Genomic DNA, 128,470 nt, shown 5'->3' with positions numbered 1-128,470 from the left:
TCCCCCATGTTCTTACTTTTGGGAAACAGTAGGCCAAACAGCAAATAGCTGAAATATGGGTAATGTAACTGATTTGCGTTAACAGCAACATTTGGTAAAATCTGAAAACTGCTTTTTTAGCAGTTTTCGCAGCCCAAAGCTCAAAACAGGCTGGGATTGGAGATCAGGGTTGGTTTTCCACCACTGGACTGCTAATATTAGAAATTGAAGATAGGTACATGTATTCAGCAGAGTTCTGCATGTAAGGAAGAGCTTCAGAGAACTGTCCCCACAGGGGGGGACTGGGTCTTCAGGTCTGGCAATCAGAACTTGGGCAAGAGCACACCTCTTGCTGCCAAGAACTGAAGTACTCTGTGGTGTACAGAGTCCCTTCTTGCCTGGGCACTGTTTTGAGCTGAGTATGTAGTGAGTCATCTCAGTTCTGGAATTGGTGGAATTGCACTTGCTTCCCTGGCAACACGGTAAGAGGAGTCAGTGTGTGAAGAGAAAACAAAAACCCTGTATACAGGACACAAAAACTACGTGTATGGGCCACAGAAAAAGAGACTTCTTTTGACCTCATTAATTTTCAAAGCCTTTCAAACCCAATACTGAGGAAGGGTTAGTTTATTTTAAGGAATTGGAAGTTTTTGCTTTTGTTATGACTCTAGCAGTACACTGCTGTAGAGCACTGGCCTCAGAATAATTATTTCATATCCACAAGTGAAGGAGCACTTCAGAAGGGGTGCTGTGAGGGAAAGGTAATGGGAAGGAGAGTGAAGAATATGACCCGAAACATTGTCTTGCAATTAACTGTAAGTAGTCTGTCATAGGCTGTCTGCCCACACAGGGTCTGCTTTTCTAGGTGAGAGCTTGGAATAAGCGTATGATGTATTTAAGAACATGTAAGATGGGTGAGAAGCAAAGGGATGTTTGCAAACAAGCGGCAAAAAGAGCAAGCTCTGATACATTGTTACTTTATTGAAAAAATAATTGTGTACTTATTATATTGTACATCACTGCAGTCAAGATCACTATAGGAGTGTTTTCCTCAGTTGTATAAACATCTTACTGTAAGTTCTGGGGTTTAGTCAAAATCTTGAGGTTGCTGAGTCAAAGCTTTTTTATGTTGTTTTAAGTTCTTTACATTGGAAAATTTTCTCATTTTTTACTTCTTCTGGTGAATGAGTATCTCTACTCTTCTTTGACATGGTCATCTTTTCCCAATGTTTTCCCAAATGCCATGTGGTCTCATTTTCTGGTTCTTCTGTTTGTTTTCCAAAGCAGAATAAAAGCTCCCAGACTTGGTGTTACAGAATCACAGAATGGGTAAGGTTGGAAGAGACCACTGGACATCATCTAATCCAACCTCCCTGCTCCTGTACAAGCTCTGGGCATAAAGGATCGCTGTGGTTTCCCCAAAGACAACCACCCATGCTGTCTGCATTCTTGTTATTTCTAGTTTCTGTCAGGCAGGAGGACAAAGGCAAGATGGAATCTTAACCTTTTGTTCACAGGAAATTTCCCTGCACACAAGAGCTGCAGCTTCTGAAGCAGTGCATTCACCTCTGCACATAAATGTTATCAGCAGTAGGCAGCTCCATTATGTGGTAAAAACCCCTGAAAAAGCAAGCCAGCAAGCAGCAGCACGTCCCCTTCAAGTAGCCAACCCTGAGCAAAGCTGCTCTGTACAGACTTCATGCATTTGCTCTCTCCCCCTACACTTGGGTTGTTTGTCCTGCTGTGTGCCAGCAGTTTCACATGTGAGTTTTGCTGCATGCTTGGAATTGTTACTCCCTATTTCTGGCAAAAGGGTAAACTGTTCGGTGGAAAATCTTACTAATTTATCTGAAGAGATTTTACCTTTTCTAATAATCTGCCATGTACTTAAAACAGAAAAGGTTGTGTAAATATTGAACTACCCTGTTAGTCACTGTTTGCTTACCATGCAGCTTGATTTTGGCTTACCAAGCCCTTGATTTTGTTATGGCAGGAAATTTGCTAGGCCACCTTGTACACTTCATCTCCAGAAAACCTTGTCAGCACAAAAGAAAAACCTTCCCTTATGTCTTCCCAGAACATGTTAAGCAGAGAAATATTGATCTTCTTTAAAGAAGCTCTTCTTTATACTTCTCCAAGGTTATAGACTGCATTTGCTTATTTCAGCTTTCTCTGTTTAATGAGAGTCAAAGCTGACTTTCTCTGAGGCAGCAAGCATGAGGCTTGCCTGGGCTGAGTAATTAAGTGCTTGCAGAGGTGCAGGAGGATATCAGATCTATCAACCAAAGTTCATCTGAGGTTTTCCCAGCTCTCCAGTGAACATTTTACCAAAACTGGTGAGTCTTCTCCAGGGCGTATTGCTCAATGGAGATGACACTTTGCCGTTTATAAGCAGCTCTCACAGACTTAAATGTGAGCAGAAAGATACAGCTGCCTTGAGAAGGCAAGAACACAGGTTTTGACCAGTTGTTTGCAGAAAATTCTGAAATCCAGCCTGTCTCAGCTGGAGTAATAAATGGGAAGTATGACTTATTTCAGAACCCTTTCTTCTTCAAAATTCACAGTGGATTTTTTCCTGCTCAATTTTGTAATAGAATAAGTGATTTTAACCTGACCCTAATCTCTGCTTATAACCTATGTCACTTGGTAGCTGGGAAATCACTATTCCTCAAACGTTTAAAGAAGGTAAATGTGGTTAGGTCCACTTGCCTGCATTGTCACATCCTCGTGAACACGTGGAGGTCTCTTGCTTTCTGTGGCTATCACAAGCTGAAGTGCCCTGATATTACTGAAGTCTTGGGCTGCTTTCATTTGCAGTTAATTTATTTTGCTGTTTGTGGAAGAGAGCAAGACAAGATTTTTGTTATTACCTCATTGAGTTAAAATGTTCTGTGTTAGTTTTCATCTTTTTGCAGGCACTGCTACTGGCAGAGGTACCCTTTACACCTGATGCTTTTGCTCATTTTCATCCACATGGATTCTCTGTGGGTCTTTGTCAGACCTGGGAAGCTCAGTGCTGTGCTGCAGGGTGTTCAGAGTACCAGAGAAATGCAGATGTCTGCAACAGCTGAATTACTATGTGCACATGCACGTGGTTCTTCAGGAATTCTTTAATAAGCTAATCCTAGCACATACATAATTTATAAAACAAATCAGCACACTCCTGCAGTTGTGTCAGGATGCACTAATTAGCCCAGCTAATGCTCTACTGTTATGAAAAAGAACTCTTTCAAACATTTGAGAAAATGGCAGTTCTCTGGGGGAAAAAAAGAGAAAAAACCAAAACCAACACCACCACCACCCCACTCTCAATAAAAAAACTCAAATCAACACCCTGTTGGTTATGGGAGGCTCCAAGTTTGCCACAGTTTTCTTCAGTGGTTGTGCAGGTCAAAAGCAGAGAAATCCCAGACATCAGTGGATTCTGTGATCAGAGGAAATAAGCATCTGACTTTGTTGTTTCTACTTTTATTGAAGTCAAGGACTTGAACTTGGGCCTCCTGCCCTTCGCTTGAGCATCCTAAGCATCAACCTATTGCATTATTCAGGATAGGGTTTTTTGTCTTTTGTCTGAAATGGAAAGGGAAAAGGAAATGGAAACAGTTCCTTCCACAAATACCTGGGGCAGAGCCTTGAGCCCAGCCTTGTGGGTTTATGGTTTGGTGAGAAAATGCTGGAGGATTCTTTCGCCCTTCTCCACCTTGTGTGATCTCTGTTCCAGAGAATGAGAGGGAGATGCTAACGCAGCTTCATATGCTTGCCATTTGTCTTGAATGTGGGAGAATGGTCCATTCCAAATTGGGCAATGTGGGTATGCTTTTCTTTCATGTTATTATCATGTTGTATGCACATATAATACCTACCTCCTGAGCTGACTGGCCAAGCCAGTGAGCTGTTTGTTCTGGGATATGGCTGGCAGGCTCAGCTTCTGCGTCTCATGGATCTCTTCCTGTTCAGTTCTAGTCTTGCACAGTCTCACCAGCAGCTCTGGTGTTGCTGTGCAAATGTAGGTTGGCACTGTTGCTGCTTTCAGAGCTGATCAGCATTGCACCTTTGCTGAAGCTGCCATTTGCACTCTGGCTGCTTGGAACTATGTAGTGCAAATGAGTAGAAACACTTCGTATGGTCAGGAAAAAAAATGCCTGAATTTGAACTTTTGAAGGGGGAGCAGGTCCCTCACACCCTGACAATGCCTCTGGCTATGTCTAGCACTTCCCTAATCAGATGCTACAGGAGTTGCAGTTTTCTAGGCATAATGTAGTCTCAGGACTGTATTTTACTTCACAAACCACAGCTTCTTACTAGCAGCATTAACAGCTGAAAGCACCAGCTCCTAGGTACTTCCAGGGCTCGCCTTGTGGCCATTTCTAAATACTCAAACCCTGTGATCTTTTGGAAAGTTTTATGTGTCAGTGTCCAGCTTCTGTAACAAAGACTGGAACAAAAGTTGCTTCAAGGAAAGCCTAATGCATATTTTCAAAGAGCTTTGGCTTTAGTTCAGCATTTAAGGTTAAGTACGCATGAGATACATTTTGAACTCCTTAAAATGTGGATGTATGTCAGAAAAAGAAACAGCATGAGCTTCAGAACTGAATTCTGTCAGGAAATAGGAAAGTAGTTGAAATGTATTTAAAAACAAACCCCTCATACCCAGTTAGGTTCTGAATAGGTCATTGCCTGCTTCAAATACTGACTTCTGAAAGCCTCAGCAGTAAGTTAACAGAATTGACTTCTCACTCTTGAGCTTGGACAGCTCAGTATCACTGACCTGCAAAGCCACAGCCAGGCCTCGTGCTCTCTTAGCGGGTTTGCCACAGGCTGTTACCCAGTCAGGCTCCATATGCAGCCAGTGTGGTTGTCAGCAGCAAAGCTGCCCCTGGCTCTGACCAGCTGATTCTGTCTTGTTTTCTTCTACAGCTGTCTGGTTTAGCTTCCTATTACCTGGGACGTGCTGAAGAAAACCCAAAGTGCTTTCCTGTAAGGAGCTTAGTTCATATCTGCCTTTGGATCTTGGAAAGAAGGTCTGGGGCTATGTTTCAGGGTGATCTTTATGCAGCTTATTAAAATGAGGAGAATAAATGCATCCTTGCAGAAGGAACAGAGGAGTCAAAGACATGAGGCTCCTCTCACTTACTCTTTCCCTTCCTGAGGTTTCTATGTCTCCTCGAGGAGTCTTGTACATTTTTCTTCTCTCTAGGACCTAGAGAGACTTCCAGTGTTGGGTGGCTAGAAAGCAAAAATGAAACTTCATAGCTCTGCTTCACTGACATTTCCAGTATATTGTGGCCAGACCTGGCATTTCCTGGCTTGGAATTATACCCTCGAATGCTATTTTCTCCAAAGCGTGAGCAAAGTCTGCTTCCCACCTATCTAAGCTTTGGAGGCAGAGAAAGGAAAGATGGTCTAAGCTTCAACAATCTTGGAATGAAAGGATGTACATGTTTCAAGCTGGTTATAAGCCCCCTATTCCCAAAGTTTGTCTTTCACACATGTCGACTCTGCAGGGCAGTGCACTTATCTGCATGCAGGGGTGACAACAGCAGAAGTCCTGCATTTCCTTTAATTCAGGGACTGAGAGTGATTCAGTATGTCCAACAGGGCAGATCTTTAGTCTTTCCATAAAGAGGCTTTTTTTAGCTCGTGCATGTTTCTGATGATGTGGAAGATTTATTTTTAATCTGGGAAAGTCTGTAGCAATGTTTTGAATTCCTAAATGGCTGACTGACTGATAATCTATCTGAGGAACACTGGACACAATTTACAGCCTTAGATGGTGATTTTTATTTACTTACACATTCTTCTAAAGTCAAAGCTTTTACAGTTCATCATCCAACATGAGGGCTCTTCACCTTTCATCTCCCCTTTGCCAAGGAAGGGTGAACTTTCTCCTTGCCTCCACTAATGATCTCCACTAATGATATAGACACAAAAGGTAAAGACCATTTGTGGCCCATCTTCCCAGCAGTTAATGAACATGCTGGGACATGAGATCATCTTGCCAGAGACACACAAATTTCAGCAGACAGCAGGAGCAATGGCTCATTAATATATGCTCCGAAGTTGCAAATCTGCAAAAACATTGGAAGGTTTCAGTTGGAGTGACACATCTTGAGGTCTCCTACTGCTGGGCCAGAAATACCTTTGATGTTTCTCCAATTTTATGCTATAGTCTCCAAAGCCAGTGTTTGTTTCCAGCCCAAGGGTAAGCCTACTATAATCTTACTCCTGCCAGATGAATATTATTTCAGAACTTAAAGTCAGTGTATTGCTTAGCTGATTACATTTCTGAAGTTTAAACCAAATTAAATACTCAGCTGATCATACTATGCAATTATACTGCCTAAAGGGAAGGACTTAATTTGTCTACAGCTGGGAAAGGAAAAAACCCAACCAACCAACCAACCAAAAAATCCCCAAGCACTTTAAACTACAACCTCTGAGTAAAAAGGAAGCTGATGGTTGCATGAGCAGCTGAGGTCTGCTATCATGAAACTGCTGGGAGAGGAAACCTATTCTCCAGGACAGAGGCAGGCAGTCCTGCACTGCTGGCCTTCCTATGGGAACCAGTTCAACTTCCAAAGCCCATGGAAAGCTGACAGGTTTCTCCTGAATTAGTGTGCTTGTTGACTCACCAGGAAAACCCCAAAAGGAGCAGCAGGAGTGTTTGGTGGTAGCCAGGCTCAAAGAGGGGTGCTCTGACTCTTGTAACCAGTGGTGAGGAAACCCTCAGAATTACAGTATGGTTTGGGTTGGAAGGGACTTTAAAGATCATCTCATTCCAACCCCTTGCCATTGGCAGGGACACCTTCCACAGGACCAGGCTGCTCAAAGCCCCACCCAACCTGGCCTTTAACACCTTCTGGGATGGGGCATCCACAATTTTTCTGGGTAACCTATTCCAGTGCCTCACCACCCTCACAGTAAAGAATTTCCCCCTAATATCTAATCCAAACCTATTCTCTGTCAGTTTAAAGCCATTACCATTTTCCCTGTCACTCCATGCTCTTGTAAAAAGTCCCTCTCCACATTTCCTGTGGCCCCCTTTAGTTTCTGGAAAGCTGCAATAAGGTGTCCCCAGAGACTTCTCCAGTCAGAACAACCCCAGCTCTGAGAGTCCTTTTGCTCAGAACCCCAGAGCTGGATGCAGGACTCCAGGTGGGGTCTCACCAGGGCAGAGCAGAGTAGAGAGAGAAAATTCCCTCCCTCACCTTGCTGGCCACACTACCTGTTTACTGCTCCACAAAAGTGTTGCCCTGTGGAGGAGCGATTCACTGGGGAAGGAGGGACAGGGAGTCACCGGACTTCAGTTCCCTCCCTCACCAATTCCACTTGTTATGGCATCTTTGCTTTTGATATCGGCATGTGAAGACCCCATTTCACTACTGCTGGTAGCAGCATATAATGGAGCTGCCTGGATAGTTGTGGCTTCTTTCCCTCCAGCCCTGACTTAAAATGACTTTGGGATGGTACTAAGTCCAAATACCACACTGAGACAGATGGGTACCGGTGATTTGCAAATGAACTTGGGTTCAGAGGCAGTAAATGCACTAATAAAATACATCTTTATAGTTAGCAAACAGTGAAAACAGGAAGTTCACTGCAATAAATATGAATTAGAAGTGAGGAAATGTGGGCTAGAAATGAGGGAAACAGAAGTCCTAAGGAGAAAAAAAAAAAAAGGAATACAGGGCAAGTAAGAGTGTTTGGTCAAACCTAGATCAGAAGGAACCTGCTATTTTCCCAGGAGCTGAAAGTGCCGTTTGTCTGCAGTAGCACAGGGTGGGCAGGGCCCTGAGGTGAGCTGCCCCTGCCCCAGGAAAGCCAGCAAACAGCTGCAGCTCTTGTTCCTTCAAACCACCAGGAATGGATAATTTGCACTTGGGAGTTTTCAGCTAACCACACAGAGAGAGCTCTGAACTGCCAATATAGTGTGTGGGGTATTAATAAGCCTTGCTGCTCAGGAAAGCTCTGGGGGTCTGGGAAGCAGCCGTGGAAACAGGATGACCTAATTCCAGTCCCACTGGCTTGCTTTCAGTGCCAGCAGAATGAAGGAAGATTTGATATGAGGCAAGAGCTAAAAAAGAAGCAAGAAAATACCATCATGGCTAATTAAATAGTGCAAACTGATAGGGAATTGCATAGAAAATGGGTTGTGTTGAGCTAAGCATATTTTCAAGCTCAGCTGATAAATGTAGAAGTTGCAATAATACTTGGGCTACTGGAGAGCTGTTTTCAGTGTCCTAGGGTCCAGCATTGTCTATTAAACCAGAGCAATCCACATTCAGTGCATTCATCATTAATTAACATTAACACCAAGCAGCAAATCATTTGTGACACTTTTAGTGGACAGCAGGGCCTGAAATGGGTACTGATATATCTATTAATATCTTTATTAGTGCCTGGGCAACATGCATAAGGGTAACTACATCCTTTGCAGCCTGTATTACAAGCAGGAAAGATAGTGAGAAGAACGTGGTTCTGCAGCCTGTTGTGCCAAGCAGCCTGCCTCAGCTCAGGTCCTGATAAACCTGGGACACTTGGGTATGGGAAGAAAACAGCCAGGGATTTGTATGGTTGAGGGATATAAAACAGACAAGTCAATGTTACCTTTTCCTAACTTCATTTAGGATAATGAGATGAAACCAGACTCCAAGCAGTTTCCACCCTTCATGTGCTCCACTGCTGTCTGTTGATCGCCTTGCCTGCTGCAGTGCAAGTCAGAGCTGAGGACTTCTCACAGAGAGAGAAGTTTTCTCACAGCACTGGGTCCAGGTGGCTGCGTGATGCCAACACTTCTGCAGGTGTTCCACTGACACGTGAGCAGCACAGACATTTGTCCCTGTAATCTTGTACAGGACAGCCCCATTTTCTGCTGGAAGTTAATGGTGCAATGCATAACATTCTGCAGAGGTAAACCTGTATTTGCCTGATGTACTGGAGCAGCAAGTTGAGAGAAGAACTCCTGAAAAAGCATTTCAAATGTCATTTCAGATAACTACTCTGCATCCTTCAGAAGCTACATTAAGCCCACATGTGCCATGCCTAAAGTACTGCAGCTGGCTGGTCCAGTTGCCTGCTTTTTAATTAATGTGAAAGCTATATTTGCCTCACATACAAACACAAAAGCCCCTTTTAGCCCATTTTGTTGCTAAAGCAGGTTGAGAGTCTTCTCTTTGCAGTTTTTCTCCCCTGTTCCCCCACCCCTTGTGCTGCTCAGCCCATGCTCTGCTGAGCAGGCAGCTGGAGCCATCCATGCCAACAGCACCCTGCCAGGCAGCAGCAAAAACCTTGCTGGTGCTAAATGATGACCAGGCAAGGAGATGGGAAAGAGCCCCATATTAGTGCAAATGGGATCGTAACAGCATTGCATCCTGTCTCTGAGGAGCTGCCTGGAGCCCTGTGCTGAGACCATTTCTTGTTAGTCTAATCTTTAATGTTTTCCAGTTTATGAGCACAAACAGCTCTTTGGAAAACAGTCATGGGGGCATCTGGCTCTGCAAGGCAAGAGTGAGGAAGGATGGGATATAGATATTTTGACTTCAGGATCTGTTCTCACAGACTTCTGTGGTGGCATTCGAACTCTTTGAGAATTAGTAAACTAATTCACTTAAACAGTTGTGCCGTTGTTCACTTTGTTATCAGCTCATCTATGAAAAGTAGCAGCTTGAGGATTTTGTTCCAAACACTTGGATTTTGCTTAAGGTGGTACTTGATTACCTTCAACATACTGAACTGATTTAAGTTCCCTTCTCATGAAAGGTATGATGGGGAAGCTGATTTATTCAGTCAGAGAATTCATCATTGCATAAACAGAGGAAGAGGCTGAATTAGCATTAGTGAAAGATGTATGAATGTTCCTGGAGAAGTTTTATTAATTTAACTCAGAGAGTTGACTCTGGGGCTTGGCTTTTTCTCCTTTGCTCTGTGAGAGTTTCCAGTGTACTGCTCTGTGATGAATAATATCTCAGTTGTTCTTTTTTTCTTAAATAAATCTAATTATGCTTTTTCTATGCAGGAAATGGAATCAAATTATAGGTATCACTCATTCATCCTTTTATAACTCCTGCAATATTAGCACGACAATGTTCTGCTGGTGAAGAAAGCAGAATGCTTGGCCCTGGGCAATTGGTAGAAGATGGAAACATCTGATCAAATTACTCAGCTTCTCAAAGAAATCATTTTTAGAGGTTGTTGATATTTATCCTTTCCTTACCTTGTTCTGTCCAGGGTGTTCCCAGCCATGGAAAATCACCATGGCAGAGGGGTGATGCTGGACAGAGGGATACGGGCAGTGCTCAGCATGAGGATACCACTGAGGCAGCCAGCTGGGATAACCCACCAAAGCAAGTGCTTGGTAGTCTCATACATATCTTGGATTCTTCTACAGGGCTTAAAGCATGTCATCACATACATCTTGAATTATATATGAACAGCTGATTGGATGTAGCATATCTGTGTAACCACAGCATTATCCACCCGCCTACAGGCTGCCGGCTCCACCAGATGGGAAATGTCTGCTCCTGCAGAGCCCAGCTGCACTCTGTCTTCCTCCTGTGTCGGAGATCCCAGCTGCTGCCACACTGGTGTGGCCTCCATCCCAGCAGAGGTGCTGTAGAAGGGGGACAAGCTCAGGTATGAGCATCCCACAGGGATAAAAGTGTTTCCATCTCTTTGTCCTGCCCTGGCCAGCTTCCCCTGGTGTTTAGTACCACACTGGCCCCGGGGGACAGGTGGCACCCCCAGAGCATCAGGGAGCTGCAGCATGGTGGGTCTTGGACCACAGTGGTCACAGATAGCTGGTAAGGATGGTTCCTGACTTCCCCACTGAGGAGGCCTGCTGAGAAGCTGCTGCTTATGATTTTATGCAGCTGTGGTAGTAGAAGGGGGAGAGGGCTGGATCACCAGCATGGGTGAATTGGTAGCAGGGTGGGTGCAACCACACCTGTGCACAGTGCTGGATGCGCAGTGATGGTCCTCTCCGTCCCTTGAGTGGGCAGGATTGGGGCTCCTGTCCCCAACACCTGCATTGGCATTTGGGCAGGTGTGACCCTTTCACCCCAGGCACTCTGCAGCCTGTGTGACACAGAGCTATCTGCCACAGCCAACTGGGAAGCGAGGGCTCTGCACTCAGGCTGGAGCACACAGACTCCCAGGAAATAAATCATCGCTGACTGAGGGTTGAGCCTGGTGTCTTTTAGAAGTGGGTTTGTGCAGAAGCAAGGCAGGGGTGGGTTCATGGAATTGGACTCAGGGCAACAAATGTGGTCACAGTCTAAGCCCCTCTCCTCACCTGTCTGCAGTGGGCACAGTGAAAAAACACCAAATCTTCTAAATCTCCTAGAGACCTCCTCTGCCTTTATTCCTTGTGAAGAGCTGCTTGCAAATCCGTAAAGTATGTGAAGGGCTGGGGCTGCCCAACCTACCTGCAGGGCTGGTGCCCTCAGCTGTGCAGACTGACTCCAGCTCCATGTGTGCTCAGACAGAGCACGTTGCCAGCAGACAGGCTCAGCACCCGCTTCCCAAGCAGGAGCTCTTCCTTACTAGCCCCCAGTCCTGGGGAACTGACCCAGTCTGACCCCAGTTCTCTGTTTATTTCAAGTTTTATAGCTTTAGAAAAATTCCTGTCTGATGATCTAGAACTACTTACACCCCACTGCTGTGTAGTAACATTCCATCACTGCTAAGCAATATTTCATTCAGGGACTAAATTTGCTGTCTGAGTTCAGAAGCTCTTCACCATTGTGGGAGCAGCTCTCTTAAAATCTCTCTCAAATATTTATCTATTGCATCATGTCCAGAAAATTACAATCTGGGCCTTTTTTTGGACTAGAGACCTGTGAAAACTACTGCCTCTTTCCCTGGGCCTCTTCTCCACATGGGGCTAAACTCTCTGTCCATATCCCTGGGAGCTGTGGAAAGTCTGGATAATGGTGATGATGACAAAGAGTTAAGGCTTTGTAAATAAGGACATGAAAGGAAACCAGTTAAAGGTAGCTCTATAGATCTGCTAAGAAAAGGGAGGGATGGGGGTCCTGGAGCATTCCCGAGCCAGGTGCTGCGGTTGTTCCCATCTCTGACTGGTTATGCAGGTACTTTGGTATCTGACCTCAGTCTCCACTGGACAAATGTCCAGTGCTAAGTGCTGTGCTAAGAAGGATCTTGCCTTCTTAGACAAGGCAATAAGAGGGGAAAGAATGAAAAGTCTGGGACTGGTAACTTTGGCAAGAAGATTAAATACAACAGGTCATAGTAGCTGGAGCTTCAGAGTTCATGAGATTCAGGAAGTGTCACAAAAGACCAAGACTGACTTACGGTATGTGACAGTCTCACCCCTGCCTGACTACATGGTTCTCCACTTCCCTCTGAACTGCCTTGCTCAGGCTGCTGCCAGACAAGGTAGACCTCAAGCTTCAATCAACATGCCAATTCCCTTGTCCTAACTGTTCCCTTGTGCTAACTGTTTTCCACAGCCCTTCCACCTTGCTGGCTATCAGTCTTGTCAAGGAAGACAGGTTAGATAATCTGCAAGGACTGAGCACCCATTCCCTGGCTGCTGGTCCTCCCCCATCTCTGCCATCCTGGCTCCTCAGTGAGCTGGTATCAATGAAGTCTGAACTTGGGCAGTTTCCTGCCTAAAGGGAAAATATCTTTCTCCACAACCAGCTCTGACACGTCTTGTCAGCAGCCACTTCAAATTCACCAGGTAACACCAATAACAAAAGCCCACACCTAAACTGCAGCTGTTTCACATGGTCTGGTGCAAGGACAAGTCCCTGAGGATGGAGCTGTGGCTGGAGGAGTGCAATGTGTGTCCCTGCGGGGTGCCTGCATGGCTGCTGCTCCCACAGCCTCTCTGCAGGAATGCAGGCAGGCACATTCCCCTGTGCTGCCTGGACTCTGGCCGGGGCTAGCTGCCAGCTGGTTCTGCAGTCTCCCTCAGCTGAAAGGGCATGAGGAAACCACAGAGGATCTCTGTGGCCTGTGCCTGAAAACTTTTTCTCTATTTGATGTTGCCTCCTAATAGAATTTGACTGGTCAATACTGGCTAGCGTACATGGGGTGAGAGCATTTTTAAATGGGTGTTGAAAACTTTTTTGTGGAGAATTTCCAGCCTACTTATTGCTCCAGGTGGGAGAAGCCTGGAGGAAAGCCACATGCATGCAACAGTCTAGACATATTTGATTTCTTTTTGGAATTAAAGAACAGAAGTCCCATAATACCCTCTCTTTTTTTTTAGCATTCATACAAGTAGCCAATATAAACAATTCTCTCACTGCTCTGAAATCTGGAGTTGCTCACAGGATGAAGCAGTGACCTACTGAACCTCTGGGAAGAGTAATATTAGCCTCTGTCTGGTCTGCTGCCTTCTTGGCCTCAGCACAGCCCCACTGCCCGAGGCAAGTACAGGCACTCCAGTGCTGTGTGTCTCCAGGCTGCCTCTGGGGTGCTGATCCCATCCAAGGAGAGGAGATGCACAATGGGGACACTGAACTCAAGAATCCCCCTGTGCTTAGGCACTTAACAAACCCTCTGCTTCAGATACAGCAGATTCCCCAGCTTCGCTTCAATCCACTTGGAGAGCTAAGCTACCAACGACTTATCCTGGGATCTGGCATTAGATTCCATATGTTGAATGCAGAGAATATTTTTCCATCACACCTGAGAGCTGCTGCTTGCAATGGATTTTGAAGTACCTACAGACACGTGTTCATGGCAGCAAGCCTCCAGGCTGACTTGCAGGTGGATGTCTGCCACTTAAATCAGGGTCACTTCTGAGGTTGCCAGCGCTTGCTGCAGATTGGCTTTCGTGCACAAATGATGGAGTTTCTTGTCACAACATGAAATATTGGGATAAGTGTCAAGGAAGCCAGATAATTATTGCACTTGCAATCAAGTGATGATGAGGTCTGCTTGTTCTTGAGCTGGTGGTGGTGCTGCTCCTTTGAGCTTCCCTAAGCCTTCTGGCTTCAATAATGTTGCATGGAGTTCTGATGCTGTCACTTCTCCAGCTTGTTTTATACAAATGAATTTTTCTTTTTCTGGGTTTTCTGTGCCTTTAGGTTTGGTTCTGCCTACACACTCACGGTTGGAATTACATTGAAGAGGCACACAACAAAGAACAATGTGAAGCAGCTGTCCATATATCCTGCTCAGTTTCAAATGCAGTAGAGGAGATGACAGCTGCCCAGGTTGGAGTCCTGAGTATAGAAATCATTCAAAAATTGACAAAATCATATTGAATGAAAAGACCTACTCAGGAGTCAGCCTCTCTGACAGCACAAACAGCCAAGATGTGGTGTCCATATTGTCTCTGTAGTGGTAGGATGTCTGAGGGACATGAGAAATTCTTAAATGTGATGAAGGGATTGTTGCCTTTCAGCTAAGCTCTTGTCCTTGCCTTTTATGACCTGAAGATAAAGAACTGGCATTTTGATCTAATCAGGACTTAGAGAAGTACAAGCTGATAACATGTTTCAAGGTTTCAAGCTCTCTGGATGCATTTTGGTTTAACCCCTGTATATTTAATATTTCTTCCCAAAGTTGTTTTGCGGGCTCTTGTTGCAGGCTTTGTTCTTCTTCACATCCCACTTCAGGCATACGTGCTGCTGCTGCTGCTGTTGCTGCTGGGTAGCTTTGCAGAGCTGCATCCCACCACAAGCTTCTGGGTTGATTGACTCCTCTGTGTGCCATGAGCCTAGGAAGGCAACTTGGGGTCCCCTAGACCAAAGGTGGAACCCCCAAAAGAGCAGTTGCTGCAGTTATCATGGCTGAAAATTCCTCGGGTATCTCTCTCTGTGCTTCGTTTCCTGCCTTGCTCTGGCAAAGCTCCCTGTTTCCATGGTGATGATTTATTCCTCTAAATAGTTCCTATTCAAGAACAATATCATGGGTCCTTCTCTGTTGTTGGTTTAATTAAAAATAACCAACTCTTCTGACATCAGTCTTGGCTGAAGCAGTTGGAGTTGGACACTGACCTCCAACTTCTCTGATCCGCCCTTGCTCCCACCCAGAGATGACCTTTCTGCCTCGCCACCACTCAGTGTAACCCTCAAGGACTGTCCTACTGCTCCTGACCTGTCCTACTGAGAAATCTCACATGAGTGGAGCTAGAAGGAAGATGCAGAGAGGACGAAAGGAGAGAGCAACTGAGCTCTTGCCGGACAGCACCACACAGTCCCATGTCAGTCCAGGAGTGTAGAGGAGCACAACACCCTGTGCAGCTCTGCTCTTGAGCTTTCCTATCCATGAGCAAGGAGGCTTGTGATAAGTAGGAAGCCTCGTGAGAACAGAATGGCCTGTGATGAAATGACCTGTAGCGTATCACTCATCGTCACAGCCTGGATTTTAAATGAGCTGCCAAAGAGGGAGCCTTTCCCCTCCTCCCCAGTCCTTGGCTTCCAAAACAGATACTTTTTTGCTATGAGTGGAAAAAGGACTTGTAGACTGAAAACTATAAACAAAATGAAAGCAAATTAAAAGGCTGAACTGCATATTTGGTAAATCATAAAGTATCCGTTTTATTGCATAAAAGTCTGAATAGGCAGCCTAGTCTCCATTCAACAGGTGCCATTTGGTGTTTCTTGGGACACTTCCTTCTTGCTTTGCATAATGAAAGACACAGAGCATCTGGTTTCTCTGCTTCATTTTAAATGCCAGTGCTTATTTTGTTAATACATTTACATTCAGATTTTCTCCACATGTAGTAAAAAAGAAATGCTTTGAGGTTCTTCTACACAGAAGCACATTAATGTGCTTTATTTTTAGGCACAGGTAGCAGACATACTCAGAGCCTGGGGTTCAACCATGGAGTGAGGAGAATGAACTTTGGGGAATTGAATTCCCATCTATGAAAGCAGTTCTTGAATCAATGAAGAACTTTTCTGTTTTGTTCCATTAAATGCAGCCAGTACTGGCTTATGCTCAGAGATGCACAAAAAGCTGTCTACAAAAAATAAAAGTATGTCATATAACCTTCCAAATGGTTTTTGCTCTGGTGCACAAAACAGCATCCCAGGAATGCCAGGTTGCTGGCTAATCCAGAAAGGCAGGTATCAGGTACATTTCCTTCTGCAATAGTCAGGCTGAGAAATCTTTCCAAGCAGTTGCAGCACCTTTCGAACATGCAGTGGAACTCATCCTTATAAGGTGAGAAAGCTCTGTGTTCTGCTGTTAGAAGATAGGAATGTGAGCTCAGCTAGGATTGCTTCACGTGAGCCCTTTATCTGAGAAATTGGCGATAAAACTGAAGAAGTTCATGTGACACAAAAAGAATTTCTCCCTTATCTAAAGGAAGCCACAGATGTCGAGTCAGAGGTACAATACACAGGATGAGTTATGAGGAGGAAATGATGTAAAGGAGTCAGACTGTTGGAAATCTGCCTGCTTGCTTGTGTCCTGTTTTGTGCTTTGGAGGATTATATTGACATCAATACAATATCAATTTTAAAAATCACTGACTGGAAGCTTGAATCTGTTAGCTGTATGACAAAATGACAAAATCTAAAGTCCTTAAGACTGTCAGGTGTGCCATCTCTATTTTTGACCTCTCTTTGACATTGAACTGGGAGAAAGCAAGGGAGGGTTTTGAGATTAGCCTTTCAATCTATCAGTTATTTGTCATTTCCCTCATGCAATTTTTTCTGAAAGTAGCAGCCTCTATGCTCCTTAAAGTATAGTGGGGCAAGATGCAGTGCTATCAAAACAGTTCATTTGCCTTTTACCAGACACCCACAAAGTTTGCCTGGAAGAGATTTTTCAATCATTTAAACCTTTCTTTTAAGATGGCTTGTTTCCTTTGAAAGCCAAGAGGAAAATGCTACTTCTTGGCATAGAATATAGGCATGCCAAGTGTTAAAATCTAGCTATTTCCTCCATATCCTTTCCAAAGCCTGGCTAGAAACATCTTGTTCCATTGTAAGAAGCCTATGTGGGCCTCAGCTTCTCTTGACACATCACTTGGGTGGTGTTTCTCTGCATGCTCCCTGGTTTATCTTGCCATCAAAACCCTCTTGCTTCCATCCCTCATGCCACTGCTTCTGCCTATCTCATGTTTTACCTCTTCACAGCCTCTCCTTCCCTACTTCCCTTTCCTTTTGCCTGGTGTCAGTGTTTGGCTGAAACGCTGCTTACCCTACACAGCACAGTGTGATGGAAAGCCAGACATCAATCATCCCTTGTCTAGTCCATGGACTCCAGAAAAAGCAGTTACATGGCACAGGACTCCTGGTGAAACCAGAGGACTGTGAGGGGAGTGCCACATGCTCACCTGGTCCCCAAGAAGCATGGACCCAACACACTCTGTTTGGCCAGGATATCTCCAAAGCAAAACCCAGGTACCACAGGAAGAGGTCACCAACAGTACAGTAGCTGTGGTGCTGTGAGGCCATGCTACATCATTCAGACATGGTTTTTTACTGAGAAACCTCATCCTTCGTGAGGAGCTCAGACCAGGCCTTTTTTAAGAATAGCCCTGGGTTATTTTTATCAAAGACAATGTGGCCACTAGAAGTAGCATAATGGGGCTCAGCATGATTTACTTTTTTCCAGGACAATGGCCATTGTTCTGGTGGAGCTCTTACGAAAAGGACAGTTTGGGCTCTTACCAATTGCCATTTTCATATAAATCAGGGCAAAAACCAAAACTGAATCTCACTCTTCAGCTGGGCAGAGCTGCAGTGGTTTCTCTATTGCTACTGTGACTTAAAACACAATCCAGTCTCTCAAGCCAGCAGGGAGGATGAAAAAGAGAGTGTTAGTGGAATCCTTCTTTTTTTGGCCTGAGTCGCCTGATGAAAACTGGCCCTGCTCTGAGCCAGTGGTTAAGGCCAGCTGTCCTCCTGGGGCCCTTTCCAACGTGGACTTCCTGATGGTACTCAAGAATGACAGATTTCTACTGGTCTGCACAAAAATTTGACTTGAACTTCCACAGACAGTGGGAGTTCACTCCAGAGTGAGATCCAAGATCCCAATTCCATTTTGAATTACAAGTCCAGGACTCGATGTGGTTTTCTGGTTTTGTTTTTCAGCAAGCCTGGGGTATCCCCTGGTGTGGAGCTCCCCAGCAGCCAACCCCCTGGCCTAGCGGTTCAGCCAGTGCCTCCCACCTGGTAGTCCACGCATGTGCATGTCCTCCCTGAGGGCTACACCCTGCAGTGGTAGCTCTTTCCAAGACTCCATTGGATCTGGAAGGAGTGAGAGATGTGTCTGTAGGTATACATTAAGATGCAAGACCTGAATTTTTCTCAGTGGAACTATACATAGAGTGAATGCTGCTTCTGCTCTTCTGGGGAAGGTGGAAGGCAGATACTGGCCCTGTTCCTTCTTCAGAGCATCCATCCCAGGCTTATCTGAAAATATAGACCTACACTGGGACCAGGCTGGTCTGAATGTGCCTAATAAAAGGGATGGTACCAATGTGAAGTGGTGCTCACTCATGCAGCTCAGGGCTGTGCCCAGGGAACACCACAGCCCCTGCTCTGAAACACCCGCATCAAGAGTGACTATGGAGGGCCAGAGGTCTCTGGCTGGTGCAGGCAGAGACCAGGGGGAAACAGACCTGCTGTCAGGAGAGAAGAGATTGCTCCAAGAAGATTGATACTTCTGCTGAGCCAGACTGGAGAACAGTGGTAGGAATTTTTCGCTCATTTGCACCCATCTCTAATTTCTCCCACCAACGCTCTGGCAGAACTGGAATCTATTGATGTTTAAAAAGCTCTTGGAGCTGGTTTTTTCTCTCAGGGTGTTTTAGATGTATGCAATACATTGTGACTATGCTCTCAGAAACCTGTTGGATGGGCTGGATTTTATAAATATGAATGTTAAGTCACAGATAAATTAATGAAGCAGATAAGCAGGTACAGGAGAAAATACTGCTGTTAACCCAAGGTGTGCCTCTTCTGTAGCTTTATTTGGGAATCAAGAAGAAACCAGCACTCAGTCCTGTTCAAGGTAATGGTAGTTTTGGTATTGGGCATACACAATTTGGATTGTGCCCAGACCTTGTTTCTCCCTCCTTTTTTTAATTGCTCTTGCCATAATTGCTCTTACCACTATTGTTGTGTGTAGTTGTTTTTTTTCCCTTTGTGAAAGTTTTCATTACTTGTGCGCAAAAGCTATGATGCAAATGGGAGTCACTCCCAGAGAGTGCCCAAGGGCTGGGATGCAACTGCCCTGAGATGGGTCATGCTGCAAATAAGGGTCAGGGGACTCACTCCAAACCAGATGGCACTGGTGAACATGTTGTGCCATTCCTATGCTACGAAAGAAGTGCCAGAGCCGCGAGCCTTGGTCGTGCCCCAGGAAACTCTGTGCAGCTGGGCTAGGACTCATCTCTCCTCTGTGGTGGTCATACAAGAGGGGTTGGACTTTTTCGCCCCAAAGCTATTTGAAAGTCCTGGGCAAAGAAGGAAACTGGCCCTGGACAGGAAACTCAGCAATTGCACAGTGCTACCAAATGTCCAGAGACTATAAACCACAAAAGCATGGAGAAAATGGGGAGCCTTGTGCTCTCCACTTTGTTTTTCATGTGTAGGGATCTTGGGGGCCAGCCACAAAGAGACCAGACATCTGCAGACAACCCCGTGATATTTACATTTATTTTTAACTAAGGCAATGTAATTTGTGGCTAATGTGATAGTGTAAAAAAACAGCAGCAGAAAGGAGTGAAGTTATTTATGTCTTTCAGCAAGACCCACACAGCCTGTTCCAGCAGCTCTACAGCCCCAGCCTAAGCCCCTGGGCAGAGGGGATGTGCACGGAGATGATACAATGCTGTGAGCTCTGCTCAGCTTTACCATTAGCAGATGCTATTTGAACATGTTATTAAGTGGTATTCCAGTAACCTTAGACTCATCTAATCTCTGCTTTCCTCTCACTTAAGTCAAGCTATGGTGCAAAACTGAACTCAACACAAGGGAGGCCTGGGTACTTTCAAATTCCAAAATGGAACCTCACTTGAGTCATGTGATGAAGAAGTACTTATGGTTATTTTCTACAGTGTCAAGTGTGTACTTTTTGCATTGTCTCTCCTCCAAAGAATGACAGCTTAGGGATTTAGAAGGATGAAGGGGATGTTTAGTTACTTTTTTTGCCTGAGAAGAAAATCATCCTTGAATAAAGAGCCTGGAAATATTATTAACCCCAAAACAGTATGGTACGGAAATTTAATATGTAGAACAGATTCTATGCACACTTATGATGAAAATTATTTCCCAATTTTGTCTTCTGTCCTGTCACAGGACACTTCAACAAGGTGCTGTCAGGACAGAACTTAACCATAACTTCCCAACAAACCCCCTTAATCAACCAAGTTCATATCTGTGTAGTGCTAGGGCTGAATTTGGCACTGCCTTTGCAAAGGTTTGCAAAAGTGTAATTTGCATACAAGTTCCCTTGTATTCTTAGTCAAATATTCACACCTTTTGGATTTTAATTTCCATTATTCTTCAGGTTACCATATACTTGAAGTATCTGAGGCTCACTTAGGTACGCCTGGATCTGAAAGAAAAAGGGATTAAAACTTGCTTCATTAGCTGTGGGTGGAGGTCTATCAGCAGGGAACTGGAAATGTTTCTCTGAGAGTGTATTTTTGGCTCTATACCTGAGATGGCTGTGACCATTAGTACTGTGCATACCAGTAGTTGTAATGATTTGTAGTAGAAAATAATATATTTCACTGTATTTCCCATACAAATATTGTCAGCTCATTTCACACAATTGGCAGGCCTCTTAATATTTTTACATTTTCTCTTTCGGGAAATACTTACCATTCAAAAAGGAACAAACCACCTTTATACACAGACAGGTAGACTATGCCACAAGGGTTTTTCTTTTATGTGGGTGTTGTTATAAAGAAAGATTATAATCTAGGGCTCTTGCCTGTGGGGTATCATGGGAATTGTTTAAATTCATCTATAAAAGTGGAGGATATGGAATGGGACTTCATAAGAAATAACCAGGACATTTCATAAAATCTCAGTATCTTGGCATTTCCAATTCCTATTCTGCTAGACTGCAGTGCTGTGAACAGTGTGGCCCAAAGATGTCAAGTGTCAGGGGGATATGCAGAAGAACGGGATAGTGACGAAAACTCAATCCCAGAGCAGCCAAGTCTTATAGTAAGACCAAGTCACTTTTGTTTTCTTCCCAGGCCTTTGTTTTAATCACTACTTTTCAAAGTCCTGGCTGATGGAATACCTAAAAGATGTTCTTTTCAGCTCAATCTTACAAGAGAGAGTAAAGAGCACCTGTGGCTTGTTACCACAGCAGTAACAGGAAGCTTTCTGAGGCTTATGCTTTATTAGCTCAGCTTCTTCAGCCATAACCATTTTGGTACAATGTGCACAAACTGCACAATGATTACGGCAAGAGAAAAATCCTTGATGATTTTTTCTGCCCCACGGTCTGTGCACTGTCACCAACCATGGGAGATCTGCTGTCCCTGACTCTAACTCTGTTTCCCAATACCTGCAACCTTGGATATGCCAGGAGCTACTGCAGTACAAAATACCCTGTAAAATGAAGTAATTGCTAAAAAAAAAAAAAATTTAAAGATTAAGTAATCAAGAGAAAGAGTCCAGTGCACTGACCCTGTGGCTCATTCTCGTCATCTCTCTTTTCCCCAGATGGGGATATCCTTACTTCTTGTCCAATGACTTTGAGGCAATGCTCACTGCTTGGGATCAGCTTCTCAGAGCTGTGGGTATAAGCAAGATATACCAGGCTGCATATCACCAAAATGCTAAGATGGAGAAGGAGACCATGGTAACAAGCATTTTAGCTGGAGAAATGGCCTTCACTGAGTGGAAAAAGTGCTGGATGCACAACAGCCACAGGGCTGTTTCTGCAGGTGAGACTGGCTGTTTTTTCAAATGTCAGCCAGCTACCACCTGTCTTTGTAAGGTTCATTCCTCTGAAAGATATGACTGCCATAAAGTAACATATTGCTGATTGGGGATGGGAAGATAACACTTCAGACTTTAGCCCTTCTCTGGCAATTTTCATGAAAATGAATTCCAACACTTCTCTGCAGACTGAAGAAAAGCATGTATTTGCCAATCCAGTGTGTTTTGAGCCAAGGCTTGTGTAGTACAGATGAGACAGGGCCCGAGATTTGGTGTCAGAGGAGACATACTAGTCCCATGCCAGGGCTGCAACAACCTCTTCCCAAGTGGATCCAAGTGGGAGTAGGTCCCACTGTGTCAGCCCCAAGGCCAGAACCCTTCTGCCTATGATGGGGCTCCTATTTCACCTCCAAAGCTGCCAAGATCTCCTACAGCACTGCTTTCACTAAATATATAGGGTCACTGGCCAGGCTCCTGTTGCCACGCAGGCTGCCTCCCAGCCAGTTGAAAGTGAGAGAGCTGAAACCCCTGTGAAGGGGATGGGGTGGGAATGTTCAGGGTATGTTTGGCCAGGAACAGTGATGGTGAGTTTGCTGTTGGCCAGAACACAAGAAGAAACCACATCTTCCTTTATGTTAACAAGTGGCTCTCCTTTTTCAGTAGGGGAAGGCCCAGGGGAGCTGTAAAGGCAGCTTTCACTTTCCAGAGATGAGAGCAGCACTGCTTTGTGCCTGTGTCCTGCAGGGCAATATACAGCAGCATATCTTTATCAAAACAGTTATTTAAACAGCACACACATCTGGAGCAATGAGCCCAGCCCCTAATTCCCCACTCGGTGTTTCTTCCTCTTGCACCCGGTTGAGATTTGGCCCCCCATTTCACAGCTTAAGTCCTCAGAGCCTCCGCTCTGGCTCGGGAGAGAGAGCCGGGCGCTGCATTGGGAGCGAGAGGAGCTGCCTGGGGGAGGTGGGACGCCACGGCCGGCGGGCAGACATCGCCCCCGCTGCCGCTCCGTACAAGGCTGGAAGGTATCCACCTTTCCTGCGGGGGGGCGAGCCGGCCCGAGGGAAGCAGCCTGACCGTAGATGGCTGTGGAAACCTTCAAGCTCCCGGCCAGGCGCCGTGCGGCCAGGCACAGCCCAGCGTGGGGAAACGCTGGCGGGGGAGGGTGGCATGGCCTACCAGGGACTCTCGGTTTTGTCCCTTCACCAAGCACCAGCCAGTGCTGCGGCGATCCGGCTTGTGAGCATCACTTACCCAGGGCACTCAGTCAGGGTCACTGAGTGCTGGGCTGGACAGCAGCAGCACTAAACTATGCTTAAAGCTGTCACGTAAAAAACCAACTGTTTGATTCTCGGACATCCCACATGGAAGTGCAGCTCTCCTTCCTGGGACAGGAGCACAACTACAGGGAGGGCCTCTGCTTGATGCCTGCCCCGCAAAAAATATTAATTAAATAATAATTTTTTAAAAGTCAGGGAAGAAATGTACCAATCCACTGGAGTTAATTAGTTGTTCCAACAAAAGACACAAGAAATTGATGTCTTGACATGTGGACTTCAGGCTTAATGTGAGGTCTACTCCACCACTTTATGTTATTTATTACTCCTCAGCCACTTCATCTGCCTCTCTGCCATTGAAGACATAGCTTAGGCTTTCTCACGGGAAGAAAAAGTAATTAAAAAGCAGAATATATAAATGGAGAGCAGATGCCCTGGGAAGAGCTCCTAGGGATGGGGGAAGACCTGTTTATGGGACAAATTCTAAATGGTAAAGATGACTTCTGTCCCTGACTGCTGGGCTACAGCCACAGAGAACACAAGTGGAACATGCACAGAGTCAGTAGCCCAGCCTGAATCAAGTGGTGGCTGGGCTGCCCCAAGAGCCTCCTTCCCTTGGTCTGAAAATGCTACTGTCTGCATTTTCCACATCCCTCTTTACTTGCTGTATATCAAAGCTAATTTTATGAGAGGCTTGGAGGGAAGGCACAAGCAGGTAGTTAGGGCTCAGAGAGTCAAAGCACTACAGGGGAGCCCAGGGCTTGCACAGCTGGTTTGGAGCCTCCTCCTAGAGGAGAGATTAAAGGAAGCTGGAGAGAGCAGCTTACCTAGTTTGCCTGCTGAGTGGCTGCCCCTGCTGTGGGCTGTTGGTGCTGCCCAGGAGCATCATCCTTGCTTGTCTTACAGGACTGGACATATTGCTCCACAAGTGTCACCTTCCTCAAAGTGGAGCTACTGCAAACGTAAAGGCATGAGGTTCTCTGCTGCTTTCCACGTAAGACGCTTTCTAATACAGTAGGTATTCTTGCACTGTGCGAGTTTGATTTCTGGTAGCTGTGCAGAGTTGCTCCCCCTGTACAGAGAAGAAACAGCCAAGAAAATGAGCTAGTTAGGAGACAAGAATAATGAACACAAGATGATTTTCTGTACAAAGGTATGCATAACCCATAGCTGCTTCTATGCAGCAGTTTTTGCTTGCTGAGCACAGAAGCTTAACCTATTTTGCAGAGACAGGCAGGCTGCCAACAACCCAGGCGCTCCCTGAATCCTGCAGAGAAAGTGGGGTGAAGGGACTTCTTCAAGTAAAGCCCATAGCCATATTACCTTCTTGAACAATGAATAGCTTTAGGCTCCAGGAAGTGTATTTTGGGAAGGCAAGCTAATGGAGCAGTGCCTTTAGGCTCAGCGTGTGGGTCCTGCTCCAATTCTGAGAGAAGTCTGAATTTGGATCCCAGCCTCACTGACTCAGTATCATGTTCCCCACTCACTGCTGGACCACTGTGTGCTGAGAACAACCTAACATGCCTGGAAGGCTGTTGGTATATTTTTCAGCTGTACCAACTACTTTTTTAAAAGAAGTGAGCTCTTCCTCCACACCATGCTGTGCTAAGCTGTGCCACCTCTGCTGCTGGTGGAAGCAGGTGGCTTGCCACTGTACAGAAGAAACCGAAAATCTCAGGTGTTTCAGATCTCCCAGGACAGCCCTAGGAGCACTAGATGATACTGCAGGAGCCTTGACTAGCATCCTGAAGACCACAGATAACAAGAATCAACCAACTGCCTTCACACTAATTTTTAGTTTAGAGCATTTTAGAGCATTCATTGCTTTAAATGTTAGTGCACTGTGATGAGGGTGGGCCTCTCTAGAGTCACATGGATCTGCATTTTCTTAGCCCTTTATGAACTATTTGTCATTGTGGCTCCATACCCAAGCATGGATTATGAATATAGTTTGCAGTTTGATGACACTGTGACCCAGCTCACTATTGAAATAAACAATTAATGCTAAAAGCATGAGGTGAAGGAGACGCCATGAGGGGTGCATTTAAAAGCTAAAACCAGAAGTGAAGCATCTCCTGTCAGCATTTGGAGTACTGATGGTGAGTTTTGCTGGTAGCTGTAACACAAAAGAGAACTGTCACTTCCTTTATGAGGCAGCTGGAAGGGGATTTAAAGAAATTTTTTTCATGTAAGTGTATATAAATGTATTTTTTCCCACAGCCCCTTTCACCTTACTCACCTCTCTAAGCTGAGTCAAGTTCCTGCACCAGTTGTGCTGCAATGTGCTTTACACATGGGTGTCTGATGAGACTGTCTAGGTCAGGTTCCATATGTCTGATTTTACATTTTTTATCCCTACAGTTGTAAATACTTTTCTTCCATCATTAGTCTCTTTACAATCATGTTACATTGCTTCATACTGTCTTGCCCCCTGAAGATGTCTGTATTGCACAGTACAAAATTCAGTTAGAGGGGATCACAAAAGGTGACACTGGGTTTATCTTCCAAGCTCATGGTGGGGTTGATTGTCCCTAAAGTTTGGCCTTTCTTATAACCTCCAACTTATTCTTTCAAATCTCCAGCAGTGGCAAGTCAGCAGCTTCCTTTGGTGGCTTCCTCAAGTGCTTTGCTATCTTGACCGTTTGCAGATTCCCCAGTGGCCACAGCAAATGGTGTAATGTGTTACTCTTTGCAGTAAACTTTTATGTATTTGAGGACTGGTACTGTGTCTCACTTAAATTTTTTCTTCCCTAGACTAAACAAAGCCTGCTTCTTCCAGTCTCCCCTCAAAGGTCAGGTTTTCTAGACCTCTGAGCCTTCTTGTTACTTCTCCTTTGGACTCTCTCCAACCGATGCGTATCTGTCTTAAAATCTTGTACCCAGAGCCAGACACAGCACTCCATCCACACCCTTACAAATGCTGAGGCGAACAGAAGATGTGCTTCTAATGTTCTACAAACAGCACTGCTTTGTGCATGCACTTCTGGACATGGATTTCCTGGGGAAAGGCCTGAGAGAGCTGCAGCTCTAGCATTACCATCTGCCTGCATAGCATTCATACCTTGCCATGCTGCTGCAATTGCCCAGCATTCCCTGGCTGCTGACAGTACAGTCTGCTCCAGATCTGTTGATATGTGCTCTTCTGTGTTTGCTCTGCATATACAACTCACACAGCCTCAACTCTCACACCATGCACTTCTCCACAAAGAATTAAAAACTGTAGTACATGCCTGGCCTACTTGTATCGCATTTTGCATTGAATCAAATTTCTACCATCCGTTACCTTCCATGGTTTCCCCTAGAGGATTACCCCAGGCCTGCATCATTCATGGAGTAAAAATTATGAGCAACTGAACTTCATGCATGATCAGGTCTTATACCAGCTCTCTGCAACCTGTCAGGGATGGAAGGGCTGTGTGACTACAGCATTGAGCTCTCTGGCAATGCATTTCTGTGGCAGTATCCTGCAGATCTTCCCCCAGGGATGCTTCTTTTGTGCAAAACTGTCCCATGGATGGATGGAGCCTGAGGTCTGCAGACAGCTACAGACCAATGCAACAGCATGGAAAATCTTGAACAAGCACCCTCAAAGCTTTGCTTTAGACATAGCTGAGTGCAGTCATGAGTTTGTTCAGGTAGGGATTGCTGACCCACTATTGCAACAACTGTGACCTACAGCTGCATGCTCTACCCATACTGTCTGTAACTGTAAGGGACCCAGCACATCTCAGAGCACTGATGGATGGCATACCAATGACTGTTGCTGCTCTGGTCAGTGTTAGACTCACAGGTTAGTGGCAGAGCTACGTGGGTAAGAAGCCAGTGCAGTGTGTTGTTGCTGAAGTATGATGAGGCAGCTGCCTTGCTCAGAAGAAATGAAATGTTTGTTGGCTTTCTCTCTAGAAAGTGATTCCAAGCCATGGTCAGAAAGGGGTTCTGCTTGAAAACAGCCTGAGGATACCACTGTACCAGTGATATATTTGAAGATGGGGGAGGGATGGTTTCTTGGTTTTTTTTCAAGCGTTGTACTACAAAATAGCAGACTTGCAATTATGGAGTACATCAAAGTGAATGGCTTTTAAGTGAAGTTTTTAAGCTGGAGCTACATAATGATAGGTCTGAGAGCTCAGTGACTCTTGCACAAAGGAAGATTTTCTGTGAAGAGTGGAGCCAGAAAGAGACTAATCCTCATGCTTGCCTTTCTCCTACCATGTTGCATCTGTTCCCTTTCCAGAAAAACTCACAACGTTTACCTCCAAAGCTTGTCACACCTGTTCCATGGTCAGTTTTAGTGCCTGGGAAGTGAGAGAAGCAACAAATTCTGCCTCTTGCATCTTTAAGCCACAGGCACATCATCAGGCAAACTCTGCACAATCAGAGAGTGAGAACAAGAGACTCAAACCTGAGTTTCCTTTTTGGTGGCACCAGGAATGAGCCATCCTGTATTTCATTTGCAGTCTCCAGAAGTAAGCATGTTCTCCTGCCTTCTTGCTAGCATATAGAAGGCACTGATTACCTGGTAGTTTGGTTGAAGCAGTGATCCTGTGGAAGGCCTGGTCTCTACTTGAAGGTCCAGTAGTAGCTCTTGTCCTCTGAGAACCCAGTAGACAGGGGCTAACAGGCAGTTCTAAAGCCAGGTTATATCCAGGTGAGAATGCTTGGCTCCTCCCTCCTGGGTGGAGCATCTCACAATAGGATGAAATAAAAGTCAAGAGTCATGTGGTGGGTCCTTGATGGCCCATTGTCTGTTATCAGGGGTGAGTCATAGCAGGAGATAATAGCTAATGCCCCACAGCTGGTAGTAATAGAATACTTAAATACATCTATATTGTAACCTCAGACAAGGGAAACTGCAGGTAAAACATGAAAATAAGAAGTATTTAACATGAGTGACTGAAGGTCTCTATGCCCATATCATAGAAAAAGGATGGTAACCCCAATGAGGTGGTCATTTCACTGTACAGTGTGTTTCATGGGCATCTAACATGACTGTCAGTGCCACTGGATGGTTTTACTCCCTATGTCCCTCTCCAGAACTAGCTCAGCAGCTGCCCAGGTTGTTTCTGTTGCATGATGCTCCTGTGCACTTCTGAGCAGCAAACACTTCCCTTCAGGGATAAAGGGAGGGAGCAAAGGGGGCGTTATATGGGCAAAGTTGGTCAAGTACTCCTTGAAGGATCAAAGTAGATACAGGTACGTGACAACAGAAATCTAGGACTGAACAGAAATCTAGAATCCTGATTCTATTGTTGTTCAAGTGACTCTCTCAAAGCAAAGGAAACAACATAGGGTATAGTCTTCTAGAAAAGTAAAATCAAGGTTTTTACAGGGAAAAAAATAATTTTCACAAAATGACACATCAAACAATATTAGCAAATATGTATGAAGACTGTTCTGTAAGTCACTTTGGCCTTAAAGCTCATGCTCTGAACAAGCATGCCTGACCTCCAGTCAGCAGAAAGAGGAGATAACATCCTCTTCAGGTACTTTTGCAACCCCACATCTTAGGGTGAAGGACTGGGGAGCCAATTTTGGAAGATCAGGTAATTGGGAAGGGAAGTAAAGGGAAAGAGGACTTACAATGGTGGGGTCCTAGTAGAAGAGGAAACTCAGCTTGGGTGAAAAGGACCCGAAGGAAAGAAAACGTTTTGTTCTTGGGAGCTTCATTTCGGCCTCTTTTTCCTTTTGTCCAAACACAGCACTTCTGCCTTGGTTGTTCCTTTTTTTTTTGCCTCACTTCCAGCTATCCCTGGATGACTATGCCAATTATTCCATGGCACTCCTTAAAAGCACAAGTTCTACCCAATCTCTGGGCACAAGCTCCTTCCTCCCCAGACCCCATGAAGCGCAGTATACTCCACTAAGCTCCCCCAGATTAATGTCTGCATTTCACAGGGCCTGAGTTCTTACTGGTAGTATGTCCTGGATTGGTGACATGGAAATTATGAAAAAGAATTTAACTTGTTGAATTTTTTATTGTGATGGCCCAACATGCAGTTCAAATTTAAGTGCCAAATTCCCGAGCAACAAAGTTTTTGTGCATCTGCAGAATATAAGTGCTGAAACTTGGCTGTGAGACTTCCCAAAACAAAAGTGAAAGGCCATTCCAACACAGCCTTATTCATTGTTGTACAGTGACTGAGCTCACCTGCCAGGCCTCATTACAGAAGCTTATGGATGTTCTTGGCAAGAAAACAGATATGTCCCCAGGGAAGCTTGTGACCTGTAGCTAATATGGAAAGCACAAAGAGAATGAGCAGCAAACTGTAACCAGAAATACCCCAATGCTTTTGGGCTTCTTCCTCTTTTCATCCATCGCAGGCTAAAGAATTAAGATGTACGTCCAACTGTTCCCACGGTGACTCTGCCCCCTGCCCTGCCAAAAGCCCACTCTCCCTTCATTGCATCAGAAAGACTTTACTGGAGACCCACTTGGTCCAGCACGGTTGGAATAATGCCCATGGAAATCAGCAGCAATCTTGTGCAGAGAAGAGAACTCTAGAAGTAACGAAACGAGGTAAGGAAAACCAGAATACTGCTGCAGTTACAGGAACCTCTCCCATTAGCAGCACCAGTCTCTGTAGCTCCTGTTGCTGCTGTGCTTCCCTCTCCCATTGCAAACTCGTCTCTTCCCCTTCATGGTGCAGGTACAACTCTTCACAAGGTCAAAGATCAAGTGGATCTGGGAACTACCCCAAGTTTAGAAATGGTCTTTTTTTTCCTCCCCCACTATTGCTCGTAAGTTCACAAAACTCTGGCCAAGAACACTCATTTCCTTTTGTTAAGGAGTTTGTAAAAAGCTAATAGTTGGAATGGGCTTTGGAGTGAAAAATTAAGTTATTTCCCAGAAATCCAAAAAGGAATTGTGAGAAGAAAGGATAATGAAGTTAGAAATATAAATGTCAGGGACAAATAGGAGAGAGGCTCTAATTCACTAGAAATGTCTCAATAGTTCTTTTATAACATTTATTGCACTTATGTTGATATTGTCTAGTCCATCCTCTGCACTGTGCAAGAAGAAATAGGTACATGAACTGGATACTGGCATCTAAAAGCATTTTCCTATTTATAGTATCACCAGACTCTGTAAGAGATCACTGGGTGCATTTTATGCAGGTAAGAACAATAACATTATGACTATGGGGATAGTTGCTTTGTGACTCAACTCCAAGTAACCAAAGAGGCAGTATCTGGAAGATTCAGCCTCACAGAAACCCACCGCATGTCTTAGGGCTTGTATCTCCATGCTGCTGAGCATTTCCTGGGAAATACTGAAAATCCCCACTCACTAAATGGCATCTGAGACCTCTAACAACATTTGCGAAGCTCTGAAGAGTGGCTTTCAATAATAGGCTCTTAAAATATCAGGGTGGGGAAGCAAGTAGAACCCCTGCCTTAAAATACAAAGCCTAGAACTTCTTTCAAGGAATATGTTTGTTTCCCTCCTACTTTTTTTCCCCAAGATCTCTACCAATTCCCATATTCTTCCAGATTCCTTGTGGAAAGTGTCTTCATAAATAATGAAAACTAGAAGGTACAAAACTTTTAGACATCTTTGTTGTCTCTGTCATGTGATCAAGCTGTGGCTGTCGGTTCACAGCTTCTGTTACTGGGTGTTCATTGAGTGGTTGTAAGAAATAAAAATTGGCCATTCCTCCACAAAATCATGAATGTTACTGTACTTAATATTTAAATAATCTTTCTCCATCTCAAGTGATGCATGATAGAGTGAATACAAGTCTCTGAATGGTGCAGAACTGTTATAATTCTGGTAACTATATTTGTGTTTTGGATGTCTGCAAGGGTACATAAGGAGCATCACATGATATATGAAGGCAGAGTACCATACAGAGTACCATTATACCATTATACCATTATACCATTATACCATGCACCTGTTCAATAAAGTGCACAGTTATTTATGCCAAGAACATATCCAATCTCACCTCCAGTGTTTGTTAAGAAGCAGGAAAAAAATTCCTTTTTTTTGTAGGTGGAGCTCATTGGTATAATTCAGTGCTAAATCCAGCTTGATGTGCAACATTTCAGTTCTATTCAACCTAGTGCTTTGCAGCATCCTTCCAGTCCATTCTCAGCACCCTCTCTGCCACACTCCTGGGCCCCATACTCTCTCCTTCCTCTGTATGGGATGAACTGGGACACAGACTCACTCTGCCCTGCACGGTGTTGTGGAACGGTGTTTCCTTGTGCTTCCTCTCACTTTTGTGAGAGATGCCTCAGTGCTTCTCAGCGAAACTACTGGGGGAACAAACAATGCTGCTGTCCTTTTGCCCCCTCTACTCGTTTAACTGACAGAAGCCCATGTATAGTGTTTGCATGTTGGTGCACTCCTTAACGTGTTGTGTTTCCCTTCCAGGAAGCTGCTAGGTGAGCCAAGCGCACTTTAATTTAGTGTTTTCCTGTCAAACAGGATATTTGTGGGCAGACAGCAGCAGGTGTGTCTGAGGCCCTGGTGCAGCACTGGATGCCCCAGGCTGCACGTGCTGACTCTGGGCGTAAGGAGCGCTGGCAATCCCAATCTTGACCAGCGGTTACCAGTCAGCAACAGGGTAACACAGCCCTTTTTTTTGCATCCTAGGTGTGGGCACACCTGCGTGACCCCACAAGGAAGCTGTTTTGAGTCGGGCAACAGGACTGTGAGGCTGTGACTGAGCACCCTCACTTCGGGGCAGGATGGGCCACCAGCTGTGCCACATGAAAACATCCTCACAGTGACAGGATTTGAGGCACCTAGAACTGTGCCAGGGAAAGTTTATGTTGGGTATTACGAAAAGGCTCTTCACCCAGCGGGTGGCTGGGCACTGGAACCCAGGGAAGTGGTCACAGCACCAAGCCTGACAGAGTTCAAGAAGCGTTTGGTCAATGCTCTCAGGCACAGGGTGTGACTCTTGGGGTGTCCTGTGCGGGGCCAGGACTTGGACTCGATGATTCCTGTGGGTCTCTTCCAATTCAGAAGATTCTGTGAGAAAAAGCCGCCCGAACCCTGCCTAACCCGCCCGTGAGGACGCGTCCAGTACAGCCTCCCAGGCTCCCGCGCCCCATCCAGCCGCGGAGCCCTTGAAAGACGAATGTCCCGAAAGCGGCGCTGGGATTCCCCACATCGCACGGCACCACACGGCACGGCACCGGCCCGGCCCAGCCCAGCGCTGCCAGCCGCGGCCTCCATCCCGCGCCGGGGAGGTGACGGGCGGGGCCGCGAGTAGGGCGGGGCTGCCGCAAACCGCCTATCGTGGCAAAAGGATCCCGTGACGGGCGCGCGTGAGGACCAATGAGTGAGGCCGTCGCTCGGAGGCCCGGGCTCTGCCGCGTGGATCGCGGCCAATGAGAAGCGGGGAGGCGGGCGGTGGGCGGGGCGTACCGCCCCCGCGGCGCTGCGCGCGGCCGAGGCGGAGAGGTGGGAGCGGGCGCCGCCGCCGCGCGCTCGGGCTGAGCGGCCGCGGGGCCGGGACGGGCACAGCGGGCAGCGGCACCGGCGGGACGCGACGCGACGGGACGGGCAGCAGCGGCCGCAGCCATGGATCACTACGACCCGCAGCAGACCAACGACTACATGCAGCCCGAGGAGGACTGGGACCGGGACCTGCTCCTCGACCCAGCCTGGGAGAAGCAGCAGAGGAAGGTGGGCGCTCCCCTGCCCTCTCTCCTGGCGCACATCCCGCGGGGCTGCCGGGACCCGGCCCGCCGCCCCCTCTCCCGCCGCGGCGGGGCCGCTGCGCGCCCGGCCGGGGGCTGGCGCTGCGCTGCGCGGCGTGGCGGGGCGAGGCGAGGCGAGGCGGCGGGGCCGCGGGGGCGGGCGGGGCGGGCAGGTGATGGCGGGGCGGGGAGGGAGGGAGGGAGGGAGGGAGGGAGGTGCGGCGGCGGGTCCCCCGCAGCAACAGATGTCGGCCGGGTCACCGGCTCCCGGCCCGCAGGTGCGCCCGGGCGGAGCGAGGACGCCGGCGGGCGGTGGCGGGGCCTCTCCGCATCCCCCCCGCACCCCTCCGCCGCCGCCCGCGCCCCGGCCCCGCCGGCCGGCGGCGGGACAGTAACTGGCTTCTGGTTTGAATGGTGTGGTTTAGGGCAGGGCTTGCGCGGAGCTCATGTCCAAAAATGGTAACATTCAGCCCTTTTTTAAACCGAAAGGGTGGCGGTGGGGAGGGGAGCTCAGGAGGAGCTCCAGCCTCGCCGCTCGCTAGTTATATTTTTTTCTCCTCCTCCTTTAAACCAAAAGCATCCTGTATTAGATCACTCAGGAATCCTAATCCCTGAAACATTTCCGTTTTAGTCACTCTATCAGACAACAGTAAAGCAGAATTTGGAACAACTCTCGTGCTGGCATGGCAGGGGCACTTCGGGGTGCAGCAGGCTCCTGCCAGCTCCCCAGCCCGTCACTCCTCGGTGGGCTTGCGTTTTGGATCGTGCCTTGCCCTCCCCATGCTGTGAGCAGACAGAAGAACCCCACACCTTCCCTGAGAGGGGGGATGATACTGCTTTTTTATGCACAAAGTATATATTTACATATATAATGTAGCCTGAGGTGCAGGGCTTTCTGGAGGAAGCTGGGAACAATTGGGAAGGAGAGCACAATAGTGAGATGATTATTCCTCTTTAACCCTTCTCCTCTTCCCCTCCTCTACTTCCAGATCAAAGTTTTTCAGGTTTTCCTGTTCAGAGATGTCTGAAATGGTGCCACTGAGAAGTCTTTCCTCTGGACCTGATGAGTTAATTGTAGGTGATAGCTGTAGAGCTGCTGTCAGTAGTTTCCTTGCTCAGGGACTTCAGTGGTGAGAGTAGACAGCATGAGGACTAAAGTGTACGTACAAGGGTATTTATTGGAGAAGGAGTTGATAGTGTGTGAGGTTATATTTCAGCAAAGGAAAAGCAAGGAATGCAGGCTTGGTCTGGGCTGTGAGTGCTGGACGGCTTATCGGAAGTCAGAGCGCTATTCCTTTGAGGAGGGAAGTTTCTTCCTTTTCAAAAGATCTGCCTGGCTGCAATCTCTGTTTCCAGTCCTACGCCTGTTATCTGGCCAATACATCTAGAAGCAGCTATTTGGGCCCAGAGCAAGATCGGCAGCCTTGCTCACAGGCTGAGAAGGGAAATGATCGTCGTGCTGTGGGGTTTTTTGCCTTTTATGCTGCAGAGTGAGATAAAATATTTTATATGTAGTAGGACGCTGATTCGGTTGTCAGAAGCAGGAGGGGATCCTTTGAACTCAAAAGAAGTCTCAAACTCGAGACTGTAGTACATGCTGTAAATGTAATGCTCCTTTGGTATTACCTCCGTCCAGGAGATTTTAAGTCCTCTTGGTCCTATCACAAGAGGGTGACAGAGAGCTGCTCTGTTAACTTGGGTTACTTGTGCAGAGGGAAGAAGCCAAGAGGGAGTTTTAAGTAATGAATACATCTGTTTCAAAATAATCAAAGCCAACTTCTTGTGCGGGTCGACAGCTACCAGTTGAATTTGATGTGCTTTGAGTCACTCTCTAGCTTGCTGGACTGGAGGACTCTGTATAGTTATATGTCACTGGTGGTGGGGTCACTTGGTGTTTCTCTTCCTGCTGATGGACACCTGAAGCTGTTTGCTTCTGCAGTGGGTGCAAGCTCCATGTGTTATTGTGACCCACTCCTCTGGTGTCTGTAGTTAGGAAGGTCAGGTCTGGGAGTGATGGCTCTTCCCAGTTGCAACCCACCAGGCTAATGCCCCCTCAGGGGTTGGTGACTGGAACCCAGCCTGGGCAGGCTGTGCAGATACTGAGGGACAGTTTTGTTCTTCTGGGGGTCTGAATGTGACCAAAAGCCCTTCTGGGGTCTTGGGGCTTGCTTCCTTCAGAGGTGAGAAGGAAACAGTACCTACCAAGCATAAACCTGCAATGTGTGGTGTAGTAGAACTGTCAGTCCTTCTTACCTGTGAAATGAAATCAATGCATTAATGAAAGTTAAATGTTCAGTACCGTACATGCTAGTTAATAGCTTATTGAGATGACCAGGAGAGATATTCCTGTAGATTCCACCAAATATTCCTGTAGATTCTTTTCAGGCTCAGTCTTTTCTTGTTGACTCACATGTTTTAGGTTTTTATTCACCTAAGTCTGATTGAAGTACTACTGAATTATTGTCATTATTATTATTATTATTTATAACACTGAGGCCAGCTGGTGAGGCAGACTTGAAGCTTTGCTTCTTGGGCCCTCTCTGGGAGCAAGCACAGCATGTCTGATATGGTGGCATGGCCAATAATGCAGCGAGCAAATATCTGTGCAAGAAGTGTTTGGCTGTTTCCAGCCCAGCCCCCTGTGTCCTGGCTCAGTAAGGCCCTGTAGGCTGCGGATAGCTGTGCTACATTGCTGTCCTGCCAAGCTTTGTCCAGCTGGGGCTAATTGAGACTTGGGAAGCAAGCAGTCTAGTGATGTTACTCAAATATGAATTAAGTCCAGCTCCCCGTCTGGCTGCATGGGCTCAGCAGAACTCATGGCAGATGTCAGAAGTGGGACGATGTACTGAATTTTAGTAAAGGCCTCTACCAGGAGCATTATAAGGACAAGTTTGCAGAGCTTTTGGGAGCTGGTTTGCAGGTTTCCTATCTGCAATGAGACACATACAACAAGCTTCGCTGTCTGGGATGGTACTTTGAAATGGGTAAACAGGCCAACTGCAGAAAGAATTTCATATTTGGAGGGTGAAAGTTGGCCTCTTGAATATGATACAGAGAAGGACTGGTTTCACACCTTTTCCTACCTGCCCCTTCCTAGGAAGCTACTGTTTTTCAGTGTAGAGATAAGGTGACAGTTCCTGGGAGGAAGGCAGCTTTCCATGTGAAGCCAATTTTTCATGTCTATCAGAAGTGACTTTCTAAGAGGCTTTAAAGAGCTCGTCACAGCATTGCTATTCATAAGCAGCAAAGAAAGTACAATGTGCAGAACAAATACAGCTACTTTTCACCTGATATAAGCCTCTGCACGTTCAGCTGGCAATCTTTTGTGCAGGAGCAGGGGGTCTCTTCTGGGGATTAAAATACTTTCTCCTTTAAACTACATCTCAGTAGTTTCAACTGTTGAACTCATCTCAGCAATTTCTTCTAACAGCCTTTTCTTTCCTCTGCCTTCTCTTCTTTCCTGCCTGGAGTCAAGCCTCAAAGTAGCACTAGCCAAGGCATAACAAGATTTATCCTGCTGTTTCCCAGATTTACAAAGCAAAACTTGCTGAAAGCCTTTGCCATGGACTCACCTAGCTGTTGAGATTGACAAGCTTGCCATGTAAAAAGTACATATGTGGGTGTTCAGTAGCCAAGAGATTGTCACTTGTGCCCACAAGGACATTTCTCCCTCCTGATGACAAGTTACCAGCTGCAGCATTCAGACTTTTCCTGATGGGCTGGTGAAGGAGCTGGATTTGGTGTGAGGGACTAGGTGAGCCACTTGGTGCTCAGCATGCCTGGCTCATCTTCACAGATGAGGTGAAGGGTAATGGTCTGAAGGACAGCCTCTGGCCACTGTCTCCTGAGTGTCAGGAATAACACTGGGGTGAAGCTGGCTTTGTTTGGGGGTGCTGGTAGGGGTTAGCCTTCAGACCCTGCGTACAGCAGGCTCTCATGTGGGCCATTCTCCTTTAATGAGCTCGTTGTTCAAGGTACGGCCTCATTCAGGTTTATTTTAAAATCTGGCCTGAAGCAACTTGTCTCAACTGTAGAGCTGGCAGGGAAACTTTAAATGCCAAGTTGCATTTTGACCTGACAGCTGCAGTCTTGACAATAGGAGTAGGAAGCGGTGTTCATTTGCAGCATGTAGAAGACAGCTGTATGCAACTTAAATGCTGTTAGGAATTACAGTAGTGCTTGTTTTCATTAAAAAAAAATCAGAAATCAAATTGATGAAATTAATGTGCCTTGTCTTTATCCACTGCTGTCTGCCTCACCATGTTGGCACCTCTGTGACAATGTGGCAGTAAATGATATATCTGGTTTAGAGAACTGCACTGGTCAGATTTATGGTCCTGCAGAAGCAGTGATAGCACAGACTTTGGGAGCACCTTTTCTGCACCAAAGAAGAGCTTACTAAGTACAGTTGTTCGTGAATGAATTTACAGAAATTCCCTGTTAGAAACTGAAGTCTCCCGAAACCCCTCTCACTACTCTGTGCCATGCACTGCATGTAAAGATACACACAAATAAAAGGGTGATTGCATCACCTAAAAAGCCATGGGTCTCGTGGCCATGCTGTGTCTGCATCCAGCAGGTATTACTGCCCTTATGACTTGAATTTTGCTGTGCTGATCACCCCTCTCTTTGAGGTTGGGTTGTTAATGATGGAAAATACCCATTGAAGAGGGCGGTCATGGAAACACCCCACCTCCAAGCCTGCTGGTAAGCATGCTCAGATCAGATGGTATGAGTGTGCTATTATGTCTGACAAAATGTAAAAGCCACAGCTGTAGCGTCCTTTTCACTTGGATTGAGTGTCCTCTTGTCCAGATAGGGTCTATGTTGAGAAAGGTGTCTAGACTTCCAGAAAGCTGCTGTTGTGATAGGTGCCGTGGACCCAAAAAAAGGTGTGATACCACTCATAAACTGGTTTGCTAAAATTTCTTTGCTCTTCTGCTTTCAAACAGGCAGGCGGTATAGGTCACCAGATATCTCCTATCTTTAAGATCAAGCTTTTGTTGTTTTGTTGTTTAACATAGGTAGCTTGTTGCCAGATACTTGCTTTTCAAAATATTAAACTCAAAAGTTGCTGTAGGGAACTCTGGAAATACCTGGCTTTGTAGATCAGTTATTTGTTCTTGAGTATGGGAGCTGCCTCATACTTTCTGTGATCAGATTTAGTCAGGACTAAATTCTCTTGTTTAACAAGAGAATTGTATTTATTGCAACCTCATGGTGGATGATGAATGAGGCATGTGTGTTTTGCAGTGACTTACCCTCCTATTCAGAATCCTGTGTAAGGGGGAAGACTAAGGAGAAAACAGGCATGGGTTAAAAAGGAGCCTGCAGATTCCTTCAGGGGGAGTCTATAAGAGATCCCAAGGATCAGCTTGTGAGAGCTGATCACCAATCTGTTCTGAACTTTTCCTTCCAATCCTCTAGGAAAGGGTGAAACACTTCAAAGGCATCCAGCTACCAGCCCAGTGATGTAAAGTATGTCTGTCTGGGGAATTTCTTGCTGACTGCTTCAGGCAACCAGTTTAAATTCTTGTGCATGTGATTTAGTGATGACATTTTTTTCAGTGCATTAAGTGCAAAGGCTAGAGAGGATAACATTGTTTTCTGCCCTGACCGCTTGCAGTGCTCATAGCTTGGGGCGTGTGGCATGCTACTTAAACATCCTTAAGTAGAAGCTGCTTGGAAACCAGTTTTATTGTGTAGAAGGTGAGAACTTGTTACCTCAGAAGGAAGCACATGTATGAGATGGTGTTGTCTGTGCATAATTCAAGTATAACTGGGTGGTAACTGAGCACGGGGGGCAGTAAACCTGTTCAGTAAAGGTGTTCATGAACACTGGAATCATATTTTTAGAAGCTGTGTATGTTACAGTGGTGACCCAGTGAATGGTAAGTGTTCTTTCTAGCCCTGAGGTCCCAGCTGCTCCTGCTGTAGGCACTTTGCTCTTCTCGTGTGCTGTGTGAGAGGTGCAGCTCTCATGAATTGTTAAGTGGAGGAGGAGCAGGGTTCGGTTGGCCTCCCCAGCCACGTTGTGAGCCTGTGTGTTTTTCTGTGGCACCTCACTGGAATCCACTAAAACATTGATCTGGAGTTCTTAAGGTTGGCACAAGCAACAGTGACAGAGATGGTGAAAACTTGCACGGCTGTGCTGGTGAAGGACTGAGAGTATTTTCCATCTGGCTGTGGATTATCACTGTTGTGCCTGACACTTAGGCTGTTCTCTGGGGTGCGCTTATGCTGTCAGAGAATGGCTGTGCTCTTTCTGACAATGAGGTGCAGAAAACAGTCAGTGTAGAAAAGAGGCTGGAGAACTGTCTGGGGAAACATTGAGAAGCTGCAAAAATACAACATACAGTGGACTGGTCTTACTTTCAAGTGTTTTGTCTGCCCCAGGGGCTTGCTGGATGTACTGCTCTGATTTTTAGAGGTATTTTGCACAATCGAAGAAGTGGTGTTTGTTGAGGATGGGAGACAGTGCAACAGAGTTTGCTCTTCTTCTGTATGAGTATATAAAAATTATTTGTTGCTGTGTGTTACTGTTGGAAACATGATGGTTACCATAAGGAACGCACTTAGCATGACTTCTACAAATCTTCTGTAGCAATGTAAAACCCTGTCATCCCCTCAAAGCCATATGTGAACTGTTCCTGAAAGGGGGAAAAAGCATGTGTAATATGCTTGACAGCTGCCAGGGTGGGAAAACTTAACTTCAGTGAGAAAGGTAGTCACCTTTCCTTCACAGAGGCATAAGATTTGGGGTTTTGGGGCTGAAGCATTTTACTCAGAGATTGAATCTGTTGGGATGAGTTGGTGGAGAGTGGTGAGATAGACTTGTCAGCAGCAGTGCTGTCTGACTGGTGTTAGTCATGCCAGAAAAGTCCTCTATTGAAGTCTGTGGAGCCACCCACCACTTTTTTTGGACTGCAGCATGGGAGACTGACATTCAGGTTCCCAGTAGTCACCCAGATCCCTGAGACAGAACTGGGGACTTCTTGGGCCAATCCAGAAAATGCTTAGGTGAGCAAAAGTACTAGCATTAATATGATTAATTTTAAAAAACTCACTTCCTGTTCCCCTCCTGCCATTGCCTTCCCTGCTCTTATTCCTGTACTGTATGAGAGCAGAACTTGGTCATAGGATGTTTGTGGTGTGGCCTGGTGCCAGTTTAACCTCTCGGCTCCCTATTAGGCAATAAAACAGAACCCTTTTTTCCCTGTGCTGGTTTCCTGTCGTTGTGTCTTTGCCGTTCAGCTGGCAATTAGTGTATCCTATTGGTAAGGGCTGGATCAGGCCTTTGAAAGCCAGCTCTCATAATGTACTACAGCTTGCTGTCCTCACGCTTTTACCTGCAGTTGTCTTCTCTTGTCTGTTTCCAAATTCAGGGCTGCTTTGAAGCACTACAGCATGAATGAGACTCTGCAGATACATTCTCACCCCCAGTGTTCTGAAACAGCTTCCATTGGCAGGGCTGGGTATGTGTGCATATGTGGGGATTTTGGTCGCTCATGCAGATGAGTCTTTGATTTGTCATTCTATCTATGTAGACTGGAAATGTGTTCAACCCTGTGGTGTGAGAAATGACAGCAAACCTGTCATTTTTTTCTATTGTATTAGAGCCAAGATGGGAAGTGTTGGCAAGCAAAAAGAGCATACCTTGGCTACACTCACTGCGGTGGACACCACTGATGTATGTCTCCGTTTCACCTGTCTGTCAGGTTGGAGTGGTTTCAACCGCTCCAGTGGTTCAGGTCTCTGAACACCAGCCATCCTGGGCTGCTGGGAAATCTTACGGAAACACACCAGCGTGGATAGTTGATAGGCAGGTGAGGCTGCAGGGCAGACTTCTTAAGCAGCAACTTTTTCCACATCCTCCTAGATAGCTTATGTGGACAATGGGAAGGCAGAGATGACTTGATGGATCAGCTGATTGCTTCTTTAGCAGTCTACTTGACTTTGCAGTGACTGCAGTGCTGCAGTGTAGAGCCTGCCCTTCAGGATAGCAGAGGTGGGCTCTGTTCATGTGTCCTGTGCATCACCCTCATTTTTCAGAGTGACCCTTGTGAAATCTTGTATCTGTCATGCAGCACAGCATGGATGGGCAACCGGTTTATTCTGCTTCTTCCAGGTACAGTACTGGATGGCTGGAGAAATTTCACACAGAATACTTACGTTTCCTTTTATAAAGCTCAGGATGACTCTCATGTCCTACAGAGGTGCTGAGCCAAGGCCAACTGGCAGTGGAGGAACGACTTCTTTCCATGTCTGCTTTCCATGTCCTTTAAATCAGGTGGCCAGGGAGCTTGCTACTCCTCACTGCAGCATATGATGCTAAGCACTTGAACTTCTCTGCTGCTGTAAATGGAAGTTGTGCTGTTACATCTTCACTGCTGGAGCTGGCCCATAAAGGCCTCTGAGAGATGAGAGAGTGAGAGAACCATGTATGGTCTCTGCGTCCCAGCTGAGTGCTCTTTCCTTCATGGAAAATGATGTGTACATCCCAGAGCCCTTTTTCCTGGCCAGATTCCTTGGCTCTACAGAAGCCAAGCTTCTTTTGCTACCCAAGTACTTACTTACCTGTTACCCCCTCGATTTATTTAAATCTGCTCTTCAGTACATGGTAAGTTAGTTCTGCTAGTTAAATGTATTATCCCCAAGAAAACTGTAAAATTTGACTCATGGGTGAAAAAAAAGCAAGCTAATTTCTTAACTGCTAAACAATGCCAAAAAAAGGAGCCTGTTTAAAGCTGCTTAGACCACATCTATGCCAGGCTTTATCGCAACGGAAAATACTTAATTTCCTAAGGAAAACTTTGCAGCCAGAATCAGTTCCTAACTTTTGAGCATATTTGTGCTTCTGGGTGAGTTTCCTACATGTCTTATCTGGTTTGGGAGATGTGGACATCTCCCACCTATGAAGTAGGGGAGAGCAGTAGCTCAGTTGCAAGCGTGTGGTGTCAAAAGGAGTGTGAGGGGTTATTTGTTCAAGCTCTGCCTTCCCTGTAGCCCTGCTTGTGGTGTTGCTGTACAAGCGGAGCATCTCCAGAGGAAGCATTGGTCTTGGCCACACCTGGTTCTGCACACAAAGCGAGAGACCCTGTGCTTCGTCAGTGCTTGCTCATCAGGCACCCTTTGGCAGTGGCACTTGCAGGCGGCTGCGCTGTGCAGAGAAGGCTGGGTGGGGGCAGCGGGGGAGTACAGTCATGAACATCAGTGTTTCAGTCTCTTTCAAAATGGCCAGCATGTGGAAACTTGCTGTTTCCCAAGGGTTTTTTCGGGCCGTTGGGGAACTCTGGCCAGAGATGAGACTATTTCCAGCTGTGGTGAGCCAAGTGTGAACTCACTCTGGGCAAGATGCCCAGATCCACTGGTTTTCTCTTGCCAGAAATCCTCACCCTCCAGCCAGTGATACCAAGCTCAGTTTCTGCCAGTCCTCAGCTGAAGACCTCTGAAGGGAAAAGAGAACAAGGAGACCAAGTAGAGCAAGATACTGCTGAGGAGGGGCAAGGGGAATAACTGAAGAGCTTGTGCAGGGGTTGCAGTGGTGGTGTGTCACCACTGAGGGCTGGCTGTAGTGGGTGAGGGCTACCAAGAGATGTAGGGACCTGCTTTTCCCAGGGCAAATAGAGGTGTAAAATTGGCTGGTGGTGGTGCAAAGGATTGGCTTTTCTTTATTAGGCAGAGCTACCAGACCCACAGGGCCATGGTGTACTGCTGGCAATACCATCAAGGTAGTCACCTGTGAATGAGTATTGTTGCCTTCATTGTGGTTTCAACACACTGGGGATTTCTTCTGTAAAGTAGGATATTGCTTTCCTCTTTTGTGGAAGGTGGCCTTTAAGGTGGGGAGGCTGTGTATCTGAGAATTTTGCCTTCCTCATATATGGGAGTCTTCTTGCCTTTCTCAGAAAAGGCATGGCCACAAAAAATGTCATCTTCCAGAGCTGGCAGTCCTTGTTGCAGTCTCTCCATTGGGATAGGACTTCTTGCAGGAATCCATTGGTACAGTTGCTCTTCTGCAGACTGCTCCATAGTCAGACTGTGAAAGAGTGAGGAGATGTATGTGTCAGGTGTGCAGGGAGCCTCCCTTTCTGTTAATTGTGTGGATTTCTGGTCCTTCCGATGCTGGCAACAATTACTAGTGAAAGGAAATTTCTGCTCTTTTTGGTGAGTGCCTTTGGCTTTTGGTTTTGTGGGTAGTTGCATTCAGCTGTTTGGTTCAAGTCAGCAGGTCTCTCTTAAGACTTTCTAAAAGACCTGTATTCATGACTTGCATGGTGAAATAGAGCATTTCAGGCTTGATACCATATCAGTAACTTAGCGTGCACACACCTTCCTGCGTCATGTCTTTTGGGTCCAGTCATGGAGAGGGTGTTGGAACTCACAGGATCAACGCATTAACAGAAGACCTTCTGTTCCTGCAAACACACCTCCTCCAACACTGATAATTTTCATGTGGCAGCATGTAATTTAGTGACACATTACACAGCTCCTTGCTGTTGCAGAGTGTTGCAAATAGTCTGACCAAACCATCTACTAAACAGCTTCCTACAGAGTGGACTGCTGAAATCTGTTTCTATCCTAAACCCAAAGGAGTATTTCCCTCCCCCTTTTATAATGGCTTGTTTCTTTAAAGCTATTAACTGGCCATAATCCAACTGTTACTACTGTAATTAGTGAACCGCTTACAGTAACTGAAGCACTTGAAGTGGAATATCCTCTGATTGCAGAGCTTGGAACAACTTCTGCCTGCAGTCCTGTGAGAGGTAGTTACTGCTGATGGCCCAGGGGTGGGTGGAGGGGACCCAGGGCAAGGCTGGCACAACTGCCACAATGCCTCTTGTGCCAAGCCCGAGCTGGCACCTTATGGTCTTTCCACAGCAAGGCAGCACCTCAGAGCCCCATGGATGTGAGCTGGTGTGCCTTGCTTAGGGTGGTGATTGCTGTCATAAAGGAGCCTTCTCTTTGCAAGTTGTGGCAGAAGACGGTGGTGTTGGGTGCAACTTCCAGGGCAGCTGGTGGCATTGAAGGTGTGATGTATTAGTACTTAACATTTGGTTCATACATGGTAGAAAATCAGTATGTCACAGCAGGCTCAATGTCTTCTTGCTATCGCGGTACCCTCTTGTCCTAGTGTACAGTGCCTGTGCTCTCCCTCCACCTGCCAGATCACCAACTTCATAGGCAAGGTCAAGGGGCTTTAGCTTCTGGCCCTGCAGATGCATTGCTGCAGCACTTGGGGTTTCCAGGCAGAGACATCCCTTGCTGCATTCTTCAGCCACTTCTCTTAGGAGCAATGAGACAGCTTTCCTGAGAGCTTCACTGGCTCTCCCCTTTATACCCTGACAGGAGGGCAGTGCCAGCACACTTGTCTCTAGCCTTTGTTCTGTTTCCTCATGTTTACCTCCTAAGATGAAGCCTGTTGTAACTTGAGCTCTTCCTTCTTGGGGAGGAGGAGGGCCATGGTGAGGATCAAGTGTGGGCAGCTTTTGAAATGGAGGGCCCTGCTGGATGAGGAGTGAGAGTGGGTGAGTACATGCAAGCACAGCAAGCAAAGGCTGTGCAGTGGTAAAATACTTCATTGCCCAGCTGCCCGCCATGAATTGGCAGGCATGCTGTACTCAGCAGCTGAGGAGGGTGTGTGTTCACAATATTTGGCCTGTGATGGGGTCAGAAAAACTAAAAGTCTTTCTGGCCTCAGGAGGACCTTTTTAAAAAACCACAGAACAAACAAACATGACTACTACCACCACCTTCAAACTCCTTCCCTCCTGCCCCCCCCAGTCAAAATAACACAAAACCTATCCAACCCAAAAACTACTCCCCTTGCAAGGTTTTCATTTTGGTCCCGAGCAATTACTATACAGTGTCTCCAGGCTCTATTCCTGTGTGGTTCTGGGCAATAGAGGCAGGTCTGCACCATGGCTCCTGGCACATGAAATGGAGAAAAACAGCCTCTGATGAGAATGAGTTTCTTCAGTATACTCTGGATTCAGCCTAGGAGGGAAGAGCTATTCTCACCCCTTTGGACCTTATGCATCTTGTTGCATCTCCACCACTGCTGTCTATATACTTTACTTGTCCTAGGGCTGTGTGAAAAGTTGAAAATGTGCTTATTGCCATATTGGTTAGAGTGGTCAGTAAGGTGAGGAGGAAGTCCTAGAGTGCCAGTGGCCAGAGATCTATCTGGTGGGCACAGTGATGTGCCAAGATTTCTTCCGGCTCACCTGAGCAGAGTCTGCCTGTTGCCTTGCACTCTGCATGTGCAACTGCCTGCATCTTCCTGCAGTCTCTTGCTAGGCTTGTATCCTGCAGGGTAGCTGGGGAAAGGGACTGTGTTTCTGCTGTGTTTGTACACCTCCCTGCACAACAGAACTGTGATCTGTGAGGGTGGTTCCCAGATAATGCAAGGTCACTGAAAAGATGGTAACTGATTTTAAATGGATTTTTTTTTATTTTTACTTTTACATGTTACCTAAGACCATTTGTGCCAATTTCAGCACATCCTTTGTGATACTTAGATGTAATGCATTTAGTTCAAAGAAATTATTTTTGATTCCATCTTCTTGTGCACTATCACTATGTGTTCAACTTGTTTTAAGGTGCTGACACAGCCGCTGTTAGCACACCGTGATGGAGAGCTCCCAACTGTCTCTTCAGGACCAAGTCTAGTGATGGACCACTTCAAAGTGGTGCTTCTGTATTTCTGTATTTTTAGCTTCAGATGTTTGCTTTCAGTATGTCACTACAAACTTGCAATTATAGATGTCCCTTTCGCTACACTGTTTCAACTCTGCTAGCACAGTACTGCAGTGTTTGATAGTGTGTTTCTCATGTGGGTGAAAATAGAGAATAAAATCACATACTGTTTTTTGTTAAATTTTGCTTGGAGTTTAAAAGCAGTCTTATAGTACTCCTTGATATCTTTTTCTACCTACATATCCCTATCCCAAATTCTACCTCTTCCTCTTCTGCCTTTATTTTCTTGCCTCACCTTCATTAACAGGAGCTGGGAGGGGGAATATGTGTTCCTATCTCATTCTGCCATTGTGTTCAGTGATCTCATATGCTTTGGATTGAAGATTGCTGTTCTGCTTAGGTGAGTTGCTGGCTTTCATGGTCTGATATGTTAACAAAATGATGTGCTGCTGGAGAGAGCTTTTGAAACTTTTTTTAGTAAGATTTTAATAATTATCTTAATCTTTTTCATATAGAGACTGTTTCGGTGGTGTCACTGTCCTTCAGAGATTATTTGGAAGCCCCCCACTGGGAGAGGGCTCCAGCAGCTCCTGAGCAAGCATTGCTCTGCTTCTGAGTGAGGCAGCAGCAGGGAGGCTTGAGGTGGAGGAGTGTTTGTACTGGGTGCAGTCAGGCTGTGGCAATTGAAGATGTGTATTCAGGATGCACGGCCCATCCAAAGGAGCAGCTCTCCAGGGAAAGAACAAAGTGCTTCATCAGTGCTGGAGCACTGTAGTACACAGTAAGAGGTGTCCTTTGGGTAAGTGTGCCTCTGGGAATGAGTATTGTCCTCATGCTATCCCAAAGAGTGAGGCATCTGCAAAGTTCACTCAAGTTTCTGTTCCATTCTGACCTTCCTGTGTGGTGGATTGGTAGGTCGTGTTCTCCTATGACCTTTTCTCATGAGAAGCCTCAACGGTTTTGTAAGGGTGCTTATTTGTCATGAAGCTGCAGTGCCCAGAACAACCACCACCCTTCCAATCTTAATAGAAGAGAATAGCATAGAAATATTAGCTAGACATGCCTGTTTCTATCAAGCTAACTGGGATTTAATTTAACCCCCATTTCCTGCTTGCTTTGCTTTCCCAAGAAGATATTAGTGGGCAAAATATTTCACATATGTGTATTGGGGATAATGCACTCCAGAGCTCTTAATGTAGTTTATATGGTGCTTATCTGCTTTTTGGCTTGTAAACTTTGCTACTTCTGCAGCCTTACAGAAGGGGTCAATAAATGTATTGTGTAATCGCTGTCTGTAAAGTGTATTCTAGAGAGTTTGCCAGAGGCTGATGTAAAGTATATTCAAATTTACAGTCCCTGATGATTCCAAACACCTGCCAAAACCTTATTTCGCACCTACTTTATTTAACTTTGGCATATGCTTGTGCTGAATGTTCTCCCCTCATCCATTTACTTGGGACAAGACTCACTCCAGACGCAGTTTCATGGTCTTTGGTCCAGTCTGACTTTATCTGTCACTTTTTCTCAGTTGGACGCACTCATGATCAGTACCTATATGTGCTATGGAAAAGTGAGTTTTCAGCCAGATAAGAGTTCATCCCTGCTGAGTGTAAGGTTAAGAGAAGAAGGAGGTAGCAGAGTGGGGGAAGTGACTGTTAAGTTCAGAGTGGGACAGCCCACTTTAATGGCAGCTTGTCAACAAAGTGGTCGATGTCAGCCATGAAACCAATCCCTTCGGAGCTTCAGCAAATGGAAAGGGGACCTGGCTCCTGGCTGCCAAAGGAGCTTGAGGTTTGTGCTTTGTTCCAGGCTTCTGAATACCTTTTGCTATGTTGGAAAGCAAAACAATGCTTTCCCACTTTATTTAAGCCCTGCCCAAATTCCTTGAATTTTTGCAGCTTGGACCAGGTGATAGTTCTAGTCTGCATGTGAAAAGAATAAAGTGTCCGCCATTCCATAGGTAGGAATGCAGCTAAAACCTGCCTCTAGCCATGCAAGATATCTGAGATTGTGGAAGGGTTTTGAAGTGGGGAATGGAAATTTGCCTGACACAAGTAAGTAATGTTGGAAGCAGTGAGACTGTGCTTGACAGAGTAAGTGGGCTGAACTAGCAATAGCTGCCTGAGAAATAGCTTTTCCTTTCCTCCTTTGCAAGGCACAGCCTCTGCATTGCTCCAGCATTTACTACTTGTGGACACGAATTATGAGCCAGATGAAAGAACTTAATTGGTGTTAAAATTAATTTACCAAAACAATAAGAGGGAGAAGAGTTAAACTTAGATAGGTCTCCACAGTGAAGGAGCAACAAGAGAATGGGAAAGAGCTGGAGAGAGTTTAAGAAGAAATACTCTTGACTGTTTTTGCTGTGAAAACAAATACCAGCACATCTGTGTTCTGAACATCACATTGCCTGGTTCCCCAAGCACTGGCCCTGGACTGGGATTTGGCATCTGTCTCATTTTCAAGTCCAGTGCAGTCTCCTGCTGTCTGGAAGCGAGTGCTTAATGGCTGGTCAAAGCACTGCTGCAAAGCAGCTGCTGAGCTGGGAAAGAAGCTGCTGCTGTTGCCTATGCAGGAGCATTAACTGCCTCCTCTTAGGCCCTGCAGAGATTGCCAGAGCTTGGTGCAGCTCCCACAAACCCAGTTGCTGAAGTTTTGAGGAAACAAAGGTGCTCAGCAAGTGCAGTCTTCAGCCCTCCAAGTCTGAAAGCTCAAAACCTGAAGACTTTGCCATGCTGCTTTCCAGAATACCAGACTTCTTCCGCGAGCAGGTACCAGTAGTCCGAACTCCCATCTTTAAAGAGGGGCCAGGCTAATGTAGGGAGCTTTGGGAGCACAGGGTTGTGCTGTGGGTTGACCCCTCATGCCTGGGAGCTGGTGCTTCCCTTTTGGGTTAATACAACAGGGCTGGTTGCTGCTACAGCAGGAATTCCCTGTCAGCAGGGAGATGCTCTGCTGTAGTGGCTCCACTGATGGGTGCCTGGCTCTTTATTCCCTATCCAGTGCATAGTGCTCAGCTCTGATCTGCTTTTGCTACCCTGTCACTGTTCATATGAACATCTGTTGCTCTGCTAATTCCTGCTTCAAATGTTGTTCAGAGTCAGCAGCCTGAACATGTCAGGGCTCTGTGCTGAGTTTTCCTGGGTAGACCTCAGCCTACAGCAATCCTAAATACAGAGAAACCACACAGAGAGCTGGAGACAGGCACTAAATTACCAGGGTTGGGTTCTTAAGCATGAGGAAATCAGGAGAAAAAAGGATCCTAGAGTAGCCTGCTAAGCAATGCAAGAGGCTTAGCCGTTTTGGCAGCTGAGAAGGGAAGAAATAAATTCTAATTCACTTAACAATACCTTACCTGTGTGCAGAAATGAGCTGGCTGGCTCATGACATGGGAGGCTGTCTAATGTGGAAATGACTAACTTCCTCTGGCAGTACCAGTATGCTGCATAGGATGTAGGAGGTAGGATATGGGGAGGTCCTGGGCCTCTAGTAAGTGTAGCTAGGCTTGTTAAGTATTAAGCTGAATTTGATCTGTGAAAACTGTACTTTCTGAGTTGGATTGTCTGATTTCTGCAGGAAGAAAATGTTTCCCTTAAAAGCACAATGCTGTGTGGCCATTGGACTGCATAAAAGGAAGTAAGAGTCTTGCAAAGGCTAGGTCCTGCGTGCCTTGATAATAGGATATGTGATCCCATGGAAGGGAAGAGAATCCTGTGTGAGAGGAGAACTGAAACTTGTTACTTACTGTCTTCTAGCCTGCTGGTTCAGGTCACTTTCTCTTCCCAGCCTGTGGTGGGTGCTGGTGTAGGGTTGTGTGGTCATAACTGCACTACGTGTGTGGCAGCAGTTGGAGTGGGAGCACAGCGAGCGATGCCCTGTGCTGGATGCTTGTGTAGCAGCCCTGGTGTCCCTGGGTGATGGCCAGTACTACTGTAGTGTGTAACAATTGTGTGATTGCTTGCTGAGGAAAGGGTTGGGACAACTATGCCCTTGCCCTTCAAGCCCACCCACTGTTTATTCAGCATATTGGGAGTGGGATTATTTCTTCCTGGCCCACAGACAAGATCAGCTTGGGCCTCTCTGCAGCATCTTAATTACCCATACTCTTTTCCCTGTGAAGCTGCATGTAGTATTGCCCAGCTGTATGCTTGGGTCAGAGCAGGGGACATCACCAACTGCCAGACTTCCGGTGGACTGTTATAGTTGAAACTGGATACATCTTTCTGCAGTCTTTCTGCAGCCTGTGTGGATGTGGCTCTTCAGAGGAGACAGCACCAAGCACCAAGCTGAGGACAAAAGGCCAGTTGGTTTGTGGATGCAGTGTTTTGCTGTTCCCACTGCAGCTTTGTGCTGACTTGCAGTTGCCAGCAGGAAGAGGGTTAAGCCCGCATATCACATGGCACAATTCTGTTTACTGCATATTTCTCATAATCAGGACTGGCATCCAAATCCAGATGATTAGCACTTAACCAGAGACCCTGAAACAATGTGCGTCACACTTGTATTCCTCTGAAGCTATGCAGTGTGCCATCGTTTCTCTTGCAGAGACACGGTTCTCCCTGCAGCCTTCAAAGGGAGAAAATTAAGAGTTTTACAGTGAGGACTAGATTGGACTATACTGTGTTTATCTTGGTCTAAGCTTGAAGCCAAGGGAATTTTGCCAGGAATCAACTTACGCCATAATAACTTTATCTGTACCAAAGGAGGCTGTTGCCTGACTCTAGTCTGAGATTAGAGCACCAGCTCAACAGTGACAGCCAGGGAAATGGGACTGTGCCCCTTGGCTTGAGGGCTTGGATGGGTATTGTTCAGTGCTGAATACAGGTGGTGGTGGTGGAGAACTAAGTACAAAATTCATGTTAGTTTTCGAGGTGTGGTTTTGGATAAGAGGAAAGGTGTAATTTCGCAGCACAGTCTATATCTTATTCTTGCTATCAGTGTGGGCATTACTGTAGCAAATTTCCACGGGGCCCAAAGCAAGTTGTGATTTACCTTTCTACTGCTTCTGCACAAGGCAGGTCTGTCTGTTTCTCTCTCCTCACAAACTCATCTCTGCCAGTACACATACACAACATGTGGCTTTTCCCTTCTCCAGCGTCGTAGTTCATTTGAAAAGACCAACCTGCTTTGTCCTCCTTGAAGCTTCAACACTTGGCTGCAGCCTGCATTGCTGCCATTTCTGAAGACAGATTGCAGAAGTCTGTTTTTCCCCATGCCTCTTAAGGTCTTTTTTCATCCCCGTTCTTTTTGTCTTATCTGAAAAGTCATATCATCATCCCTGGATAAGGTTTATATGAATTAAACATGGGAGAGGAAGGATGGAGAGGTGTACCTTTTGCCCCCTTCTCCATGATGAAGTCAAGCTAATGGAAAAAGAACTCTTGACCATCCTGTTTGTTATTGGGATCTACCTGCTTAGGAAATTCCTGGGCTGAAGGGAATTAGGAGAGGTTTTCTGATCTAAGCACAAGCTTGAAATAAACCTGTCCATATGTTAGAGAGTAATGTCAGAAGGACCCTCCTTTGGTTCTTTTTTTTTCTCAACCACAGTGGCTTTTTACTCCTTTGTACTTCAGGAGGAAAGGAGATAAATTCCTGCTTTCTATTCTCTTGAGTGCCGGCTGTGGCTGCTAATGTATGGTACGGTTTCTTAGCCACAGATATTAAAAATATAGCACTTTGAGTTTATGTTGAATTATCTTTTTTATTTTGGTCTTATACTGAACTGCACTATTGTAAAAGAAAGAGAAGGCTACTTGAACTTCCAGAAATACTCTCAATTTCCTCTGATTAGAAGACTTGTGGTGGATGTCTTAGGGTGCTAGCAAGATACCTACTTTTAGTGGATATTGACAGACTTTGTATGGACATTTCTCAAATGAGGTTTTGAGGTCTTCTGAAACAAGCGTCAATAAATGTTCTTTGGCTCTTTGTACCAAGGTAATTTGACTTCCACGTGATAACTTACACTGCTGTCTGTTGTCTGCATGTACCTTGCCTCGCTCAGAGGCAAGATGATAAGTAAAGAATCAGATGATTCTTTATTTGAGAAAACAGACAGTAAACATGGCAGTAATCAGGACTACACATGAACTGCATGTCCTGCCATTTGAGTTATCTATTTCTTGTCAGTAGTTTGAACCAGACTGAACAGCCATGCATTTTTTTCCGTGTAGCCATTAGGATAGTCATCATGTGTCAGTTGTGATACTAAGCTGAACTGCAAATGTTTTGCTTAGCAACTGTTGCAAAGGAAAATTGTCAGGCAACAGCAAAATCAGGAATGGTGAGTATGGAAGGCACTCTTACAAAGAGATGAGCTGTACTCTGACGTGTTATCTGTAACTAAGTGATTTGGCATTTTCTTGCACAAACATGTAAGAATATGAGTGTTTATGAATAGGCATCAAAGCAAGTTCAGTCTAATCCCCGAGGTCTACCAGTGCTCTTGCTAGCCTGGCTTTCTGTGTACAGTAGATATCTGCAGGCAGATTATCAACACAGGGCAGCAGGGTCAAAAAGCTTAACATGATGGGAACGTCCACCACCAATCCTTGGGCAGCAGTGAAGAATTTGAGTGGCCATCCAGCTGTGGTAACTGAAGAAAGCTGGTTGGTTTAGTCATTCTCCATCATGAAACCATTCCTTTCCCCTAAATTAAATTACATACCTGAGAGGACCATGACCAATACTGTATTTGAGATTTCCCTTCTGTGGGATTACACCAAGGTTGATGGTGATGTAAGCACAAGTGTGAATGAGGTACTGGTGTGTCCACTCTTAAGTACAGATCAAGACAGGGCAAAATGATGAGTGACACCATATGGTGTCTGCAGAAGTCCTTATTCAATAGTACTGGCTGTGGAGCTGGAGGGTGAATCTACAGTGAAATAGGCTTTAATTTGGTCATGTATAGGTGTGCACATATTATAGAAAACACTATGTTAAAAGTGTCCATGAAGGGGACTAATCCAACAGTCTTTAAGCATAAAATGTGAAATAAGAAATCGGTACTAAGTTAAACAACTGCTTTAAGCATTTATGTTAAGCAGTCTGTGTTCACATGTCTCCTGCCCTTGCTGCTGTAATCTTAACAAGTGACTGTCTTAGGAGAGGCATATGAGTCGCAGTTGGGTATCAGAATACAAATACTGCCAGGGTAAGAGCACTTTCATTAGGTGTTACTTATTCATGGGAGAAGTTACTAAAGGGAAAAGAAACCTACCTTGAATTGGCACGTGTCCCTCAGAGTGTGTTGGAGCCTTTCGACTCTGTTATCTGTGAGAAGGTGCTTGGCACTTGTCTTACAGACTAGTTTTTACTTGATTATTAAATTCTGTGCAAAAAACAAATCAATTTAAAAGTTATATAAGGAAGAGTCAAGGTACAGCTTAGTAGTAATCTGCCCAGACTGCTTGCACAGTCTTGAAGTAAAGGTTTTGTTTTCCCCAGTGTCCTGCTGTTGAGTGAGGTTTTGTAGTGCTTCCATTGCCCTTATAGGCCAGGGCTCAGTTGGAATCAGAGCATGCTGTCCTCGTTACCTGGCCTTTCTTCCTTGCCTGTCTCAAATGTGTATCATGTGGCAGTGGGAATTGCTGTTTTTTGTGGGTGACAACACAGCTCAAGCAGCAGCTCTCCAAGATGAGAACTACCATGTTTGAGCCAGGCCATGCAGGAAACTGTTACCGGCGAGGTGTTACCTTTTTCTTTAGTTTGCGTCCTACCTGAGGCCAGGATATTTCTGCAAGTCCTGTCCTGTCTGGTGGAAGGCTACCAGAGACAATGTGGAGAGGGGACCCAGCAGATCTGGTATGAGCACTGGTGCCACTTGCTATGTTTTGGACTTGCAGTTGTGTCATTCTGTCTGCCCCATATGGGTTTCGTGTCCTCTTACCAGGAATATTCTTTGTTACAAGCTTACAAATAAAGGTAGAATCCCTGCTGCCTCATCCTACTCTCAAATAAATGTGTAAATAATTTGCCTTTCCCTGGGCAGAGACCTCATGTTTGTCCTTCACATCAGGAGTGGGAGCATCTCCAGGCTCATTCCCTGCTGTATCTGTGGGCTTTCAGTCATGGTAGTAAGGGTTGTATGTCCCTCTGTTACAGAAATAGTGCTGTAGCTGTTGTAGTTGATCCCTCCTGTGTCTTCTTTATCACCATTCTGATGAGCAGAGTGTGAAACAGGCCCTGGGGATTCTCCAAAGCTACTGGAGGAGGCAGGTGCTGCTGGCAGACACTGCAGAAGCCTGTGCTATTGTTACTGACTCTCTCTTCCTTGCAATGAATAAAAAGGACTTCTTAAAAAGAACAAAAGTGCTTCTTGGATGCACCTGCTTTTCCAAAGTCTGTGCAGCTGGTGGGAAGCAAATGGTGTCTAAGAAGAAGTGAACGGGGGTGTGTTACCAAGAATCATCTGTAGCTTCCAGGGCCTTCATAGTGCAGGCAAGAGGGTTGGTTTAAATTAGATATAAGAAAGACAGTTTTTACAATTAAGGTAATAACACACTGGAACAAGTTGCCCAGAGAGGTATTGGATGGAAATACTCACCTGGAAACATTCAAAGCCAGATTGGATGGGGCTGTGAGCAACCTGATGTAGTTGAGGATGTCCCTACTCATTGCAGGGACGGTGGAGTAGATTAAAGGTCCATTCCAACCCAAAGTATTCTATGATTCTGTGTATCCCAGCAAACAAGGTGTGCCTGTGTGCTGGGGTATTTCTAGGTAAAAGTAGTGGTTCCAGCTACCCCTTTGCAAGTATAAAGCAGCGGGCATCCTTGTACTTTGTTCTTCCTGACGAGCCAGACCGCAAATGGTTTCCTGTGGTCAGAGCCACATCTGAGAGTTTCAAAGGCAGCATAGGCCGGTTGGGGACCTTGCAGCTAAAAGAGCATACATTTCAGATGAGATCAGAGCTTAGTAGAAAGAAAAAAATGCTGAGGAAGGATATGGGTTAGAGATATGATTGCATGCACATTCAGTCTAGGCAAATAATGTGTTGTGATGCTTCATACTAGTTTTGATGCCCTGTTTTATAGGGGGTGCTGAAGCACTACTTTTTGAAGCAGCCTGGTTCTGATACCCAGCCAAAATTTTTATCTTTGTAAGACTATTTCAAAACTTGAAATACCCAAGGTAAAAAGTATCTCATCTTTTGAATGGTTTCACTTTTGTGTATGAGAGAAGGGCACCTCCCCATGCTGCTCTCAGAGCTGCCATTGTCACTGATAGTTAATATACAACCATAATGTCCACAGAAAGTCTAGGTTTCCACAATTATTTCTGTACCTTGACAATGTCTTTTCCAAGAGTGGCAAGGGAGGGGCAGGAAAGGAGAGATTTCCTTTGTATTGCCTTAAAAGATCTAAACAAACTAACTGCAAGCCACAGAATATTGATCTGACCTTCACTTAAGTCAAACTCTGCATAAAATCTGCTGTAAATATATGGAACAATCACAGCATAATTCTATCCTGCTCTTTCCTACTGAACTGTAAAGCAGAAGTAAATTGAACATCTCAGATGATTTAAGGAGTTTGCTTACAAAAACATTTTGTTCCTGCTGTCTTGTGCGTGTTCAGGACCTCACTCTGTTCTGCATGCAGGAGCAGCATAGAGCAGAGGGCTTTTACTGTAATGTCCATAATTCTTGTTCATCTTGTTTTTTCCTCACCTGTACTTGCAGTCTCACATGTTGGGTATTGCTGTTTTTCAAGGGGATGAGTTTGTGGCTCTTTCCCATTTTGTCCCAGTTCATTTTGAGTTAATTTGGGATCCAGTAAGATGTTTGTGTAGTTCCAATACAGCTGAATTGGGGAATTATCACCAGTCATTATGTTACTCACCTGTTTTTTACTAAACCTTATTCTTCAACAGCTAGGCTTTATAAACCAAAATATGTTTACACCTTACTGATCATCTTCCTTTTTTCTGTCACTAGTGATCAGATGGTCTTTGTGCTTGTGTGACATTGTGTGTAACCCCTTGCTTAGTTCTTTCCACAATGGAGACTGGCCACTTCATGCTTTCATATTCTATCCTCTAGCTAGTTTACATTCCAGAAGAGCTGTTTTCCTGTGAAGAGTCAATTATGTCAGCCGGGAAAATAAGTCAAAAGTTGGGCAATAAAGAAGAAAGGTGCAAACTGCATGCTCATTTCTAGATGTATGGTGGGATGGGACAAGCCAAATAGGTTTCTTTCTTACCTAGACACCAGCACACTGTGGCAGTGTAGAGAGCCAGAATTCGTTAGTATTGCTGCTTGCTGAATTGCTTGTTATCAAAGAATAAACAGGTTAATATTTGACTTTGGGGATGAGGCATTACTTTTCAAGAAGAGCTGAAACCAATTAGGCATTGAATACAACAGTATGTAGGAAAGCGTGCACTAGCATTATTTTGCATCTTTCAAGAATGGCACATTGCCTGTTTTGTTTGAGTGATTTGTTTGAGTTGCCAAGGACAGGCGATGTTTACTGGTGGTCAGTGGCTAGGGCAGCTTCCTGGAAAAAAAAGCCCTACTGATAACCAAAGCAGTTGTGGGTTTCGATAGCCCAGTGAAGGGAGGAGGAGGCAGGGACGCCACTTCCATTTTAATGCTTAGCCATGGTCACTTAAGCCTTCACTAGGGAGGTGCTGTTGAGTTAATGCCTGTGGCAGGTGCAGTCAGTTAAGCTTTACTGTGGTAGCTGTCACATTTGAGTGCCATAGTGGTAGTGCAGATGGGAGCCCATTGTCTGGAGGGGCACTGCTCTTTGGGTGTTGTCCTCTCCTGCCCTTTGCAGTGAGACAGGATATTCTGAAGTAATGGATTTCCGTTCCTTTGCGTGGGAGGCAAGGCCTGTGGTTGGATACCCATTTTGGTCACCTGGCTAGAAGGCTGGTGGATTGCCCTTGGCACTGCAGTTAAACTAGCTTCTTGGTGGGGCTTTCTTTGTGTTCATCAGGTCTGGCACAGTTTTTGAAAGCAAGTGCAAAACACTTTGTCTAAGTGGGAATTGAAGCTCCTATGTTGATTCTACCACATCACTCTTCAGAAGATAAAGACCTGAAGTATGGTTTATCTCAAGGATGAGGGAACTTTTCTAGGGCCTTGATTTCACCTGCAAGATTCCATTTGTTCTCAAGTGAAAGGGTAGAGAAACTATGAGGGCTGCTGGCCAGTAGTTGGAAAGCTAGATCTTCAAGACTTCCTGAAGAGCACGTGTTTCTTGGGGTGGTCGAAGTGCATGGAGGGCTGCTGAGTTCTCTGTTAAATTCAAACAAGTGGGATAGAGATGAAGAGCAGCATACAGGCCCTTTAAGAATAAATTGGCAAAAGAAGAACTCAGTATTTAAATTTAGTGCAGACGAAGAGGGAAAAAATTCCCTGCAGCATCTGGTTTATATTACTGCTCTCTGCCTCAGTAGAGGGTGTGTTTACAGTGAAGCTCTCTGGTGCATAACAAGGGGGGTGCTCAAGCCGTTTGTTTCTGGGGACCTCTGATCTCAGGGTATGCCTTGCAGCCATCTCCATGTCCTCCGTTTGGCCTCCTTAACTAATCCCATCTCAGCTCTTGAGCAGAGTGGGGGGCTGCCCTGTTGGGGCTGAGATGTCTGAGCACAGCACTCCAGTTTCTAGGATTCTCCAATATTGCTTGTTATCGTGGTTTCTTCCCATTTTGCTCAGCCTAGAAATGGAAGCAAATAGTTCCCTTATAATGAGTTTATGCAGACATATTACTAGTGGCTATGTACAAAGACTAGAACTGCTGATGTGTCTGTGTCACAGCTGTTTTAATGCTTTGAACAGAGCTGGTCACTTTGGATTTTTCTAAATGCAAGTTTGAAGCTCAGTGTGGGAGGTAGAAAGAGCAGAAGGACAGCTGGGTTTTAGTTGTGGTGGAATTTCTATTTTGTGTGTATGTGTTTTGTTTATTAAAATGTGGTTTGTGGTTTTTGAGCAGTTTCAGCAAAGCCCAGCACCAAAAGGAAACCTTAACTAGCAGCAGCGGTGGGGTGAGCTGCTCATCAGAACACAGCACAGCTTTGCATAGGTAGTGCTTTACAGAGACCTGTGGTAACCTCTGCAAATGCTCCCCTCCACCAGTAGCTTGTGCATCCTGTAGTGTATCTCCTAAAGGTCTGACTGCACCTCTGGTCATGAATGCTATAAAAGTACAGTTGGACCTACAGTGAGCTGCTATGTTCTGTTTGGCAGACAGGGATGTTAAAATTTAATTTGATTTACGTATCACCTGATAATGTATCTTGTATTGCTAGATTTCATTATGTTCAAGGCTAAAATACAAATTTTTTTAGACCGAGAGCTGTGGAAGAAGTAATTTCTTGACCACAGAGCTAATGATCATTTCAGTGTCTGCTATATGAAACTTTGGGAATAGATGCCATATGTTTTCAGGCAGAAGGAACAGAAATGGAAAATTCTATATTTATGTTCATGTATAATAAAGATTTTTCATATGGTCATTCTCTCCAGCTACTGCTGGACCAAAGCCTATTGCCACCACTGCCAGACTGAGATTAAAACTTGTAACACAAATAAACTCTTCACTCAGCTATATTTGCAATTTCCCTGGTGCAAGAAAACACAAAACTAGAACCCATCTCCCCTTTTTCCTCCTCCTGTTCCAGAAGCAGTTATCATTTTGCAACTTTCATCAACTCTTCTCTTTAAACAGTAGCAAAGGCAAATAATAATTAATCTTTGCCTGACCCTATTCAAATTGGTCACCTCAACTATTCATCATCCATCTCCCTACAGGTGAATTGAAATTTAAACCCTACCCTTGACTCTGCCGTCCTCTTTTAGCAAACCACCATCTTTTGAGCTGACGTGATCACTTCCCAGTGACTGTCCTCCTAGAGACAGTCTGCCATCACTCATTCAGGATCTGCATGATTGATGGTAAAACTGGCAGCACTGTGTGTGTGCCCTGTTCCTTGATGATGCTTTGGGAAATGCTGATATGAAGGGGGTTGATCAACAATTACTCAGTTGTATCTGTGAGTTGGTTTCCAAAGGGAATTGCATGTCCCATGATGTACTACCATCAGACCTCTGTAAAGTACCATCCTACAGGCAGCTTATTGTGGACAGTGTCTTTAAACAAGTTCCTGCAGAGCAGAAGAAAATGGGAGCATGAAGCATCTGAGTTACAGCTCCCAAAAGGCATCACAACTCTGCTGCCAGAGCAAAATTCTGCAACATGTAACAAATTATTTTTATTTTATGCACCCTTGCTGTAAACAGACCTTTTTCTAAAGAGCAGAAAAAAGCCTAAATTGTCAAAGTGATCCTGAAACTTGCTTTTCTAAAAATGGGGAATTTGCAGCCATCAATTGGGAACACTCACAATTTAAGAAGAAAGTATATGGGAGTACAGTTAGGGTTGAAATAGAGCTACTGTAAGGAAGAGAAAATGCTAACAAATAATGTAGAGTTGTCTGTAAAATTTTACTTTTAACTTGGGTTATGGTGGGATTTTATTCTTCTTCTATCTTTGCTCTTTCCTAACATATTTGCATTAATGTACATTAACTTGGGACATTTGTCGTGGCAAATAAGAATGCTCCAATCCTCTTTATTCTAATGTAAAGCTGGTTAAAAAAAAAAGGCTATCTAGTGCTTTTTATTAGAAATAGCTAAGACACCATAAACTCAGAGGTATATTTATTTTCCTTGATGAAAATACTTGATTTTTCTTCTCTCTTCCAGTCCTCTGCCCATCTGAAGGCTCCTCTTACTGAGGGAAAACATTGGAGTTTTTTCTCTCATCCCTTAACTGAGCTCTGGCAAGCGTTAACATTTTCATACCAGAGTGATGCCTCCTCCAGTCTACTGAAGAATGCACCTTTTATACCAATGGCCTTTCCTATAAATGGAAAGGCTTTGGATATGTGTGAAGCACAGTGGGGAAAAAAAAACCTAGCATAGTGTTGGCACTTACCATCCAGTTTACATCATATGTCCTCACTTGTGGTGAGCTCTTTGACCTCATGTCCTAGAAATGAGAAAATGCAAGAATTTGAATGTGTCTGTGGCTAGGGCTTAAATCCCATTCTGTCCTTAGCCACTGGACTTGCTATAGATCCAGCTCCTGCCTTCAAATATTTAATGTGCTTTCCTGACTGCCCTGTGTGCCAGTTTCCCCAGCCAGATGCAGTAGAGTGGTGTGACTAATGTAGGGTTACATTTGGGCTTGTCACATCTTTTCAGAGGATGAGTGTGGAGCAGAGCATGAATTTAACAGAAGGCAGTCCTGGGCTGGTCCCCAAGTCCTCACCAGTCAATGGAAATGTCTGCCCAGGGCACTGATGCTGGGATTTGTGTCCCCTATGTCTCTTTGTGTCTCAGAGAACATAGTTTGAAGCCTGTAGCATTTTGAGCTGGAAAAATAAAAGGAGTAAACATTTCCTGATGGGCTGAACTGGCTGGTTAGCAGTGTTTTCCTCCCAGTTCCTTCTGCAGTGTGTTTCCTGGTTTGTTCCCTTGGGTTTTCGTGTCATCAGGATGGTGAAAATCTTGCCGCCAGGTTTAAAAAGAGATCCATTTTTTCCCAATAGTATCTGTTCTGGGTGTCTGCTTTTAAATAACGCAGCAGCTCCTTACAGCTCCTTTGGACTTGGTTGGAGTCATCAGACTTCTGTCATTCTGCCACTCTCCCCCACAGTGCAGGGCCTGAACCCAACTCCCTGCAGTCAGTGGAAACATTCTCCTTGGTAGCCTTTGGGTTAAGTCCAGAAAGTTTGCAGACTGCCTTTCCCAGGCTTTACCTAGGGCAGCTATTCTAACAAGCTCAACACGCTCCCAAAGTATTGCAGATCCCTGGTGCATGTGTCTTTAAGTCTCACTTCCTGTTTTGCTTTTCATAAAAGTTATGGAAAATTAGACTATAAACCCATAGCACAACCTTTTAAAATAATAAACAATACTAATAGATTTTAGCTCAGAGCTACTGTGCTACTGAGAACTGGAACTGCCTTTGCTAATGGTTCAGGTTGAATAAAAGATCAAAGAAAGAAGAAAACAAAAATACCCAACAAACTGGAATGTTCCTCTTTTGCTTTTAATCCTTGGTATCAGTCCCACATCTGACTTCTTTTAGATGGTGTTTCTTGCTTTGATAAACTACATAAACAGTCTCAAGACAAAATAATTAAGATAAAAATACAAGGTTTTGCTCATGAGATCAAGAAAGTCTTTAAAGATTACATCCTCTTAAAGTTAAGTCATATTGTCCTTTGATTCCCAGCCTAAACTTTTGGTTTAGGACAGGTTTAGGCCCTGTGGACAGGAGCATGAGTTTGGAGCAAAGACAACAAATTGAAGGAAGCGCAGGAGAGTGCTGTGCTGTCCTTAGCCAGGTGTTGCGTTGGGTGAGCCAGCATTGCCTCCATCTCTCTTAATGTAATTGCTGGTCTCTTGGGATATCTGAAACATTGAACCACAGCAGTCTGGAACAAAACTCCTGCTGTAATTATGTCCTATCACAATTTTTAATCTTCAGCTATGTTTTTTTCCTTACTTTGTTTTAAGATCTGGATCCTGGCCTGAACAAAACATGCTGGGAAGCCATGATGTGAACTCCCCTTCTTTGCTCCATTGCATTATTGAGCCTCAGTTCCCATGTTTGCTGGGTATTAATCTCTGCAGGGGGGTGTGCCCTAGACCCCTGTTACAGCTCCTACATTCGATAGCCATTGCAGAGCTGTGCTTTACTACCACCAGTGTTTCTGGTACCTTGGTTTAGATACTCCACAGTGTTTTTCACTGTGCTGTCCAGGTGTACCCACAGACTTGGCACAGATCACTCAAAGCACACGTCAGTACCAGTCAGGACTATACATGAAGACAGAAGATCCCATCACTTGCAGTGGTGGTAAGTCAGTGCTAGAAGCTTGCAGTGGCATGCAGATGCCTTAAGGCCCATGAAGATGCTCACTAATTAGAGCCCTCCTTGGGCTCTGATGTGCACTGAGAAATAACTTGCTATTCCATGCTATTGTAGAGTGTTTAGATTCTGTTGAATTCTACTCTTAGATGACATATTCATGCCTAAGCACAGAATATGCCTTAAGATTCTGGAAAAGACCATCTTCATAATCTCACCACCCACAGTAACTTTCGCACTTTTGGTATCCAATTAGAAGTAAGTCACGATCAATTCAATATTAAATATGGCCATTACCTTAATAAATACTCGTCCCCATAACCACAGGACACTGAGACTCTGATCTACATCAGTTTGTGTTGTTATTAGTGGTTTCATTTATTCTGTAAGTGAAAAAATATGTTGTACCTATGACTGCAAGTATGTGAGCCCACCTAAGAGTTAAAGCCTGGGAGGCGAAATGCCTGTGGTCAACTCCCAGTAATTCACTGAGGATCTGATCATCCTGACACTGCTTCTCTGTGCACTGCTGAAGGCCTGCAGGTTCAATTAGACAGAGTGGACAGACTGGCAAGCTTGTGCCACAGTAAAGACTTACCTTCTATTCATGCATGAGACACTGTAGATCTCAGTCCCATCCCTATTGTCTCTGCTGGCTTTACATTGGTAACAGCAGTAAAAGGTGACAACTCCTGCTGCTCTGTGTGTGTCAATGAAAGGAGCACATCTGCTTGGGGGTAGATAGAGGAGCAGTTCACCTTTTCAGTCTCTCTGTTGTTCTGTTTCAGGGATAGAGGTGGGAGGAAGAAGTGCCCACGTGGTCTCTTTTCAGAGCTCTCAAGGCTTGGTTCCGTATTTTGCATTTTAGAAGACATTTACTGCTCACATGGGTTACCAGTGAGACTTTTTTTGCAGTGCCTTTATGTAAACATTTGGTATCTTGCCTTCACCCAGATCAGTTAAACCCTTTCATCCAACAATAGATGTGACATTCCCTACTCTGACCTGACATTTTATTTATTCCAGAATGGCTGATGTATCTCCCATACAGCTCTCACACAGGCTCTCAGTTATCTTATGTCTGAGTAATGGCAACATTCTTTTTTCTCTGACCTCCATGAAGCAATCCAATCACACTCATCCAAACAACTGCAGCGATAATTTTTGTCATCCATCACTTTTAAACATGCCCTTCAGTTCATGTCTCTTCAGTAGCATCCCTTTCTTCACATTATTAAATACGAGGTACTTGTCTTTGTTTTCAAGGCCCTATTTCACTTCTCCCATTCTTACCTCTGCTGTGAGATGTCAGCCAGCACTTCTGTGAGCCCCTGATGCCAACTGTCTGCTCATTGCATTTTCAGTTGCTTTCTTGCTCTCATTTGTGCTGCCTCTCTTGCTTAGGAGTGATCTGCTATAAACTAGCAGTTACGTTGCTTCCCCTGCCAGCACCAAGTGCATGGACCAAACCAAAGCAAAATGCACCATGGCAGCAAGATGTAGCTATTGAGAACAAGGTGATGGCTCCAAACACTGGAGAGTGTGGGGGATTTAGTCCTGTGGTCTTGCACAGGAGGCTGCAGTTCAGACACATTTGTGTAGCTTGTAGGGGTTGTGAACAGTTTGTTCCTATTTCAGATAGGATCAGTCTTTTTGTAGATCAAGTCTCTCTTTAGTTTACTATGATCTTTATATAGAAAATGACAAGAGGTAGGCTGTGGGCGTGCTGAGACCACTGCCAAGCACCCTGACTAACACTGCCTACTTGTTTCCACGCTCATCTCCAACTCTCACGTAGAAGTGCTTTGGGGCACAGAGCAGCTTTTCACCTTGTGTATGGTAGTTCCTAGGACAGTAAGATCCCTACGCATCTTCAAGGCCCTTACTTCTTTGGTAGCACATGTGAACTACAGACATCTTGTCCCAGGAGCTATTTTCTTAATTTTGGAAAATCCCATTTCAGGTGAATGACCTTTAACAACTGCAGACGGTGGGCGACTCTTCCGGAGCTGGGAATGACTTCTCTGGAGCTGGGAATGATGTGTTTCACAGTTGCAAATGGATGTGAGAGCTCTGAATGTTGTCAGCACATTGTATCGGGGACTGTGGTGATGGTCAAGGGGACAAATGTGTCCAAAAATCTTACTTTTTCTCTGTATGTTTTATCCAAGAGTTGGTGTTACTGGTGATAGGAGTGAAGCCCAAATACATCTATGCCATGTAGCTTTCTTTTGGATACAGATATCCTTTCTGATTCTTTTCTCTTTGATAGCGAGCTGTAAGGTTTCATGCCAGACACTGTTTTAGAGGCCCTTTGTCACTAGAAATGCTGCTGTCGTTTCTTTTATCAAAAACATTTGCTATCAGCCCTTAGAAACCCAGATTGTTTCAGGTTTTTTCTGTGTTCCAGAGCTGCAGAGTTCCTAAACTTCTGCCAATGCTTTGTGCTAATTTTGCAGCATCCATACAGAGCAGTGGGCAAATACATTAAGCTGTTTCAATTATTCAGCCTGTTTACACAGTTCTGTACTTAGAAAGCCTGGATAAATGAAGCTGTAACTTCCTCCCTTTCCTTCATCAGCAAAGTAAACAGCCAAAGAAGAGCTACAGAAAGAACACCTCCTGTGAACCCTCCCAGGAAGCTCTGGGCAGCCCCAGATGTCTCTGAACCTATACTGCAGAAGGGCTTTCAGCCAATCAGCTCATGCACTGCTGGCTCTGTGGACTTAGTATGAACTGGTAGGCCCCACACATACACCTTTATGGCATAAGCAAGACAAATCTTCATTGGAGCAGTTGTGTTTGTGTCTGCCTGTGAATCCACCAGAGGAAAGCTGCTTCCCTGACCTGCTTTGAATTGAAAGAAGTCTTGGACCTTTGGCCTGTGCTCTCAGATTGGCCAGAGCTGGAGCAGAGCTGCATGCCCTGCTTTGTGTTACAGGGCCAGGTGTTCCCCCCCAGCCTGTTGCCAGTACCAGGTGGGTGACACCTCACCTCACCTCACCTTCACAATGATATCAGTGCTGGGTCTGGATAAACCTAGATAGTGAGATGTAAACTGCAGGCCTGCCATCAGGAACAGAAGGCTGCTTGTGCAGGTTTTCATTCTGGTGTCTTGGCCCAGTCCTGTGCTGAGCAGTTGGAGTTCAGCATCCATGAGTTGAACAGTCAGGCTTTCAGTGGTTGGTTGCCACTTTTCAGTCTATAAATAGTTGCATCCTAGTGCGGTAAAATGATTTCTTCCAGTATATCTTCAAATGTTATAAAGCATTTGGGAAATTCAGCATATAAAATGCAGAGGCAAGCTCTGTTTAATTTTTGTTATGAGAGAGCTTGAAGCAAGTTGACATTTATGAGCTAATTTCATAGGAGAGAGAAGAGTATAATGAAGAGTCTTGCTAGTCTGAGCTTAATGATAACCTCTAGAAGACCTTACTTCCAGCCAGTTGATATCCTTGGATAGTTTTTGGGGGTTTTTTCCATGGTTTTTGCATGTCTGAAGGCTTATTCTGTTTTCGTAGCTATTAATGCTCTATGGTAACTCAAGGAGTAAGAGACCTTAGACTTTACTGATCTGAAATGCCAGCCAACTCATTGATGGTCAGTAGTTTTTAAATACCAGAAGCAGATTCTTCTTGAAATGGTGCGCTTCTGTAGCAGGAGTTAAAGGCTCCAGAGGCACAAATGCAGAGAAGAACAAATATTTGCATGTGTTGGACAGGAAGTGTGCTGGATTGAGATTTCTGCCCTCCCCACTTTAGCCTGTTGTTAGCTAATAAAAGGGAGTGTTCTCCATTCCGAAGCAGTTAATACCATGCCAGTGGGAAAGCAGTGTGGAGCAGACTTTGGGTTTTTCTTTTTTTGTTCTGTCTTCCAGGATATGAGAACTAAAAGCTGTGCAGGACACTGAGAACTCTATTCCACTGAGCAAAAATGAAAACTCTTGCGCTGAATTTACTTTGCACTTGTTGCAGGTGATGTGCTTCTGATTCATTGCCAGTGTCCAGAAGGATGAGTTGGCTGTCAGCAGAGTTTATTTTTCCTATGCAACAGTTCCTAGCTCCTCTGGACAAAGAGACTTCAGTAAAGAACTTCACACTGCCAGTGGGATGCAAGCTGGCTTATGCAGTTACCCCTAGGGATGGAGCTCCTACTGCTGCAGTGTTGTTTCATCCTGACCTGCAGAGATGGGTTTTGGAAAGAGGCTAAGAAATTGTGATTGAGTTCTGTTTCCAAATTGCAGGAGCTGTGCCCTGGGGTTAGTAAATGCAAGTAGGCTTAGAGTTTGCCTTTTTGCCTTCAGTAAGTCCTTACGCAGTCACGACATGGTTCTTTGAGTGTATGCTGGTGCTGCACAGTACAGTGTAATGATACCTCCTGTTTTCAGGGCACAGCACTAGAGAAGTAGTGTGGGCTATATTTTGTCTTTCAGCTTGGAACTCAGTGGCTGCAATTAAGCCAGAACAGGACATTAGCACTGGTGCTGGTAGTACTAAACTCCTTTTGTGGAGGTGGTGAAATTGTGCTGCGAGTGTCTGTAATGATTCCTGCTGAATATCCATTTAATATCTTCAGCCTTTCTAAAAGGCCAGCTCTATTGGAAAGCAAAGCACTTCATCATGCAGCATTCATTGCATTGAGCGTCATACCTGTAATTCTTTAGAGGTCAACTGCTGATAGTGTAACTTGTCAACACAGACCAAACTCTTTGAATTATCCCTGTGTCCTGGAGACCGGGCTTGAAGCATAAATACTAAAAGGGTCTATCAAATGCCTTTCTTCTTTTCAAAATTTTAATATGGCTTCAAATGCAAAGCAACATGCAGTGAAGGTATGTCAGGTTAGAAGATGAGATTGGAGAGTATGGCAAATGGTGACTTTTCTCTTAATTCAAGTTCAAATAAAAGGCACTTTGGGTGGCTCGCTGTACTTGTCATGAGGTTTGTGTAGGGGATCTGCAATACCTACAGCTCCCCTGTGGGGAGAGGACAGCCATTTTCAAGTATTTTTTGGCATTCTAGCAGACATCCAAGCACACCAAGGAGTGATCCAACAGGTGTAGTATACAGAAGCAGGGCTGTAGTAGGTCTGCACTTCCTCCTTCACTATTGAAAACCAATAACATGTATGTGTATGAAGCTTCTGTCACTGACAGCATGTGGGCAGAGAAAATAGTCAATGGGCCAGTTGTACCTCATGAACAGCCCTTTTAATGCCCAGCTCTCTTCACTAGGGTTGTTGGTGTGATCTGTTATGTCCAGCCATGGTGTTTTCTTGTGCCAGGGTGTTCACAGGATCTGGGATTACTTTGTTATTACTCCCCAATTGAATGAGCACCTCCTTGTCAGCTTATATCACAGACTTGTGCAGAAAAAGAAGCTGCAACCAAGCCTGTCAATTGAGTCTGTGTTGAGTGTGGGGAGGGTGTTAAGCAGCCACCCACGAGACCCCAGCATTTCTTCCAAGTGCTTTAAGATGTGAAAGGAGGATTCAGAGAAGGGGGTGCCACAGAAACTGTCAGAGCAGTAGCATTAGGAAGGGGAAAATCGCATGAGACCCTGGAAGGTAATGCTGGTAATCAGTTGTTGCTGAGTGAAGGGAAGCTGGAACTGGATTGTTGAGCTTTATTTTTCATGGCCTGCCCAGCCTTTCAGTCCAAATCCTTCCAATTAATAAGATGATGATGGCCTAGTCTGTCTGTTCAAGGAGCAAGAGGGAGATGTTTGTGGTGACTGTGGGTTAGCATCCTCCTTAATTGATACAGTATGTTCGGCTTGCAGACTACCAAGGTGGAAAGGATCCCATTATGGGGCAGCTGGACCGCTTTATTAGTAATCCTGTTGCTTAAAAAAACTGTGTGTGCAGCAGTTTTCTGCCTGCTATAATAAACTATTAGCTGTTATTAGATGATTGCATCAGTCCTTGTTTCAGATAATTTTATTCAAATAAAATTCCTTGCAGCATGGACTTGGCTGTAGAATTTGTTGCAAGAATTAGCTGATCTGTCACAGCAGTCCTGTAAGGAATGTATGGGGCTGTAGTAAGCAGGAGCCATGGAGGATTTGCGTTCAGAGCAGGCAGGGAATGCAGCCCGGCTGTGCAGTCGGAAGCCCAGGTGCATTGCTCAGTCCATGATTAGCAGAAGTGCAGCACTTGCAGCTGGGTAAATTGATCTTGTTTTTCATCTGTGTATGAAGTATTGTTTGAATATTCTGATTTCTTTTCTGATGACTGGAAAAGGGAGTCCTGCTATCATTTCCCCTACAACGCTAGAAGAAAGCCCATAGCTTTCAGCCCACTCAAGACCTCACTTTGCAGAGCACACGTGTAGACAACATAAAACTGTGCTACTAGACTGAGATTTGTGTGCTAGCAGCTCCATCCCCTTCTTAACAGGAGCCAAACCTTTGTGCACACATCTTAACAGCAGAGCTGTGTTGAAATACTTGATTAATATTCATCCCCCAGCATAAACACAAGTAAGGAGGGTGCCTTGGTGGCTGTGAATACTGCCTTGCTTTGAGTACAGTGGTGGTGGTCTGGAGAGGCAGTGTTCCAGTGAATTCTTTTGCTTAAGCCAGACCTTTCTCCTGTCAAAAAAGAGGCAAGCAGCACAGCTCTGGCACAGTTATAGCTTCTCCAGGGCTGTTACACAAATATGGCAGTCTCTTGGCTGTCAGAAAGTTTACATTCACCCTTGGAAAGCAGGGCTGTGTGGAAGAGTGATTTAGCGAGGAGAGATGTAAAGAGCATCTGGAAAGGTCAGATGAAGCTGGAATGTTACTGTCCCAGCCACAAAGAGATGAAACTGCCCATTTATTTTTTTTTAATATCTGTCATTTACGTGGTTGTGGTAGCTTCGACATTTACACTGCTAAAATTGCTCAGCAACTGAAGTGCCTTATGACTGTTTTCTTTCAGCAAAGAGCTCTCTAGGTTTGCTCTGAGTGGCATCATGGCACTGCGGCTTTCCAGGCAGAAACATTCTTTAAACTTTAAAATGTTGACTTACTGTCCTACTTCCCTAGATTTTGGGAACTTTGCCTGAGCCACTTCGGTATCAGAAAGGTACTCAGATTGGAAAGAACAGTGTGGAGGGGAAAGGCTGCTGGCTTTCAGGAACAAAAGCAAATGTTGGGGAAGTGCAAAGAGTACCAGAGTGCATGTGTGTATGCACAAGTAGTACAGGCAGGTTTGCAGTCGACAGGGCTGAGAGATACCTGGAAGGACCTAGCTGAAGATGGTATCTCTTTAGAGTTTTGGCTGCAGGACTCGCTGTCACCTGGCTGTTGTTTTTCATTAACTCATGACTGGCCAAGGGTTAATACAGTGAAGAAGCAAGGACTTTTCATGTTGTGTCAGAAAAAGGATGTGCGTGCCTGTTAAACTAGGTATGCAGGTAGGCTTCTAGAGGATACCCCAACACTAAATACACTGAGGCAGCAGAACAGTTAATCATATTTGCTTGCTTTTAGTAACATTTGTTATTCTTTTTATTATCTGACAGGTTATATTGTTCATGCAGCACCCAGCAGCCAAATAGCAAGAGTTGATCTTGATGTCAGGGATCTTGCTGATGAGGCTGGGGTGTAAAAAGAAAAAAAAAAGCTACAAATCATAGCTAGATGGGAACAGGAGTAGAGGGCAATGATGAGAAATGCTTCCATGTACATGCAGATACATATGTGCTCCTTCATTGGGCATCCTCCATAGTGAACAGTGAGCAAGAGGAAGATCTGCAGGGGTGTCCTGGCAATGTGTTGTGTCCAAAAATGAAATCAGGAGTACAACATATGGAAAGATCCAAGGGCCAAGAAACACAGCTCCGTTTGCACCTCTTGTGCAGTTGCCATAGAAAATTTATGGTGTGAGGTTTCTGTGCTATTATTTAACAGTAAGTAGTTTTCCAGCTCTGAAATCTCCATAAGCCTCAAGATTAACAGACTATTTGTTTTCTTGTCTTTGGGACAGGGAGTTAGAAGTAAGTAGAAGAATAATCTCCAGGCTCCTGTGTCTGCAGACAGCAAGGAAGAACATCTGCTGCTTCAGAGCAGCTTCCTACTTGGCAGTGTATTTTTGCCCTCTGAACTGGGGTGTAAGTCACCTTGCCCCAACAAATGCAGGTGGGGTGGGTTTTTTTCTTGTCTGGCTGCTTCCTGGGCCAGGCCTGCATCACGAAGGTGCCTGGCTGCTCTTGACTGCCCTTTCCACTTTCAAAAACTGGTTTGCTGGTGACAGGCAGCACAGCAGAGCTTAGCAGCCACCCCAAGCCGTTTGCCACTGGTAGCTGTGACTAAGGATGTGAGGAGGAGCGACTGTGTTGCCCAGAAGGTGGTTGGGGTGAGTGGGTGGTTTCAGTAGGTTTCCTAGAATAACAAAAAGGATCCTGTGCAGACACGTGAAGCCAAGTCAGTAAAAATGGCTCTAAACAAGACTTGCAAGGATTGCAAGACCCAGTGGACAGCAAAAATTTCAGCTCTCCCTTCTCTTGCTTCCCTCTGCTTTTCTGATGCTTTTCTCCAGGCTTCTCCTATCTGTCAGATCTCTCTTCAGTTTACTACTTTGAAGTAAGAAGATATTTTACCCCTCTGCAGAATATGCAGTAAATACAACATAAAGCTGTTTTCTGATAATTACATTTTGATAGATGTTGATCTGGGTTTGTGTGTGATGAATATAGTGTGTGAGTCCCACTGCAGTTATTACAAGCATTCATAATCCTGCTTGCTTGTAAAGTGGCCTGATGCATCCACATGGGGCTACTGGTTGTTGCTGTACATATATGCCATTGTGATGCTCGTGGTATATGCTTGTCAGAGTTCACGTAGGACCTGAAGGATGCCTTGAGAAAATGTCTGCACATCTGGGAGTTGTGTCATGGAAACTGTGTGTTCTCTATCTATTAACCCGTCGTGGTCCATGTTCTTGAGAAGCTGAAATGTTCATTCTGCCACTCATGGCTAATAGCAGTATTTGCAGAACTGTGTCACTTCAGTCTGTCTGAGGCCATGATGAGATGGAGATGGTTCCAGCTGAGAAGCTGGTGCAGGCTCTGGGACTTTGTTTCCTACCAAGCCCTAGGTGACTCATGCAGCAATAAAAATACTATCACTGATCTAGTTATCCTGCCAGGCTTTATAATAGGGCAAAGTTTAGAAGATTAGTGGATTGCATTTAACTTCATCCGTGTGTCTTGGAAGCGAAGACCTGGTGACCCTCTTCCACCCTCAAACTGTGCAGAGAGATGCTCTCTGGAGCTCTATTGAGATTACCACTGTTTTAAAGGAGAGATTTCTGATCTGCTTTGGGCTGATGGAAAACAAAACTGAAATGACTTCAGAGAAGTCAGACAGAAAATAAAAGTGCAGCCTTGTGGCCTGTGAGTTAGATCTCAGGCTTCCTCCTCATATCAACACGAATTTTGTAATGTCACCCAGGGCCAGACACTAGCTCAAGGTGTCTTGCTTTGTCTGCTTTCCAAATATGAAAAGGAGGTCCATGGGCATCCACAACCTTTCTGACATAACTTGCTCTCGTACTTTTACATGTGATGATGGTGTAGTATTTGAAAGCTTTTCTGCTCTCATTTGTCCTTCTGGAGAAGTGAAGTAGCTTGGCTGCAAAGGGGAGCCAAATAAATTAACCTCTCTTCTTGTAATACAGCTCAGGCAGTAGAATGAAGAAAATAGTGCCAAAAGGATGTACTTCAGGGTACAGGGCCCTTTTCCAATTAAAACCACTCTTATTTGAAAAAAACCCACCACCTCTTTTATTTCTCAGGGGATTAACAATAAAAAGCAATAGAAGGTGCCTAATTACGCACTCTTCTTTTTTCCAAGCTTCCAAATCTGGAAGGAAACCAGGCCATTTTGAAAAAAAAGATCCCAGACTTTCACAATACATGCATCCATCCAAAGGGCCATTGCCATAAAAGTATTTACAGCTGCACTGTTATCCTGCTCCATTCCGCAGTCCCAGTGGAGAAAAAGATCAGAGCTCGGAAAGCTCGGCAGTGGAAAGCTCGGCAGCTGTTGTGCAATGCTTTTTCCAAGGAAAGATTCTGCCACACTATTTGTGGTCTGGTGAACTTAAGTGCGAGCAGGTTAGTAGTGAAAGCTCAGCTTTGAGACAACTGAGAACAATCCTGTTGTCATTTGGGGTATTTTTTGAAATCCTATGCATGGTGTAAGTAGTAGTGAAGCATTTCTAAATTTTTGGCATTCTGTGCTTTAGTATTAGATGAGTTCTTCCTTCTGTGGTTCCCCAGCAGCCTAAAGTGGCATGGCTGCTGTGGTCCACTCCACCCTCCTGCTTGGCCCTTGTATTACCAATTTTCTCTTGCAGAGGCTTGTTAGGTTCTGCTGAACTGCCTCCATGGTCTACTGAGCAGAACGCTAGTCTCAAGGAAGTAAACAGTTCTTTGCTGGGTCAGTGAGTTGGATTGGCTCTAGGATCACATCTGGGAGGGGGAGGGAAGACTTTCCTTGTGGTAGCACTGAGCTTTTGGATACATTCATTTTTGGGTAACCTCACCCTTCTATTTAAAGTATGATTGAGGGGTTATCAGGTTGTACAAAGGAAAGGGTTTACTTGGTGTGCTATTCAAACACTGCGAAATACATTCATTAGGACTTGAACAAACTTGTCCTCTTTAAAAGATCTGGTTGCTGCCATTTACTCTTAAAACAGTTTTGTGTGAAACAGCTTCTGCATCTTCAGATGAGATTCAGCTCTTTGTTTCACATGTTTAAGTCTATACCACACAGGGGTGTCTCAGGTGTTTTGTATGTGCTTCTTGTGTTCTGACCATCAAATGGTAGCACTTTTCCAGACCAGTTCATATGGTGCTCTTTTGAGATAATCCCTACTGCCACATCTCGTGGAAGAGATGGTCTCTCCCCTGTCAGTGCTCCACATGCCCATTGTTCAGAGCATGGACTTCCAGATTGCAACCACAGAAAATGTGTTGTCATCTGTTGTGGTGAAATAAATTTCTCTCATATGGGAGATACTTTTATTCTGACACTTGAGGTCAGAAGGTGCTTTCCAAAGAGTTTTGTTTAGCCTGCATAGTACTGACTGTATTGTAGTTTGGGTCTCAGTCTGTCCTGCACTTCAAACTCATATTATTATTCCAGCGGTGGTGCATGGTATCACTAATTACAGAGTGGCTGTGATTTTTGTTATGGAGATGGCTGTAATGATGCTTCTGCCAGAGGCTCTCAAAGAGTGGGAATTTGGGGCTGTGCTAATAGTGTCACTAAGTAATGGTTACTTACATCCTTTCTAGGACCTGCACTTCTCCTGAGATGGGAGGATATTACCGTTATATAGAAAGTATTTACTCCTCCATGTGATGGAGGAGGGAAGGTGGGATGATCACAGGGGAGGGAGGTTTACTTAGCTAGTCAGCAAGAATGGAGGCAGCAGGACAGACGCTACTGGGATGTGGTTTATGTGCTGAGGAACTCAGTGTGCAATCCTTCAGCATCTGTCTAAGGGCTGCAGTGTCTGATGGGGATGGAGTAGACCAGAGGCACTTGAAGAGCAGTTCTTTTTTTTTCTCAAGCACGTCTCTAGAGACAAGATCATCTGGAATGCTGTTCTCTGTTCTCCTTCATATTAATATGTGTCATCTAATACCACTGGAAGTCCTTAGCAATCTGAGCACCATGTTTTAAAATTGGTTTCAAGGTGTTCTAAGCCAAAGAGAAAATGAGAAGCCTCTCCAGAACATCAGATATGCTTGAGCTGTAAAATTACTGTCTCAGACTCCCTCTGCTACAGAAACACCCTGCAACTTCTTTGGATATTTAGAGGTGCAAATGCTTGTACTCCACAAGGGCATCGGATGGAGTGGTGATAACCTAATGAGCATTTTTTAATGGTACCTAGCATCACTGCTTTGGTTGGGAACTGTTGTTTGGTTTGTGGGAAGATTACTGACTGCTTTTTTTTCCCTTCTTTTCTGTGTTTCAGACATTTACAGCATGGTGTAATTCTCACCTCCGCAAGGCTGGGACACAGATTGAGAACATAGAGGAAGATTTCAGGGATGGTCTTAAACTCATGTTACTTCTGGAAGTCATTTCAGGTGAGAAAGTTTCTGTGTGGTGGTGCCCATGCAGGATACTGACTGCAAGGGCTGTAATGCTTCAGTTTTTGCTGGAATGTTAGAACAGCTGCTTCCTGATTCAGAACAAATTTCTCCCTAACGAATATATGTCTCCATTTTGGAATGCACTCCAAACCTCATGGCCTGTGCAGGCTGCCCATTGCATTCCTGCTCTGGCTTCTTGGCTTTTCTCTGCCTGTCAGGAATGCACAGCTTCCTGTGAAGATCCAGGCAGTGGCTCTTACTGCTTGGCAGGGCTGATGAAGTAGCTCTGGGAAGTGCGGGAATGCTGCACAGGCAAATCATACCAAAGCCACACGGCAGTAGGAGTACGATAGAAGTTACTGGAAGAAGGGAGTCAAACCAGTAAATCTTCTCTGTCATTCAGTTTCAGCCATGACTGAAGTTTTTCCATTCTAGTTTCAATCTGAGCTCAGTGCTCAAACCTTCATGGGGAAAAAAAATTCCAAAGAAAAGCAAAATCCCAAAATACTCAGTCTGAAATAAAAGCAGTGGCATGAACAAGTTAGGTCAGATTTGTTTTTACTCTGTGTCACAAATGTCCCACTACTAGGCAGATATCTCCCAGGAATTTTTTCATATGAGCAGTAATCTCTTTTGATGTGCTCATGAAATAAATACCTTAATAAAGTATTGTAGGAGGGATTGAAAGGGGGCGAGACTGTACATATCAAACTGGGGTCGTGTGCTCACAGACTTAGTTTTGATGGCTTTTGAGCTAGTTACAGTGACTTGCATTCCCGACCTTGGTACATTTTCAATAAAATGGCCATGACAGAAGCACTCAGACTGCCTTTCCTCTGTTGCTCCTTTTCTTTCCTTACCTTCCCTTTTGCCATTTTCTGCAAAGATTCTGTCAGTTTATTGTCAGTGTTTCCCAGAAGTTATGAATATAGGATGAAACCTCAGAGGGTTTGCCCATGCTGGTTGTTTGGAAGGATCAGAGTTCAAAACACAATCAGAACTTTGCAGCATGCACATTGTTTCTACAGTGCCTGTAAGAAATGAGGTAGCAGAGTCCTAATAGTTTATTTTCTGTATTTATGTTCCCTCACAGAGGCAGGGCTGCAGCCTGGATGTTGGGCCAGATGGGCCTTGATGGCTTAGCTTCTAATCACTGGACTGGAAGATAGGGGAGAGAACGATGGGTAGGACAAGGCAGATGAGGCTTGGTGCTAAAGCAGGGGGTCTTGTATCTCATGCTCTTAATCCCTTATATCATCTCCCACTCTGCCTCTCCTGTTGTCCCTTTGGTAGCCCACTGGCAGGGCCTGTCAGATCCACCTTAGTTTGGGAAGAAGCTAGCAGCTTCCAATTGCAGTGGTGTGGGCATGGCACGTACCTGTCCCTGTGCAGAGCGGCTCTGTGCCTGCAGCCTGCTGCTGCATGACCAGTGGGCAGAGGCATGGGGGGTAGCTGGGGACTGCATCCCACCAGAGACCATGGTCCTTCACACACGTCAGACTGAACATCCTTTCCCTAGAGACAGCAGAAGCTAGAACTGCAGTTCTCCTAAGAACAGTGGCAAAAGAAGAAGAGAGTTGTAGCACTTTTTTCCCCATTTCACTTCCATCACTGGCGGTTCCATTATCCATTGTGAGCCCCACTGCTCATACAGAGCCTCATTCCAGTTGCCAGCTCCACTAGCACCCCTTTAGGTCCATAGCTGGGGAAGCAGCAGCCCATATGGGGAGCAGTGTGTGGGTGTCAGGAGTCTCCTGATGTTTCACAAGGGCTCACCTGTATGATTTTGCCATGGTTCCCACTCATCATCAGCCAAAATGGTGAGTCTCTGGATGGCTGTTTGCCTTCCAGTTCTAGCTTCTGGGCTTGCATTTGAACTTTTGGCTCACACCTTCCTCTTCACATATTCTGGGGGACTGATGGGAATTTAGCATGGGCCGGGTTACTCTGTGGCAGGCTGATCTCCTCTAACCCAGAGGACAATGGCCATAAGAGCTTTCAGCCATGAGAGTGCTGGGTCAGCTTGGCTGAAAGCCATGTGGAGCTGAGTGCCTCCTCCACCTGGCCGCCTGGACGGGATGTGTGGGAGTGAGGGAGTACTGTCTCCCTCTGCCCCTGCTGCAGGGTGGCTGCTGCCACTCTGCCAAGGCAGGAAGGATGGAGCTTGCATGGGGGAGGCTGCTGGAGATCCTGTGGTGGAAGAGGGACTGCCGTTAGGACTGTGGGAGACCTGTTTCAGGGAGGGAGACCCTCACACATGTCTGTGGGAACACTGCTGCCAGGCAGCTAAGGCAAGTGGGAAGCAGTTTCCCCATCCAAGGCAGTTTCCCAAAGTATGGGAAGCAGTGATGGTCTGCAAGAGGAGAGTGCTTTAGTTTTAGTAAATGTGGCACCTTCTGGAGGTTAGCTGTGCTGCTGACAGGTCCCCTTTCAGCCCCACTAGAGCCTCTTGGTTCCCCACTTACTGTGCAGTGGGGGAAGTTCTATGGAGTGTCCTGGAACTTCCTCCTTGCAGGTCCTCTCTGAGTGGCCTCTGTGGTTAGAAGTAACAACTGCATCCCCCCCTTAGAAACTTTCATTTTTCATCACATGTTTCCTTCCCCTGACAAAGCCATTTTAAAAATAATACTGCAAGATGGAAAAAGTACTTTTAAAATAAAGTAGTTTTTAGTACTTTTAAAATAAAGTAGTAAGATGCTTTTTTTCCCTTCGAACAGACAGAGTCACTAATTGAATTTTTTCCTAAACAAATTTGCAGTGAACAACTTCTATGCCAACACATCCTTGTATTATTTGACTTTTAGTACAGCCTTGGGCTAGTACATGAGAATCAGAGAATGGAAGCGAGTGGACTGTTTTCATTGTCTCAGCAAGGAGAGTACTGAGAAATAAAGCAATGATGCAAATAGCTCAAAGTAGAATATATTTCTAGCAGGCTTTCCTTTAACGCTCTCCATCATTAATAATGTATGGCATTGAACCAGGTGATGTTTTTTTCTGGAAATCTAAATCTGTAATAAAGTCCAAGTCTGAAGGAAATAGCCATTGGGTTTTGGAAGCTAAAAAGTTTGCAAAGAAAGGATTCTAATCTGAGGGAGGTTTGCAATCACCATCAATTGCTCAGGGATATCACTGCTGTCAGGGGGAACAATCCTGCTCTCCCCAGCCCCAGGGAGAGCAGTTCATTTGCTCTCCACTGTATTGGCGTTGCACATGCGGCCACAAGGTGAATTGGATCAGCTTGCTGTTCCAGCTGAAACCTAATCGCTTGTCTTTATTTTTCTTTTTGCAAGGCTAGCTTACAGTCATATGAACTGAAGAAAATGGCTGTTTTTTAGCTGGCTCAACCCATTTGTTGATATTTGGCAGTATAAGTCTTCTTAAGTGTGAAGTGAAATTACATGTAAAAAATACAATTGTGAAACTGTCACAAATAACCATCACAAAAAATGCTTCAGCTTTTCTTTAGAATGACTAGCATTATCCAAGTGGAAAAATAAAGCAACATACTGTGACATGTACTTGAGGTTCCATTAAAGAAAAAGAATTGGGGTTTTTTTTTCAATCCTAGGAAGGACGTAATACCATAAAATACACCTTCTTACTTAAATTGTCAGACATCAGTGTTTCCTTTTAAAAATTAATCTGGTTTTATCCTTAAGCTTGAGAGGTAATGTCACCAGCTTACAGTAACCACTGAAACACTTTTAAAGGATTTTAATTTCCAGACTTTTTTGGAGGGCATGGTTGTGGAGGTGGTATTCTCTGTTTTAGCTTTTCCTCGCACCTGTGTTGGGAAACGAGCCAAATACTTTTTTTCCCTCATACTTAAGCCTTAAATAAAAGTTTTGAATCAGCTTGCATTGACATAAATATTTAGTTCAAGATATAGCAGGAGACTTTTGGATAGGTCAGGTACTTACTTGCCTAGACTTGCCTATTTGATCTCTTTTTAATTATAACTTTTTTTAAATACAAAGGCTGCTTGTGTTTTCTTTGCATTGTTTTTGTATTCTGGAGCTTGTGATCTGGAAGTGGATGTTCTCTTCACTTTTAATATTGTGTTACATACAGGTGGTTCCTGAAATCCCATCTAAGTATATTTCTATCTGAGGTTTCTTTGACAAGTCCACCTGTCCAAGCTTTAATTTGCTAACTCTGAGTGTTAGGGTTATTGTTAGTAAAAGTAGACTGTGAGTGTAGTTACAAGCAGCATATCAAGGACATGACTGCACTTAATGCAACTTTTTCAAATAAGTTAGGTTGGAAAGTACTTTTCCAAATCTTCCAGCTTTGTTGCAGTCAGGAACTGGGTGTTATCCTGAGACTGATTTCTCTAAGAGATTAACCTGTTCTTAGGGCTAGGCTGCTTCCTTCTGTGTGCCTCAGTATAAACATTTAAAATGCACCTGTGTAAAAGACCTAGTATAGAGTTAGAAATACATCAGACTTAATGGAAAGGAGTTGAGTTGACAGTCCTTACAGTTAAAAGCCACTTTTACAAAGAAGTAATTTTATTTCCTGCTACTGGCAGTTTTGGCCATTCAGTGAAGAGACTAGAGAAGTAGGACGTCTGAATCCTGGCTGGGGAAAAGAAAAGGCAAGGTACAAGGTCACCCTCATATTTGACTGTAGGTTGTTCCAAGGAGAGATTTGCTTTGTAAGTTGGGTGTTGCAGATGTTGGAGGAGAGCTCCTCACCTGTCTTTGCCAGGGAGGGGAGTTGGTGCTCTTTCCAGCTTCCCTTGTTATCTGTGGCTAGAGGAGATTGGTTCCCCTGCCTAGCTCAGTGGGGTCTTAACAGATTTTTTTCACCTCTGATGCAAACCTACTCTGAAAAGGACTTGACAGGTTCTCTGCTACCAGCTTATCTGTGATGCATCAAGAAGATTCTTTTCTGTCTTGCTCTTTCTAGGGGTACTTAGCAGTGAGTGTGGCTGTTGTGAAAGGATGCAGGGAAGTCTGCTATCTGCCAGCCTGAGCAGTGGGAGCCCCACCACGGGAAATATGCACCAGGAAAGAACGGGTTCAGAATTGTTTTCTAATGCTTTTTTTTCCTCCTTTTTTCTTATAGGTGAACGTTTGGCTAAGCCTGAAAGAGGCAAAATGCGAGTGCACAAAATATCCAATGTGAACAAGGCCTTGGATTTCATTGCCAGCAAAGGAGTCAAACTAGTATCTATTGGAGCAGAAGGTAAAGGAGCCATCCGATTTTTCTGGGCCCAAGTTGTGCTTCGCCCTTGCCTTTCTTTCATAGCTGCATGTCATTTCCCTTTGCACTTCCCTAGTCCTACTGTGTTCTTGTAGAATAAACAATCAAGTTAAAAACAGAAGAGAGTAGGCCTTTACCCTGTATTTAAATCCTGTCTTCACACCAAGTTGCCAAACCTGATTCCCACGTGGGATTGTTGGTCAGGTCATCCTGCTTTTCTCCTGGAAAACTTTGAGCAGTGGCAGAAACAAATTAATTGAGATGTTTCTCTCTCAAATGAAAAAAAACCTGAATTGAGGCATAGCAGCTATTTTTATTTAGCTTGTTTCAGAGCTACTAGGGAAGATCTCCTGCTGCTGGAGGACATTGCATAGGTCAAAGCCAAATGCAGTCCCCAACAGGATAAGGACCCCAGAGGCTCCAATTTTCAATTTCCCAGGCTTCTTTTTGTGCCCCCTATATAGCAGGGTGCTCTGGCTGGAAGCCTGTAGTGTAATTGTGTAGACACCAGTGTGGGCAGCATCTGGGATACCCTCAAGAACTTCCAGATCATGCAGAAAGCAGGCAGTTGTGTAGGATTTTTGTCTTTGTAGCAAAGATTGTGTTTTATAGATATGTCACCCAAGACCCAGAAGGGCTTGCAGGTTTTCATGATACTTGTTTTCTCCTGTTCCGGATCTCTGTGTGTAAGTCCTTCCTATGGATTCAGGTTGTCACTGTTGCTGTGGAGACACTCTGCTTCTGTGATATTTCTAGGTTTGTCTTTACAGTGACCATGGAAAATGAGGGAGGTTTGTTATCTCCACCTTGCAGATGGAAATAATTGGTTTCTCTAGGGAAACTCATGACACATCCAGGAAATGAGCCTATGATACAGTTCTGGATGAGCATTCCTTCTTTCCCAGTCTTCTGCTGGGGCTACAGCGCTGAGGTCTGCCTGTTCTCAGCTCATAAGATCAGTGCAGTCTTGGCATGCTGTCCCCAATTTTGAACTTTCAAGCATTCTCTTTGGCATCTCCAACACCTGTTCCCATCCTATGGTTCACTTGTTCCATGTCAGATCAGGCAGATTACCTCAACCACTGCAGATGCTTATGTTTGCCTTACCAAGACCTTTACCTCAACATAGTGGCTTTAACTTCATGGAGACATTGGAATAATTTAGAACTAGTGTCAGGGACATTGCAGATGCCTTTTTAGTGTGTTTGGTATTGAAGAGACAAATGTAAGAGGTCAGTGGCTGAATGATACTGATATTTTGCGAAGAAAACTTTTCTTCAGATTTCTCAGCTTTTTTAGCAGTAGCAACCTGAGGCTGTTGTTGGCCGTGACTACTGTTTAGGTACTACAAATACATATGTAAGGTCATTTTGGGCCCTTACAAAGATGATGCATCCAATGTCTAATACAATAGTCCATATCTATATGGGACCCTTTTCAAACTAAAAAACTAGAAGCTGGATCTGAACCCAGAAATGGTCTACATTAAGACAGCTCCTGTTTTCCAGAGCATGTGTAAACCCTATCTTCCTTTCTTGCTCTATTTCCCTTTTTTTTTTTGTCCTTCTTATTCTGCTCTCCTTGGCACTAGTTTGCCTATTCCTCTTTTTTCAATTGATTTTTTTTTAAATCTCTGTTCCTGAGTCAGCTGCGACTGCATCCTCACAGCACTTAGAAATCATTTGCAAGTCAAATGATCTGTGACCAAAGATCACCAGGGTCCAGTTATTCAGTATGGACTCACAGCAGTTACCCTGTTCAGAAATAGGCTGTGATGTGCCATTTTGTGACTGAAGTATGATTCATATCAGTCTGAATAGTGATCCTGACCTCGCCTGCCAAATGTTTCCTGGCTTTCTTGGCTTTGTCTTGGTGCCTATGCAGCTGCATGGATAACACATGTGGCTTTCTTTAAACTACCAAAGGTGGCATGGCACTGAAGTTTAGACGAAGGTTAGCTTTGATTTTTGTACAGAGTGCTTGGGCCTGTGCTGTGATGCCAGCTCAGGCCATGTAAGTGTGATCACAGCATGGACTCCTCCACCCCAGTGCCTGCCCGTGCACACAGACTTGAGCCCAGGCCACTCTGGTTGTCACCAAGAAGCATAACCTGCTGCAGGGGCTTTGCCCAGCCCATCACGTGCTTGGTGAGCAGTAAACTGCACGTTAGCTGTAAATATGGACTTTTACTTTGGACAGCACAGCCATTAATTCTGTCCATGAAAGGGATTATGAACCTTCCTGAGGCATGAATTTTAGGACCTTGGTTTCAGACTTTTAAAAGACCTCATGCAGCAGCAAGGTAGAAGGTCAAAACCAATGAGTCAGTCATAATTCTGCACCAAGAAAATGAGCTATAGATGCCTTAGTGAGGTTGGACTGATGTAGAAAGTTTCCTAAGCGGCTTTTCTCCTAGAGAAGAAAACCACCATGCAGCAGCAGTGTGGTGGTACTGGCTGGGGGAGCACACTCCTTACCTCAGGGGCTTGTTCCATCTCTGGCTATCTGCTGGGTAGCAGGGTGCTGTGTGAAGGATCTGCAGCCTAGCTGTGGTTCCATGTACACATTGGCTGTGGATGTCCTGGATGGGTTTTTTTGGAGGGATTTTTTAAATCTAAACGTTTTGTTAGCCAAAGTCCATAGAATCAAAGTAGTGGTGGCATACAGCAGATACGTGTAAATCTGGACCAAGGAAGACTCTAGCCAAATGGTTTTCATCTGCTTTTAAATCTCACTGTCATCTGACACCTTAGGAGCCTTTTGCTGTAATGGATTCCATACTCATGTCAAATGCTCTTGGGATTTAACAGCCTCAATAGGTCAAGTGTGTCACCCTAAGAATGGTTTATTTTTACCTTTAATCTGCATAGAAAGTTGCTGCTTTCTTAAACAGACCTTGCTCACTTCAACATACAGATAACTTTGGATGAACAGATCCCTATTCTCATCTGCATAAGTAAAAAGAGAAATAAAGCTTAGAGATTTCAACGATTGTGGAAGTCCCATCTGAGTGAAATAGCTAATGAAGCACCAGGCAGTGCAAGCATACATTTATTTTACTGTGGAAAGAGTGGGGAATAGGATCTCTCTGTGTCAGTGAGTGAAACATAGCATTTCATTTGTCCCTATGTCCTGTCCACTCAGTTAGGGACCTGAGAGTTACACCCTCACTGGTAATGCCCCCTATCTGTCCTAAGTCCAGCAGGACCATCAGGAGCTACATGTTTTCTGAAGACAGGGGCATGGGTAGTTGTCCTGCTGTATTTGGCTTTTGCTCCATAAACAAAATGCAGAGCAGCCTTTATTTTATGTCGCTATTGTTGTTTTGTGTCTCCACTTCCCAGATCATAATGCTATGCTGCCTGTTGTTCACGCCCTGCAACTTCTTCTCTCCATTGGATAACCAGAGGCCGTGCTCTCATGGGCAGCTCAGAAGTGTCTAGGGGGGGATAACAGTTTCTGTATTGTTGATTCTGCGTCTAACTATCCAGGGCAGGAAAAGAAGCTTAGTAATTTTGCATTTTTCAAAATGAGTTGATGCATTTAAAAGAGGTAGTGGCATTTCAAAAGGCACATCTCTGTAGCCAACCAGTACTGTAGCTTTTGCACACTTGTTACTTGGTACAGTGATGGGAGCTGGGTGGAAGCATATTCACTGGTGCAAAAAATTTCCTTCTAGTGGATGCAGATGCCTCACCAGCTTTATCCAGCAACTGATCAACCCTCAAGTTGAATGTAAATAACATTAATAACATGTGCTTGCCGCTGCTGTTCCAACAACAGCTGCTGCTGGTGAAGTGCGCACCGTATTTGCAGATGTCCTGCCTAGAAAGAGCACTTGGAAGGCACAGTCAGGCAGAAAATACTGTCTGATTACTAGCCTTTTCATATGTGAACTGCTCTCACATTACTGAGTCTTCCTTATATCAGTAGGGAACAAGTATAGTATCTGTAATTAAACATTAGATTGCTCTGGCTTTGTAGTGTTGCATTCAACTTTTTAACAATTCCTGTGGCGTTTCTTCTTCTTCGTCACCAGGAAGCAGAAAGCTTCATGAAAACCTGTTTTTCAACCATGTTTTTCACTTTTATTTCTTGGCCTATTCTACTATAATTAGAAAAAGACCAGCAGCAGATGAAGGGTGCTGAAGGGATTCTAAAGGAAAAGGAGGTTGGCAGTGAGGAATGCAGGGATGTAAAACCAAGTGAATGAGGGCCAAAGAACATAGGGTCTTTCTGATCAGGTTAGCTGACTTTGTAACCACCTTTCCAGGAGAAGATTTTTAGCACCAGAAATTAAAACTACTTGCCTGCTGCTAACAAATAGTAACCATATTTTCAACTCTGTTTAAAAGAGAAAGAAAAAAAAAAAGACAGGGGATTGTGTGGCTTGTTATATGAGTATCCTAGGATGGATCACTCACTAATCTCACTGACATCAGTATCTGCTTGGTAGGTGGTGGTACTGTGTAAAGTAAAATGACATGTAGAGATGAAGTGGTAGAAATATCCTGGGTTTCCTTCAGAGCAGATTTGTTTTGGTGCAGTGCTAAGGAATAATCAGATACAGGAACAGGAAGCGTATCTTCCTTTTAAATGAGTAATACAGTAAAGAAGACTGGGAAAGAAGGGATGCTTCCACCTTAATTCCACCAGCTGACTTCATAAAACTGGAATTTGAGAACGTGACCAGAACATAGTGCCGAGTTCTTATGTGGCTTTCACGACTTAACACTATCTGATTTTATGTAAGTGTCTTGACCTTTATTTCCAATTAAAATCCATGGAACAGTAATATTAATTACCTGTTTCGGCTCACTGATTGATTTATTACTGTTCATGAAGCATTTTCAGCATTAAAGTATTGTCTTCAGGTTTTAATCAAGCCCATTAAAATACAGAGCTCATTTTAGTTTCAGGTCTTAAATATATCCTAGGAGAGTCCTGCCAACTGTTGTGGGTTTTACAAGCATTGGATTTTTTCTTTTTTAAAATCCCTGTGCATATCTATATCACATGAGCAGAACAAGCAACCTGAAAACACAGATGCTTTCTTGTATATTTTCACTGCAGTATCTCAGGTGTTTGTAAAAATCGTAAGGATTTTTTTTAAGTTGATTGCAGTGCTTATTGGAGGGGAAAAGAATGCAAAACCTACAGAACTGAATACACTTGCCATCACATGACACTTTCTTGCATCAGCCTAGCAGACAGCCCCTGACCTCAAAATGCCTGTAAAAAACTAATTTGTGTGAAAACTGTCAACAGACAAACATAGTTTTTTCATGCCAGCAGCAGTAACTGTAGGTTTTTTGTACTGAACTGAAAAGTTACTGGCTGTTTAATTCTGGGCAAACTGATGACCCACTGAGAGATCTTTGTGTACCCTGAAGTTTAGAAAGGAGCAGACACAGAGTTTTACTGCAGTAGAACCAGATGGCATGTCTTGTATTCTGGCTTTTGCATCTGTAAATCCCTAATTCAGGTGTGTGTTAAAGGACAGCAGATCTTGTAATTCTAATTTACACTAGAAGTTGTATGACATGTATCTCTAAATCACAAGCTTTCAGGAATTTAGACATGCTTTCTGAAAACGTGTGTTTGGGGTGTGTGCTACTTGTCTGCTGGTTTTGAATACAGTGAGGTTTGCATGTTAGAATTTTTTCGTAAGAAGAAAAGCACTTTTTTAAACAGCTTAAAAGGAAAAATTCAAATATTGTTACTTTTCTGTCAGGATTCAAACAGGCATCAGTTGCTTATAGCAGAAATTCTACTTGCCCCAGAATACAACATGTTTCTGCTGGGTGGCTTTATGAAAGAAGTGGCACAGGGGTGTCTGCAGTAGTACAAAAATGGTTTCTGACAATCTTCTTGGGACTTAAATTATTCTACCTCCAAACAGTAGGTTAATTCTAATCATTTTTTACTGAAAATACTCTTGTAACTTGTCATTTATTTGTGAAAGATCCTGCCATACAGGAACCTGCCAGAGAATGAGTAGGAGAAGGCAGCTCAGCTAGATTCACTATCCAAAAATGTGAAGGCTGTAAATTCTGTAATATATATATAACTCTGTGGAATTTTTGTGGATCTTGAGGATCAGCACTTGAGACCCATCTGCTCACTGTTTGGCTCTAGTCCCTACGTGGTGGAAGCTCCTTTCTGGGCCAGCATTGCCCCAAGTGCCTCCCCCCAGGACCTTGATCCTCCATCCTAAACAGATCATACCTCACACACGCAAGCAGTTGCCTTGTAAAACCTCCAAGTTGTTGACCCTTGCTGATTTATATGGTGGAATCTAATGAGCAGTAAAGCACAATCTGCTCAACATTATGGCTTATGTTACGTTCTGTGCGGACTGGTCAGCATGAGTCTTTCCTTTCTCTTCCAGCAGGATGCATGGACTTTTAGAAATGCTCTGTTGTGTCTTTTGGCAATTACATGACTGAAAAAGTCCTATACAGGCAGTCTGATGTATTTAGGCTTGTTTGAAATTAAAATGTTTATGTTGAGTGGTTTTCTTGGTGGTATCTTGTTCGCAGGACAAAACCAGCTGTCAGAGCTCATCTGTTCTGGGAACTGTCACTGGTTCTTGTTGTATAATTATGCTGGAGCAGTTATGTAGGTGACTTGGTGTAGACATAGGGTAAGAAAAGGAAGGCATTTCTTTTTCTCAGTTTGGTTTCTCTGACTTCTAAGTGATAGTTACTATACTTGAGGAAGGTGCTTTCCCTGTAGGGAATCACGTTGATCTAAATTAGTTCTTATTCCTGATCTTTGGGATCATCTTTGTCTGTTCTGCTCTCAGTATTCTACTGCAAAAGAACGAGTCTTAATACTGGGTATTAATACTTGGGTACTGTGCTGTACCAGCAGGGCATCTGGGAAGGCAGAAAAAAACGGTTTTTAGCAGGAATTCCAGTTCTCCCATCTGCAAAAGGAAATGCTCCCCAATGCTTCTCTATTACAAGGATTTGCAGTTGCAACTTGATTTCTATTGAAATCAAGAAGAAACTTCTTGATTTCAATATCAAGAAGTTTCAATTAATTCAATATCAAGAAATATCAATTCAAATCTATTGAAATAGAAGAAACTTCTATTTCTTCTCTTTCAACCTTTTCTTTTTCCATAGAAATCGTGGATGGCAATGTTAAAATGACCCTTGGAATGATCTGGACCATCATCCTTCGTTTTGCCATTCAGGATATCTCAGTTGAAGGTAAATTTCAGTTCTTTCCTGACACTGCTTAGTAATGGACAACTGGATAACTAAATGGCTTTGCCACTTAAATGACCCAAAATGTGCTCTTAAGTGAGTCACTGAAAGATCCTTGGGAGCTACCCTTCCAAGCTGCCTTGACGTCTCACGGGCATTTATGGCTAGCTTCAAGCATACTGAGATGAATTTTTCACATCCTTCTCTTACAAGGGATTTCAAGGGTAGCTCAAAAGGATGACTAAGCCTGAAAGTAAACTTTTGTGCTGGAATCTGTTGAGTCTTGATTCAGAGGCTAGCACTGAAAATGAACCTATCACTTAAAAGTACTGCAAGACTCTCTAGTCCCAGAAAGCTATCTCCTTATTACTGATCCTCATTAAGAAGATAACAGTAACAAAACTGTTCTAGTAGACTTTTCCAAACAAGAAATTTACTGACAAGTGAAGTTAAATAAAGTACAATTTAGTACATTCTCTATGAAGGAGGGGTTGGTGGTGGTTTTCTAGCATGTACTCCAGAGACTCCTGTTTTCTAAGAAAATTAGTTAATTGATGTGTTTTCTTTCTTTCTCTAGAAACATCTGCGAAAGAAGGACTTTTGTTATGGTGTCAGAGGAAGACAGCCCCCTACAAAAATGTAAACATCCAGAACTTCCATATCAGGTGAGTTACAGGCAAGAACTTAGCTTTACAATCTGTATTATTTTCCCATGTCTCTCAGTATATTCAACAATATTCCTGACAGACCTCCCAAGGCAATGCATGTGCACACTACACAGTAACAGTGTGGTCTAGAGAGAAGCCTAGGAAATTAAAGGCAGAGGTTCTAGGAGGATCCAAGTACCTACATCCCAATTCCTCATTCAGGTTGCACTTGCTGCTTTAATGAAGTTCTTTAGGGCTTTAAATCCTCCGAGAGCAGCATTTGTGCCATGGGCTAAGCAGGAGAGCTTTTGCTCTGTGAAAAGTCAGAAAACCTTAGGAATCATGAGAAAAAAGGACTGCTCCCTAATTTCTGTATGTGGCAGAGCTGGGAAGGGATAAGAGGTTTTCTTGCTCTGCATTTCATATTTCCAAACTGGCAGATGTTCCGGTGAACATTCTGCATAATAGTGTTATTTTCAGCGTATCTTGGAGAGTTGTATGAACCATATAAATGTAAAGCACTTTTAAGAGCTTAACTGCCATCCATGCTTGCCAGTACTTCAGTGGAGCTAGCTGAGGACATCTGATTTTTCCCTAAGGAATGCACTTGTGGCATTCTTTTAGGGCTTGTGTCTACACCTTTTTTCAACAGTGAGCTCACATGCTGCATAGAGAGTTCAGCACAGAGAGCTGCTAAGAATGAGGTTCCAACTCAATGGGCAAGTCTTAATCACAGTGGATTTTTGTAGAGGTTGAAAGGAATCTTTACTGCAGTCTCATGCAAGACATCCCTCATTCCCAGCACTTAGAGAAGCACTCTTAGTTGAAAACTAAACCAGAATCAGTTGTCCCACTGCCTTGGTGCCTTCCCTCATGCTTATCACTGTGTCTTCGTGGCTGAACAATGTTAATTATTCTCTCTTGTGTTTCTCTCGTAGTTGGAAGGATGGCCTTGGTTTCTGTGCTTTAATTCATAGACACCGTCCAGAGCTCATTGACTACGGGAAGCTACGAAAGGTACAGCTCCATTTTTTTGTCAGACCAGATGCTTGGCTCCTTGGAAATAAAGAGGGAAAGGAAATTAGCTTGATAAACATAATTGGAGAACTTCAGCACAAACTGGCACTTTCAGGACTGGGGGGGGGGAAGGAAGGAGGAATGAATCAGTACATTCAGGCTTCTTAGTGAAGCGTGAACTTAATGAGCTTCCTGCTTGACTTTCCCTGCTTTCAGACTGCCTTGTATGAGACACACGTGCCCCAGTCCCAGCTGATGAGCAAAAGCTGGCAAACTCAATAACACCAAATGTGAGAATAGTTCTGTGCTAATGTCACAGACTAGTGAGTCAAATCAGACTTAACATTTCTGTGGAGAGTTGGATAGAAAACCAGTTATCTCGTGTGTAAAATGCAACAGCTCATTGATAGGTTTGTATGCCCTCACTGGACACTTGTCACATGCTTCAGCTTAGCGCTGAGTCATCTGCAGTGCTTCTGGGCTTCTCCTAGTAATAGGTATCAGGTGCCAAGAAAGCATTTATCGCAAAACTCAATTTGACTTTAAAATTTGTTCTGGTAGCATGGTACCAAGCTGCTCCAAAGTTTACATCCTATGTGTTTTGGAGACAAGATTGCTTAATGGATGATGAGAATAACCACTTAGCAGTTTATGCTGCTCCCAGTGTCTTGACCCAGCAGTGCGATGGAAGATCAGACTGGGTTCTTATCCTACTGCATTCCTGCAGTGTGCTGTGATCCAGTTTCACTGTATCTGTGCCCATGTCACCAAGAGCATAATGAAATGTCACCAAGAGCTTAATTCATGTGTCATTGCTGGGGCTAACACCAAAAGCTTGTCCATCAGATCTCCTGGGCTGGGTGTTTTACATGCATACGTGCTTGATGTTAGCTACGGAAATAAACATAGAGCTCATCACCAACAGACCTGGGCTCTTTGATCACCATGCAGATAGACAAAATGTAAAATAACTAATCAAATTAGCTGCATCCCAGAGGCAATGAATTGTACAATGCCCAGTCTGCCTTTCAATAACCTTTTAGATCTTTACTGTCTTGCAGAGCAGTCAGTTATATTTTCTGATCAATTTTAGTGTCTGGAGTCAGCACATGATGAATAAACAGTGGGGGGAGACTGTAGCTGTTTACATGAACAGCAGCATGAAGAAAAGGAATTATTAGAGTAGGATTTTCAGAGCCTAATGTTGGAAAAATAAAGCAGCTAAGCAATGTGTGCCTGACAAACCTAGGCAGGTAAATGCTACAGCGCACTCTGTTATCAGCAAAGTCCTAAGTCAAACCCAAGCAAAAATAGAATGAAGGAAAGTGAGTTATTTGGTGATATTGACTGCAGGCTTTTTAGGGTGAAAGATAGGGTGATCTAGCCAAGTTCAGTGTACATGACGGGATTTTTCCTACCTGGAGTAAGGTTAAATGGAACCAACATCTTCTGATCTCAGCTTGCTTTTGATCCCATCCTTCATCTGGTTCTCCCTGCTCTCCTGAAGTCTTCTCACTCTCTCTGTATTACTTTTATTGCTGTTCTGCCTCAATTACTCTAAAGGAATGAGACGAAATGTGTGTTAGAGAACTCTACAACAGCTGACATCTTGAGCAAATAGCTGGGAGGAACTTAGAGGGTAATCTTCAGCTCTGGCAGTTGATGTGCGCTGCAGGGAAGTTAACCTTTTTTATGCTAGGTATTTGAAACCCATTTGTGCAATGTATAAACACAGAGGAGGCTGCTGAGAAGCAGTCATTACAGTGGATAGTAGATCAGAGATCCACCTCAAGTTCTCTTCCAACTCTGGGGAGAAATTAGTGGCATCTCAGTTGCTTGTGCCTTTGGCAATGCTGTGTGTGTTTCTGTGTATACACAACACATAAATGTACAAGACAAAGAGGTGAAATCAGTCCCAGCTGCCCAGAGTTCTGCACTGTACCTCTTGTTTGGGCAGCATTATTTTGCAGCTTTAGTGTTTTCTGCTCTTTCACAGAGGCTGTGTCTAGGCTACAGACCTGTATTGGCAGTGTACACTTGCAAAAAGTAGCCAGTGTATTAGCTGCATGTCTTCCCAAAATTCAGCAACTTCTTTCATCAGCATCGTTTTCTATTGAGGTGGTTCCTAGTTATTTTTTCTAGTCTAGGTATATTAGTGGAACAAGCACAATTCTTTTCTGCATATGGACACTTCCTACCTAAAGTTATTTGTATAGTCCAGGCCTCAAAACAAAGGTGCAAGTCCACCCAGCTTGGCGTTGGTGATTTTCTGACACCACAGCTATTCACTTGGTTAGATAGTTTCTATTCAGTGCAGGTCTGTCTGCTATTGTTCAGCTTTCTGTAGATAAAGTCTTGGGATTCAGCTCATGGTTGACAAGTGAGTGGTATGCAGAACATGGGGTTTCCCCTCCTCCTTTTACCCCTGACTGTAGCTCAACTGTGAACCACATCTAAGATATTTTTGTCAAGTGCAGTGATTGACTGATGGCTCCAACACCCCCTTATATACCACAATTTGTATAGAACTGTGGTCTGTGTACTGCTGTATTTTATGCAGATATTTCTGAAAACATGAGTTTTGGATTTCTTTCTCAGTGTCTTCTACTCTGGCAGATATCGTAAGTGCTTGCTCTCCCTCGATTTACCTCCCCCTCCATCTTCTTCCCTGAGTGCTAGTTAATAGATAATGTTTTTTATGTCACATTGCAATAATTGCCATGGCAACCTTGTGTGCTGCAAGGACTTGGAAATATGTGGAGGAAGAGTCCATGTATGAGTTAGGGTTGTGGCAAAAGATGAAGAGCCGCAATAGTCTTTAGTCAGCAAAAGCAGAGAATAAGCCCGGTTGGCATCTGTTCAGGGCAGGTTTGCTGTCTGCCACCACAAAGTACCTCCTCCATGGTAAGGCTACAGAGTTCCCAGCTGCAGTCTGGCAAGTTACTGTTCCTCTTTGTGCCTCTGCCATTGTTAAGTTCACGTAAATGGAATGGCAGCTGAGGCACCTCTGCAGCCTCATCTGGGTCAGTGCTCTTCTTGGGTGTGTGTTTCAGCTGTGGAAGGAATCAGGGGGCAGGTGACTTGACTTTTGTTTGATCTGCTGCACTTGGGTCCCTGAAGTGTTCCTGCAGCCATGGTGCTGCAGTGGAGCTTGGAGCTGCCTGGCCAGTCTTAACTACCTTACCCCTCCTCATGGGCATCAACTGAAACAGGTGATTTGAAATAATGATTAGGTGGTGTACAATGGGATGGGACTGAAAGTGGTGGAATTTGGAGGAATTTCATAGGGCTTAAGACCCTGTTGTAGTCTTGGACAAGCCCCAGGGGAAACCCTAACTCTTGCACAAAGAAGCATCACTTTTATGATGAGCTGCTCCACTGTCCTTGAGGGGTGAAGTTTTTTTCTACTGTTGGAAAAGAGTCTTGCTCAAGTTTAGCTCTATGCTTATCTCAAAGCTAGTCTTGGACTTAAGTAGCTTGCTTTCACTAATGCTATCTTTAGTTTGTCCTAGGTTGCAATATTGATGTAGTTTTCTATTACCACCAGCTGTGGGCCATTAGCTGCTATCACCCACTCCGGATGACAGGCAATGGGCTATCCGTTAGCTATTATCACTTGCTAACGACCCACCCCGCATGACAGGCAATGGGCCATCAGAGACCCACCGTGTGACTCATGGACTTATCTCATCCCATTGTGAGATGCTCTGCCGAGGAGGGAAGAGCCAGGTGTTCCCACCTGGATATAACCTGGCCCTGGAACTGCCTGAGCTAGCCCTGTCTACTGGGTTCTCAGAGGACCAGAGCTACCACTGGATCTTTAGCTGGAGACTAGACCTTCACAAGATCACCGCTTCAACTAGACTACTTCAGTTAGACTGCTACTACCACCCTAACAGGGTGTTAGGTTGTATCTGACTTTGTCAGTGCTTTTCCTTGTATTATTTCACTTATTTTTAATTTCAATCTTGACTTGTGATCTCCTACTGGTTTGTTTTCAAACCAATACATATTTTGGCGCCCAACGTAGGGCTCGACCTGGGAAAACTCAGAAAATCCTATCACCATGATGATCAGCCTGTCTATGTGGGTAATGTATCTTACCCTTTATATTTTCCCTCAAATGGGAAACTATCTACCCGTTGCATTGCTCCTGTTGCGACCAGGGAATGGCATGAGAATTGCTGTATTAGTTTATTATGCCTATTGCATGGTAACGTGTGAGGCGATAAATACCATTCAGAATATATACTCAACTTTGTCTGCCTGACCTAACCTGAGCTGCTTCGTCTGGGACCTCCTCAGCAATCGCACCCACCCTCTGGGGCTAGGAGGAGAGAGTAGTTTCTTCCAGCATTTCAGGCCAGGCACAGCCATCTTTGACAACATTGAGTTCTCTCTGGATGCTAAGGATAGCATAATCTTCCTGTTAGTTCTGTTTTCTTTCTTCTCTGCGACCAGCACAGTGTACCTCATGCTGAGAAACAGAACAATACCTGGTGTTGTACAGCGTCTTCTCAAAAAAAAAGAGAAAAAAAAACAAATCAGCAGGCAAGAAGAAAAGAACCAAAGGAGCAGTCAATGTCTCAACACAGACCATTGCCGAATCAGAACAGCCAAAGCCAGTAGCGGTTGCCCCCGTCCAGAAAAAGAAATCCAAGAGCAAATCAGTCCGCACAGCGACTGATGAGAATGCGGCAAGACCATCTCACCCAGCAGAAGAGACAGAGCCGGAGATCATCACTCGCTCTCTATCCCTGGGGGAGCTGCGTGACCTACGGAGGGAATTCACCCGGCAGGCGAATGAGTCCATCTTGACCTGGCTGCTCCGTATCTGGGACGCCGCAGCTAATGACACTATTCTAGATAGAAGTGAGGCCAGACAACTGGGATCCCTGTCTCAGGATGTGGTCATTAACCAGGGGATTGGGAAAACCCAAGAAACTCTCAGCCTCTGGCGGCAATTGCTGCTGAGTGTACGGGACAGATACCTGTGCAAAGAAGACCTCCAGATGCACCAAAGGAAATAGAACACAATAAAACAAGGTATCCGATGCCTGAGGGAATTGGCTGTGCTAGAGATCATTTTCTCAGACAACGAGAGATTCCCCAAGAACCCAGATAATGTCCGGTGCACTTCACAAATGTGGCTAAGATTCGCGCGGCTCGGACCAGAAATATACTCTCGTTACCTGGCAACACTGCAGTAGAGGGAAGGCGAAAACCAGGTGGGCGTGTTAACAAACAAACTAAGAATTTATGAGGACACTGTCACCGCTCCACTACGCACCCAGGTCTCATCGGTAGAAACAAACCTGACCGAGCAAGTCCAGAGATTGATTGAAGAGAGCCATCAAAAACTAAGGAAAGAGCTCACAGAAAGATTTTTCCATGCCACACCAAAACCAACCCGAGTCTCTGCCATCAGGAGCAAACGTACTCCAGTCAGGGAAAAAAAACAAACTCCACGACGTGACCTCTAGTTTTTCCTTCAAGAGCATGGGGAAGACATGAGGAAGTGGGATAAAAAACCCACCTCCACCTTAGCAGCCCGGGTACGTGAATTGAAAAAAGAAACATCCACTTTAAAAAGCTCATCTAAGTACAACACTGCCCCAGTCTCTTGTGGCCAAAACTCCAGACAGAATGGAAGTGATAATATGACTGATCCTCTTGAAGAAACCTCAAAAACACATTTACAAGAGAAAAACATCGTGCACCAAAAACAAAATTAAAAAAGCCCTGCCTCTAGCCAGGTAGAAAAAAAAAATAATCGGATCTATTAGACTGTGTAGATCCGATGGCCTGGCACGTCTGACCCACAAAGATACACGGCTTTGGTTGATACTGGCGCTCAATACACCCTAATACCATCCAGGTATGTGGGGACCAAATCCATTTCTATTTCTGGGGTGACAGGAGAATCCCAGCAGCTGACTGTACTAGAAGCTAAAGTGAGTTTAACTGAAAATGAGTAGCAAAAACACCCCATTATAACTAGTCCAGACGCCCCATGCATCCTCGGCATAGATTATCTCAAGAGTAGATATTTCAAAGACCCAAAGAAACATCGCTGGGCTTTTGGGATAGCAACCATAGAGACGGAAGACATAAGACAACTGAATACCCTGCCCGGTCTCTCAGATAACCCGTCTGCTGTAAGACTATTGAGAATTGAAAAACAGCGGATACCAATTGCTACAGCAACAGTGCACCGCCGGCAATACCGCACTGACAGAGACTCTGTAACCCCCATCCATAAGATGATTCGAAAACTAGAGAGCCAAGGGGTAGTCAGCAAAGCTCACTCACCCTTTAACAGCCCTATATGGCCGGTGCGTAAGTCCAGTAAAGAATAGAGACTGACGGTAGATTACCGTAGCCTGAATGAAGTCACACCACCACTGAGTGCTGCTGTACCGGACATGTTAGAACTTCAGTATAAGCTAAAATCCAAGGCAGCAAAGTGGTATGCGACCATTGATATTGCCAATGCCTTTTTCTCCATTCCTCTGGCAGCAGAGTGCAGGCCTCAGTTTGCTTTCACCTGGAGAGGTGTGCAGTACACATGAAACCGACTGCCCCAGGGGTGGAAGCACAGTCCCACCATCTGCCATGAACTGATCCAGGCTGCACTGGAAAAGGGTGAGGCTCCAGAACATCTGCAGTATATTGATGACATCATTGTGTGGGAAAACACAGCAACGGAAGTATTTGAGAAAAGAGAGAAAATCATCAAAATTCTCCTGGAAGCCGGTTTCGCCATCAAGAAGGGCAAAGTCAAGGGACCTGCCCGAGAGATCCAGTTCCTAGGAGTAAAGTGACAAAACAGACGGCGTCAGATTCCTTCTGAGGTCATCAATAAGATCATCGCGATGTCTCCACCAACCAACAAGAAAGAGACGCAAGCTTTCCTAAGCGCCATAAGCTTTTGGAGAATGCACATCCCTGAGTACAGCCAGATCGTGAGTCCTCTCTACCTCATAACCCGCAAGAAGAATGATTTCCACTGGGGCCCTGAACAGCAGCAAGCCTTCACCCAGATCAAACAAGAGATCGCTCATGCGGTAGCCCTTAGACCAGTCAGGACAGGACCAGAGGTAAAGAATATACTTTACTCTGCAGCCAGGAGCCATGGTCTGTCCTGGAGCCTTTGGCAAAAGGTGCCTGGTGAGACCCGAAGTCGACCACTAAGATTCTAGAGTCGAAGTTACAGAAAGTCTGAAGTCAACTACACTCCCACCGAAAAAGAAATCTTGGCAGCTTACGAAGGAGTCCAAGCCGCCTCAGAAGTGATCGGCACAGAAACACAACTTCTCCTTGCACCCCGACTGCCAGTGCTGGGGTGGATGTTCAAGGAAAGAGTTCCCTCTACTCACCATGCCACTGATGCCACGTGGAGCAAATAAATTGCCCTCATCACACAGCGCGCCCGTATTAGAAACCCGAATCGCCCTGGGATTCTAGAAATCATAACAAATTAGCCTGAAAGTGAGACTTTTAAATTATCTTCAGAAAAAGCAGAAGAGCAAGTAGCACGTGCCGAGGAAGCACCCCCGTATAACGAGCTGCCGAAAAGTAAAAGACGCTATGCCCTCTTCACTGATGAGTCCTGCCGAATTATAGATGCAGATCGGAAATAGAAAACTGCAGTATGGAGCCCCACACGACAAGCTGTACAAGCTACCGAGGGACAAGGTGGATCGAGTCAGGTCGCAAAGCTTAAAGCCATCCAACTGGCTTTAGATATTGCTGAACGAAAGAAATAGCCACGGCTTTATCTCTACACCGACTCCTAGATAGTAGCCAATGCACTGTGGGGATGGTTAAATCGCTAGAAAAAAACTAACTGGCAGCGCAGAAGAAAACCCATCTGGGCCGCTGAGATTTGGCAGGACATTGCCACCCGAGCAAAAAAGCTGACCGTAAAAGTTCGACACGTAGATGCACATATACCTAAGAGTCGGGCTAATGAAGAGCATCGTAACAACGAGCAAGTGGACCGAGCTGCCAAGGTGGAAGTGTCACAGGTAGATCTAGACTGGCAGCACAAAGGAGAATTATTTCTAGCTCGTTGGGCCCATAATACCTCTGGTCATCAAGGGAGAGATGCAACATACAGGTGGGCTCGTGACCGAGGAGTAGACTTGACCATGAACAACATCTCACAGGTCATCCACAGCTGTGAGACTTGCGCTGCAATCAAACAGACCAAGCGAGTGAAGCCTCTGTGGTATAGTGGACAATGGTCAAAGTACAAGTATGGAGAAGTATGGCAAGTTAACTACATCACACTTCCCCAAACCCGCCAAGGAAAGCGCTATGTGTTGACCATGATAGAAGCAACCACGGGATAGTTAGAGACCTACCCTGTGCCTCATGCTACTGCCCGGAACACCATCTTGAGTCTGGAAAAGCAAGTCCTGTGGAAACATGGTACCCCTGAGAGAATCGAGTCTGACAATGAAACCCATTTCAAAAATGGCCTCATAAGCACCTAGGCTAGAAAACACGGAATTAAATGGATATACCATATCCCCTATCATGCACCAGCTGCCGAGAAAGTTGAACGGTGCAACAAACTTCTTAAAACAACTTTGAAAGCACTTGGCGGGGGAACCTTCAAAAATTAAAAACTGAACTTAGCAAAAGCCACCTAGATGGTTAACACAAGGAGTTCTATCAATCGAGCCGGTCCTGCCGAGTCCAAACCTTTGCACACAGTAGATAGAGATAAAATCCCTGTGATACACGTAAGAAGTTTCTTAAAAAAGACTGTTTAAATTAGTCCCACCTCAGGCAAAGGCAAACCCATCCGTGAAGTGGTTTTTGCCCAAAAACCTGGTTATACTTGGTGGGTGATGCAAGCAAATAGAGAAACCCGTTGTGTCCCACAAAGAAACCTTATCTTAAGTAAAAACTGTGTAGATGGTAATAGAATAAGGGGTGGATAATGTCCTAGGTTGCAATATTGATGTAGTTAAGTATTCTATTACCACCAGCTGTGGGCCATTAGCTGCTATCACCCACTCCGGATGACAGGCAATGGGCCATCCGTTAGCTATTATCACTTGCTAATGACCCACCCCGCATGACAGGCAATGGGCCATCAGAGACCCACCGTGTGACTCATGGACTTATCTCATCCCATTGTGAGATGCTCTGCCGAGGAGGGAAGAGCCAGGTGTTCCCACCTGGATATAACCTGGCCCTGGAACTGCCTGAGCTAGCCCTGTCTACTGGGTTCCCAGAGGACCAGAGCTACCACTGGATCTTCAGCTGGAGACTAGACCTTCACAAGATCACCGCTTCAACTAGACTACTTCAGTTAGACTGCTACTACCACCCTAACAGGGTGTTAGGTTGTATCTGACTTTGTCAGTGCTTTTCCTTGTATTATTTCACTTATTTTTAATTTCAATCTTGACTTGTGATCTCCTACTGGTTTGTTTTCAAACCAATACAAGTTTCATTCCCTAAGAGATACTGTGATCACACATCTTTCTTGCATATGAAGTAGAAATCTGCTGGCTTTATCTAGGTGAGTCTCCAGTTTCCTGCATGTTAAAACTTCCAGCCCTTCCTTTTAGGACTGCCCAAGCCCAGTAACTTTTCCTATCAGGAAACCTCTCCCAGATTTCAGCCAAAAATTTCTTTTTAACCTTTGGCAACAATGCTCTTGATGTTCTAACTTGGGAAATTATAGGAAAGCTATCTGCAGTGAGAGGAGATTTGCTTCTCCCCTTCCTCCAGGAGAGGTTGACAGATCTTCATGCAGCTCATTCAGATGGGTCTGTGCTAAGGAAGGGTTTGTGTTAATACTACACACTCTATCAGGGTGTTAACAGCCATGATGGTCATGGCTAGCATAGGGGGAATTTGCTACAGAGTGGTGACATTGCTACAGAAATAGAAAATGGCACATGGGCTAGGGGAAGACTGGCAAGGGAGCTGCCCCTTGGCATGTCTGGATACTTCTGCTCTTGAGTGAAAGTCTGTTACTTTTGCTTCCTAAATGAAACCAGGGCTGTGTCTACACTCAGAGAACAAGGTATATTATACATCAGCTAGTCTCAGCTGCTCAAATAAGGCTTTTGGTCACGCTCTGGATTCATAGAGGTTTCTCCACGTCAGGCACAGAAGTCAAGTAGGTTGAAATTGAAATGATGCTCTAAATCCATGGCATAGGATGGTTCCTTGTGGCTGGAGAATAGTAAAAAACCACTGCTTGCACCACTGCTCAGTTCTGAAGTGGTGGATATAGATATATCTGATATAGTCACCATTGAAAAGTGTATTATATAGGAATATAGGGATTTGACACTATGTCACACTGTCTGTGACAGCTGCTCCTTCATCACAGTATGCCCATGCAACGTGTCCTTGCTTAATACTGACTTGTTACACTGGACTAAATACAGATCACTGTTCTGTTTTAAAGGCCTTTGTGTGTGATTTACTTTAGTAGGTGAAATGTTGCGGTCTACTAGAGACATTCACCTAAAGGAAAATGCTGCTGATATTGGATGACAGCCTAATACATGCATTGATTCCTAGGGAGATGCTGCAGGAAACTGCTTTTCAGAGCAGCTCGGTTTCCTAGTTCATGAAGGCTGTAATCTGAGGGCTACATAATGACCAGTGCCATAAGGGAAGTTTTATTCATGCCCATACCCTGTCTGCCCAAGTTTGCCTAGTTTCATCATTCCTGCTGGGTGGGTTCAAAGGAAACTGCCTGTTGATTAGAGTTCACGCACAGCCTAATCTTCTAAGTTAGAGCAGTAAGCAAAGGGACATGATTCAAATAGAAAATAAACTGAATATGGATGCCACTCTAGAAAGAAGGTGAAATAATTTTACTCCCTATTTCCTAATCTTTTATGTGGGCCTCAGTGTGAGTGGTACAAATGACAATATGGAGAATACCACCACATCTTTCCTCCCTCCCAAAAGACACCAAACAAGACGGCTAAACACTGGCATTTTATGTTCAGCCTTTCATCCAGTAGAAGCCATGTGTCTCAACAGTAGAAACTGATAATGCAATTGTCATTTGTTGCTCATGAAGTGGATTGATCGTTCAGAATAATGAAGTATGATGGCTATACAGGAATAGAGGAACAAGCTGGTATGAGAACCTTACACAGGTTGCCAGATGTCTTGTTACTGATTATTATGTTTGAATGCTGGACACAATTTGCAGAGAGTCATTTGAATGACGTTTGTATTTCATGTTTTCTTGTGTGGCTCTTTAAAATCTACAGGAAGTTTATATAGAGAGGAATAGAAATGTACTAAGGAAATGACAAGAACTGTGCAGGAGGAAAAGCAATATTCTAGGCAAAATGAGTACTTTTAGATGTATTTATTTTGTAGAGATTTGTTGAAACATTTCTCTTCCTCCCACTCAACTGGTGTTCAACAAACTGTACACCAGCTAAGGACAGCACCCGTTGCAGATGTTGTTACCTATTTTAGTATTGCTTAGATGTTCTAGCAGATACACAGCTCTGCAGTTCTTTAAAATGGAAGTTGCAAACCTAAAATAAGCATGAGATGTAAATGTGAGATGTGGTCTTATCATTTACTATCAGTATGATATGAAGCTAATTTTACTTTAAACTAGGTTCAAGACAAAATGCATTATTCCTTCTTTTTGCTAGTGTATAGACTATATGTTAATTATGAGTCCCCAGGCTCTGCTTTCCAAGGGGAGCAAATTATTTCATCCTGCTATGTGAGGCTTCACACACAATTTTGTCTGGACAGCAAAAAATTTTTACCTGAACCAAACCAAGCTCTTTCTGAGAGAAATGCTGTGTACCTTATTAGAAGTTGATGCTGATGCTCTGCCTCTGTTTCTTTCCCAGGATGATCCTCTCACTAATCTAAATACAGCATTTGATGTGGCTGAGAAATATCTGGATATTCCAAAGATGCTGGATGCAGAAGGTAAAGTAGAATAAAACAGCTTTTAACCTGCTTTGTCTCAAGAAATTTTCTGCTTCTTCTAGGTGGACTTCTTCTGTACAAGATTTCAGTAACCTCTGAATGTTCCCTACATGACTGTGTAGTAAATGTATAGGGAAAAAGTTAAAATGGAATCATGAGTCACATGTTCTTCCTCCTCTGCCCCTCAGTCATTTGAGTCTAGCATGGAGATCTTAGCCTGGGGTTGACACACGAGGCAGAGATGATTAACACCTGTCATCTGCTGACTGAAGTGTTCCTTTCCAAGAATCAGGCCAAATATTGAGCTAGTGTATGGTGTAGGACTGTGTTCCATTTGCTCCAGGGTTTTGGTTTTTTTCTGTGATCTTTCTGACATTGCTCGTGTTCTTATTTTTGAGAGCATGATATTATTATTATTATAAACTGCTTTTTTGTGACTATTTAGAAGCATTTGGCATGAAGATCTTTCACTGACTGGGTCTGGAGACCAAGGCAGAGTTCCATGTGGTTCAGAGATGCTTTTGCTACTGATTATGACTGCTTTTCTGAGGCCACTGGGACAGCAAGAATTACTTTTCAGAGCCTTATCAGGACCAGCTTGGCAATAGATTTTGACGACTGTAACTCTGTAACTCTAACTCTGGAGTACAAACAACAGCCTGAAATAGTTCACTGGTAGTTGGCTGTTTGCCGAAAGCCAGCTGGTGTCAATGGTAGAAGCTGTATTTCAGGCTTGGGTTGGACAGGAGAAGCAGTTAACACTTTTGTTAAATAAAGGAGTGAGAGGAGCAAAGAGGAAAGGTGGGAATAGAACAGCCAAACCCAGTGAACCTGTATTTCAGTAACTAGGATGTTCATACTCCTAGGTAGTAGTTCCCATCCCCAGAGATGAGTTTTGCTTTCCATGCATTCATCATGCTGAGGTCGGAAAAATCCCCATGTGGTTTCCAGAGTAGATTCAAATGCTTCCTGCCATTCTGTAGGAGATAGACACCTCCAAAATAAGCAGATCTAGCTTCAGATCTCAGCAAAAGTAGCAGTGATGAGGAGGGGCCCTGGGTGGAGCTCTCATTGCTCTTTACTGATCTCTCTCCTCCCTCATGGAGTCAAGCTAATGTGCATTCCTCCACACCATTAATTCTGATATCTGGAGGTGTTCAGTTTCCCCTGAAACTAATGAAAGGGCCTTTTGAAATTCAAGCCATCATTATGTTGAAATGGAGGAGGGAGGCATGGAAAAGAAGAGAGAAAGTATCTTTCCTGACGAACAGAACTGCATGGAGGAATTGCAGTATAATATGTCTGTAAAAGTCATGTCAACCTGCTGCCAGTTCGGGTTCAATCCACCAGTCATAGTAATATTCTCAGGACAGGGAAGTGCTGTGACACAGCATGCTGACATATGGCTGCATTAGCCTGGCCAGACTCTGGAGGAAATTTTATGAGGGAGAGGAACCAGAAAGGTGGTGCTGGGTCCTGAGACACACACATCTTCTGGGGAATGCTGGGAAGCCCTGTGGAGTCGCTATGACAAGCACATATCCCAGCAGGCCTCCTGGACAGTTGTGGTTCTACCTCTCCTTTGCTTTTCTCTCATCAGTTGATTATGCTCTTAATGTGAGGTTTTTTTTGACAGACATTGTTGGAACTGCCCGTCCTGATGAGAAAGCCATCATGACCTATGTTTCTAGCTTCTACCACGCCTTCTCAGGAGCCCAGAAGGTATCACAGGATCCCAAGCTCCCTCCACAGAGCACACCTGGTGCCGTTGCTAATGTCCAAACCTTTTTTTCTTTCTCTCTCTCCTCTCTAGCTACGGGCATCTTTATTATTATGTTCTTGGTAGAGTTGGCTGTTGGTTCAAAGTGGTGCCCCAGATATAATACATGGGGCAAGGGAGCCAGGAGTTCCATTTCCCTGTAGTCAAAGTACTTCCAGTGGCACTTAAGTATGCCACACTTCGGCATGCACACAAAAGCACACTAATTTAAGGGAGTGAGGGGCTCTGCCTTCTCCATTTGCCTTACGAACTGCTGTCCTGATGGCTGAGAACCTATACCTCCTGGTCCTGGTAAATCTGGGCTAGGATGCTTGGTCTCACAAAAAGTAAAGACCACCACACAGATGCTCTGCCTAGCAGGAAACTGCAGCCTGCCCTCACGGGAAATAAAACAGATACACATTCACTTTTTTTTTTTTCTTTTTCAAAGAAAAAGAAACAGAGCTGGCTGTGGTTTTATGTAGGGTTTAATGAGTGGCCAAAGCTTTACCTTTTGCCTTAATGTATGCTGCAGGTTCTTGCACCCTTGCTTTAAGGTCTGAACCTGCTTTCTCAAATTGTGCTTCAAATTCAGTCCCCATTCACCGGGGCTTACAAAGCATGTCTAATGAGTACATCCATGGTGATTTTGCAAAGAGAGATGCCTGGTTTCATTAATTTGTTTCTTTTTTTCCTCTCTTTTCTCACCCACTATGTTGGAAATCAGGCAGTTGAGTCCTTGCTGCTTCTGGCTTAGCCATTTTCCTGTTGGTATTGGAATCACTTAAGGAAAACATATTGTGGGTGAAACCTTGTAAACATCTCTTGCCAAAACCAAGCAGCTGCCTGTACTTCAGTGCCTCAGGAGCAGGCAGTGCGCGCTGCAGCAGAGCAGATCCTGTGTAGGAAGTTCACTGTGTAGGAAGGCTCTGATCTCCAGCTCCTCGGCATACGAAGGGCCTTGAGTGAGGGCGTTCAGACCTCCCAACAACTTGTTTGCATCCTTGGGCCAGGCCTGCAGGCTGCAGCTGTGAAGGTGCAGAGCCCAGATCCTCATCTCAGGATCCCCCTGGATTGGGGGGTAGGGAGGGGTGCCGCTTTGAGCCACAAGCCAACACTGCTAGCCACCTTCTGATCCGAATTCCCAGCTCTCCGCATGGAAATCTGTTTGGCCTGTCCTGCAATGCATGATGGGAAGTTTTCTCCCCCTCTCTCACGCCACCCATGATTGTTTTGTTTTATCCTATGTGCTGCTTCTTACTTTATCCTTTCAACCTCTTTTCCTTCTCTGCACAGATATTTTAGGCACGCTAAGGCCGGATGAGAAGGCCATAATGACCTATGTCTCATGTTACTACCACGCCTTCTCAGGGGCGCAGAAGGTGAGACTTTACTGATAACAACCCCTCCCCTCACCCTGCCCTGCCCACCTGTCCTCTCCAATGAGGAGCACCAGACCCCGGTCCACCCCAGGCTGTTTGCAGGGAAGTCCAATGCATCCAGTGATGCATTTGGATGTGCCATCTGTAGTCTTGGTGGAGAAATTATGTAAATGTCCTTTTGGACAGACTTGAGCTGCTCCTTCCCTCCAGTCTCACACCACAGCAGAGGAGAAAGCATTTGGTAAAGCTGGCATTGAAAGATGAACGGATGTCTGCTCTGACAGAGGCAGTACCCTTTCAGTAACTAGTGGGCATTGTCCCAGCCAGGCAATGCACCTCCAGAAGTACCAGTCAAATCCACCCACTCCAGGAAATCACAGCCTGTCCTGCTTGGGCTGCCATCCTGCCTTCCACACTCAGCCTTCACTAGGTCAGTGGTCTTTTCCTAGGCTGAATCATCTCTGAGCTGGTTACATAGCACTTTTGTGCTCCAGCCACAGAGTTAATTTCTACCAGGCCTTGAGCTTTCCCAAACTCACATGCTTTTCCATTCCTTGTATCTTCCTTCTCATTCTGCTGTTTCCCAAACCACCTATATGTTTTATTTCTTTTTCCTCTGCCTTGCCCATTTACATAGCTTCAGGCCTTCCTTCTTCCTCTCCTTCCTCTTTACTCCAAAGTCTCTTTGCCTGTTATCAGGATATTTGGAACTAAACAGTTGCAGATTGCCTTTGGGCAAGCAATTTCCCAGCAACCCTTTGAATAAGGGAAAAGGGTCCGTTCTTTCCTCCCACGTCATAGTCTGCCTGGGCAGCAGCCCTTCCACAAGATTACTGCTAATTTCAGACTGTAGGCTTTGGAACAGTAAAATCCAAAATCCAAGACTACATTCTTCATATTATGAGCAGAATTATAATCTCATTGTTTCCTCCAGCCGCAACTTCTTTCTCTCATTAGGCCTTTTCTATTTGAGACACAGTCCTTGTGTTGCCCAGCTTGAGGGCTAATCTAACTCTGGGAAGATTCCATCTCTTTTATACAAAAAAGCAGTGCTGATGGTCCCAGCATTGATTCAGTTACCATGTTAAATGCTGGCTTTGAGAGGGCAAATGCAAACAGAGGTTTCCAGGGAGTAGCTCTTCAGTTCAAGCTTTTTGTTCTCTGCCCAGTTTCATATAAATTATGTGATACTTTCTTGTTTCCAAGGAACTGGGAATGTGTCCCACAGCAGTGCAGTAGACTTGCCCATTTGGCATAATTTGTGTAGTCATGACTTTTCTGCTAAGATCCTGCTTTGTGATCCCTGTGTTTTTTTGTTCAAAACACTTAAGACCAGTCTGCAAGCTCCAACCAGCTGATACTTGCCCAGGAAGACTGTAGTCTCAGAAGTCCTGCCAGCCTGATGATAAGGCTTGGTGTTTGCCAGGTGTCCCTGAGGGACTGCTCCATGCTGTCTGCTTAACCTGAGGAATTCCAAATGAGGAAACAGCAAACCACACTATGAGGATGGCTGCAGAAACAGCCATGCCACTCGCCAATCCCTTCCTTTTCTGTCTGCACCCATTCCATGATTTGGAAACCTGCTCAGCAGGTTCTATGCTCTGATCAGCGATTTAGGTGGATGCTAAGTCTCCTGGGATAACTGAAAACAGTCTTTTACTGGCCTCAGGACCTGAACCAAGTAGCTGGGGCAAGAACTAGAGATGAATTTTCTTAGTTATTAAACTTTCAATCCCATGTAGTCCAACTGGCTTTTCAGGGAAGATTTCACAGTTTATTAATTTTTTAGCAGTCCTGATGGACCAGCAACTCAACTGTGCCCTGGCAGGAGGGGCACAGCTCCTTTTTGGAGCTGCCCTAGTAATACACAGACAGCTGCTGAGTGACAGAGATTCAAACCCACAGGCAAGTGCCAAGTGATTACTGAGTACAAGCCCCTGCCCAGATGTTACTGTGTTGCCTTTTAATGCAGGGTTAGGTGACTTACTGTGATATCGCTCAATTTTTCATCCAGATTTTTCATTACTGCCACCAGTCCTGAAGGGAGAGTCCCATGAGCCGCTTTCTGCTTCTTTCACTCTCTTATACTGAGCCTTTGAAGGTACAGGGTCCCCAGCCTGAGATGTGTGTGTAGATGGCTGCTTTTTCTCTATGCCATTTTTTTATATATATATTTGTAGATATACTTGCTTTGGTTGGTTTGCTTGTTTTCTAACCGCTTCTGACTTTCACACTAAATGCATGCAACTACTGGTTGGCTTAATATTTTGTAAACTTGTGGAAATTTCTAACTAATGTTTTACTGTTTTATTAAGAGATTGTGTTTTTGGTGTACAGTATTTTGGAGTAGTCCTCTGAGGCCAGAGAACAGCAGCAGGCAGGCATCTTCCCCTGAGGCTAAAGGACAGCAACAGGCAGGCATGTCTGCTTAGTGTACTGTGGGAATGCCTTCCTTCATGATTCTCCTCAGCAGAAAGATTTAGATCCATGAACTAGAGACACTGCAAACTCTACTGCTATCCTAAGCAGTTCAAGTTATGGTTGAGAAGTACAGAAAAGACAAAAGGCAGACAAATTGCTCCCATTCAGTTTTTCATTTTGGCTCCACCAGACAGCCTGTGAATAGACACAGCAGTGTGGTATCATACAGAATGTCCTGGGCTTGTCCTCCCCAAGACTCTGAGTGCAGGGAATACAATGTGTCAGCATGGTGCTGCACTGAAGCTGATGAGCTCACACAGGTTCTCTGAGAATACAGGTATGCAGCTTCCAGACCCCAGGATTCTGCATCTTCTCAGTGCTACCCTGTGACTTGTGGGCATCTTGGCTTGTTTGGAGCCAGCATGAGCATCCTAAATGCACTATTGCCTTTAGTAGTATGGGGAAGCCAAAACAGCTTTTTCCATTCCATTAATGAAGGTGTAGGGGGAGCTACCTTGGCGTCATGTAAACATCTTGGTGTGCCACTCTTCTTTTACCTAAGTGTTTCACTTTAGTTTTGAGGTTGCCATCACCACAGATCAGTTCATCAGCAGCAGAGTGTGGGGTATTTGTAAAGGTTGCCTGAAGCACCTTTTGTCATAGCTCGCTCAGAGCACAGTGTAACGTATGTTGCTCATGACATCAATAGTGATTGTGGCCACAGAGCCTTTCCTGTGGCTGCAGCAACAGGACCCTATTGCATAGAGCAGTAGCAGTTCCAAGGCAAGTACTGGTGGGGGAAAGAAAGCCTCTACACTCCTGCCATTAGGATAATACAAATAATGTCGTAATTGCTGACATTCTTAAGGTTTTTGTGTTTGGACAGTTGTTCAACATGCATATATACACACACATATTTAAACTTGGGGGCAGCTGGAGAAAGTCTATAATCAGATACATGTAAATATGCCTCAGTGGAATGGGGTCCTGCCTGCACAGCTGGCTGCTGCTGTAGTGAGCTCATGGGGTGTAAAAATAAGAAAGTTAAGAGTTTGCAATGAACACCTCTCCTGGAGTGATTGAGATAAACATTTGGTACTGCCAGTACCCTGCAGTCTAGGCATATTGTGGTAGGGCTCTGGCAATGTCTTTTTGACATACAATTTGGTCACGTCTATAGTTTTTTCTGTATGTCAAAAACCACTCCATTAGAATACAAACTTTATTTAAAAATAGATCAAAGTACAAGCTTTCTTAAATGTAACCACTGTTTGCACTTTTTACAGATTTCTTTTTAAGTGAAACTCCTCCTTTTCCTGTACAGATCTCTCTGATGTGTTTTAAATCAGATGATAATCTGTGTATCTCATAGCCAGTTCACTTTAGTGAAGGGGCAGATGACTGAATATATGTTTTAACAGCTTCTTAAAAATGAATAAGATTGCCATGTCCCCTGGGACCTTAGCAATCCATACATCACTGTACAGCCTATGACTTTATTGCTATTCTTGCTGCTTCACATCAGCTGAAAAAATTAAAGCTTTTTTCTCAAATGTCCTTGAAGATTGAATAAACAGATAATAAAAGGTCTTTCAAAAATAGAAAAAGGATGAAACATACCAGCTATAAACTCAGCAAAAGTTTGGCACAAGTCCCAAATGTAGTTTTAAGGCAGGACACAGCGTTTATGGTTGGTCTGTTGTAGAGTTGGCATGTGCCCTTTCCCCCTTATTTGCACTTAGCCTGTGCAAGGAGGCTTTCTCCCAGAGGGGCCTGTGGGTACCTCTAGCACCTTCCCCAGGCAGCAGGGCCACAGCAGTATGGGGTGAGTGGGTCTGAGCAATCCCCTGACACCCATCACAGGGGCACATCCTCAGCCTTTGTGGCATGGCACGCACCATGGTAATGATAAAGGGAGTTGACACCCACAAATACATTCTGTGCAAGGATCAGCCTGCTCTTATATCCCCCACACAAAACACATGCATGGCACTTTAGACCAGACGGACTGCTTCGGAGTTCATAGCTGGGATTTTTCTGATCCTTACTTTCCAAATTCATGTTTTAACATGTTCAGCTCCCTGCAGAGAAACAGGTTTTGGTCTCACAATGGAAAGAAAGAAAAAACTCCAAACTTAAATAGTAACAGTAGGATCTTTATTTCCTGTGAGACTTCTTTTGGAAGAGTTAGCAGACAGATTATCCAGAAAAGTAGGGGGAAAAGAAATCCTCCTCTCAGCTGGATCATGAGACACTGAATATACGGTAGGTATATGTTCCACCAAAGAGGTGGCCCTGTAATGAATGCTAGAAATACAGGGAAGACTGGAAGACAGTTCCTCTGGGCAGAATTTAAGGTTAAGAGGAGTACCTACCATTTAATCATCCAAACAAAATTAGGAATTTTCCCATAAGTCTGGTGTATGGATTAACTCTGTTTGGGTAGTTCTTTCCTGGGCTGAAAGTATGGAGACAGTCTCATCAGCTCAACATCACTCAGTTACTGCTGTTCCAGCTCAGAATGCTAGAATAGGGAGTGGAGGTGGCAGCAGAAAATCCCTATCTTTGATAGGAAGCAAACAACAGGGCCCTCTTACAGAAGCAGCTTCAGGAAAAGCATAGAAACATTGTTTCAACATACAGGGTAGAATCAGTACAGCTGAGATTCTCTGAAGGAATGTATTCACCTAAGGCAAAAATATCATTATAGAAGGCCAGATGGAAAGCGAAGAGGCCAGGACAGACATCTCAAAGTGCAGGCAGGTTGCTAGAGCTAAGAGTAGGAGATTTTGCCTGCAGGTACTTACCAGGAAGCTAAGCTGCAAGTTTTGGGTTGGGCTTTTTTTCACACTTTTCCCTTCTTCCATTTTTCTTCTCTTTGTCAGGCGGAGACAGCAGCAAATCGTATCTGCAAGGTGCTGGCAGTCAACCAAGAAAATGAACAGCTCATGGAAGACTACGAAAAACTGGCCAGTGATGTAGGTGTTGGTTTCTGACTGGTGGTATTCAGAAAATAATTCAATTTAATGCTAATAAGTGATCTTGGACAGTGCTGTTGACCCGTTGCTATTTTCCCTGGAAAATTATTTTTTCCTTTTTTAGCTTGAGAAAAATTAAAGACCGAACTTACCTTAAAAACAAGAGCAATCTACTTTAAAACAGAAAGCTTCCATAGAGCAGCTTTGAATTTCTCAGTTTATTAGAAGCCAACCCAGAAATGCTAAAATTGAAGGAACAATCAAGCTGGTTTAACTTGCTTTCATTGGGACTATACAAGTTCATTACATCTTTCATTCAACTTGTGTGCTAATACACCGTAGAAGTCAGTAGTCAGATCAAAGAATAAAAGTTAGAGATAAGTGAGGAAAGAAAGATACATTTGCTGATAATGGAAAGAATCTCTGTCAGATACAAGCTGGAAGCTACTTTTGTTAACTGAGAAGGCTGACAGACTGACAGCAGGGAGACTTCAAAAGAGGCCAGATGTGGACTGGAGTATGTTTGTGGTAGAAAAGTAGGGGGGAGAAGATGGACAACAGAAGGACAAACATAACCCATAAGCCTTGTTTCAGCCTGATCTGAAAAGCACAGGGCACTACTCCACTTACACTGTAGACCACCCCAGCATTTTGCCAGCTCTGCAGATATGTTTGTTATGGGGCTGTATTCAAGGAGCAACACTGACTTTGAGGAAGCTAGAGTGGGAAAAATGTAATCGAAGGCAACAACTTGATTTCTCCTGTAACATTCTTCTGGAGATAATATGACTTACAGCATCCCTTAGTTATGCAACAGTCCAGCAAAATTCTTGAGGCTTTAACATAATCTGAGGACATAGTTTTGGTCCTGGTTGTGCAAAGGCTGTGCCTTAAGCGTGTTGGATTGGCACTGCTGCAACAAGTAGTACTACTTTGTGTGGTAGGGAATGTGCTGCTCACTAAAAAAAAAAAGTACTTCAAACAAGCTGGCAAACTTTTCTTTATGAGCCCTGCTGGTGGCAGAATCTTTCTGACAGCAAACATAAAAGTAAATGGTCCCTAGTGAAATCAGAGCAACACCTGCAGTTTAAACACAATTTTCAGTTCAAGGCTTTTTGTCATTGATCCTTCCAGCTGCTGGAGTGGATTCGTCGTACCATCCCCTGGCTGGAGAACCGAGCCCCAGAGAACACCATGCAAGCCATGCAGCAGAAACTAGAGGATTTCCGGGACTACCGCCGCCTGCACAAGCCCCCCAAGGTCCAAGAGAAGTGCCAACTTGAGATCAATTTCAACACCTTGCAGACCAAGCTGAGGCTCAGCAACAGGCCAGCCTTCATGCCCTCAGAAGGGAAAATGGTCTCGGTGAGTGGGGGTAGCTTCTTCTATGTACCCCAACCATGCCTGAAAAGTGAGACTCCCTTTCTGCCCGTGGGTGGGCAGAGAGAGAATGCCCACCTTCACAGTGAGATGCTTTATGGGAGGAACCCTGCAAAATATAGATCAGGGAGGCCATGATAGGAGAGGATCAAGTGATCATTGCTTCCCTGTGTCTAAATCAGAGTCTGAGGCTCTTTGTAAGTTGCATGTCTTTATGAGGAGATGTCTGGGTGTCTTTCTGATTCAGAAACGGTTGAATTTTACTAAGTTTTTACGTAGGGGAGTGTTTAGAGAGGCTTTTTTTCTGCAGACAGCTATATCCTGACACTTCTAGTCCTGCTTCTGTTAAGTCTGACTCTATCTCCCTGACTTGTCTGCAAAACACTGAGATGAAAAGTCCAAGCTCATTCCTTCCAGTCTGCTGGAGCCATGTAGTTCGCTGAGACTAATGCTGGTGAACATCTTCCCTCCACCTTCTAACCTGCCTTTCCTTCCCATGTTCCTGTCTCTAGGATATAAACAATGCCTGGGGTGGCCTAGAGCAGGCTGAGAAGGGCTATGAGGAGTGGTTATTGAATGAGATCCGAAGGCTAGAGAGGCTGGATCACCTGGCAGAGAAGTTCCGGCAGAAGGCATCCATTCATGAGTCCTGGACAGATGGTAATGCCAACCTACATGCTTCCTATTGCCTGACACAGTGCTGTCTGTTGTGTAGGGAGGAAGAGAAGGATTACGCATGGGTCCTTCCATAAAAGTTTTCCTCTTAATAAGGCTGGATTTATTAATTATTTTATTAGAAAATAAGTATGAAAACCAGGTTGATCTCTGTTCTGCATCATGAAGTCAACTTTGGCATTCCCTAACTGTGGCAAAGTGAGAACTTTGGATAGAAGAGAGCAGCTACAGAGCGGAGGAGAAGTTCCTGTACAGTAAATGCTACCATTGGCTTTTACAGGATCAGAATAGCCCATTTTACACATACTGGGACAAGTCCAGTATAAACTGTAACAGTGCTGGCTTGAGCTGGATTATGTGCCTTTCTCTGTTATTAATGGCAAACTCACACTTCGTGGCTTGAAAGTGAGCATTGTGCTTCTCTAGGCCAGCAGGCATGGGGACAAGCCTTGGGCAGGGCGGCTGGAGTGGGGCCGATGCCCTTTTGAGGGCCCTGGAGACTGCCTGGGTGGCGGGAGCTGGCTTTGGCCACCCTGGGTCCCCTCCTTCATTCTTCTGTCCTTTGGCTCCCTCCCCAGGTAAGGAAGCAATGCTGCAGCAGAAGGATTATGAAACTGCAACCCTCTCGGAGATAAAGGCCCTGCTGAAGAAACACGAGGCCTTTGAGAGTGACCTGGCTGCACACCAGGACCGCGTGGAACAGATTGCTGCTATTGCACAAGAGCTCAAGTACGGCACCCCAGCGCACGTCCCATCCTTGGGGCCGGGGAGGCTTAGCGAGCTTTGCCCTCTGGAGAGTAAAAAATCCATTCCATACAAAAATGCTGGGAATTCCCAGTGTTTCCAAACAGTATCTAGGATACTGCTCTCCAGTATCCGGGCACACCAGAAAAGCAGGCCAGAAAACGGATGAGTTGTGGGTGCTGTTGAGGAGGAGACAGAATTATATTCCTAAGCCAAGTTTCCATTCTCTTCCAGTTCATTATGCTGCCATGAACCCTTTCCTAGAGAGAACTGCTGCCCTTTCCTAAAGAGACCTGCTGCTGGCACCAGCTATGTTTCAGAGTTGTAACACTATCACACTTTTCCAGGAACAGAAGGAAAGAGGAGAGGATAGGAGGGTCTCAGTTTGCCCCCTTTTATTAAAAAAAAAAAGTCCCTTTTATTCTAGCAGGAAAAAAGCTGCTTGAGCCTATGGTGGCTTCATTCTTTCTCCCAAATGTACTGCACTGTGTGCACTCTGTTCAGCACTTGCTGCAGGGCATCCTTGCAGGAGGTCAGCTCTCTCCCTGCTTCCCTGCAGTTTGGAAACCTTTACCTCCACTCCTTTTCCTGAAGTAATACAGGTTAACAGGAGAAATGGGGGCTCTTTAGGATTGCTAGAGATAGCAGGCAGGCAAAGAGCCAGTGGCTGCAGCACAAGGGGGTTTTGAAACCTTACATGCTTCTTGGCAGAAAACTGTCTGAACTACTCCATTTGGACTCTTGTTTCCTATTTTAAAAAGGTTTCTATATCACACTGGCCTATCTGAAGTTAATGTCTGGGCCAAGATCAGTACTCTTGGCCTGAAGAGCTGTTTTTCTCTAAAAAATTAGGATTATTGGCTCAAGATCATTGTCTTCTTTAACAACACAGATTTACAGAACTGGTCTCTTTGTTCACTGGAGGATTGACCTTGGAGCAGGAGGAGGGTTAAAGGCAATCTTCTGTGTCAGTAAGATTAAAATTGAGTCTGTCTAGTCAGCAAGCATTGCCTGACCTGGTACTTCCAAAGCACACACTACATGTCAGCCAAAGAGCTCTAAGAGCAACAGGGAAGACTGAGGCCTAAGCTGTGGGAGAGGTTATTTCTTCTACAGTGTGAGAACAGCAGGCTCTGCTATTCTCGTAAAAGTCATCTTCCATTTCAGCGAAGAGGCCATGCCCTGTAAAATCATGGCAGAGCTCTTTTCTCACCCAGAGACACACTGCCAGGGTGATGCAGAGGGTCTGGAGGAAGCCACTGCAGCTACCCATGGCAAGAATGTTTGGGGGCATTGTATGTTTCCCTCTGTAGCAGCAGGATCCAGCATGGGTGTGTTACAAGTCAGACTCTCAGAAGGAGTTCTTTTATCTGCAGTGCTGGCTCTGCAGCAAAGTAGATCAAGCAACTGATCTGGATTAAAAACCTAGCAGAGAACTTATTTTTAGCCCAAATCAGTGTCCTGACTAGTTTACTGGAGGACTCCACCAACAGCTGTGCCCACTCACCTCAGGAGGGCAATAAATAGTGTGAAGAAACAAGGCTGGGGTATGCAAGAGTGTAACCTGCATTACTGCTTAGAAAATTGCTCATTAGATGGCTCAGGGTCACTCAGTATCCCAGTGATTTATTCTGGGTTTATTTTTCTTTCAAGGCTCACGCTTCCTAGATTGGCTGGTGTCATTCTGCCTGCAGATTTCTTGCTCTTTCACCATGTGTAGAACCATGAGCACAAAGCAATGCAAGGCTGCAAGCTTTAGCTTGCCCCTGTGCTCTCCTTTCCCCAGTCATACTTCTACCAGCTTGTGTTCTTTGAGTGTCAGCCTGTAGATATGTCAGGAAAGCACTTCCTGTCAGGCAGATAGGAGAGAAACCTACACTGTTACTCTGGGATTGCCCTAAATAAATTTACTGGGTTGTGTAATTTAACTATTCTTTGCTACCTGTACTGTGCAACTCTTAGGACAATCTTTAGCTGTTTCTTGGTGTTCCTAATAAAATCTTTGCTTTCCATTCTGATGTACAAGACACAGTTAGCCTGCATAATGTTCTTAAGCAGAATACAGGAGCAGATTGCTCTGCTCATAATCTGCTTATTTCCAGTTTGAGCAAAAGTCTGTACTCCCTTCCCCCTTTGGCAAGTTATTCCCATCAGGTAGCCAGCCTCAGTATTTGCTCAGGCCTCGGGTGGTCCTGTTCTGTGCTGTTTGATTTACCATAACATACAGTGTCTCCTAAACTAGATCCTGATATCTTCCTGACTTGCTCTATTTGCAGAGACCATGACCTCTTTGTCTGAATCTGTCTTCAAGACTGATCAAGGTTTCTAATGGGTTTCTCTTATTTCTGTACAGGGTCATTATTTGACTTCTTGTCTTTTTTCCCCTGCCCCTTATAGTGAGCTGGACTATTACGACTCTCCCAGTGTCAATGCCAGGTGCCAGAAGATCTGTGATCAGTGGGATAATCTGGGTGCCCTAACCCAGAAACGTAGAGAAGCCTTGGAGGTGAGATATGCTACAAATTGGACCTTCTGGGTAGTGCATTTGGGAGTGCAATCTGCAGTGGGCACAAGCAGTATCAGCTCACTGTGAACTCCTAGAACATCCTGGACTGTGAACAACGGCTACATTTCAGTATACCTAGGCTGCTTTTCTTCCAGCCCAATTATGGTGTCATTTATTTGCTCAGGCAATTGATTTATTTCTACTTGTTTTTTGTCGTTTGTAATCTCATTCTGCTTGAAAATGCTCTCTTAGTTTTGTTTTATTTCAAAGGACCTTGGATTTATTTTATTTCCCTTAGAGGAAAAATATCTGTCCAGTGTGTAATCTCTAACAGCAGAGAGATTTTTTACTGATGTGCCATCTTGAGAGCACCAAGGAGGTCTGAAAGGAAGGAGCAGCTCAGACAACCTATGTATCTATGTGATTTTTCTTCCTAACCATCTTTCCTGATTTTCTTTCCTTTTTTTTTTTCATGCACAGAGGACAGAGAAACTACTGGAAACAATTGACCAGTTGTACCTGGAATATGCCAAACGAGCTGCCCCTTTTAATAACTGGATGGAAGGGGCCATGGAGGATCTGCAGGACACATTCATCGTTCACACCATTGAGGAGATTCAGGTACAGATTAGTCATTTGCACCAGTTAGGCTGGGACAGTGAGAAGTTTGGGGTCTCCTGAGTGCTATGAATTCAGAGTGATATGAATTTGTAGGTTATATTTTGGTGCTTCTGCTCTACTGAGTGAGCCTTACCAAGAGAAACAAAAATTAGTATGTTTTTCCTTATTTTCTCCAAAAACCTGGATCTGAATAGGTGTAAAGCATACTTACATCGTCCTAGCTGGACACAGAAACTGAAAGCAGGTTTTTCAGAGCGACTCCAGAGCCATATTAATGAAAGCCTGAAAATTGAGAGAACCTTTTAGTAGAATCTTGTGGAATCTTTCTTAACCCACATGAGCAAAGTTTAGTGTTGCTCACAGGGTCTGCAGGTCAATTCTGACATGTAATGTCATGTCCAGATCATTTGGTCTTTACATGATAGGATGTACCATGAGGACAGTTGAGCTGCCAGCTGGTTTTTGGTGCTGAGCACAAGAAAATTCAGAATTGTCCACTTTGGTGCTGAATTGCCATTTGAAATGAAGGTTGTCTTGCCTCCTCTAAGACAACAAAGACAGTATATCTCAGTTTTTTCCCCTTTCTGAAGGTGTGTTAAGAAAGCAACATGAGGTATATACAGGTAATTTTCAGACCTTAGAGAGCAGGAATTACTCCTTCCTGGATTGCAGTGGGGACTTCTATTTCTCCTGCTTGATGGTCTCTTGAAAAGAATCCAAGTCAGCTCTTTGCTGGAATGGCTGACAGCAGTGTGAGCATCAAATGTGAGGCAGCAAATGGGACACCTACAGGGAATACTACAGCCACACAGTGACAGTAACTGAGCTGCAATTTGTTTCTTCCATCTCTCCCTCCTGAAAAAAGGGGTCTTTCCTAATGCAAAACAAATCTAAACAGCATTTAAACACTTCCATCATCTGCTTGTGACTGCAGTATCTTTCCCAGCCCCCAGACTTGTATTACATCTCTGTGGCCTCTACACCAGCTGCAAAGTAATGAGTCACTGTGTAAGGAAGGAATTTTACAAAAAGTAGTTACAGTGTGTGTGTTTTGAGAGAGACCAGTCAGTCACATGCTTTACTTTCATTCTCTCTTCTGTCCACACTCTTCCCTTGGTTTATCCCTGCATGCACCTCTGTTTCCCATTCGTTTTGCTGCCTCTTTCCCTGCGTTTGCTTCCCTAGACTTGATCTTCTAGGTTTCTGGGATGAAGTACCTTAAAGGCCTGTAGAAGCAGTGCAAGATGAGCCAGGACCAGCTGGCTTGTCAGCTGGCTACAAACAACCAGCAAGCACACCCCAACCATCAGTCCTTGGAGCACAGCCCAGGCACTGCAGTGAGACGGGGAGCAGGAAGGGCCTGCTGTGGTCAGGGAGAAAGAGCTGTTTTCCAGCAGCAGGAGCATCTGATGCCTGTGCAAGTTTGCGGTTGGCTGGAAGACTTTCACCTGGTTCTAACTGACTCTGATCAAATTGAATTTGGCTCTTAGTACTCATGTGGAGTTATTTGGGTGTAGAAATAGTGCACACCTAGTGGGATAAGAAAATACGGTGCATTTAAAGTAGCAAGACTTTTTTTATATGTCAGATTTTCTTCCCCAAAGGGGCTGACAGGCAGTCACTGAGCAGTGTTGCAGAAATAGTTCCTCTTAAATTATGATCCGTTATTATTCCACCTTTTTTCTGGTATGTGATCTCTGTCACTGGTCAACATGGGACAGAAAGAGAGGGGAAAACAACACTTCACATAATTTAGCTACTTAAAACATCCCGTTTAGTGATGCTGAGAGGACCTGAAAAGTGTATTAGAATAGCCTGCTTTATATCCTGAGAATATGTTAGCTTTTGCAGTCACTTCAGAGATACATTTGCTGAAGAGGCTATTTCATAAGTAATGTTCTTACCCTCCATTTGCTGCTGCCTTCCTTCTGCAGGGTCTGACCACAGCTCATGAGCAGTTCAAAGCCACATTGCCAGATGCCGACAAGGAGCGACAAGCCATCCTAGGAATCCACAATGAAGTCTCAAAGATTGTCCAGACATACCATGTCAACATGGCAGGGACAAACCCTTACACTACAATCACCCCACATGAGATCAATGGCAAATGGGAACATGTGAGTTCTTTCCAGCCTTACAAGTTGGTGGGGGACAATGTCACTGTTCAACCACTGTGGGCCCAGGAAATGGATTATTTGCTCTGCAGTTACCCTCTCATGATTACTGCTGAGTTTAGTGGGGCTTTGTCATTTGATTTTGGCTCAGTTGCCATGTGCTTGGAAAGTGGAAGAGATCTTTGATATAAATGCCTAAGGCATGTGACCCCCCCCCCCTTACATGCTAATTTTAAGTGAAAGTTGTGAAATTTAAAAGCTTTGAGGTTTTTGGTCTTCAGTTGACCTGCAGGTAAATATAGGATGTGAATCAGTATTCCTTTTTCACCTTCCCATTTAGCCCTTCAGATGTTCCGTCTCTGCAGCCAAGTAGCCTTTTCTTGCTGTAATCCTAAAAGAGCAGCTACTGTCATACCAGTTGTGCTGATGATTCTTACTACCAAACAAAATCACCAAACTGAGATCTGAACAGCATCCTGCAACTCAGTTAACATGAGCCACCAAAAACCCAAATAATGAACAGAAGCATCTTCTGGTCTTCCATGGCCTAGCATGAGTTTGTGTGTATCCTACAGCAGATATGATTCACATTCCATGGGCTTGCCCACTGTGACTTAAACCATGTAACTGCTTGTTTTCAGTGCAAACACCCACTCCTCCTTCCCTTGTGGCAACTTCCTCATTTACTGTATGTGTGCCTTTGTGTGTCTCAGCTGCACACTTAGTTACTCTTCGTTGCAGGTGCGGCAGCTGGTTCCCAGAAGGGATCAAGCCCTGATGGAAGAACATGCTCGCCAGCAGCAAAATGAACGACTTCGTAAACAGTTTGGTGCCCAGGCCAATGTCATTGGACCCTGGATCCAGACCAAGATGGAGGTAGTGCTTTGCAATTTTTGAAAGTCTGTTTTCCTCTGTGATCTTCACTGATATTCTTATTCGTGCCCTATTTTGACCACTGTCACAGCCATTCTTTCTTCAACTTACAGCAAGAGAAACATCATAGAAAATACGAAAAATCCCAAGATTGATATTAGTTACTGACGTGCTTGTACTTTTCTTCCCCTAACTCTAGTACCAGGAAAAAAGCATTACTTAAGATGGGGAACACTGCTATTTTAAGATTTATGTTTATATGCAACAAATTTAAAACCCTAGATCAGAGACATAGATTGTGTAATTGCTTTCATAGCAATGGTCTTGATACATGTGACTAAATAAATATAGTTAAGATACCAAACATCTGTAGAGGAGACATTTTTAAGGAAGACCTCTCTTTAGGTAAGATTTGGGTTAAAATAATTGAAGTTGATGAAACATAAAAATATGAAGCTATTACTGATGGCAGGAGCTGGAAAGAAGAGAGTAATTACAGAAATATGTCTGTATGAAGGAACTAACTTAGTGGCAGACAGTACACCAGAAAAATACCTGTCTTGGTACATTACTAGCTTACGGACTGCAGTTTCCTTTTCTTTTGTATACTTGCATTAGACGCATCTTATATGATACACTTCACTTGGAAAATGTTCAGGGCTGTGCTAAATTTTTTGTTGACACTGTCTCAGCTCCTGTGAAGTAACTGCTCCATGAGATTATTTTTTTTGAATCATCATCCTGTGTGAGAGTGAAATTGCTGCAATAAATGTCAAGCATGTTGAGGCTTGTCCTTTCAGTGAAGTCTTAACTCCTTTGGCTTTGCTAATGCAGGAGATTGGCCGCATTTCAATAGAGATGCATGGGACCCTGGAGGACCAGCTCAACCACTTGCGGCAGTACGAGAAAAGCATTGTGAATTACAAACCAAAGATTGACCAGCTGGAAGGAGACCACCAGCTGATCCAGGAAGCGCTTATCTTTGACAACAAGCACACCAATTACACCATGGAGGTAAATGTTTTGGCAGCAGATCAGACAGCCTCATCTGCTGTGGCCAGTGAGCATCAGCTACATCTAGCTCTGGCAACATGTTGTGGTTCTCAGGAAAATGGAGAGCTTGATAATGTTGCCCAACATGCAATAACACGTCATTGAATTTCATTTTTGCCTTACTGTGCTTCATGCCAACCCACTCCAGTGTACTTCCAAATATAGACAACAGAAACAACCTGAATGAGATCCACAGTATTGCTTGAAAAACTGACAGGTCTTGTGTCTCCTGCCACCCAATTGTGGCAGCCTGTTAGCTGGGATTTGAAAGGGAAGTGCTGATGATTTTGAGCTGTCACTACCTGGCAGAAGAAAAAAGTCCAACAGAAGGTTATTTTAAAATAGGAGACTGGCGTTCTGTTGATAACGTGTGGTTTCTTGGGAGCAATTTGAGTTCAACCTGAGTCTAGCAGAAGACAGACAGGCTTTGAAACTTGTTTTTTGGTTTCTGGCCAGCTTCCCATTAAGCAACAGCAGAGGCAGGGGAGCACCAGTGTCTTCCAAGCACCATGTTTTATTTATTTTCTTGGTAAGGAGAGTTTTCTGCTTGACTAAGTCCTAGAAGCACTGGTCTTGCTTCTGATTTGTGTTAAAGGCCTTCAAAATGTTGCTCTGACCAGACAAAGGAACTTTGCAATAGGGCCAAGTTTTTCTTAAGATCAGAAATCAGGCTCTTCAGTATGGGGTTTTTTTGGTCAAAATTCAGATTTTAAACATCTACAGATTAGAAGGAATCTTTTCTGAAAAAATGGAGACCAGGACTGCTTTGCACACCAGGATCATTTAATTTGCAATAAGTAGCACATTTGACCCACTGGCCTCAGAAGCAGAAGAGCAACTTCTTAATTTCAGAATTATCCTGACCTCTTTTTCCAGCATATCCGAGTGGGCTGGGAGCAGTTACTAACAACAATTGCTAGAACCATCAACGAAGTGGAAAACCAGATTCTGACCCGTGATGCCAAAGGAATCAGCCAGGAACAAATGAATGAGTTCCGGGCTTCTTTCAACCACTTTGACAGGGTAAGTCAGTGCTGACTGCAGCTTGGTAAGCTACAAGTTTCTATGTGGACTGCACAGTGCAATAAAAACCAGTCACTGTGCTAAAGTGAGATCACAGAAGATGTTTCATTCTTAAAAGTGCCACTCCTGTGGAGCAGTCATTTCTGTGAAGACTGCCAAGTGATCATTAGCCTGGGAGAAGTATATCTTCACAAGCAACTGTAAAATTTCCTGGTAAAGGGAAAGTATGGAAAGGTTTGAGGGCTTTTTTAGGCAATTAGACTCTTATCCATTCTTCTCCAGTGAGCAGATTATTATCTTGATATATATAATTCTTGGGACCATCTGTTCTCCACTCTTATATACCATCTCTGCTATATCTGCCTGCCCTCAGAGATTGGCAGTGCTTTCAGATTGCTGAACACTGGCTGTTTCAGCCCTTCTTTAGCTATCTAAGAAAAATAAACCATGGCCTATTTTCTTAGGAGAGGGACGCATAAAAAGTCTGTATATGTTATATTTTGACCTTCGTATCATTTGCCCCTTCCTTCACAACAGTCTGAATAATAATGCAGACAAAACATGGGTTTCCCACCTTCAGCTGTTTGATTTATGAAGGCTTAACACCGACTTCAAAAGCTGGGGCTGTTTTGGAGAAAGTCACTTTAAATTGGCCCCACCCTCTCATCTGTAGCTTCCTTGATCCGGCCAGAGGTGGTGGCAGCAGGCCGGGGCTCTTCAGTGCTTGGAGGCTGTTCTGAGCTAAAATTCTGCAGGGTGGATGGGGATTCTTAGTTCCTATAGTAGCTTGTGTTTTATTTGATGGGTACATCCAAATACTGGGGGAGCGGGCAGGGAGCAAAGGGAAGAGCAGCTGCCAAGCCATGTTGTGCTGTGCTGTACATCTGTGCTGTTTGCAGAGCTGAGCACTTGAAATAGCTTTGCCAGTCAAAGCTCCACCTTGTGTGCAGGTCTCATAAATACAGCCGTAATGCTGCTCCCCTGAGCTTCAGCTGGTTTTCTTTGTCTGTTCCTGGGATGCCCTGACAGCTAAGCTTCCCTTGGGTGTGTTGCCAAACATACCTGTCCTCACCTACTCCTTTAGTGGAACTTTTGACTAGAAGATTAAGGCAATGCTTCCCACTGCCTCTGCCTGCTTACCTGCACTCTGGGTTACTAGTGAAACACAGGGCTTCTGACACTGGATAACAAGCAGTAATTCACATGGGAGATTGAGATCTTGAGGCTTCTGAGCATCAGCTGTTTTTGTCATTCAAATGCTCTCAAGATTGGATGAGCTCTCTGAGAAGGAACTGTTCCAAGAGCATTTTTAGCACATCCTGAAATGTCATTGTGATATCTAATGTTGTGCACTTTTTATTTTTCTTCCCTATCTTTATCTGCATGTCATTCTTCTTCTCCCTCTCCCCTCACCCACTGCATGGTGCACCTGTTTGTTGTCCTTTCACCTCCCTTGGATCTCCTCTGTGTCTCCCTTCCTTCTGCCCCACACCGTCACCCCACTGGCACTGCATGTCCTGCTGCCTGGCACACCGCATAACCAGGACCACTCCGGCACACTTGGCCCTGAGGAATTCAAAGCCTGTCTCATCAGCTTGGGTTACGATATTGGAAACGATGCACAGGTACTGAATGCTAGTGGTGAACACAGCCAGATATTAAACTGTGAAAAAGTAACAGGTTTTTCCTTTCTTTTCTTGTTTGTCTTAATCCATCTGTCATTGTTGTTCTTGTGTTTGACTATATATATATATCTCACTTTTCTATACTACTTCATCTCTAAATGCACTTTGGTATCTATACCTTTATAATCCTTACTTTTTTGTCTTGGGAGAATTCCTTTTATGTCTTCAAACTGTTCCGTTTACTTTTGTGTCACTTAAAACTCCTTTTCTCGTCCATTCCTCAATCTGTCTTGCTTAATATCTTCTTGCCCTTTTTTCATCACCAATATGTTTCTTGTGTGTAAAACCATTCCGTGTCCAAAACCACCTTTGCTTCTTCATGTTTTCACCACCTTTCCTCGGTTGTTTTTCATTGTCCTGTAAATCCTTCCTTCTATCTTCTCCCCACCCCAAAACTCATTCTTTGTAATGTCTCCTGTGGGTTCATTTCTCCCTGGACTGGTCTCCCTTTTCTCTCTTGGCTTTTTCCATCTTTGCATCATTCCCTGTAGAAGAAGACTGGTATGATGGATTGTGAAGATTTCCGAGCCTGCCTTATCTCCATGGGTTACAATATGGTAATGTAGAGCCTCTGTCACTCCTATTCAAAGTGATTCTTGTAGGCACCTTCAAAAATAAAGGGAGACTGTATAGTGAATCAAGGTAAATATAGCCTTATTTTCTAGAATTATCAGCAGCGTTAAATCTAGTCTTAGTTGTACATGTAAAATTGTTGTCTCACAGCTGTAGCTAAAGGTAAAAAAAATGGAAATAATTGTCTAATTCTTGTGTGGTTCAAATAAAAATTATATTTATCAAACTGTGTAGCTACCAGTGGAAGAAACAATAAACTTCTTTATATTGGTGCCTGCTCTCTGCACAGCCCACACAACCTCCCCCAGCCCTGAATATCAGTTGAAATCATTGGGAAGTGTACACGACCTCACTTCTGAGTACACTCAGAATGCCGCTCCTCTCATTCCTACCCTTTGTTTCACATCTCCTTTCCTGTACATGTAAGTTCAAATTCCAGTCATTCTCCCTGCAGTTTTTCCCTCACCAGAATACCTTAATATTCAGAGCAGTAACATGTGTCACCTTGAGAGGCATGGCAGCTAACAGGAGGAGCTACACCAAAGACTGATTCTCATGAAATGGCAGGAGAAGAGCATAGTGCAAGCATATTCATCTTGCACTATGATGTCTCGATGTCTTTGCTCCTGATATCAGGCAAAGTAGTGTTTAATCATCTTACTCATCAGCCCAGGATAAATACAAACTCTTTAGTGTAGCATGCCAAGACATAGTAACATTTGTTTAGGTATCTTAATTACTCTTGAAGGTATATCGTTCTAAATGTGTTAGGGGAGAGCCTGTTCCCAGGAGAAGATTTGGCTCTGCTCTCCCCTCCTCCTTCCCTGAGGAGGAGGGAGTCCCAGAGATGAGGATTTGATGATCCCATCATCAAATAGATGACCTTTGGTTTAACTGCAGAAAGAAATGCAGAAAACTACTCTACAGGGTTTTGGCTTCTGTAGCAAAACTTCCCTGTAGGATCTTCCTTGTAGAAGCTATTTCCCTGGGCTGCTCCAGATATGCCAGTCCTTCTTTCCAAAGCCTGCCAATTAAAGATGAGTAAGATACTATGAAATATCCCAGAGACATTTCTTCTGTTCTGTCAGGTGAAGAAAACTGTAAAATGTCTCTTTAAGTACATGAAAGTAAAAAGACTTGAGTGTATATCTTCAAATATTGCTAGAGACATCTAGCACATATATAGAGAAATCTGGGTCTTCCTCTGAAGTCTGTGTGGTATTGTTCCCCAATAGGAGGATTGTCCTAGAGCTGGATGTTATCCTCAAGCACAGCTGACAATGTTTTATTCCAAAGGACAAATGAGTGGGAAACGTTTGTATGCAACAGCAAGCTAAGAAAGAACATTGTGATGAAAAAAACCCCAGAGGTGGTTTTTTTTGACTTGGTTTTCTAGCTATGAGATGTGCTGCTGAATGGTTTTTCCTCTCTTTGGTAGCACTGCTGCCCAAATAGCCAGGCTTACATGACTCTCTTGCTCTCCAGGGAGAGGCAGAGTTTGCCCGCATCATGAGCATCGTCGACCCGAACCGTTTGGGTGTAGTGACGTTCCAGGCCTTCATCGACTTCATGTCCCGGGAAACGGCAGATACGGATACTGCTGACCAGGTTATGGCTTCCTTCAAGATCCTGGCTGGAGATAAGGTCAGGCTCCATACCTTGGTCTCCTGCATCCACATAGCTCCTGCTTTCTTTTTTCTCTCATCTCTGAGACAACATGCTGAGGGAAGCACTCTACCATGGGAGGGTATTTTCACAGGAACATTCTGTAGTGCTGGAGGAGTGCAAGGTTAAAGTGTGGGTTAATGAGCAGCCTCCTAAGGCACTCAAAAGTCCTGTTCAGCTGTCAGTCAGAACTTTGCAGCCCACTCTTGCTTTAAAATTTTAATTAAGAGCTTGGTCTCAAGTTGTTATTTTAAAATTAACAAGTTCAACAGATGGTTTTTGATTAGTCTTGAAAACTGTTCATTACTGACAGCTGGAAACTTGAGATGGCCTTTCTCAGAAATATATATGTCACTATCAGTTGTTATACAATCAATAGATTTTCATTGAGGTATGCTGTATCTGCAGGAGGAACATCTTTTAATCATAGAAATTGGTCGAAAGTAGGAAAACTCAGGGATGATATGAGAAGCATTAATTTTTTGAATTTACATCATCAGTGGAAGCAGCTGATAAAAATGTAATCTTACTTTTCTTATATAACAATGCCCACTAATCTTTTATGTAACTGAACAAATAATATGTACATGTAATGTTAACGTATCTCTTTAATGGCTGATGATTTTAGTCACCTCACATGAAATGCTGGATACCATTTCTCAAATTGTCATGACTTACCCTTAAATCTGGTGCTGGTTTCCATGTTGCACTAAGAATCTTGTCATAATCAGGATCTAGAAACCCATGATACTTGTCCTTTAGACATAAACCTGACTGAAGCCAGTTCTATTGTCTTTTGAGGCCTGAAATTTCCATGTTACTCAGATAAGCTAACCATTGAATAAATAGGTACTTTGAGATGCAGTATTACTTATTAACTCGTTTACTCTGTACAGTACATTACATATACTTCTGAGTGTTTAACATGCTCTGATGACTATAACATGAATTAGTATGTCATTATGAAGAAAAATACCTCATACCCCAGTCATTAAAGTGAAAGGGAAAAAGAAATTGTTAGAAGTCACAGGAGAGAGAAGGATGGTGTGAAACCTGAGCTGTTGTTCAGACAGACTGCAAACGCCCATGAGTCAGTTAGCTGAAGACAACATACTGATTAGCAAACAGGCAGCTACTGTTACCTACTGCATGGAGAGAAGCCAAGCTAGCTCAGCTCAGCGCAGTGAGTCTCCAGAAGCTGAATTTACATAGGTTTGGCTTGCTTATTAAAAATGTCTGCAGTGAAAGGACTGTTGCTGGAACTGTGGAAGTAAAACGGTGTTTGCTTGTCTGCTGCCTGCATTGGTGCACCAGCGAGAACAGGGGTGGCCCCTTTCCTTACTCTGAAGAGAGGGAGTGGCACCTCCCAGGCAGCACAAGCAGCTGTTACCTCTTGCTGGTGAGGGACAGCATCCAAATTACATGTCTGCTTCTCCCATTTGATTTCAGCAGGACCTCCTCTGTCAACAGGAAGGCAGAGTGTTACACTAACACCTTGCCTTACTAACCTCTAGGTCTTTTCTTTAGCTGCACCACCATCTCTCTCGCAAAGCCAATGTTGGTTGTAAAACCCACTTACTTGTCCAAACAGTAGGGAGGGGGTGCATGTCCTCCCAGGGTGTAAGTGCACAGAGCTCCCTGTGTGGGTGTACAGCACAGGGCTAGTTGTTGGGCTGCTGTCCCTGAGGGTTTTGCCTGCTGCCCTGGTGGGACAGGGGGTGGTTGTCCCTCAGAGGAAGGTCAGTTTTCTCAAAGTAATGATTGCCTGATCATTTGTCCTCATTGCAGAACTACATCACTGTGGATGAATTACGGCGGGAGCTGCCTCCTGATCAGGCTGAATACTGCATTGCCAGGATGGCACCCTACAATGGCCGTGATGCTGTACCCGGTGCCCTGGACTACATGTCCTTCTCCACAGCGCTCTACGGCGAAAGTGACCTTTAACTTTTTTCTGTCCCACCACACGCTCCCTCCCCTCTCCCCCGTCCAACACGACCTATTTTCTCTTTGCAAAGCAACCTCTGCTCCGCTCTTTTTTGTGTTTTCCTGTTTTGCTTCAGATAACAGATCACATTTTTAAGTGGGGGGGAGGACATTGACACAGCACCGCCTACCTTGCCCTTGAAATAACAGTTTACAAAATTATTTTGTGCAAAAAAGTTACGTTTTAAAAAGAACAGACATATTTTATTATAGAAAAAGGTATTTTTCTCCACCAGATTGAAACTTAAAAAGAGTTAAAATATTACACCAAATATTTTTTGTTGTGACATAGAAAGTCAAGCACAATGTTACATTCCATCCTTTCCAAAAAGAACCAAACTATGACAAAACTCCACTTGTTCTGTTAACTATTACATTGCGTATGTCTCTCTCATCACGTTTATCTTGGGAGGGGGGAAGGCACACAAGTGCATGTGTTTGCTGGTTCACTCATTTCATGAAAATATTTTATGATAAACTTTTGAAATTGCTGTGTTTTCTAGGGAAAAAAATAATGTACACAGCTCATGTTTTCATATTTAATTAAAAAATACAATACGCCTCCTATGTTTATCAGTGCACAACTTTTTTTGTTGCTGAGAGTTGTCTGGTTTCAGAACATGAAGCTTGAGAGTTGATAACTTTGATATTGCTTGTCACAAACCATATTAAAAACTTCTTGTGATAACAACTCTAGACTTTATTCATTTGTATAGTAAAATTGTTTAATCCTACTTAGTTAAACATTATAAGAAGAATCCAAAATTAATGTTTTTAACTGAAATTACCGCACATTTAAAGGAATATTCTCAGCCCCATAATCTTTTCATACTTGCTGAATGCTGTTAAAATTTTCACAGCTTTATGACCGCTTTAAATACCCCATACACTCCTATCTTTAGAAGGAATTTTCTTGTTATTCCTTAAAAAACAGTACAGAATTAGTTACTACATCTGCACAAACAACCAACCATCATATCTTGAACCATCGATGAAGAAACCATCCACTGTTCCACGCTCAGCACTGAATATCTGACTGATTTTGATACCACATCTTCTGACATCATAAATTCCTTCAGAGGTCATCTTTCTGTTGGACATAGAAGAGAAACCAGTTTTCAGGACAGCTCCTTTGGAACTTTTATTGAGTCATAAAGTAACACATACACATACGTGCCTGGAAATTGGCAAAGGGAAGCAGCTAATTCCTTCCATCCATCTCATATTACAGGTGCATTTCCTGCCCTCCCACAACTTTTTCAGGAAACGTGGGGTTAGGAGCAAAATAACATTACTGCTTCATGACATGTTTCAAGTGAGTGTTTTATAGGTATTAGCACATACTTCTCCCTCTTAGACCCAAAGGCAGATTTTATTTTGAAGTAGCAACTGCAGGAATGGTGAATTCGTGGACAGATTCACAGGGAGCTCTTCTGTTTCCCAGGGCAGAGCTGAGCCCTGAGGAAGGTATTGTACACGATGGTTTGGGGTTCAGCACAGCTTTCTGGTTTATTCCTGACCTTCAGTAGGACACAATAAAAATCGCAGCAGTGCATTGTGATGTATCCCAACGTGACAGTATCTGCCTACTGTATTTGGAGAGGGGATGCTAATGTCTGCTACCACGCTTCTTTCCAGGAGACCCAAGATCTGTGTTCTGCTGTAGGCTGGATAATGTGTTTACAGGGGGCATGCAAATAAATGCCATATTGTTTCATACATAGACAAGGCCGGGCTGCACTCACCAGTTTGTCTTCAAAGGTGACAGTTTGTGCATAATTGAGTTGTTAATGAGGGCTGCAATTGAGCTGAAGCAGAGTTTCCTATGTTGAAACCCATGATACTGAGAAGCCTGGAGGGGTTGAAATGAATTGTCAGTAATGTAGGACTTGGAGCCATATCAATATTTAATCCACTTTCAAGCTCCTCCATGGGCTCATTTTCAGCCATGTCACTACTATATTGCTGCAAATGGGACTGTCCTCTTCAAAGATATGGTATGCTGATTTCCATCGCCGTGCTTTAAAGTACTTCACATAGGTTATCTGTTGGAAAGCTAAAACATCAGAGAGGATGACTAGAAGCCTGAGCAGATAATCTGTATTGAAGTTTGCCTCTGAGTATCTATTGTCCTTGGTTTGGTAACCCTCTTTCCTCTTCCACAGTAGGTGCCTTGTCCTTGGTTTGCTGCACCTGAAAAAGGACATTTGCAGTCCAAAAATTGAGGAACTCTGTAGGTTGTACCCACTCCCAGAAAATGCAATGATGTTTTAATAAAGTTTTATATTTATTTAAACAATAAAACTGGGGTGGAGGGAATGGGAATATCTGTTGGGCTATTAAATGACCGATCTGGAGAAAAGATCTATGTTATTTTGAAAAACAGGTAGAAAAAAGCATAGCTTCACCTTGGGCCATTGCACCCTGGTCTGCTGCCACTCTGAGAACAAAGCCAAATTATGTTGAATGATCCTGGTGACAGCACTCTGCAAGTCCATGCTTGGAGATTCCAGAAGACTTTATAAAAATCTTTTACTGAGCTGTGGCAGTGTTGCAATGTGTGACCAGGTTTCACACATAACCCCAGTTAGGTGTAAGTATTCCTAGTTTTATGACAGAAAGCAGGTGGCTCATCCCTGCTCACACTACAGATTGATTTGGTGTGGGCTCCAGCCTTGCTAAAGTTGACACTCCAGCACTGACATCCTTTGGTGAAGTTGAGGTGTCAATAGCAACAGAAAGGTCTTGCCTATGCTTCTGAGTACTTGAATTGGCAAGAGGTGTGCCTAAAATACACTGGCATTTCTTCTCAGATGGCACAGCCTCTGACACTGGCTAGAGCTTGCATGACCTGGTTTTTCCCTCTAGGCTGTAGATAAAGCTTCCCCATTCCCACCCCACACCCAGAGGAGCGCTAGGATGCTGCAAGACATTCACCTTCCTCATTTGCAGCACAAGATTTATCTTGCAATTGTGGGGCCTGGCAGTCTGTGGCAGTTAGTATGCTGAAATGTGAAAACAGCTTTTGGTATTAGGCTCATGGTTTTGCAGCTGACATGCCATTCTTTAGCCAAGTCCTGGCATCAGCCTTGATGAAATTCATCTCTGGAAGTAGCTGTTTGCAGCTCAGCAACTGCCCCTTCTGCCAGGAACAGAAGAAGTGGACAATCCACTTCAAGCTTGCTTCTTTCATTCAGAGTTGTCAGTCTCCCACTATCACAATTTCAGGTATGGAAATTGAAATAATGCTTTTTGAAGAAATTAACCAAGAAAGGCTTTTCATGACTGTTGATACCTTTGGCTGCTGAGATCTCAATGACCTGCTTTATTCAGCCTGTCTGACAGTACAGGAGCAGAAAACACTTCAGTGCTCAAACAACATGGGTCTTGTCTTGCCTGCCAGAATGTCAACCACATTTCCCAAAGCCTCTCAAATCTATCTTGTGACTGTTACATGTCTTCAGTGCTGCCAGCATCTGGTTCGGAGCAGAGTGCAGGAGCAGAGCCAGGAGTCTCATAAGACAATGAAAGGAAACTG

General features: G+C 44.4%; 1 protein-coding gene and 1 long non-coding RNA gene across 6 annotated transcripts; both read left to right on the top strand.

The window, feature by feature from the left end:
• Window positions 1–32,493: 32,493 nt before the first annotated feature.
• Window positions 32,494–125,623, top strand: ACTN1 (actinin alpha 1). Of its 5 annotated transcripts, XM_085062145.1 has the most exons (22): window positions 32,495–32,741; window positions 73,330–73,444; window positions 78,524–78,643; window positions 85,795–85,881; window positions 86,456–86,543; window positions 87,464–87,542; window positions 99,413–99,494; window positions 101,131–101,216; window positions 107,942–108,034; window positions 109,169–109,399; window positions 109,927–110,074; window positions 110,668–110,818; window positions 113,231–113,339; window positions 113,820–113,960; window positions 115,895–116,077; window positions 116,816–116,950; window positions 117,782–117,961; window positions 118,877–119,023; window positions 120,568–120,648; window positions 121,200–121,265; window positions 122,767–122,925; window positions 124,735–125,623. In XM_085062145.1, the coding sequence occupies exons 1-22, from the start codon at window positions 32,637–32,639 to the stop codon at window positions 124,891–124,893; spliced, it is 2,745 nt and encodes a 914-aa protein (XP_084918271.1). In that variant the 5' UTR covers window positions 32,495–32,636; the 3' UTR covers window positions 124,894–125,623. The 5 variants fall into 5 exon arrangements, with proteins under 5 accessions (XP_084918269.1, XP_084918271.1, XP_084918267.1 ...); XM_085062143.1 differs by lacking the exons at window positions 101,131–101,216; window positions 120,568–120,648 and adding an exon at window positions 102,550–102,635 and having other exon boundaries at window positions 32,494–32,741; XM_085062141.1 differs by lacking the exons at window positions 101,131–101,216; window positions 121,200–121,265 and adding an exon at window positions 102,550–102,635.
• Window positions 32,994–45,359, top strand: LOC146436298 (uncharacterized). The gene is made up of 3 exons (XR_014852618.1): window positions 32,994–33,540; window positions 33,745–33,833; window positions 35,853–45,359. It is a non-coding gene; the product is annotated as an uncharacterized LOC146436298 (long non-coding RNA).
• Window positions 125,624–128,470: the final 2,847 nt, after the last annotated feature.

Source organism: Lichenostomus cassidix, chromosome 5, assembly GCF_008360975.1.
Source record: "Lichenostomus cassidix isolate B80296 chromosome 5, HeHo_3.0, whole genome shotgun sequence".
Lineage (NCBI taxonomy): Eukaryota > Metazoa > Chordata > Aves > Passeriformes > Meliphagidae > Lichenostomus > Lichenostomus cassidix.
This window is presented reverse-complemented; position numbering and strand designations above follow the sequence as displayed.

Coding starts and splice junctions, on each gene's coding strand:
- ACTN1 (XM_085062145.1), top strand. CDS start 32,637: ATGGATCACTACGACCCGCAGCAGACCAACGACTACATGCAGCCCGAG. Junction 99,495..101,130: donor AAAGATGCTGGATGCAGAAG/GTAAAGTAGAAT, acceptor TTTTTTTGACAG/ACATTGTTGGAACTGCCCGT. Junction 122,926..124,734: donor AGATCCTGGCTGGAGATAAG/GTCAGGCTCCAT, acceptor TCCTCATTGCAG/AACTACATCACTGTGGATGA.